The sequence below is a fragment of the Panthera leo genome, chromosome D1 (genome assembly GCF_018350215.1).
Source record: "Panthera leo isolate Ple1 chromosome D1, P.leo_Ple1_pat1.1, whole genome shotgun sequence".
Classification (NCBI taxonomy): domain Eukaryota; kingdom Metazoa; phylum Chordata; class Mammalia; order Carnivora; family Felidae; genus Panthera; species Panthera leo.
This window is the reverse complement of record NC_056688.1, coordinates 88,837,106-88,963,556: the sequence shown is the minus strand read 5'-3', so window position 1 is coordinate 88,963,556 and position 126,451 is coordinate 88,837,106. Positions and strand designations below refer to the sequence as shown.

The 126,451-nt window shown below is 46.0% G+C and overlaps 1 protein-coding gene and 1 long non-coding RNA gene across 19 annotated transcripts; both read right to left on the bottom strand.

The window, feature by feature from the left end:
* Positions 1-11,382: 11,382 nt before the first annotated feature.
* LOC122200023 lies at positions 11,383-16,465 on the bottom strand. Its single transcript, XR_006193699.1, has 2 exons — positions 15,204-16,465; positions 11,383-11,860 (listed from the first exon to the last, which is right to left on the bottom strand). It is a non-coding gene; the product is annotated as an uncharacterized LOC122200023 (long non-coding RNA).
* A 4,033-nt stretch (positions 16,466-20,498) lies between these two features.
* CD44 (CD44 molecule (Indian blood group)) lies at positions 20,499-112,280 on the bottom strand. 18 transcript variants are annotated; one of them, XM_042905766.1, is made up of 18 exons: positions 112,063-112,280; positions 75,985-76,150; positions 71,306-71,439; positions 64,064-64,132; positions 61,631-61,864; positions 56,790-56,909; positions 54,538-54,666; positions 53,098-53,223; positions 50,624-50,737; positions 50,049-50,165; positions 45,326-45,454; positions 42,277-42,378; positions 40,428-40,526; positions 39,344-39,550; positions 36,454-36,519; positions 32,436-32,507; positions 30,050-30,128; positions 20,499-23,669 (listed from the first exon to the last, which is right to left on the bottom strand). In XM_042905766.1, the coding sequence occupies exons 1-18, from the start codon at positions 112,127-112,129 to the stop codon at positions 23,465-23,467; spliced, it is 2,235 nt and encodes a 744-aa protein (XP_042761700.1). In that variant the 5' UTR covers positions 112,130-112,280; the 3' UTR covers positions 20,499-23,464. The 18 variants fall into 18 exon arrangements, with proteins under 18 accessions (XP_042761700.1, XP_042761701.1, XP_042761703.1 ...); XM_042905767.1 differs by having other exon boundaries at positions 40,437-40,526; XM_042905769.1 differs by lacking the exon at positions 42,277-42,378 and having other exon boundaries at positions 112,063-112,278.
* Positions 112,281-126,451: the final 14,171 nt, after the last annotated feature.

The window sequence follows — 126,451 nt, the reverse complement described above, 5'->3', positions numbered from 1 at the left end:
CCCAAAAGGCAAATCAGTAGCCACTGCAAAGACAAGGGGGTCTTCCTTCTGCCAAACACACCTTCTGATACGTTTGTAGGGCTAGTATTTTTGCCACGTTTAAAAAACAAAATAGTTACATAGAAAGTGTACTGGTATGTATTTAAAACGGTTCCTCATTAAGCAAACAGATTAGATGTGCCCTCAACTGGCAACGATTGTACCTGTGATTTTCAAGTACGGATAGCCGTTCAAAGCATGAAGTTCTTGTGTGTATACAGTAACACTTGGTTCGCGCATGAAAATCAGTGCCTCTGCACTTTGTGTAGCTATAATGTAGGTCTCCATGTGTAATTTCAGTGAAATGGTGTATAGATGTATTTTAATTTAATGTAAATGTTATTTTTGGCTCTTCATCTGAATGCAGTAGACATGTGGACTGGTGTTTTGAAAACCCTTCTTTTCCTTCTTAGATGCCTAGTGAATCACTTCTCCTCTTTTTAAATGTGATTTAGGGATATGTATCAGTGAAGAGCTTAGCTGTGAATCTTTTGTACCAATGATTGTTTGAAAGTCTGGGGGTCCAGCATCTTTGTAAATACGCCATTCGGAGCAAGGGAGGGCTGGAGGTGTGCCATGATTCTTAGTGAAAGGTCATCTGACTTCTGTATAATGCATGGTGAATGCAGCTGTGGAACTTCGGATTATCTAGGCTTAGGTAGGTTTAGAAGGACACTTAGCTATAGCCCTCCTTTGCTTGGCGGATTGGGCTCAGAGAGACAAAAGGTTAGTCTGCGTATGTGCATGCTAACGTCATGTCCTTAGGTAAAGGTCTGCCTCCCTGGTTGCCAAATACTGATCATGATGCTCATGACTTAAAGGTTCTGGAGGGCCTTGTCCCCCTTGGTTTCTTGAGTCAGGGTTACGGAAAGGGCATTCACTGGCTAACTTCCATGCAGGTGAAACCCCACAAAAGCACAGTCCCGGTAGCAAACTGCACAGTTGTCCGTTGAAAGAGCGCCAGAGGCACAGAAGCGGTCAGGGCACAGCTTTGAGGTTGCAGACAGGCAACTGATGAAGCACAGATCCCACATATGTGACGGGAGTGTGACCTCTACCTAATAGGCTCTGTGTGCATGTTTTCAGTGATGGAGATTAACTAATACAAATATACACTTGCCTCCTAAAACACACATTCTGTCTAATTACCACCAAATGGAATGCTCTGGAGTCGATAGTTCCTATAACCCCTTTCTTCTCTGCAAGGACAGAGAAAAATGGCCATGTGCAGTTGGGGACACTGGGTGTCCCTCTCTTTTCACAAAAGGAGTGAAGCCTAAGCAATCCCAGGAGGGCACCAAGCACATGAATTTTCAGTGGCTTCTCCAATGATTGGAGGAAGGGGAGATATATATATATATATATATACACGTATATATATATATATATCCGTGTATATATATATATATATATACATATATATATATATCCGTGTATATATATATATATATATACACACACACATATGGTGGAACAGGCACGTTTTTCCTTGAACATGTGGCTTCTTCAACTCCTCGTCAGATTTAGGTTGGAAGCCTTGCTGAAGGAAAGCTGGCCTTTAGGCAGGATTTCCTCCGGAGATGCTTGTGTGTCCAGAATGAAAGATAATTGTTTCCCTCACATTCACAATCCCCATTGGTCTAAAGTCATGTAGCATAGAGCGTCAATAGCACGTAGAGTTTAAGGACTAATGAATGAAAAAAGATAAAAATGTCAACTAATTTTGGGGTTGTTTCTTAAATGTGGTACTAGGAGATGCCTTGTTGGCAAAGCACATTTTGGGTAGCTGAGATATTTTGTTTTCACCTCTAGCTCTCTAAGCTTTCTTACAACGTGGACTGATTACTGTAACATTTCATGTGTAAAATAACTGGATATTCTTTATATACTGGAAATGATCTGTGAATCCAATATTTCACTAAGTGTTTTAACTTTTGTGTATATATCTCTCATCAATAAATGTGGATTCCAATTTCTCTTGCTTGTTGCCTCTCCTTCACTTCCCATTTTAAACTCGTATTGGTTACATAGGAAGGGTTCCTTTTGGAGAAATTGTTCCAGTGTTCCTTTTGGAGAAGTTGTGGATTCAAAACTAAAGTGTCCAAATGAATACTTTCCAGGAAGCTGAGCTATACAGCGGAGTCACGTCTTACCTGAGGTAGTGAGTTGGACAGCAATGGTATATAATCCAAGTTTTCCCAATGAATTAGTCAATATGGGCTATTTCCCACGTCTCAGGGCTTAAAACAAGGTTTATTTCTTAGTCATGTAGAATGCCCATCACAAGTTGTCTAGAGGACTCTGCCGTGCACCATCTTCACTGAGGGAGTCTGAGAAAGACTTGATCTCCAGGCTTCTGCAGTTGCCAACGCAGGAGAAAGGGAACATGGTCGACGTTACACTGAGTCTTAAAGCTTCTTCCCAAATGTTATGTACCTCACTTCTGTTCATATTTCAAAGGCTCGAGCAAGTCATATGGCTCTGCCTAACTTCAAGGGGGCAGGGAAGTGCAGCCTTACCAGGCGCCCAGGAAGAAAACTGGAAATGCTTGGTGAATAGCCATAAAGAATCCTTACATCATGCAGAAAGGATAGTATACAAGCATACAGTCTTTCAATAAGTCAACACTGCAAGTTTTTCTCTAGCATTGGAAAAACCATTGCTATGGAGGTAAGTAGCAAGCTTTTGACAGTCAGACTGTAGAAATTAAATGTATGGTCTTCAAAAGTAGGATCACACTCAGCGTGATGAGATTCTCACCCAGGAAAAGGTATGTGTACAGGAATGGAGACCCACCAACAGAATGGCAGGTTCTCTTTTGACACCCCAGGGCACCCACATACTGAATAAAATGGCTTAAATGAATTACCCTCTCTCATTCTTTTTGGGGATGAAAGGAAGCAAATATTTTATTTTGAATAAGTAAAATAGATATTGATACACCACAATTCTTTTTATGAATGTCAGCAGTTTGCTTAAACACCTGGTAAAAATGGACATTTCAACATACACTTTTCCTTCTTCCCTGGGAGTCAAGTATATATCACATCACATCCATATTCAAAATTGTATTAAAATCTTATTTCCAGAATGTATGCTGGTCAGTAAACTTCTGGGCTGCCATTTTGTTGTAAGATAGCAAACAGCCACAAAACACAGCTGAAGTACACGTAACACTTTAGTATGGATACAATTCGGTTGGTCCTTCAAAAAAAGGGCACAGCCAGAGAGAAACTTGACTTTGCTTATTCAGGTCGTATGATCCCCATGTTCTGATTTCTTACCCTTTCTTCTGGAGCAGAGGTGTTTAATCTACCCATTGACATTGTGAAAGCCAGTTGCTTTTACTTACCACGGCAAAAAAAACCAAAAACCAAAAAACAAAAAAACCCCATATATAATTATCATATATTATGTACAAATCACATATTATATGTAATTATAATTAATCATTATTATAATTACAATAATAATAGCTATTATTCTTTTAGGGGTAAGAATGAAAGGAGGAATTATGGACTGAGGGTTACAAGACATGAGTTCTGATCTCCATATAGTCACTAAAGTGTTGATTAGATGTGGCCAAGTCCCTTTGCAGTTTGGAAGTAATTTTGGCATATGTAAAATTAGGGCGTTGGATTAGGCAATTTCTAAACTTCTGAACTCTGAAATTTACCTATCATCCAGGTAAGTCATCATGTATGTAACTTATACCGGAGTTATAATGCCACCTGCATCGAAGCACACAAAGCCATTACCCCGTGCAAGAACATCACCAATAATTGCCCTTGGCCTTGGTGCTCCTTCTTACCCCAGTCATCCGCTTTGCTTCCCGGAGGAAATGCTCCTAGGAATTTTGTTTATCATTCCCCTGCTTTTAGAAAATGGTTTTATCTCACAGGTATGCGTGCCTAAGCAAGCTTTGCTTATTTTGAGCTTTATAAAAAGGACTACACGTAGGCTTTTTGAACATGTCTCTTTGTTACCTAATGTATTTCTAATGGTTCATTCATCGTCACTGCTGTAGAACAATACAGTATGTAAAATACGCCACATTTTGGTTTATTCACTTTCCTGCCAGTGGACATTTGCCTCATTTCCAGTTTTGTTTCTGTGTCAAACAGGGCTGCTATGAACATTCTTGTATATGTCTCCTGGGTGCATCACCTAGGAGGCTTTGACGTTTAAAAAAAATTTTTAACGTTTATTTATTTTTGAAAGAGAGAGGCAGAGTATGAGCAGGGGAGGAGCAGAGAGAGAGGGAGACACAGAATCTGAAGCAGGCTCCAGGCTCTGAGCTGCCAGCACAGAGCCCGATGCGGGGCTCGAACCCACGCACTGTGAGATCACGACCTGAGCTGAAGTTGGCTGTTTAACCAACTGAGCCACCCAGGCACCCCTGACATTTTGACATATATGCTCCTAGATACAATAAAAAAAAAAAGTGTGTGTGTGTGTGTGTGTGTGTGTGCGTGTGATTGGAAAGTACCTATTCGTATCTTTGTCCATGGCTCCTTCAGTGGGCCCTCATGTGGACCACTACTGAAACCCCTGATAATCCGCACACCGCTGGCTGTTTAATGAAGCCCATCTCTCTAGCGGGAAGACTGAGGCAAATGAAACCGGAGCATTTTTCGGAAGGGAATTTCAATTGAAAGCTGAGGCGTTCTTTCCTCAGACTCACACCATACGGCCTCTGAACACGGCTCCGATGGCAGCCAGACAGGACCCACTGAGTCTTGTCTCTTCCTGATGCATAAGGCTCTAGGCCCCTCTCCCTCCACCCAGCAGGCCGTGTGCTGTGATGCGGACAGTTGTCTGACAAAAGACGTTCCAGGAAGTCACAAGAAAACTCTCCACCTACTCCCAGAACCACTAGCAGCCCCTTTAGCTACTAAAGGAGGATTACAGTATCATAAAGGGCAGTGGCTCTGAAAAGGATGAGCTGTGTGGCCGTCACCTGAGGCACCGAACCCCCGGGGCACCTCTTCTTCCAGGCACAGAGACATAAACAGGAAGCCAGGACCCTGTGTTTCAAAGATTCACAGGTGACAGAGGGTTCAAGCACCTCCAGGGAAGCTTTCATGAGGACAGGAAGGCATGGGTGGAGATGCCCACACATATGACATGGGCTGTGCAAGAATAGAAGAATGTGGAGTCCCTGGAAAAAATGCAAATTTTGTAGCTTCATACTTTTCTTCCTGGTAGTTTTTAAAGTTCAGTTCATTCGCCCACCCACTGAGGCAGTGAGAGGCCATATTTAAGTCCCATGTCCTTGTAAGAAAGACTGAATCTGGGAGTCAGCCTTAAATTCAGGAGCATTGGTTGGGTCCACACCACTTGTCCAAAAACCGTATAAAGAGAGGAAAATCATCCAATGTGAATACTGTTCTTGCTCTCAAACATTGAAAAGCAATGACTTTAAATGCTTACGAATTCCAGAAATCAGACATATAAATCATTATTGTGACCTTCCCCCCCCCTCCCCCGCTCCCTCTTTATCAGGTCAGAATGAATACACAAAACCCTGAAATATATTTTTGTTGGTGACTTGGGGTAATCAGATGTTAGCCTTCCAAATATTGTCTGGAAAAATCTAGGGGCCTCCAGTTAAGGAAAAAAAGGGCAAATACAGAACTGCAGTTGTCTGTGGTAGACTCTTTTTGTTGCACGACCTGGTTCTCCCGGAATTCTCCAACGGCCTCTGTCACTTCTCAGACGTGTTCCAGGCCTGGGTAACATACTGTTCACAGAGGAAGGGGCCCCAGAATTTCCACACTGCCTTCATCTGAGTGAAAATTTCGGCTGGAACACAGTGTCCCTTCTCCGGTTGCTCCTCTGCACATCCCAAACCTTCCTCTCATCTTGGCGAAGAGGATAGAGATCGTGCCAGACTATAAGGCCAGAAAGGTCCTCGGAGGGGGACTATTGGAAGTATAGTCCTGCCTTTTTGCAGATGAGGGAAATGCCACCCTAACGGAAAATGAACTAGGGGTGACACAATGGCAAACCGAAGTTAAACCCTGGTTCTATATCTCTTCTAGCTATGGACCAATGGATTGTAAGGGTTCAGTCAATGAAAGCTATCACTATCACTCACCATCATCATCATCATGAGGATGGCCACCCTTAACATTATCAATAACAACTTCCTAGTGACTAAGCTATTCAAAGTTCATGCTTCCTCTTTCCCACTCTGGCCTCTTTCCCAACCATATCATATGGACATAAGCGTATAACCCAGAACTCAGAGCTGGTCTTCCACAAATCTGAGCTTTTTTCATAGACCATGTCCTCTCTGACCCCAGCCGTTACTCCTTTCTTCAGCCTTTTCTGCCAGAGGGAAAGAGAGCTCTAGGGAGGTCCTCCACACCAGCAGTCCAATGTCACCTCAGCTTGCAACTCATTGATCCGAAGTAGCCACGTGGTCCCCCTGCGGCTTCAAGGGAGAACGAAATGCAATCCCACTTCCTTTCTCAGGATGGACGAGATCCAGAAGCATGTGTGCTAGTAAATTACCATAGTCCACGTCTCTGCTCATCCAATATTTGGTGCACCCTGTTTGACAAATGCAAGAGATTATTCTCTATTTACTCCTAGAGAAGCTTTGTGGACATCACGAGCCTGTCCTATCTTACATTCCAGATGGCCCTCTAATACTTTCTTCTATTACTTACCAAAGCTGTGATTCTTGGCCATGGGGAAACACACTAGATTTCTTCAGGGAAAGGAAGTGAGTCTCAGCCTGGCTAAAGTGGCCTCTCACCAGGATGGGAGGCCCAGTTGGCTCTTCCAAATGGGAAACAGGACATCCAGGAACAAATCATTTCTTTCTTCACTGGAGAAGCCCCTTGGGGAGTCCCTAGCTCACAGAATTGCATATACTAGTAGAGCTTAGTGTCATGAGAAAGGCCATTTCTGTGGAATGTGCCCAACCCTACAGAACTCCCTTGGCTGGTCTATTCTCAGCAGCTTTCCTTCCCATCATCCCTTTCTCCTTTGCCTTGTCTTCTTTCACAAATGACATTTGTTCTCTCCCTCAACAGTTTCAAGAATAGAACTTGGGAGAAACTTTTTGGAGCTTCATGGTTTCGGGAGCTCGAATCATCTCAAAATGGCGCCCTCCTACACTTTTCCTACACTTTTCAGCAACTTTGGGACATAGCCATAATCTTAGGAGCCTTCTATTTATGACTAATAGTAGCTACAGTCTTAGGTGGGATCCCTAGAAGCAGAACCTGAGACAGGATCCGAGTTCACATGATTTTTTTTTTGAGTGAAGTGCTTATTACAAAACCTTATAAAGAATTGAGGGAAAGAGGATAGGGAAGAGAAAGCTGAGCAAGAAGTTAGTCTCAGAGAAACTCTGACCGTGAGTTATCCTTGAAGAAAGGAAACCTGTCTTTGAGCACCCACACCTGTCAGTCTTTGGTTGTAGGCTACTGACGGGAGAGAGTTATAATCTCCAGGATAAGGCAGCTCCCATCTACCGAGAACGATTCTCTAGAGAAGGAGGGCAGCTGTGAGTTCTTAGTTGTCAAGAGCACAGTTAGGGGATAGATGTGCCAACCCAAGAAGGGGATCTAGGCAAAGAACCAACAGCAACAACTGAAGCTTTTGTTCCACACATGCCTACCATGTGGCAGGCTCTTATGTACATGAGGTCGTATTGTACTCACGAGAATTCTGTGAGGTAGGTATTATCACCACTACGCCCCCTTCCTTAATTTTGCAGATAATGCAATTCATATTCAGAAACACGTACACCAAAGGAAAAGCTGGTCTGGAGGTCTTTGTAATATACTGGCTCTGTTTTCCCGAATAACCCAGCAGAATATATTGCTATGTTATCAATGTTTAACGGCATTTGAACCCCTATGCTTGGTATAATACTCCTTGATGTCTAATCCCGAAGCCTAATCATGCATGAGACTTCAGGGCATTCAATCAAAATTGGTCATGCTTGTCATCCCATATGGTCCTGTATCACCTACTTAGGTGCTCTTCGGAGTCATGAAAACCATGTTTGGTAAAGAGAAGATCTCCATGGATACCTGGAGCCCCCAAAATGCACCTATAATAGTTGGCCCAGCTCGTCAGAACAGATTATTCTCTCCCTTAAAATATTTGCTAAGTCAGCAGGACAGTGGGTGTCATCTCGAGCGTCAAGGCTGATCAGTCAAGAGTGAGGCACTCTCAGTGGCTCATAGCATAGTCGGCTTATAGCATAGTTCTACCTCTGGTCTGCAGTGGTCATTCTGCTCATTGTACCTCCCCAGGAACCCGAGATGCTAAAGCAGCTACTACCTTAAACAGGTTGGTTGCCATGCCATAGGGAAAGAGAGCTCTAGGGAGGTCCTCCACACAAGCAGTCAAATGTCACCTCAGCTTACAACTCATTGATCGGACGTAGTCACGTGGTCCCCTGTGGCTTCAAGGGAGAACGAAATGGAATCCCACCTCCGTACTCAGGATGGACGAGATCCAGAAACACGTGTGCTAACAAACTGCTGTTTGACAAATGCAAAATGGACTCCGACCTCCTCCCCAAGGGGAACTCCACAAAGTCTCCTTCATTCACGGCATCAGACTCAAAGTCTCAGAGTACCACTCAGGATCTCAGAGTACCACGTGGGAGTTTCTATATATGGTTCAGACGTGGCTCCTGTTGGCCCAGAAAGTGGTGAAAACGAAATGCAATTCACTGCATCCCCTCCCCTTCCCCTCCCTCCTCACATACACATGCTCCAATGGCAGAATAAGGACCGATTCATCGCCATAATATCCGATCTGGAAAGGGGACAGATGGAAGGCTTCAGTCATTGAGCCGTAGCATGTCAGAAATCCTGGTGGGCAGACATTAGAGGGCCCCCTACACTCTAAATAAGGAAAATTTCTTGATTATGTCCTAATCAGGCTCCCTGAAAGGGCTTCCCCAGTCCATTTTCCCCCCGTGGTATTTCATCCCACCTCCTAGGAAGCCCCTCCTTTTCCATTATGCTCTGTTGCTGCATGTGAAGAGAGCATATAGGAATAATCTCTCCTCTAGCAACATCATCTGCTTTTTGCTCATAGAAAGTTAGGCTTCAGGGCTCCTTCAAGTCTTCCTCAGTCACAGAGTTGTTCTAGTTGAGGTCTGTAGTGTCTTTGGCATCATGACTCTTAACATCTTCCCCGGCTTTCATAAGTTTGACTCTAATCAGCCTCTGATGCCAACAGCCACACCCTCAGCCCTTCTAGAAACACATCCCTTTCTCATAATTGTGGGTACCTTGAGCCAATCAGGCTTGAGGCAGAGAGCCATAGCCTTAGATTTCTTTTTCTCTGAGTCACTTTCTTTCTTTTTTTTTTTAATGAAAGAATATGCTGGATGCCATATTAGTTCCTGCAGAGGTTTTAGCAAGAGGTACGATGACCATATACTCAAATTGATTTTGCTTCTGAGACAGCGCACACAATACATCTGTACTTTATCTTTCCCTGTTTGGGGTTGAGAAGTAGTTGCCTCTTCCAGCTCTACAAGTGTTCACATTTCTAGAATCTCTCTTTCCTTCTGGCAAGTAATGAAAATACCTGATATGGTGACCGCACCGTCAGTCGTGGTCTCTGAGTGGCTGTGATGACAGAGCCTGTTGGGACTCATGATGGGCATATAGCACGAGTAAGCAATAGACTTTGCCATTTGGGGCCATAGAGAATTTGCGGTTGTTTTTACTGCAAACAACCACCTGCTACATTAGGGAAATTTATCTCCTACTCTGGGGTCTCAGCTTAGATGTTTCCTCTTTGTCGTAGCCTCATTTGGAAGCAAAATGAAACACATCTTACGAGCCAGTATCTATCCAATGATGCCTATGGGAACGATATATGTTTTACCTGTCCTGAAGAAAGGGGACTCAATCACCAGAGAGGCTTCTGAAGGCAGGGTGGAGGAAAAGACAGCATAGATCAAGGGAGTCTCAGCCGATACACTGTAAGAGTTGTTTTTCTAAGATTGACGCTGGACAGTTTAGAATGACAAAAAAAAAAAATATTTTTTTCTGCACCAGTTTCAAATTAGAAGTGAGATTTTTTTTTTCCCTAAACAGTTGTGTCATTGAAAGCTAAAATGTTGAATTGATTGATTAAAAAAATAACCCCAAACTGATGTTCTGATTTTGTTTTTGCCCCCAAGGAATGGGACTCTAGTTGTCCTCTGAAGAGATGAGTCAGGTAATTGGACTTTCCTTTGTCCGGCCGGGGTCTTGCTGTGGGGAAATGCTTATGCAGCTTAGTGGGGGTGCAATAAGCCCATTTCACAGATGAGGAAACTGAGGCCCAAATATGTTAAGTAAGATGCCCACAGGCATAATGTCTACTCAGCTATTAAAAATCAGGGAGGAAAAGACATCCCTCCTGTATTTGTCTCTTGGGCATTTGGAGGCTGGGAGGCAGATTAATTTGGCAAGGACGCTGCCCCATAGCAGCTCTTCACCAGCTCTGTCCCCGGACATAGCTGCCACGTTCCCACCGCTGAGAATCTCTCTCCGCCTCTCACCCATCTGAGTGCCATTGTCTCAAGATTCAAAGTCCCGGGCAAGAGGGTCCTTTGGACCCAGCTTGTCTAGCTCCAGCTTCAGTCATGCGTTTTTGCTTCTTACCTCCCCTCTGTCCACTCGCTGACCCAGGACACAGGCATCTCCTACGGAAGATGGGTTCTGCGGGAACGCTTCGAGATCCTCACTCTGCACGCACACTGGGTTATAGCTTTCCACACCGGCTAAACCAGGAATCCCTTTACCATTTATTTCTCTCTCTCTCATTTTAAAGTTTATTTGTTTTGAGAGGGCGGGGGAGGGGCAGGGAGAGAGGGAAAGAATCCCAGGCAGGATCCGCACTGCCAGCTCAGAGCCCTAAGCGACGCTCAATCTCAGGAACCTTGAGATCGTGGCCTGAGCTGAGAGTCAGACATTTAACCGACAGAGCCACCCAGTCACCCCTCTATCGTTTACTTTCTGTCTTCCAGAACCTATTGAAATCTCTTTTTCTGCTCATGTGCCTTCTTCCTCCATTCTTTCTGTATTTACAGGTCTCTAGTCTTTTTTTCATGTTTGTTTATTTTTGAGAGAGAGAGAATGCAGGCAGGGAAGGGGCAGAGAGCGAGGGGGAAAGAGGATCCGAAGCCGGCTCTGCACTGACAGCACAGAGCCTGAAGTGGGGCTCGAACTCAGGAACCGTGAGATTGTGACCAGAGCCGAAGTCGGACGCTCAGCCGACTGAGCCACCCGGGCGCCCCCATAGGTCTATACTCTTTCACTACACCTGCTACCATTTGAGCAAGTCTTAGGAAGGAAAACAAAGGAGTATGTTCAATCCGTTGACTTTAACTGAAAGTCTGAGATGGAATATCCGTTCTCGAATGGAGCAACCACACTTACACCCCTTCCCAAGGGGCAGAGTCAAGCCAGCATGAAGCTGCCTTGTATACATCCCTCACTTAAATAGGCCGTTGCATAAGAAACTCTCATATGTAATACCGTTGCTCTGCTAACTGGCTCGGTCCACTCTGACATCTTGGTGACATTTTTCTAACTCTTTAGCAGCTGGCCTGGGGAATATATTCCCAGCTCAATTCTAGGTTGTGACTTGGATTGGAAGTAATGAGCCATCATGTCCTCATTCAGATACTCTGGAAAAGCCTCCAAAATGTAAGCAGTGAATCAGGTTCCTCTTCTTCCGTCGTATAAGACGTGCCTCTTCCTATGGTTCATCTGTGCCTTTATTCAGCATATATCCTTGAGCAGCTATTAGGCACCAGGCATTCTTCTAGGTGCAGAGGACACTGCAGGAGACATGACGTTTATTATGAAGGCGTCATATTCCGCTACTGATTATTTGGAAGCCCTACATAATTGTGGGTTTTGTTTGTTCGTTTAGAAAGCGAGAGCGGGGGGAAGGGGCGCAGAGGGAGAGAGGGAAACTTAAGCAGGCTCCACGCTCAGTGCAGAGTCAGACATGGGGCTGAATCCCACAACCCTGGGATCATGAGCTGAGCCAAAGTCAAGAGTCAGATGCTCAACCGACTGAGCCACCCAGGTGCCCCCCCCAAAATCTTACAAAATTATATGAATGAAGTGGGGAGAGGGAGACCAGGCATTGTGGACCTGATCTACCTACGTTATCCCCAAACCATACAACCATACAAGCATATAAGCCCGTGTTCGTGTGTGCGTGTGTGTGTGTGTGAGAGAGAGAGAGAGGTTTCCTTCTGGGGTGGGCAATGAAAGATACGCCTTTCCAAGATTTTTCTCTTTACCTCCTTTTCATTCCTGTTCCTTATCTCTCCTCCACGAATCCCATCTGAACCCCATCTATTTCTGATATCCCTACAGCACTTTCTCTCAGTACCCACCAGCCCTGCCCACAGAAATAGTCAAATCTCTGCCCCTTTTGGCTCCTTCTACCTCCCTCAGCTTTCCCAACCTTCCGTGTTGGATGTCAATTACTTTTCTCCTCTTTCAAGTTACAGTTGTTCCACAGAGAATGATGGGGTCTGTCGCCATGCCCTCTGGATTCCTCAGAAGTGAGCCCTTGTCTTTGAGAACGGGAGGGATGGGAGGAAAATCTTGGTGAGAAATTGCCACCCTGGGTGGTGGCTGGGTTTCCCCTCGATTACTTAAAATCAAACATATCTCATCATTTCCGGAATGAGTTTCTTTCAGAAACCCCTGCCCTGACCTAAATAACAAATACCATTTTCTTCCACTCATCTTGACAGTTCTAGCAGAAGGAATACCCTGGACTTAATATGCCTGAAGAGCATTCACACCCGCCTTGCCGCTGAGGTAATTTACCAGACACCTTACTTTTATTGGACAATAAAGCGTATCTTGTTCAAATCACGTTTCCCTAATTTCTGGAGGCAGAAGGAAATCAGTTTATCCATCAGGCTGATACGATTTGAAATTTAACTCATTTGTGTAACTGGTCAACAAGCTTAGAGGCTACTTTTTGGAAGAGAAAACATTTCCAGCATAAAACTTCTGGGAATAAAGAATTTTGCAAAAAACAGACGTTTGGTTGTCTGTTTACCTTTCTATAGAAATGGAGTAGACTATTACTTGTGTGTTTTTAATGTTAAATTCCTTTTAAGGAACAATAAAAGACACCAAATAAGCCAGCGTCTTCTTTGAGTAACCCTAGATTCTTTCAGCAAATTTCTTTAGCCAAAGGAATAATTCCAAATCAAATCGAGAGCCAAAAGCTGGCATAGGATTGAGCTTTTCCCCAAACACCAGACAACTTAATATGTGCTGTGTTTAGAACCAACAAATAGGCATAAACCGTTTTAAAGCCCCGGATGATTTTGAAAGTCAGTGAATGGCTCATCGGTGCTAATGCCAGCCAGCCTTCTCTAGGAGCTGTAACGAAACTTGTTTCCGGTACAAGGATGGGTATGTTGGAGCGGAAGCAGCGTGATGGAGGGGTTAAGAGACCAGTGTGACAGATCTACGCTGTTCACGTTGGCATCCTGTCTCTGCCACTTACTGAGGGACTATGCTCCCTGTGCCTTAGTTTTCCCATCTGTAAAATAAAAGTAATAAAGTGCTTTGTCCCATAGGGTTCTCCTGAATCTTATTTCAGTTTTCCTATTGCAGCACATGCTTCTGGAGTGCTCGGTGCCAGGCACTGCTCTAAAACCTAAGCTGTTAATTCTGTTGGTTTTGGTAAGTCTACGGGCTGTGGACTATGGTCTATTTAAGCACAGGGAGGTTAAATAACTTAATTGGGTTATGATGCACAGCATGTTTTAAATGGTGTCTGGGAGACAGCAAACAGTGTCAGCCATCACAGATAGAGACCCTCCTCCGCACGCCCGCCATGGCGTTTTCCAAGACACTGTGTGTGTCTCTCGGACAAGGGTGTATGTTTCGGTACACAGCACGCTGTCCAGCGTGCAGGAGGTATTCGGGATCATGATTAAATGGCAACCAAGTACTGGTTCCTTCTCTTTATGATCTTTGAATCCTTTTCAAAACACAAGACATGGACTAAAAGGAGTTTGGGGACCATCAGTTGTACCCTGATCCTTTGTCACACCATACAGGCAACCCACTTTCCCTCCCACTCTGCCCTATGTCAGCCTTTAGTGCGAGGACACCCACCTTCACCCTCTTCTTTCTGGTTTTATTCTGAGGAGTCAAGGACAGAAGTCAGGGGCAGGACCCAATTTCCACATGGAATGTTCTGGCAAGTCCACAAGGGGGCGCATTATCAACAGGCCAGAGAAGGCCAGCAAGATGGTTAACAGGGAAAATAATTTCCGAAAGGACGTGAACCTAGATGGGAAGATTCCCATTGATCCCATCTTTGGCTCACCAAACGAACACATAGGACTTTTCTTGATTAGCTTTTACACAAAGCTCTACATTCTGCCGAAGGAGAAAGTGATCTACAACAGAGGGTCAGGGAGTCTGTGCCCGTTGAAAGATGTCCCAGCCTGGTGCCGCCCTAAGACAGAGCCCAGCGTTTCCGGTGGCTCTGTAGCCCAGGCCAGACCTTGTGGCTCTGAAGGTGCCGTGTCCCAGCACCCAGTGAAACTGGCTTCAGAGGGTGAAAGAGAAGGGAGGCCAATTGTGGCCAATCCTACCTGCCCCGCAAACCTCACCGGGAATGAGAGGAGAGGTGCTCTCCTTATTGAGATTCGTTTGGGATGACTTCATACCTATCAGGATCCCTCTATTTGCTGTATGCAGAAAGGCCTAAGAACTTTCTTCCACTACATTTGCTTGCTCTTCCTTGTAATTTTTTATCTTTAATTCTATTTGTATCCTTCCGATAGCTTTTTCCTGATACTTCTTTCTTCATTTCTTTTTTTTTTTTTTAATTTTTTTCAACGTTTTTTATTTATTTTTGGGACAGAGAGAGACAGAGCATGAACGGGGGAGGGGCAGAGAGAGAGGGAGACACAGAATCGGAAACAGGCTCCAGGCTCCGAGCCGTCAGCCCAGAGCCTGACGCGGGGCTTGAACTCACGGACCGCGAGATCGTGACCTGGCTGAAGTCGGACGCTTAACCGACTGCGCCACCCAGGCGCCCCTCTTTCTTCATTTCTTAATGAGATTTAAAGAATCTTTGGAGGAGGAGAAAATAAAGAGCACAAGCTCTTTTCGAACTCTACTAACCTCGCCTGAAGTGTGTGATTGCCCGTAAGTCTTTAGTGATGAAAACCTGCCTCTCCACTTCTCCATGGAAGGGTTCCCAAGGCGTGGGCCTGGGCTCTCTGGAGCCAGGCCCCTAGAATTCCAACCCCATCTCCTCTCTCTCCTCATCTAGAAGCCACTCAGAAGCCCCGCCCCGTCAGGGTCTTTGTGTAGTGAGATGTTGGCAATAAACCTGCGTGTTCCCCAGGCAACAGGAGGGGGAACTTCTTTTCTTTCCAATAGCTGTTTGGGAATCTCAGAGTGGGAGGGTTTTTAGGACCCCAATCCTTGGAAGGGTGAGAAGGGCTCAGAAATTCTCAGAATACCCTGACTGCCCCCACGCCATGGTTTGCATTCTTTCTAGGTCCCTCCTCTGTATTCACACAAGGAAAAGGTTGAAGGTGGCAAGAAGGAGGGAGAAAACCTGTGTGTACCTGTATCCACGCATTTTTACGCACATCGTCTCATTTAATCGCTCGTCAGTCTTTCTGGTAGTAATTATAATTCCCATTTTACAGGTAAGGAAACTGAGGCACAGAGCCATTCAAAAACTTATGCAAGGTCCTATAGGGAGTAAGTGGCAGGGTTAAATTTGTACTCAGGATTTTATTTTAGAGACCACCATTTGCTAGCTAAACTTTAGCTGCCTTTCCTGAGGTTCTTGCCATTCTTCTGTAAGGAGTGAGGAAAGAGGAAGTGGTTTGGACTGGATTTCTGGAAAACAGTAGTCATCACATGATGAGGCAAGCAGTCTGGAAGCCTGAGGGGGTGGATTGAGGAGGCGAGTTATGGGGAGCCCTGATGGGCATACTACCGGTGTTGAAGACCAGATGTCAACACAGGCAAGGAACGGGGCTGGAGGCCAGGGTGCTGGTTATGGAGAAAAAAGCAGCCAGACTTCCTACTCCCCTGACCCCTTGCCCAGGCAGCACGGCAAAAATCATATCTACAGGTGGCCTGCTTCTTCTCCTTCCAGTAAACATGGCAGCATCTCTGAGGTTGTTTACAGTTTCCTGAATTTATTATATCACCAATATGGCCTGAGTAGTGAATGTATCCGCACTTACTCATTCCCCAGCCCTTCCTGTGGTTTCTGGAAGCCTCGGTCAGTCCCACCAGGCACAGAGAACGAGGGCATGCTGACCTGGTTTACAGTATGTGGAGACAACCTCTTAACACTGATGCTCGATTTACCAAATGTTAGGTCAGAGGTTCTGGACAGAGCTGAGCTCCATTCCAGGCTTTACGACTTTCTACTTGTATATCTTAGGGACAGTAATGAACTTCTCTGTATCCCCAGGTGCCTCATCTATTAAAAATAGGATAATTCTCCTTTATGGGTTATAGGAAAGACCCAAAGGTGTCTGTAGGTATCTGTAAGTGTTCAGTAGAGGGTAACTTTTGAGGCCATTATTGATCTGGGCCTTCTGCAGTGCACTGGAGATACAGAACCCAAATCCTGCCCTCAGGCTCACTGTCTTGTGGAAAAGACAGGCCCATGGGCCAATTAAGTGGCAGAGGAAGACCTGCTTCAATGACATGTGGACAAGGTAAACAGATGGCAGTGCGAGGGGGAGTGGACTCAGCCTGGGTAGGGGTGTGGTGAGGCAACTTTCTGGAAATCTTGATCAAAGTCGTGGGTGGAGCCACAACTTTGGTCAATCCACAGCCACAGCTCGAATGGCCAAGATTTCATCCAGGGGTGCCAGCTAATCTGCTTCCTGGATCCCTTGCTCTTTAGTCTTGCCCTGAAAGCAAAAAAATACCTTTCTGTTAAAATCAAAGAGCCTTGGATTCCGATATATTCTGGTTCCAGGCACCCTAAGTTAATAGCTTAAAAGCTGATTAGCATTCTGGAAACTGGAGGGGATGGTGAAGAGAGAAGTAACTACTGCATGCATGAGGGATATGAATTTATATTCACTTAAGAATTATTATTTTCGAGGACCTGATATCTAACAGACGTTGCCATGTAATATTATTACCTCATTTAATCCTTATTGTGGCCCTATGAAGGTTTTGTTGTCCTTCTTTCACAGATAAGCAAATCAAAACTCGAATTATTTAATGTGTATTTATTTTTGAGAGAGAGAAAGAGAGAGCGAGCACAAGCAGAGGAGGGGCAGAGAGAGAGGGAGAGAGAGAGAATCCCAAGCAGGTTCCACACTGTCATCGCAGAGCCTGACTCGGGGCTCGAACTCACGAACCACTAGATCGCGGTGTGAGCCAACATCAAGAGGCAGATGCTTAACTGACTGAGCCACCCAGGTGCCCCTAAGACTCAAATTATTTAAGAGGCGTGAACAGGGTTGCACAGTTAAGTGGTAGAGTCAGTCTTAAAATCCAGGTTCTTCTGATTCCAAAGCTCACGCTCTTTCTACTGTAGCAGGCAATCTCTGGAACGTGTATCTCCCCAGGATCCTGCTCCTTCTTCTTCCAATAACCATGGCATTTATGAAGCTGTTTATGGCTTTCTAAATTAATGCTGTTGCCAACATCGCCAAAATGGTGTGTGTACTTAAGCATAAACAACATAAGAGGTGCCCTCAAGCACAAGAATCTTTCAACCTATCAGTCAGAGATTGATTACACGAATGACCCCGATCATTGGCCTGCTGGTAACCACCCTTTTTGCAGTGTGACTTTGCAATGCCTCCCCATAAGGGAGAAGATCTATTTCCCATCCTTTAAGTGTGGGCAGCTCTTGTGATCTGTTTGGGCAATAGTATATGGCGGAATGATGGCCAGTTCTGGGTCTAGGCCTCAAGAAGACTTGCGGGCAGCTACCATCACTTGGATCCCCGCTGAGCCTGGATGAGGCAACTGGGGCCATCTGAGGAAGAGACTCGCCCCATCTTCCCAGCCATCCCAGATGAAGCCATCAAAGATGCCAGCTGACCTGTTTGTTAACGCCAGACACGTGTGTGAGTACAATCGAGCTCACCTGAGCTCTTCCCGGGTCAGCAAGAAGCACCCAGTCAAGGAACAGACTCATGAGAAACGACGAATGTTTGCTATTTTAAGTTACTGCATTTTGGAGTGGTTTTTAACGCCCCAGTCGCTAACCGCTATAACCAAAAATGTGATTTTCTTCTTAATTACATACAGGTCCATGAAGCCTCTGTTGTTTCATTCATTGTCAGTACTTTGCTTTGAACGGACTGTTCCCTTCCATTGGGATCTCCCTTTTTCATCATTTTGGGAAAAAATTCCCTTTGCTTTGCTTTCTGAATCTCATGCCTTCCTCTTTCTTGGTAAGTCCCTTGTTTTGATGGAGTACATCCTGTGGGAGTTGCCTGAAAATGGGTGAACTGGTTTGGAGACAATGCATATTTGAAACGCCTTCATTCTACCCTTTCACTTAATTTGTGGTTTATCTAAATTACAGTTCTAGCTGGGGAATATTTCTCTCAGAATTTTGAGGGCACTGTTTCTAGTCTTCTATGGGGCTGTTGAGAAGCCTGATTCTATTCTTCTTAATCCTCTATATTCTCAATTTCCCCTCTCTAGAAGCTTGTAGAATAATCTCTTTGTCCCAACTGTGATGAATTTTTAAGATGATGTGCTTTAGTGTGGGTCTGTTTTCATCCATTGTACCAAGCACTTACTTGGTCCTTTGAATCTGGATATTCATGTTTTTCAACTCTGGGAAACCTTGATTTATTCTTGAATGAATTTCTCCTCTTTGGGGTGCCTGGGTGGCTCAGTCGGTGCATCTGACTCTTGGTTTTGGCTCAGAGTTTGTGGGTTCAAGCCCTGCATCAGGCTCTGTGCTGCCGGTGCAGAGCCTGCTTGGGATTCTCTTGCTCCCTCTCTCTCTGCCCCTCCCTCGCTTGTACTCGCTCTCTCTCTCTCAAAATAAATAAATAAAACTTTTAAAAAACCCAATTCTTCCTCTTCATTTTCTGTTTTCTCTTTCTGCAACTCCTATTATTTGCATATTAGATTTCCTAGAATGGTTCTCTATTTTTATCTTTTCTCCTGTTTCCTTTGCTTTGCCTTTCTCTGTTTTCTGGGATATTTTTTTCAACGTTATTTTCCAAACCTTCTCTTGAGGTTAGTTCTTAATTTGTACTTTTGAGTTTAAAGAGCTCCTTTTTTGTAGGCATTCCCTCAGTGTTTCTTTTTACCCTAGCATTGTGTTCTCGAGACACTCTCTACTCTTACCTTAAGGAGGTTATTAATGACGTTTCTTAAAGTTTTCTTCTCTGTGAATTATCTCTACTTCTGATGTGTAAGAAGCCATAGGAAGCTAAAAGCCCTATGTGCCTGGCGTGGCTTCAGATGTGCTCTTCAGTGTAGCTTGCTTTGCTGAGCCATTTCCTTGTGGGAACGCTCATGTTGGCGTCTGTAGAGTTTTCTCTCAGGCTTATCGGATTCCCCAGGAAGACTGAACTTCTGTCTGATGGATACATGATTGTCTGCTGGTCTGGAAGCCAAGCTGGGAGAGAAGGCTGGGGGGTCTCAACATTCTTTCTATGTGTTTTCGCATCTCAATGTGGTATTCTAATGTCAACTGGATATGCCTTGTTGCCCCTCAGAGACTTTGCTCTCTTCAGAGAATAGCCTTCCGGTCATCGGTTGGGATTGGGAAAAAATCGTCACTCAGGCCCTTCGAGTGAAGAGGGAGATCTGGGGTCCTAACTGCATTCTTGAATAGACTTTAAACCCATCCTCCTAATTTTAGCCCCATCTTCTCTAGCACATTCCAGAGGTAGCTAATGCTGCCAATTTCTGAGACTTTGTCCGGGGAGAGGAGTTCTGCTTCACAAATCTCGTCTCTTAACTTTCCCACTGCTGGCTTAGGATTCTCCTTCTCCAAATTTGCGCAGTTACTAATGAGCTATCACTTTCCAGCTTCAAATTGTTTTTCCCTATGGTCTCTTCTTCCATTCTCTTTGATCCCACTGGCTTACTTTGGGATATCTCTTCATTGTCTTTTCAGAGGCCTGCATGAGAGAATGGAGGTATGTTCACTAGTCTATCTGGAAATCCAGGAGTAGATCTCAGCTTTTTAAAGAACACTTCACGATATCTTTACTGTGAGCTATGCGAACCACACACTTACTATAGAAAATTAAACTTTCTCCAAAAGAAGACCCTCACGTGCTAGAAGTCCACGTGACTGATTTTTATTTTTAGAAACCATCAAATGAGTGTACAGCTTCAGGAACTTCACAACTTTCAACCTCATGGTTCTCAATTACCCAGACCGCCAGATAATCATACCTTTGCCCCTCCCAGATGTCCATTCCCTTTAAATCAGAGACTCCTGAGTCCATTTCCTTTAGCCTTTTAATAGTAGCCTTTTAGTATTTTCCAATAAGTGCTTTCAACTGGACAATATACATATCATGCTTTCCTCGTTACCACTTGTCCATCAATAAATATACAAAAATCAGAGGAAGGATGTGCTGTGAAAAATCAAAGTAACAATGGTCACCGTACATGCATGAACAATGAGCTAGCCTTTAAAAATGCAACACAAATGGCTTATAAAAGGGCATACCCATTACATGAAGTCGCATGGACCACGTCATTCTTATTCTTAAGTATACGCGACATTTCTAGAAAAGTCAGAGACTCCTTTCTCCCACTCCTCTGCGGTACCAGCATTGACTAAACAAACATTGGCTATGGAATCAATTCGTGGCATCATGGTCTCAATGTAAAACTTTGAGAGAGTCTGCTGGAGGAACCCATTCTGCCAGGCTAGGATGTGCAAAATGTGGATATGAAGGTGTCTTTTGCCCCATTTTATTTTTCACCCAGTGTTAAGAGCAGCTCCCAGGAGACACAATAGATTTACAATTATAGGCAAAATTGCATCTTAAGCTCTCAGCTTAATGGGAGAGATTATCTCTTATTCCACGAACTTCAGGCAATGTTGCAGGGGTACTGCCGCCAAGGGACGCAAGCTCTAGACCTATCTATCCAGTTCCTATCTTGAAAACACAGAAGTATATCCAATAAGAAATACAACAATAATAAAAGGAAAAGTCATATTTGATTCTAACATGAAATAGAAAACAATTACTTATCTTAGCCTATTTGTTGGCAATGTCTGGAAAAGGAAAATCATCCCTAGCTGTGAGCCTTTTCACACTATCCATGGCCCCAAAGAGAATCTGGGGACAGGCAAGAGCCTGCTATAGCTCTCCTGAACCGGATCCCGGAGTGGCTAAAGAGCTGGCGTGAACCTGTCAGAGAAGCCTCTGCTCTTGGAAAGCAGGGAGCACTTGGACACTAGTGGCCGTGACAACAGAGTGGCTGTATGTCTATTTCCTTCCTTCCAACTTGAAAATAAAAAGAAAACCAGACAGCTGGATATGGAACTGACCAATTATGTTCACATAGAAGAAGGGACTTTTCAAAGATCATGATTGGGAAGAGGTTATGGGGGTGGATAAGGGAGAACAGAAATTGGAAATGTGCACAAAGTGGGCATCTCTTTTAAAATTAGATACTTCATAATCACGCCATGTAGAAGTCCAGCCCTGACTTATTTTCTGAGCTATTTTCTTCTCCTTCCTCTCCCTCTCCCTCTTCCTCCTCCTTCCTCCTCCTCTTCTTCCTCTTCTTTTCTTCTTCTTCCTCTTCTTCTTTTCTCTCTCTCTCTCCCTTTCTGTCTTAGAAACATTGCCAGTTAAACATCAGTTTGGCAACAGATGACTTTCTACGGAAGCATAAGGTAAGAGGTCCCATTTTATAGGAGTTCTTTATAGATTCAATTGCTTCGATTACAATTGCTTCTATTACAAGTCACCTTTGGAAGTTCCAGGACCAATGGGACCTTCTCAACTTATGCATATAGACCACCAAGCAAGGGATAAAGCCATTATTCTCTTATTTGGTCAGACACCTGCCTATCTAGTGCTAAGATTCCAATGGTAGGAAGACCTGTAACCTTCTGAGCAACTTCCCAGGCACTTGACTTACCCTGAGTAGCAACTGCATCAGGGGAAGACAACGGGCTTGTTAGAGTATAAACAAATACAGCCATAAAAATACTCAAACAGGATCTACACAGCTCTCTCCCCTCTTCCCCACCCTGTGCCAATCAGTTGGCTACCCTCTGTTGGACTCTCTTTCATATCCATTGACTTCTCTTTTAACTACAAGAGATCAAAAGGTACTTCCATATTGGTTTTGGACAGCACTTGGGTGTCTATGAAATGGGGTGCCACGAATGGTAGGTCATGCACCATAAGGTCACTTTTCACAGCCTTTTCAGGGCAGAAAAACAATGGCCATTGGCACATAAAGGCAGCTGAAGCTTCTCCTTTCCTAATTCTAATGCTAGGACAGGAGAAAGTCTTTGAAGCCTCAGAAATAAAATAGCGCTCTCTTCCTTGATGTTCGTTGAGATTGGGTTGAGTGAAACTGAATGGGGGCTTAGTGGCTCTGAGATGAAGACTTTCAAGGAGGACCTTGTCGCATCTTCCTGATGAGTTTTTGGGAACCAGATCTTGCTGGTTAAAAAAACCGAAGGATCACAGCACAAAGGGTTATGGTGGAAGAAGTACAGATGTTTATTATGAACAGCTTAAACCCTTTATGCCTCTGAAAAAGTAACCAAAAAAAAAAAAAAAAAAAAAAAAGAATCATACTGATCAAAGGACATCCAGGGTTTAATATTTCAAAAACAGATAAATAGGTTCCTACAGATAAATAGCTTCACCTTTTGGGTATTTCCCCAGAAGCATCTGAAAAATTTCCAGGTCTGTAGAAGGGGATGTGTAACCAGTACATTCTGACCCCCTACCCCGCTGGAAAGAAATTCCCAGGGAATGGGCTGCAGGAGAGGGGATAAGGGCCCATCCAAATTTCCTCCCAGGGACAAATCCCTCTTAGTCCTGTGGGATGTCCTTGGCAGGTGGCTGTTGCCTAGGTGGGGGAGTGGAGGGAAGGCTGGGGATCAGAAAGATGTATTGGTGGCTTTTGTTAGAAGCCATGCATAGCATATCCTAGGGGATGGAGGCTTCTAGGTGGGAACTGGAACAGTTAAATTTTTGTGGCTTATTAATTTGGCCCTCATTTCAGAAAGCAATGCTGTTTTTATAAATTGGACCTGACTTAAAAAAAAAACACAAAAACAAAAAGGAGTAGAAAATTTTATACTAAAAAAAAATATCCCCCAATGAAACAATCAGTAGCACATTGCATCTGTGAAGTGTCCCAGCTCCTCGAATTGGTTGTGTCTCCAATTGCCATTTCTTTCCCAGGTTACCACGGTGTAGGTGCTACACCCCAATCTTCATGTCCACATTCTGCAGGTTCCGCGTCTCATCGGCTGTCATATACTGATCGGAGGTCACTGAGGACTCCTTGTTCACCAAGTGCACCATCTCCTGAGACTTGCTGGCCTCTCCGTTGAGTCCACTTGCCTTTCTCTCCTCCACCGCTCCATTACCGTTGTTGATTACCAGCTTTTTCTTCTGCCCACACCTAGTAATTTAAAAAAATCATGTGAGAAGGTGCTATGACACACACCACCATTGTTATTGTCACCACTATCACCATCACGACAATTTTCGAGGGTCACAGTAGGTTTCGTCTTACTGACTCCTCACCGTCCCGTGCCTCTCAAAGCGAGTCCCCAAACCAGCAGCAAAAGCGTCCCCTGGGAGCTTGTTAGAAATGCAAATGCTCATCCCGACCCCCGATGCACTGAATCAGAGAACTCCAGGAGTGGGTTTAACGTCTGTGGTTTAATAAGCCCGCCAGGGGTCTGATGCACCCCTGAGTTTGAGAATCCACGGTCACAGCATTGTTCCCCTTTTGCACTGTTCCCCTATTGCAAGTGAAGAGCTCCTTAGGCTCAGAAAACGCACTAACTTGCCCCAGTTATTCTGCCATAGAAGAATCGCGATTCCGGCCCTTCTGTGTCTGACTCCTGAGTTCTAATTCTCCTTCCCCCTCCTACGCGATGGCAACATTTGCCTTTTTTTAGGCACTTTAGCAACTTCTGCAGACTTCGATGCACACAAACATGATGACTACACATCATTCTGATTTGGGTATTCAACCAAGTCCATTACTTCCTCTCCCCGGGCGACACGGCTTACCAGGGTTCTTACTGCACGGACCGAGAAAAATGCAACATTTTCCTACAAGGGTAAGGCCGTATTGATTTTCACTGGTTAACACTGGGTAACTTCCCATAACCCTGGACACAGGTTTAACTATGTAAGGCAAGCTGTTCACCGTTGCTGCCAGGGTTCTCAGTAACATTACTTAAGATTCGAATGCAAGGAGGTCTTCTATGGAAGAGCATGACCTTGATCGTGTCCCCGGGTCCTGGTGTTGTAGCATTGCCTCCCCCGCCCACCCTGATGCAATACTTCCTCTTTCCTGTAACAGGATCCCTGCCGCACATCTAGAAGTCAGATTGCTTGACGGAAGCCAAGTTGCAGAGCCTCACAACTACAAGTGGGGCCGGCAAGAGGCGAAATGGGCTAGCATTTATTGGACACCTCCTGAATGCCAGGCGGTTTACATGTAATTTCATGAAATCCTCACCACAATCCCGCAATGCAGCTGTTATTCTAGTCACACAGCAGTGGAAACTGAGGTCCAGGGACGTTTAACAACTAGCCTGAGGTCACATAGCTAGTCAGACAGACAGAGTCAATATTCAAATCTACGCCTTTATGACCAGAAGCCTGGGCTCTGCCCAGCTCTATTCATGCTGCCAACCATCTGGAGATTTGGAAACAGTATGAAGTCGGAATTGTTCTCTTTGCCGCTGGATGTTTGGAGTTGTAGAGACAAAGCGTCTATTATTCATGAGCATGGGCCATTCCCTCTAGAACTGCCAAGGCCATAAACTTTAATCTCTTATTTGGGGAAATAGAAATTATACCTCCTCAACAGGAGGTAGATCCTGTCTCCTCTGGCATGATGCGTGCTTGATGAGGGGCGGAGGGAGGGTTGCTTGGACTTTGGAGCAAATCTGTGGGGCTGCGCCTTGTGCGGTCCACATGGACAAGGGTAGGGACTTGATTTTGAGACCTTATTGCTGTGTCACCTGGGACAGCTCATTTAACCTCTCTGAGCCTCAGTTTTCTTAACAGTAACATCGGGCTATTAAGAGTACCAATCTCATAGGATTGTGGAAAGCCCTTGAAACAAAGCCCAGCACTGATACATGAGTCCATTATTGCTATTATTTGTTGCTCTTACTAAATGGGGTGACAAAGCCAAGGCCTTGGATAAGCACTTAGGACAGAATCTGGAACACAGGAAATTTTCGAGAAGCACTGGCTGTCGCTGTTCATATAACCAGAGACATAAGAATTTGGGTCTTGCTTGTTTCTTCTGGCTGCCTCCACCTGGTCACTATATTTACTGTGAAGATGGCCCAGAAGGCTGAAGGTGGAACTCTGCTTGCATTATTTTAAATTCTCAAATGGTACCTCAGGTGTTCTTTGGAGGGAAGGTGTCTCATTAAACCAAATCCCATTTGCTGACCTAATGGGTGATTTCGAAGTTGAATGAAATATTGTAGGAAAGTGATTAATAATTGTAAAAAACGGTGCACAGGCAGGAGTTTGGGATTCATATTATTTAGTCTAAACAAAGCTGATTTTATTTATTTATTTTATATGTTTATTTGTGTGTGTGTGTGTGTGTGTGTGTGTGTGTATGAGAGAGAGAGAGAGAGAGGGCGAGAACAAACTGGGGAGGGGCAGAGCAGGGGCGGGGCAGGGGACATAGACTCCAAAGCAGGCTTTATACTGGCAGCACAGAGCCTGACGTGGGACTCAAACTCATAAACTGTGAGATCATGACTTGAGCTGAAGTCGGATGCTCAACCGACTGAGCCACCCAGGCGCCACTAAACAAAGCTGATTTTAAAAGTGGGTAACACTGGACCTGTAGGGCGCAGAAATATTGTGCTTGGGTCTGTCCTGCCCCCCCTTTCCCTTTGGATTTATGTGTCTCTGTTATCTGGGCTCTTCCAGGAGGACAGGATGCTTCTCATAAATAACTAGTCCAATATCCGGGGCTCTAGGCATCAATAAGTCCTTTTTTTAAAACTTACTACATCACCAGTTTATCACAAGAGGATAGAACTCAGAAGCGGCCAATGAAAGAGGTGCACAGGGCGAGGTATGGGGAAAGGGCGGGAGAGTCTATGCCTCTCTGAGAGCACCACGCTCTCAAAATCTTCACGGTTCACCAACTCAGAAGCATTAATAAGTACTTTAAAAAGACAAGCTCTAAGTTTTTCATTCTTCTTCGTTATTTCAGAAAGAACACTAGAGCTGAGGAGACTTCAGAGGTCACCCAGCCCAACCTCTTCATTATGTAAAACCAGAGACGGAGTCCAAGAAGTCAAGGGTACCGTCCGAGGCTACACGACTAGTTACGGCAGGAAACAGAGTATCTGCAACTTAGATTTTTCTGACTCCAAAGGTCAGAGATCTCTATAGAATCGCATCCCTCTTCATCTTCTTTCTCCTTAAATCTCAGGCATCGATCCGCTGAGCAAACAGTGACGACGAGATACGGAAGGAGCCATACTGGGGCCTTACCAGGAGAGGGTGGGGTGGGAAACCAGGTAGCACACATTTAGGGCATGGAGGAATGTATCCTGAAAGATTACAGGGGAGTAGCTTCACACCTGCTCTTAGGTCTCTTCCACCTGAGAAACCTTAAAGATATTTAGAGATTTGTTTTGCATTGTGTTAGGGCTGTGCCATTCGGTATGGTGGCCACTAGCCACACGTGGCTATTGAAATGCAAAACCAATTAAAAGTAAACAAAGTTAAAAATTCATCTCTTCAGTCAAACTAGCCACACGTCAAGGGCTTAGGAGCCACAAGTGGTTGGTGGTCGTGAGTTAGGGCAGATGTAGAACATTTCCATCACTACTGAAGTTCTAGTGGACAGCTTTGTTACAGAGGACAGGATGACATTGGATGGACACACACTGCAATGAGCTTGCCCGTAGCTTGAGAGAAGGAAGGCGTTTCTAAACCATGGAGCTTTCTAGAGGGGACCTACTAAGCAGAGGGCATATGACTGTTTACAGAAAAGATGATTATTCCCCTGACGCAGACAGCTGGTGAAGGCCTTTTCTGCACAGTCAGTAGACAAACATCCTTGAATCATTTCTGTTTTGTGAGACCTTGTCTCATAAGGTCCTCTCATTTTTTTTTCTCTCCTCTTCATACACGTCAAATCAATTCTTTAGGGGAAAGACACCTAACTTCTGTTGGGCCCCATCCGCTATCTACCAACCCAACTGACTCCTAACACAACCGTTTGCTCTTAAGGAAATGGAATGAAGTACGATTTCCATTGGAAAGCTGAAATTCAAGAAGTCTGGTTACATGAGCAACAGCAAGGAAAGAGGACGTGGAGGCGGGAAAAGCTACAGCAATAATAGGACCCCTAAATCGGCGTCTTCGGCAGGCGTGACTCACAGATCGCTTCGTCGTGGAGGCCCGCGGTCAACCCTGGCAGGCCAACGTCACGAACTGCTTTTCCACTTCCGTCTTTTAACCAAAATTCCTACACCAGTGCCTGGCACGCAGTATGTTCTCAATCAGCTGACTCAGATCCAATAAGTCAACACTGCCGCTAAACCTTAAGGTTCTCTGGGACGGGACGGCACCCTTTCCACTTTTAGTCTTCTCTTCTTCCTCGCCAGCACGGAGTCAGAGGAGCTACTCGAAAGATGACTGCTAAATACATGGAAGCCTGTCACAGGTCTTTACTTTCCACCAAACCTTCTTTGATGAAAATAGGATTCTGGATCTCTCTCAAATGTAACGTTCAAAGCAGAAAGGCCCCAGCCTTTTAAGAGGATTAGGAATGGGCTTGCGGCTTTAGAAACGCAGTGCACATTCAGGGGCCCGTGCAGCCGTTAACCGCCCTCTTAGCTGCGTGGCAAATCTGGTTTAGATTATCTAATCAGGACATAGTAATTTACGGCGTCCAAGCAGCTACTTTCCCGGTGAGATACTCGCTGTGCCGGATCCCGCGTTGTCCCTGTTTGCCTGTTGCTAGGGTGACTACCGGTCTTGGGACAAGGGGGAGGGCAGCCGTGAGGCCCCTTTTTGCAGCTGACATGATGGGGAGTGACGTATGAGCTAACCGGCCCCTCTGTACGGACTCCAGCTGCTCTCAGAGACAGCTGAGATGTTTCTCTGAAGAATTTCCCACATGGACGGCATCCGGGGCCAGCGTTTCTATGGCGACATGCGCAAAGCTGTATATGTGTATATGTGAGCAGAAGGGGTACAGTCTAGGCCCTGGAACAAAAGGACTCATTTTCAACAATGGGAAATTCATCTCTAATTGAGCAAAAGTAATCTAGGAGAAAACAAGAAGGCTGAGGGAGAGAATAAAGACTCTTTGTGAGGGCTCCCTCAAGTCACATTATTCAAATTCAGCAAACAAAATCTCTTTCCATTTAGTCAGGAGAGGCTTCTAGGAGGTCTTTCGGATTTCTGTGCCTAGTGTTTGTTCCTTATACAATTGGCCATCATGAGTAATTTTTTTATTATTCTCTCAAAGGTACAGAGAGCAACAGTTCTTGGCTTTAATACAGCACTTTTATGAACTCGTACCAGGGTAAAGTGACATTATTTGATTTCCTCAGAGAGAGATACTGCATGGGCTGCACATGGCAATAGAATTAGCCGTTTGTTGCTTTACAAAAGCCAACAAGAAACATCCTAGCATTTTCTCCAGATCTTCTCCCCAAGCTAGGGGCATTTTCTGGCCTGTTAGATGATCTAGTGACACAATAAAGGTAGCCCTACTTGGAAATAAGATTCTTATACCGTGTAAGAAGCAATCTCAAGGGACATTTACAGAAGGTTTAATGTTCCTCTACATATGCTCAGGGGAAAATAATGCATCTTTAGAGCATTTTGAGCAGGAAATTTAGACTTGTAGAATACTGTGTACCCTGTCAAAATTCATGTCCTCTGTTGCCAGAATGACTATTTCCGTTCATTTCACTTTAGGTGGTGTTACTTCTTGAGCCTGGTCACAGCTAAATCAGATATATGTATTATTTAAATAACTTCCAGCGTGATAGGCCTTGCTTGAGGCAGGGAGAGAGAGGGACCTTTGAGGCTATACAAACGGCCCAGATGCTGTTTGACAGTCTTTATTCAGACTTTTTTAAGGAAAATTCTTCATCATTTCATAGACTGTTGGGGAGCTCTTCCTAAGCAATAACCCAAATCCTTTCAACTATAGTTCCCAGAAAAGAGAAAACGGTATCGTTACAAACAACAACAACAACAAATGAAAACAATAAGAAACCCATAGAAATCCAATGCCTATTTTAGGTAAGGGTTCTAGAAGGTTCTGTGGGCTTCAGACAGACTAAAGAAGATGACCAATTCCTAGATCTTTATACAGCGATTTTTGCAATGTGGATGCATTTACTAAATATTGTTTAATCAATCAATGAATGAGTACATACTCCTATGCCTTCCCAGTGAGATATTTTGTAACTTTCATCAGATGGAATCTCCAAGGGTTCAACCCTGAAAAATTAAGAACCTCAAAAGATTCCACACTGTTTAAAAGTGATGTTCCAAATAATCACAGTGTCTGTTTTATCTAAAGAATGTGCAAAAGCAGGGCTTCTTGAACTGCACTCAAATCCCTGGAATCTTGTCAAGACACAGATTCTGACACAAGACATCTGGGTGGGGCCCCAGATTCTGCATTTCTAGCAAGATCCCAGAGTGTCGAGGCCACTGGTTCCAGGGGCTACACTCTGAATAGCAAGCACGTAAAGCCCACGTTTAAGTGACGTCCTTTCAAAGCAAAGGCCCCAAGGTGGATCCCCTTACCTTCTTCGACTATTGACAGCAATGCAGACGGCAAGAATCAAAGCCAAGGCCAGGAGGGAGGCCAAGATGATGAGCCATTCTGGTGAGAGTGAACCAAAAGACACCTGTGAGCTTGGGAAATACACTTTATAAAAACAAAAATGCACTTTATAAATTGATCTGGTCCAAACAAGAACTACACTCAGCACCACAGGTTGAGTCTGGCCAAACGGCCTTGCCAACTGGCAGATAATACTAGAACAGTTCTGCTATAGGCGTCTGCCCAACAGGACTCTTGTTTTAAACTCTTATCACTGGTCAGAATTTTCAAGTTCCTCCAGAAGAGGCGTGTCTCCAGAAAATCAGAGAATCACCTGCAGAAACTTGTAAAAGCTTTTGGTGCAATATTATTAAGCAGACTAAAGGACATTTATGTTTCCCTTGAAAGGAACATTCTTCTCCTATATAAGAACCTTACGTTTTATGAAGAAACACAAAAGGGGACCATGTACTTAGTGGATAGATAAAGGACATTCCTGCAGAGGTCTGAACTTATGCACATTCAACAGGGCGGGGTGGTGGTCATTAGGCAAAACTCATCCTTCCAAATGTGCATACTTTCGAGCCAACAGTTACACTTCCGGGAATTTACAGCGCCTCGGAATTAGTTATGAAGATGTTCACTGCTGTGTTATTTATATTAGTGAAAGTTGAAAATGACCTAAAATAATAGTAAGGGATCAGTTACATAAATTAGGGTATACTCACTATAGTATGGGCTCTGATAACAGGAGAAGGATATTTAATGACGTTGGAAACTTAACGAGCAACCAGTTGGGAGTGGTGACTTACTACACAGCATGCATGATGTAATTACATTTTTGTATAGAAATTACATTTTTAAATGATGGGAGGGACATATATGAAAATGGTAACCATATTTCTGGGTGGTGAGGTAGATAAGAAATGATTTATATTTTTGTCCTTTGGTGTGAATTTTCTAAAATGTCTCCAGTAATCATGTATTACTTGCGGACCACTAAAGTGTTATATACAGGTCTTAAAATCAAGCTTTAATGGGATAAAAACATGACTTGACAACTTGAATCAATTCCCTTGCCAAGTAGGTTGTGTGTCTGTGCAATGGGCTAGAGCTCAAGAACCAAGAAGAGTGCGAAGTCATAGGTCATCCATTCGTCTTTGAGAGTCTTGGTTTTCCTCCCATGTCCAGGGCAGGACTGCCTCTGCCGGACCTCCACCTGGTTAGGTGACTTTGGGGAGGGAGGTGGCATCAGGAGGTGGGGAGACCAACAGGAGATACCATTTCTGTTCTTTTCTCTGGTCTTTCCTCTGAGATGCCTCATATTCACCCTCGCTAGAGCAGGGAAGAATATTGCAAATTGCACGTCCGCCACCTCCACATCCCCAGCAGCCCGCCGTGTCTCTCCATTTGCTCCTCTCCCAGCTCAGAGAGAGGGCTCTGGCAAGCCGAGGCAGGGGGATGAAGTGATTCCTACACTCTCCCCTTTCCCCGAGGGAGGCTCAGCTTGGAGGCCTCTGAAGAGGGGAAGGTTAAAAAGAGAATTTACAACCCTAGGAAAACTGTTCCTTCTTTGTAATCCCCCCATCCCCACCCCACCAAATGCTCGGTTTTGAGCCCAAGTCAATCAGATCAAGAATTTGCCTCAAGTGCCTTAAATCTTGATGGTCAGGAGAGCCAGGGGTCCCAGCCTCCTCACCCCGCAATGTGACTCATTTAGACACTTTCTTCTGTCTGGATCAGTAAAGACTGTCCCTCGAGAAAAAGCAGTTTGGGGATCAGAAGAATGTTTTCACTCCACTCCACACACATGGCCCTTATATCTCCTCACCGTCTGCAGTGTGAGAGGAAAGTCGCACGCTTCACCCCAAACCCAGAAATTAAGGGGAAACTGGGCGGGGATAGGAAGGACCTGGATACGGCATAAAGTCCACAGAGTCAGTCATTTGGGAAGGAAGCATTAGTAACTAAAGTGTCACTTCTTTGGGATAGGCCAGGAACAGGTCTGAATATTAGCTCATTCAATTTACGGGTCCCAGAGAAAAGAGAGTTTCATTCGTTCCTACCAAGTGCTCTTGTTCACCCTTGAGCTTGCAAAGAATATGCTTTTCTATTTATTTATTTATTTTTTTAGAGAGAGAGAGTGCACATGTGAGTGAAGGAAGGTCAGAGGGAGAGAGAGAAGAGAGAACCTTAGGCTTATGCTGAGCGTGGAGCCCTCGGGGCTCGATCCTACGACCTTGGGATCATGACCTAGCAGAAATCTAGAGTTGGACGCTCGGCTGACTGCGCCACCCAGGTGCCCCAAGAATGTGTTTTAGTCCCCTCCCCCCCTTTTTTTTTTTCGCTTCACAGATTGAAACTTACCTGGAATTTGAGGTTTCCGCGTAGGACCGGAGGTCGTGTTCGCCCCACCTTCTTGACTTCCACTTGTGTGTCCTGAGAGGAAGAAACAACACCTCTCAACCCAAGTTTGGAATGCGTGACCACGAGCTCCTTACAGAGCAGTACACAGGGCCAACCTCTCTACGATCTGCTCACTGCGCAGCTATTTATAGATTCAAGCCACAGACATTTATAAAGTGTTACACGAAAGACATCTCCCCAGAAAAGTTGGTTTGGTTAAGGCTGAGGTCTGGAAGTGTTATTTTCATCAAGAACAGGAGAATTCTCACCAGTGGTGCGGCACAGTGTTTCAGAGCTTGGGCTCCAGGGCAGGGCAGTCCCGGGTTCGAGTCCTGCCTCCACCTCTTGCCAGCAACGTCTGCTGAGTCAAGCTACCCTCTCCAAGTCTCAGTTTTCTCATTCGGAGAATGGGAATGAGAATAAAATCCACTTCACCGTCATTTACAGAGGTTTAAAGAAGGACACAAAGATGGGAATTGTGTGCAGAGGCTCCGTTCTGATTCAGGACCTTGCTACTCAAAGTGGGGTCCCTGCACCAGCTGCCGAGGTGTCCCATGTGGGAGCTTGCTAGGAATACAGAATCGCAGGCCTCACCCCTACTGAACTAGAATCTTCATCTTAACAAGATCCCTAGAGGATTCATATGCTCCAGAAACTCCGAAGCATATCTAACAATTGCAGTGAGTGTCTTCCTGGACACAAGCATAAATATTAAAAAAATAAGGGTTTAGGGGATAATGACCCTTTCTGTCTAGAAAAAAATCACCCTAGTAGAGTCCCCGCTATTATGTTATTGGAACATGCCTTTTCAGAAGAATGAATATCTTCTACCACTACAAAACACGACAAGGAAACAAACAAAACAGCTCAAACTGGAAGGGAGTGTTGCAAGACAAAGCATCCACAAGTCCGAACGGGAGGCTCATCAAAATGAGGGAGTCATCATGTTTTAAAGGAAACTTCTTTTTTTTTAAATTTTTTTTTTTTCTTCAACGTTTTTTTTATTTATTTTTGGGACAGAGAGAGACAGAGCATGAACGGGGGAGGGGCAGAGAGAGAGGGAGACACAGAATCGGAAACAGGCTCCAGGCTCCGAGCCATCAGCCCAGAGCCTGATGCGGGGCTTGAACTCACGGACCGCGAGATCGTGACCTGGCTGAAGTCGGACGCTTAACCGACTGCGCCACCCAGGCGCCCCTTTAAAGGAAACTTCTAAGACATCTGTGAAGAGACTCACCTGAGTTAATGCTTTGGTTTTTTTTTTTTTTTTTTTTTTTTTTTTTTTTTGCTTGTGTTTTTTATGCCTCCTGCACTGCTTCAGAACAAAATTTGAAAACATCCCACGAAAATGAACTATTTCCCCCTACCAATGGGGAACCCACTGCAAAATGCTAAAAGTCCACCGAGGGAAGACAAAAAAGTAATCAGGGCAGTCTGTTTGGCTAAGCAACGCATGAAGATGGCCAGGCTTGAAGTACATGAAGATTTCCAAGGACAGTCAAACTTTAGACTGTGCAGAGTGGACAGTGAAATCTCGATGCTGGTGGTTATTTTAGAGCAGCCGACTCCTGTTTATACAATCTCCTGTTTTTGTTAACCTTGAAATGGAACAAAACAAATTCTGACTAGACTTCTGGCCATTCAACATACCTCATGTCACTTTGAGAGTGGCCTCTTACTTTACAAACTTGAGAAGGAGTCCAAGGTGCTTTTTCCGGCTGCCTCCCAGAGTCCTTGGTCACTGGCAGGTCTTCACTTGTGCATGACTGGATGTGGGCCATGCACCCTGGAGATCTTTGGGCTTGAAAAACATCTATCTAAGTGGTGCAGACGCTCTCACTGGTCTTTCTCGGACTCACAGCAGCCTTCGATATTTGAAAAGGAGGCCACTAATGGATCTTAATCTCTTGATTTCGGTTTTCAAAAAAAGCGCTCCCAGCAAGGAAAGATCGGGGTGTGTGTGCAACAAGATGAAGCCTCCTACTTGAACAATAGACACCGGGAGCAGGAGTCAGACAAAAAGAGACCGCTCCCGCCCACCTGCTTCTCACTTCAAGCAAAGGCCAAAGAAGATGGACGAGATGCAGCAGGCCTCACCTTGCACCCTAGAGGTCTGCAAACCCAGCCGGGGTAGGGCTAGCTAGGAAAGCCAGTTCTGCAAAGAGGGACACTTGACACTGTAATTTGGAGATGAGAGCTAACCTGAGACGTGTGCACAGAGATCATTCAACTGGCCTCAACTGTGGGAAGAACAGTCCAGGGCAGAGCTTCTCAAACTTCAGTGCACACCCAGTATGGGGGGGAGGTCTGGTTAAAACGCAGACCTTGACGCAGCAGGCCTGGGATGGCTGGGGATTCTGCATTTCCAGCCAGCTCCTAGGTTGATGTCCCAGTGGCTGGTCCAAGGACCACACTTGGAGTAACTGGGGCCTCTTAATTTTAGAGAGCATGTGTTTTAATAATAACTCCCTATCATTTCCAAGATTTTGTCATTTTCCTGATACCTCACGTTCTTCACGAGAACTCTGGGAGGTAACTGAGGCAGGTATCCTGGTCCCCTTTTTACTAAGAAGGAAACTTAAAGGAAACTTAATAAGGCTAATTTGCTAAGTGCCCCAACCACGGAACCTAGAGACCTTGGGACTTCTGTCTTTATTTTAGAAACATTTCTAATGAACCCCTATATCCTGTGCTCTTACATAAAAGCTTATTACCAAGGCACCATGTAAATACCCACCTTCATATCTGCTTTAAGTGTGTGAACCTTTAGGCCTGGAGGCAACCGTGGCCCCGACTTAGGCGTGAAGGACAGACCGTGGTTCATATGGATTTACCTGGTTTTCATGGATCACCTGGACTGACGATACCAGGGACACACAACCTCTCAGTGGCCCCACCATTTTCGGTCACAGGTAAACCTGCCTCATGTCAGACTTCTGTTGCCTGGAGTAATATTTCCATGGGTGGGATCTGAGTCACGGCAAATGTGTATCCACTTAATCATACACGCCTGGCTGTAATTATGGTCATTACGGAGTGCTTTCTCCAGAACGGGCTTATAGAGGCATTATGAGACCCCCAGGGCTTGAAGGCTGGCTCCACCGCTCAACTCACCAGTCATGTCAACCCAGCCATGGTACTTGCCCTCTCTGGGTCTTAGTGTCCTTGTCTGTAACACGGGATGGTAACAGTACTTACATAAGTCACAGGGTTTGTAGGATGATGAAATATGGTAATATTAGATGAACCACACGAAACTGTGGCTCTTTGGCTGTTGACCTAAAAAAAAGGGCAGTTTCCTATGGTCCAACCTAGCACATGTGAAGTGTTTAGAACAATGTCCCTAGCACACAGTACGTTCTCAGTAAATGCTAGGTACCCTGTTCTGGGGGTTACGCTGCTTTACGCATCCTTAAGGTTTCCGATGCAGCAGGTCTGAGGTAGAGCCTGAGCATTTGTCTTTCTAGTAAGTTCCCTGGTGATGCTGATGCCGCAGGGATGGGGACTGCACTTTGAGAACTATGGCGCCGGAGGAGAGTCTTCTGTGTGAAAGGATCAGGAAGAATACAAGTAGGGTCTCAATTTAACATTGCACTACACCAGATTAATAAGAGTGTGGGTTTTGGAGTAAGAACGGTCTGGGCTTGATCCCAGCTTCTCCATATACTGAGGACGCTGCTTAAGGGATTTGAGACTCAATTTCATAACGATTAAAATTGGGATAACCACAATTGTCGCAGGGCATTGTTTTCAAGACTAAATGATGAAACCTGTGGAAAGCATTCAGCGTAACCCTCCGCACAGGGTACTGTAGCTAACACCATAATATTTTCATCAGCAGTGTGATTTAATAAGCACTCTCTGTGATAGTGATGCATAAGGAAGTCTGAGAACCGCTCTTCTTGAGACACTGACTCATACTTTATTAAGCAGGCTCAAATGATGATAACAGTAAATTACTCAAGTAGCTCAAACTCACCAGCTGATTCTGATCCATGAGTCGTATGGGACCTCCCACTGGGGTGAACTGGTGAGTCTTGGTCTTCTGTAAGGAGCAATTAGAAAAGGGTCATTACTGGGGATACGTTCCAGTAACCAGGGAATCTGCCCTTCCTCATTTTTGCGTTGTCGAACAGCCCCTCACCAAGTTCAGGCTTTTAAGAGTCACCAAAAAGCAATGGCAAAGGAGCCTTGAACGGCTCCATTGGTACTAATTACTGTTCATCGCTTGACCCCCTGGTGAGGAGGCTAGAGCTCTGATCAAAAGTAAAGAAACTGGGACAGCACAGACCATCCAGGATGACCACGGGAAGTGTGGTTTTGATAGAAATCTAATAACCATAATACTCTAACAAAAATATTATGATGTCTTCCCAGGTCTGAGGTTGGAACTTGACACTGTGTTTTTGAAATGAAGATGATACGCTTTGAATTACACAAACGTGATCACTGGGTATGGATGTACTCTCTGGCTCAGAGCATGAGCCATTTAAAGAGCTTTCTCTGAGGCAGGAAATAGACAATGGTTTTGGTGTGCAGTAAAGGATCTTGGTGTTGAATTATGTAAAGATTCAGAGGGAAAGCTCAGCTGCTTATTTAGAGAAAAAAGTCAGAAGACAAATGAAAAAGGAATAAGAAGATAGTTAACCTGTGAAAAATATGGACCTGGTTATTAGAGTATGTTTCAAAAAACCCAATATTTTTCAAAAATGAAATCTGTATTTTTCAACACCAAGAGTTAATATAATTCTATCCCCTCAATCATCCATCAGCAAAAGGCCTTTAGATTGAAGCAAGCTTTTGAGTTGCTACAATCTGGATCCACAGGTCAAATCTTGGATTCAGCATATGGGAACCCCTGCTCTTCTCCCTCTTCCCCACACATTTCCAACACTACACTGGAATCTTTAAAAAAAAAAAAAAAAAAAGCAAAGCAACAACAAAGCAAAAAGAAGACAAACAGCAATAACAAAAGGGACAATGGTTTCATAAAGTGGCTGTAGTCACCCATTATGAAGATTAAGGTAATCTGATCATCACCATGTCTTTGATTTGAGAAGGCAGAAATAGGCGACCTGTAATCTCTTGTATAATTGTACGGAGAAATCAGATTGCTTTGTTTCTTTGTTAGAATACCTGAAAATAGCATTCGCTGAAACGCCAATACGAGCAGCCCCAATGCCACCACCATCATCATCTCCGCCATCACCACCGCCACCACGACCACAAGTGCAAATGTTTTAGTTCTTAATATTAAGCATAAAGACTGAGAAAAATGTATGGGAAGAAATAAGCTGTATCTGAGTGGTTTGGAAGAAAACCAAGGATGACAGATCACTTACTAATCATTTAATCCATGGAGAACCATGAAAACTCTGTTTGACCACGGAATACAGAAGGACTCAGCGTATGTGAATATCCATTTTGCAGAAAGAGTTTTATTTACCCGCAAATAGGCTATTTAGCCCTTCTATGCTACTATTGCCGTTAAAACTGCCATGTTAAATTTAAATGCATTCAATTGCCCAACAGGCCTTATTTTGCCGGGAGAAACCAGGCAGCGCTCTGAGATTCATTTCTCTGGAAGAAAACTGACGGTGCTACTTGGATTGTTTTCATAACTGAGCACAGAACCGTGGTGAAAAAAAGAACCAAAGGGTGTAAGGAGCTTTGTCATACCAATATCCCCAAAGTCAGTATTTTTAAAAACTGTTGTGTTTTTTGTTTTTCCAGAACCTCTATGGTGAGCAGCCCAGAGGAAAGAATCCAAGCAGGTGGTATTCTGAGTCTTCTGTCCCCATATCAGTCAGAGCCTCACAGATACCATCTGTTTCATATATTGGGTTCTCATAAGATTTATTCTTTTTGAGAGGAAGGAGAGAAAGATCTTGCTATAAATAAATAAATTTATATATTTATTTGTGTGTGTATATGTATGTATATATATATACGTATACATATATACATATACATATACATATGTATATATGTATACATACATATATATATACATATATATATATATATATATATATATATATATATATGTTTTTTTAATCACAAATATTTAGTATAATTCAATGGATGAGTGGGAAGGGCACAAGGAGGAACAATTCCAATTCTCGTCTGTTAGCCAGAGGTGGTATTTCCAGTTCTCTTTTCTTCAGTGTAAGTTTCTTAATGCAAATAGGGGAACAAAGCGAGGGAGAAGCAGGGGAGACTGTTATTTGAGAAAAGAAGTCTCACGCTCCTTTCGGGTCTGGGTCCAACTTAATTGAATAAGTCATCTTTAGTCCTCTCTTTGCCATTACAACAAGAGAAATCGTGCCTATTCATAATTAGTAGATTAACTCATAAAGTTTGAGGTGTGAATCATAAGTAGGTTTGGCTACAAGCCCTTCACCGAAAGCAAAATTTGCCAATCCATCACCAGTAGAGATAATAATTTCAGAGCAAAGACATTAGCATATGGACATTATTCACATGTTGGGTAAACCCTTACTAAACAGGTAGCATATCTTAGTTGAATCAAATGAAATTGCTAATATTTAACGACTTGGACCTACAACAACATTGATTTTGTATGGTTCAAATTAGTATATCACGAGATTAGCAGCAAAGAAAGAAATTCTACCATAACAACCAAGTCACAAAAATAAATGGAGATTACTTTGACAAATAAAAGCATTATTTATCTAACCTAAATCTAACTTTATTTGCATTAGAATCATGACCTGTAATAAAAGCCATCCCCATGTCACAAATCAGCCTAATCACAGGCCTACACAGAAAATGTCCCCTGCAGTATTCAAGCACGCGTTGTTTCTCTCTGTAGAAAAATCAAACCAGATAACAAATGGTCAAGTTACCTGAAAAGAAACGATCAACATTAGAGTCGGAATCTCCAACAATATTAACTTCAGTAACTTCAGGGACCCCCGTCTTAGCAGGGGTCACTGGGATGAGTGTCCTGAGTTCCTTTGTGGCTGGGGACTGAGAAGTATAACTTTCCACTGAAGTAGCTGAGTCTTCAGGAAGACGTCCACTTCTTCTTCCACCTTTGCCATCTGTCCTATCTGTGTGGAGGCGGAATCAATGGTAAACCCACATTTGTGAGGCCGCCACCCAGCAGATGCCTGTCTTCAGAATGGTCTAATGCTACAAAAGCTTTCCGTTCGTTATTCACGAGTACAGAGCAAAAGACCATGTACTTCCTTATACCATCGAAGGGAAGCAATATTTTGCAATTGGCATCACCTGGACATCTACGGAAGAGATTTCGGTGATCCCCATACCTAGAAGGGGCATTCGTTGCAACACCTGCCCGGATGATCGAAGTTAGGTTTATGCCACTACAACTAACTGTGGCCTTCAAGTCAATTCAGGGACTAGATAATCTTGAGCTCTTACTCAGTTAGACCCACCACGGGTGAAGTGGAAAAAACACATCACTGAACTGAAAAGTAAAATCATGCTGCCCGCAAATGGAGTAGCAAATGCAAGGTTTCAAAGACCCGACGCTTTGATTATTCTTTCCTTTGCCATAAGGGCACTGCTCCTCAGTCGCCAGCACCATGGATTTATGTCCAGATGATGAACGGCAAAATAATGTTATCAATGAAAGGGAAATAGAAAGTGATAGCATTCAGACCTTTACGCCGATTGCAAACCATATATAAGCAATATGTTATTTTAAGACCACGCCACTAATTCCCCAGCTTAAGAAGCCTGACCTTTAAGACTAAGAAAGAAATACGGTTTGCACTCAATGTACAGACTGTAGCTTCTAAGAGGTCTACAAAGCAGAAAAATCAAAGAGCCATCACCAGCCACACCTTCTGATCAGAAGTGACAGCATAGCAGCAGTCAACTGATGTGCCTCCACCAAAGACACTGCAAAGACATCCATAATTTATCGATTTTTAGCAAGAGCTGGAGCCAACTGGGCTTTACCATCCTTACTGCTAGATGTTGGAGTAGAAGTCACTGGATGGTCTTTATCTTCTTCCCAGTCTCCATGTGATGTAGAGAAGCTCTGAGTCTTACTCTGCTCTGTTTCAAGGAGGGATGAATCCAGCATTAATTTGGAGCCGTGAAACACATCCTCTGTTATCTGCTGACAGGAGGGGTCTAACTATCGCAGTGCCTGATGGGTAGGTGCAGAGGAATACTGTAGTTTGTGCACGCCACTCTCTTCTGATTGAGAGGAATGTGTAACAGAATTCTGTTTTGTCCCTTAACTGGCTCCTAAGAACTTCTCTTTCAGTGTCATCAACAAAGGCAAAGTGACAAGGTGAAGCCTGAACCAAGACTTTGTCCACCCTGGAACATCCTGGCCCAAGTCGCTTGGGAAAACCAGGGAACATAGAGACAGGGGAAAATGAATGGTTGAATTCCAGTGCTCCTATAAATGGTCAAGAGTACCTAGCTGCGGGTCAAGAAGCACAACCGTAGGGCGATAAATACGACAGCGGCAGGTAGTCTGCCCCTAATGACAAAAAAAGGAAGAAGTTCTAGAATCTAGAATAACCTGCTCGAGTAACTCGGATCAAATTTACACAAAGAAATACTTCAGTACCTTCTAAAGAATATTAAATTAAAGTTACCATTTTTCATCTAGTATTAGGTTTTTGATCTCGCCCGTGAATGAGGATTCTCATCACTACACTAAAATGCCAGGAAACGCTTGCCTGGGCAAACACAGGACCTTCACTGACATATATCAATTTGAGGTTGAACCGTTGCCCATATCTGAGATCACCTGGGACTGTTTTGAGTTGATTTCTTTTGGGTCCTTCTAGGAAAGGTACTGACCTCTGAGTTACAGGTGCAGGCATTCCATAAACCACATCCATAAGCCACGTCCACCACCAAGCACACATCACAACCAGGAGGAAGACATTCACCCAATCCCAATCCCAGTATCGGAATACAAGACATCAGGGCCATAAAGTGGAAATACAAGACCCTCCGTTGGAGGGGCCCATTCTTAGGCTTATCTCCATCTCCTCTGATACGTAACACTGTGCTACATACGTTCTTGGTGATCAGCACACGCTTGCTGATGTTTTCCTTTGCCTAAAAGGACTCTGTCCATTATGTGTAGCAAGCAGTGAAATGAGTTTCTTAATTCTGGATTTCTTTCATATTCTGTGAAGAAATTGCGAATGATTTCAGGCTGATCTCTAAGATAGCCTTGTCCATATAGTGGAAATTAAGTCTCCTGAGGAGTTTAGCATTGCTTCTACCGGATGTTTACCAGTAGGAAGAGGTCCTGGCAAACATTCCTCTTCTGTTCCCAGGCCCTGTCACCTTTGTTAATTGTCAACAACATGCCTTGCCCCTCTTCTGTGGGCTGTGGTGATTTCCCTACTCTCTCTGATTAGCCAGGCCCAAACGATCTTTTTGCAGCTATGAAAGCAACCCTACCCCTCTCCTGCCTTGACTGGAGGAAAGATGGGAACCAAAGGACATGGTTGAAACATAGAGAAACCACCGTCCTAGCCGCGGTCTTGGGTGTCACTGGCATAACTATTTAGAGACAGAAAATCAACTTGAGCGGAATCCCCCAACCTTTTTATTTTCCTTAAGATAAGGCCGTTGAGTAGGGAAATCACCAAGAATGAAGGAAAAATCAGATTTAAAGAACCCGCCAGGAAAATATCGGCAATGGAGACCCTTTTATCCTCTGGGCTGAGCCAAGCCACATAGCACTAACTGGATACAAGCTCTGTATCCAGGCCAGTGTGGGCCAGAGCTGAAGCAGGATCACAGGCCAATAAAGGGGCTGTTATGTCCTTACGAGTCGTCACGGAAAGAGGTCCTGTCCTGTCCGACTCTTCCACCGAATGTGTGTTTGGATCTGCAGAAGGCTGAAGTGTTGTACTATGGCTGGAGTCCGTATCTGAGGGAATTAAATCGGTGTTATTGCCTGATTTACTAACCCACCTCCTGAGGGTGGTTTAGGGTCTACAGACAAACTATTTTTATATTCAAACCTGGACAAGAAGGAAAAAACGTTCATACTGATTGATGCCTGCAGAACCGGGAGAAACGATTGCTTCTTCAAAAGAGAATCGTAAGAAGCAGGTGGCTTTCACTTAAAGACTGAGTGTATGAAAGGTACAATTTTTGTTTGCTTTTGCTGGGTCTGGCAGGGCTCTAAATGAGAACACGATGTGCCTCCCAAGCCTCGCAAAAAGGCAGAAACATAGCCCACGTGTGATTGGTCCCATTCCCTACACATTGTCTTCCTTATAGATGCACGTGATCTGGATCGTAGAGAAAAGACAAAACGCACTCGTTCGGACACCATTTTATCACATCTCCCTCACTTGGGTCAAAAGCTTGTTGTTGTTGTTTTGTTTTTTTCTTACAGCCCTCTTCCCTCTTTTGGCCCTCTTTTGCGCCACAAAGTGAATGGGCATATAACACATAAAATTATCATCCAATACTACCTCCACGAAGGCCACAGGAGGTATTCAGGGCCAAGAAAAAAGAAGCACATGTCAGTGAATCATTCTCCCCGTAAACACAAGTATGAGGTGTCCTTGGCACTTAACATGTACAATGTTGAGTGGTACAGAAATGTCACCGACATATTGATATATCCTGTTTCCAGTAATCGTTGCAAAGTGCTGCTGAAATGGTAAGTCCTAAGTGAAAGAGTCACCAATCGACCCACAAGCACCATCACTGTTGCTGGCTCTCCGGCTCAAAGTACCCCCACACTGCTGCATCTGGAGAGATTTGACCAGGTCCAGATGACTCCAGTGGGAAACACTGGAATACTGGGCCTTCACATTCACCCTGTGGCCTTTACTACAAGAAAAGAGAATCAAGATCTTTGTAGGACAAGACGTGGCTAACTGTACTATCCCAGGTCTCCAAAAAGAGGAAAGGCGAGCTAACCCAAAATGAAATCCCAAATGGATATTTTCCCAGAAAGAGTCCTGTCTGTTGAAAGTCTCTAGACACACTTGTTCATCGTCTTCCCCTTCTGTAAGTAGCATCGTTCAAGATGTATCGCACCGTTCTATGGTTGAAGCCAATTGTATTGCCCTTTGCATGTCTAACTCAATGGACTTTCTTTCTATTCATCAGTGGATAATTGATTCTGAAGCTGCTTTACTGGCTTGGTTCCCACCGTGGATAGACCAGAGCCTCCAGCTGCCATGTGCATAAATATGTGTGCTGGGTTTGCATGTAGCCTTGACCCACTCAACCCAACGGCCACAACCTAGCCATTCAAACTCATCTTCCTTTATGACAAATGGACCCAGTAACTCTGAGAAACTCATTCCTTGGTTTCCCTTTCTTTATGTTTCTCCTTACATGAGTATCCTTCCTAAAAAACAAAACAAAACAATACAAAACAAAACACCTTTCCCTGACTTCCTTTCTCTGCCTCTCCATGTTTTTCCATCTTTGAAAAACTAAGTCTGATCTACATTTCTCTGACACTCTCTAGAGGGTCCTCTGGATTTTTGTGTTTATTGTTGGCAACATTCATTTGGCATCTATTTGCTTATTGTCTAGTATTGTTAGATATATTTTGGTGACAAATGTTTTCCTTCCCTAGCTAAATTTTAAGTTCTTTAAGAGCATGGACCCAGGCATCACTGGGTGTCTATATTGCATTGCACATCAGCAGAAATGTAATACAATTATAGCTTAAGGGATATCTGATCATTAATATTTGGGTACAGTATAGGATGTTTTAAAGAAATGAAGCCACGGAGACTGTGGAATTCATTTTAGAGATAATTTTGTTCAACTCACTATCAAGAGACATCATCGTCATGTTCTTAGTCCCCATTTCAATAGTTTGTGTTATGTATGCTTTTGGCAGTTTGGATCCAGATAATATATTCCATGCTATGACCAAAAATTCACATTCCTTTATTGAGTCTTCCTGTCTATCTCTCTTTTTGGAATGTTATATCCCTGGGATCAAGATATCTTACTGAATAATTTTTAAAAAATTGAGTAGCTCAACTCATGGGTACGGTAAGGAACATGGAATCTTCAGCTTAGTAATGACTGAGAAAAAAAGGGATACCACCTGCAGCCAAGTCCTGCAGATTCTCTCAGGAAAGCTGTCATCTGTTCTGATAAAGAAAGAATTCTTTTTGAATATAAAAATTGGTCAAATAAAATCATAGTCTTCCATTCTTGCAGAACTGCAATTCGTATCTTTTTTACTCTCTCTCTCTCTCTCATTTCTGTTTTTAACCACTTATAGGTAAGTACAAAATGGTATTTAAGAAAACAGGGATTCCATCCTGTCTAAAAGTTGCCTACTTGTTAAATTTGTAAACATTTATTGAGAGCCAAGAGTGGTCTAAAGCCTAAGTCACTGGGTACCGTATTTCTCTCTAAATGTGGCAAGACTGAATAAGAAAGTTTTCTGAACTTTTTAGTTACTTTTTTGAAATGAGTACTCACCAATTTTTGACCTCTAAGATTTCTCTACCAAAGACAAGTTACATCTTTGGGTCTACAAGGAAAATAGTCACTGAATTCAATCACTTCACTCTTTTTAGAACACTGCACTTAAAAGGAAATGGAAAACAAATGTTGAGACTGCTCCTTCTTCAGAGAAAATAACCTCCACTCTCACCCTCTTAGGATCTTTGACCCCCTCTGTCTGAATTCTTCAGTCTCAGCCCAGGAACTCCCATTCAGATGAATGTACATATCACTCCCACATAGAAACCTAACTTTTGAAGCAACTTCAAGTTCCTTAGGAAGTAGACTGCTTTAAAATCAAGGGCACATTTCTAGTTAAATAGCCATTTGGTGGCTTTCAAAAACATAATATATATATATAAAAGCTCAGAGGCTATTACCCATCCATCTTTCTGTTTGATGACCTCGTCCCATTGGATGTGAGATTGGGTCGAAGAAGTAAGTCCAGGAGCTGTCCTCTTGACTCTGCGTTGTCATTCTTTGGTCTGGATGGCTGTCATGGGCCGGGGCTGTTGTGACCATGTAGTTCAAGCAATTGTCAAAGTGTTAGTTGACATTGGGCCAGGGATACACTGATAATTTTAAAAAGACTTTAGTCTCTAGACAAGACAATGAACTCATCTTCCTGGTATAGAGGGAGGAGAAGTGTAAGCACAGAATGTTTTGGCAGGTATGGGTTTGTTCATGTTCATGTACTCAGCAGTCAGCAGGTGAACTAGACGGCGCAAAATCATTAATGACTCCTGCAGGGAATACAGGATGACTTACAGATGTCAAGCAAAGACGAAGAAGTAGTTCTTGAACCACATGCCCTGTTGCCCCCATCCCCTAAAGGAGGAAGTCTAAGCACATGATGTCATTCCAAGACAACCACATCCCGGTGAAATGCACATTAGGCTGGTAGTGATTTAGAGAAGGAATCAGGTAACAGCCACCCACAAGATAAACATGAAAGTAAATGCCATTCATCTCAAAAGCATGAATGGAACCCGTTAGAAGCGTTACCTTCTAACAATGGGATCCACAGCACAAGCGACACATAAGAATTCAGCACATGCCACTGCTTCATTCTGAGCCAGCAGAGATATATGGGTAGAGAAGAGTACAACAGTGGCCCCTCAGCAACAACCACATGCCATAGCCAGTCACTGAATCCACTGCTCAGCCAGGTATGCATTCAGAGGCTTTCACACACTGGCATTCCATGTTTCTGCCACACCAAGAATCGTGCATAGGAGCCTGCGGAGTCAAGTTATCTGGCATCACTTAGAGATGACGACACGACTCGAGCCCGATTTCCACGATCCCACGATTCTGGACTAGAGAAGGTGCGTTTTTGGTAAAGCTCAGAAAAAAGCACTGCGAATTCAAAGAGAAAGCTCCAGATAGACATGACAAAAGTGCTAAATGACATCAGACAGGTATTTTCCTCAAACCATCTGGCTCCATTTCTTCCAACACTGGGGTTCGGACCAAGGGCTTTCTGACATGCCCAGTGTTTCAAAAAGCCACGTTGTAGATTCCTTTACAAAACAAAAGGGAGCATTTGATAAGATCAGAGTCTCTGCCCCAATCTCACTAGGGGATGCCCCAAACTGGATCTGAAAGTGATATACAAAAAGGGCATATTCTCTATGTCTCCTTTGTACGCTGTATCTACTCCTTCTTCGGTGATTTGTTATGAGCATCTAAGGATTGGCTCTGTGTTGACCACATCATAACTTATTAAAGAATCTTAACATCTTGTGACAATTCCTTCAATGTCTTTCTGTTCCATGTCCTCAGCGCTCAGCATTTAACCCACAAGGAAACTTCCACCCAAGCTTCCTTATTAAACAATCCATTACCAGCTGTCCCTGTTGTTGAATGAGAGTCTTCTTTTGGATGATTGGGGATATGCCCCATGCCATCCGCTCTCAACCCACTGCTCTTTCTGGGTAGCTGTTTCTTCCATTGTACGACTAGGGATTTCCTGGGCTGTGAGAAGATGTCAGTTGTGAGCCTTTATTGTTCAGTTTCCTTACCGACACACAGCTTTCTACTTTCAGGCCACATACACATGGGAGAAAAGATAGAAAAGGGAAGCAGCAAGGAGTGAGAGCGCTCATATTCTGAAAGGGGTGTTGAATCAATGAGCACTGGGTGTTGTATGGAAGCCAATTTGACGATAAATTGTATTTAAAAAAAAGAAATCAACGGTGCAATCCTTCAATTTTTCAGATAGGAAAACTAAGACCCAAAGTAGTCTTGCTCAAAATCCTGTAGCCAGATTTGCACCAAGTCAGGACTAGGCCACAGTCCATGAATTCCCAGTATGATTCTTAATTTACTGTTGTCCACAGCCTCACATATCCTTGGAGAGAACCGTGTGTTCAAAGAATTAACCTCTTTGCTGCAGTGATTTTGGAGGGAGGAATATGTTATATACCAGCTGATGACAAGATCAGCCTAGGGGGAGGACTTCTCAAATGGTGGTCACATAACTCACGATCACATGCCCTGGAAATGCACCAGGAGCGGATTTGCCAGCACAAAAGATGTTGACAATGACCGGGTGCTGCTGCACCGGCACGTTACGACGTTATGTCTACGTGGCATCTAAGATTGCCAAAATTGCTTTTTACCAAAAGTAAGTCAATGAAAGAAAACTATTCTAGCCAGTGTTTGGCATTATATAAACAATGTGTGACAGGGTAAAAATGCCAACCTCTCAGTGTTGTAATTGTTCAGTTTTAAAAAGAATAAAATGAATGGAATAAAACGTATCAGGGTGCCAAAGCCACTGTCGTTTTCATGTATAGCAACGAATAGCAAATGTTTCATTCCTCAAGAAAATGAGAGTCTATAAACTCGCCAAGCCAAAGTATATTTGGCAACCGGCAAGACTGGTTGTATTTCATAATTTTAGAAAATGATATGTATGATTTGATAATAAGAAAAACCTTTAAAAAACTAAAACTTGTGTCCTCATTTTACCTTTGCGTTGGCCAAAACATTCCTGGGGTTAACTCGTTATCCAGAGGGAGGAAAAAAGACGCCCCCAAGTCTTCGGTTTTACCTCCCACTGACTAAATCACTACCTCCTGACAAATAATGAAGTTAGGAAAACCATGGAGCGTTAGGAAAAACAAAAAATGGGAACATCAACCCAAACACAAACCGCCCATTCAAAATGTTTTAGAAAAGAAAGAAAAAGCAAAATGTACGCCTGTGTGCACACATACGGACACGCACGCACGTATGCACACACACACACACACACACACACACACATATACACTACTCTAGCACTGTCTTTATACACATAATGATCCTTTAAATACCCAGTAACCCCTGCTGTTTTTAACATATGGATTAGCAGAGTATAGGATTTCCATCATAAAATACGAAGGTTGACTCTCTTCTAGAAGTTGTAATGTTCTTTGATAAAGCCCCGAGGTCACCAACCAGAATCTCTTTATGTTTTGCAAGTACTGATAAGAGAACTGCTAGCATGGTTACTCCTTTCCCTTTCCCTCTGTTAGGTTCTGTTCCATCTGGTTTTTCAACTACGCGCCAGGCATGATGTCCCCTCTTCTCCCCCGCCCCCCATCACCACCTTTCGACAATGGTCTCATTAATTCCAAACCTCTTAAGTAGCTTTCTGCGAAAATTTTTAAGTACAAACTGCCTTCAATTCTAAGATATACTCTTCGCTTCCAAAAGGGGATTGGAAGGGAATCCCATTCTGAAGAGACGTCTGCTTCTCATTTCCTTCTTCTATCAGAAGACTCTTGTTAACTCGGCTCGTAATCCTCACACGAAAATAAAATCCACTGGGAAAAGTAATGAGAGGCAGGCCTGTTGGGCATATTCAGTACAATGGCCAGGACTTAAAACCTATGTCCTAGTGGGTGTCTGAAATGTTTCTTGTGTTGTCTGAAGACATCCCTCAAACTATAGCTTTGCCCTTTGGGTTCTAAGTGGCTGTTTCTGACATTTTTGTGTTCGGAGTATCCAAGGCTAAGAGAATGACAGTTGAACTGCAGTTTTCAAGATGCTACAAGCTGTTATCCTGAATTAAAGCTTCTTTTGTTCGAAACATGATAGGCATGGCTCCAAGACAGAGAGACAAAAGAGGATATACTTCTTACTTTTTTTGTCTTATCCTCACAGACCAGTAGTGGTACTTGAGATTGTTTTGGAAAACCTGAGATGTTTGCACATAAATAGAAGTAACAGCGTCAAAGCTTCCCCCCAAGATACTCTGGGCTTAAAAACAGAAAAAGAGCAGTCACAGACATTCAAATACAGTCTGTATGAGCTACTGACCTTCCCTCCAAGGGTACAAGGGATGCCTTTCTACAGTGGAGTGAGGAACAAAATGTAAAAAAAAAAAAAGAAAGAAACCAGATTCATCAAAGATCTTCACATGGGGTGCCTGGGTGGCGCAGTCGGTTAAGCGTCCGACTTCAGCCAGGTCACGATCTCGCGGTCCGTGAGTTCGAGCCCCGCGTCAGGCTCGGCTGATGGCTCGGAGCCTGGAGCCTGTTTCCGATTCTGTGTCTCCCTCTCTCTCTGCCCCTCCCCCGTTCATGCTCTGTCTCTCTCTGTCCCAAAAATAAAAAATAAAAAAAAAATAAAAAAAAAAAAAAAAAAAAAAAAGATCTTCACAGATGATACGGATTCCAAAGACCGCTGCACTTGTCAAGCTTTCTTTACAGACCCCTCTGCTCAGCACGGAAAGATACACTCTTCATCACACATTTCCATAAACACACACACATCACCAAACGGAACCTTTAGGAATCTCTAACACACACACACACACACACACACACACACACACACACAACCTATCTCAGGTACGTTATGCACATTTCAAAACCATTTTTAACTTTTTCAACATTTTGGCCTTTCAGGCAACCTGACAAGTCAGCATTTTTCTTCCAGTTTCTAAAACTTGTGTATAGATTTGACGGCTTTTCATGCTCTGTGGCTAAAAGAAATTACTGCGTGGAAATAGAAGATGTGGCTAACGTCTAACAAAAGAGTCTTCCCTATTCTGCGAAATGACTTCGCAGACTCATCTAAATCAGGACTGCTGACCACCATCCTCCTTACTTGGGCTCGTCGAATGCTGGGTCTCCTCTTCATCATGACGCTCATGGTGAATGAGAGGAGAGTGGGGTTCGCGGGTCCAGCTTTCTCCATTAGCAATGGTGCTGCTTCTGTCCACATCTGCCGTGACGATGGTTACATACACTGTGACTTTTTATCAAGCAACCTTTGATGTTCTGTTCTTGCACTAAAATGCATGCTATCTAATAGCGCCCGGCCTCAACAGCATCGCTGAGCATCTATGCTCAATACTGTCGAGCGGCTCCACCAATCTCTCCCAAGAGAAAATCGATGGGCATGAAATTTCTTAATGATTACCTCTTATTTTACTCTGACCACTTTGTCAAGGGCAGCGTCATAAACCATTTTAATGGGTTCATTTGTATAATAAAGCATCTCGAGCCCAGATGGTATGATTGGTAAGTGGCTCCTAGGTCGAACTGAGTCTCCTCGCCAAAGTTGAGAATTTGTGATGAGATATTAACTACATTTCCCGCTGTGTCCTGATGATTGACCTTTGCAGCATCACGGACTTTGAGGGAAAAAAAGTCCTTAATTAAGTATGCATAACCCATTACCAGTCATCCTCGCAGTTGTCTGAAGTAACACTCCTGGATTCGATTCGCCTGGGCTCCATTGGGTCCGATCCTGGTTCTGTTTTGGGTGGTTAAAAAGCCGTGGTGTGGTTGAAACTGTGATAACGATGATTGAAGCAATTAGGAAAATGTTATTTCTCGAGCCTCCACCACTTGTTCTGTACATGTCTCCCTTCTTTAGTCTATGCAGTGAATCATCTATAGCAGGTTGCATAGATGGTTGAGTGGAAACGGAGGGAAAGCAGACAGTCACTTCAGCTTGATTCAGCCACCGTGTTAAGCAGCTCAGTGTCCTCTGCATTCTGTCATAGAATACGCTCGGGTCAGAACATGAGATTTTCCGGAGAAAGCAGCCCAAGAAGCTGCAGCAGAAGAAAGAACAGTTTTGCAAACACCAGCCCTCCACCGAGGAGACCCAAAAACGTCAGAGCTTTGCCCATCCATGCAGTCTGTAACAGCCCTGTGCACTTGAAAGCCCAAGGAATTGGTATCATTGGCAAGTGCATTACATGTAGAGCCTCAGGCTGACGAGGGAGATACCCGAAAATTATACCACGATGATCACTTTCTTTCATTAGTAGTTCTGGTGGGGAAAGGAACACCGTAAGCAGCCACGGATTTCCTACAGACGATTCTAAGAAAGAACGTCTCCCTGTAGCAAGCATAGGATTTAGCTATCCATTTCTGAATAGTTACAAACACCTACGGTATTCTCATCACAGGCAAAGCATTTCATGAGCAAGCCATTCCCAGCCAATGAAGGAAAAACGAGATTCGCACATTCAGTACAAAAGCACCGTAGGTAACCAACCGCCATCACAGCAGCTCCCCGGAAAAAGAAAAAAAAAAGGCAAACTTCCACCAGCAGCCTCATACTGTCACCCAAGACGATAGAGCTGGGATAGGGGACGGCACCTGACAGAAGGATCATGACAAAATCGGGATATATTGCTTTTGTGAAAATACGACTTGCAAATCCACCCTAACTCTTTCAAACTTAATTTCCATACTCCACTGATACAAAATTCTTTTCAGAACTGTAATGCTATCAGCCCTTACTTCGCAAGTTAAGCACGTCAGGTTTCGAATCATTATCCACATTCCCCAGAAGCATGAAACAAGCGGCAGCTGACACACCCCTACAGTAGAAAGAGGGCAGCCTGCAGAATTGTATGCACAGGTGCCAAGTAGAAAGGGGAACTGAAATTGGAAAATATGCCACAGAGATGAAAAATACCCAGGCAAGTTTCCCCCAGGAGCTTGATCACACAGTTTATTTTTCTGGTTGATCGGTTTGGGTTACCACCCAAGAAAGCTGAGTTTCTGAAGTATCAAGTCCATATCTTTACTGATGGCCCCACCTGGAAGATGGGCCCACTTCCTGAACCCAGAATACAGTGTAATAGTAAATAAAGTTCTCGTGGTCTTGGTTATTTGCTTTTCTTTCTGAAGTCATTAAAAAGAGTTGCCTTGTTTTATAGACCAAGCTCTGCAGAGGTGTCCGGGCTAAAGAATACACCACTTACAAGCATCTCGTTCTCTTGAGTATTCTCTATTTCTCTTGAGTATTTGTGGCTTTCAATGCCATACATATACTCAGATGCCTCAGGGCCCAAGCCATTGTTTGGGCCCCTCACTTCCTGGGTGCTATCCACTTGGGGATAGTACTCTCAGGTTTCAATAGGACAGACAGAACTTCAGTGACCTGGGAGAGTTCATGGCAAAGGTACACCTTCTCTAAGGACAGGTTCAGAATTCTCATCTCTGTTCAGCAATATCTTAGATCATTACAGATATGTCGAGGAAACCCCGTCATCTGATGGAATATTAGACTGATCGTTGCCTGTTTTTTTCTAAGGATGCTTTTCAGCTCAATTGCCATCTCTGGTCCCAAAAAGTTTTACAACTGTCACAAATGTGGATACTATTATGCAGTGGTTTCACTACTGAAACACAATTGTTTTTAACAGTTGGGCGCTGCTTTGTTAAAGCTCAGCTGACACTTGTCCTCCCCTTCAATGTCTTTCTCTCCTGTTGGTGCCCTATTCATTTGTTAAAACCAGATGTGCTCCCTTGATTTCAACCAAGTTTTGATTACCATTCTTGAATGCCGGTTCCCAACGTTTAAGCCTTTCTAGGGCCGTCTAAGTCTTCAATTTAGAATTGAATCAATTCTAATTCTAAATAGATAAACCAAAACAGAAAGAACCCAAGGCATTAGGAATTTTATAAAAGCTATTTGCCCCATTGCTCTTCCAAATATGTTTGGGCTTCCATTAGAAGAAATCATTTTTCTTCCTTCATAATCTTATCAAGGTATAACTAAAGTGTGATCAGTCACGGGTTTATGCTCATTTTCCACATTAACTATTTTCCAAGATGGACCCGCTTGGGCACCACTCAGGTTAATCAGTAAGCCTCGCATAAATGGTTCTACCGTAATTGATTATCCTTACTGGTACTGGAGATAAAATCTTCATCATCATCAATGCCTGATCCAGAATAACTGGGGTGTTTGTCTCTTTCATCTTCGTTTTCTTCAGTTGGTTCCCAGCCTGCTGAGATGATATTTGAATCCGTACCTGTTGTGGTGACTTATGTTAGTGGCTGGACTGGATGCCAAACAACCCATTTGACAGAGGAAGAAAATCAGGCACAGAATGTATAATGGAATTCCCAACATTGTAAGAGCAGAGTGAGACATCTAACGTGTGTATCCCCAAATTCTTGCATCCTGGTCTCTGAAGCTAATGCATAGGTTTAAAAACAACCAGTTATGACCTTTACAACTGAATGATCTCTTTAAGGAAGTTAAAAGAATACATATGGACATAATCCCACCAAAGACACAAAAGAAAAAAAGGCCAGTAAACACTCCCCCCTCCCTGCTTTCAGATTGTTAACTTATTAATTAAGCATGTGCCATCAAAACTAGGGTGTCAAGAATAGAATGGAAAGGTTTCACACATGCCTCTTTCTTTTGTCCAGCCACCTGCAGAAGAATTTTGGAATCTAAACACTTGTCAATCATTTTTACAATCCCATAGTTGTATTCACGATTTGTTAATTCATTTTTGACCTTGTAGAGCATCACATCACCCTAGCTTTGAATGCAAAGGAAAGCTGAATTACCATTCCCAACAACACTGCAGCATACATTAAAAAAAAAAAAAAGGAATCAATTAAAAGAGAAATCATGCCTGGCAACTATTAGTCAACCAAAAGGGTTGACTAAAATGGACTGGAGCCAAGATTTTGAGAAATTCTCATGTTTTCCCTTTGGGATGCATCACAGGAAAGAAGATGGAAACCAAACCCTCTGCCTCCTCTTACTGGTTGCTGTAGAAGATGCCTCTTTACTGAAAAAGGGCTTCTTATATTTTGAATGAGATTCATGCTATCTTTTGGAGCGAACATTTGTGTTTTCTTACAATCAGTGTCTACCCCAAGAATAGTTCCACTGATGGATATTTTCTATATTTTTCTAGTTCTAGCTACACTATTTTATTTTCCCATGGAAAGTCAAGAAGTTTTAATGACTTTTGTCATTGTAGAATATCTTTCAGGGCCAACCTTCAGTTCTGTCATCAAGAGAGACCTGATCCCCTTTCACCATGCTCTTATTAGCCTCCTCCAGGGCTGTATTAATTCCATAGAGTAGAAAGAAGAAATCTGCTTATGAATACTATAAAATCAAACACGGATCTCAGAGCTCATGATCCTTCAAAAGTCATCCAAAACATTTGTGAAGCCAGAATGGACTTTAGACTTAGTATCCCTGAGGTCAATGAACTATCAAGAGATAGTTATGAAATGAGATCTGTCTCAGAGAAGGAGATCTGTCTTTCAAGAACTGTCAAGAGATCTTATGAAATGAGATAATAACAACTCATTACCAGCCATTATCGTTGTTGTGTGAAGAGGATTCTCGGACTCTGATGGCTGAAACCACCATGAAAGCCAATCCTGGGCTTCTCGCCTCTTGGTTGCTGTTTTGGAAGTCGTGCCACTAGAACTCATCAAAGCTGTTGTAACCATAATTGAATTGATGGTTGAAAGGTTAATTATCAGTTCCTAAGAAGTAGCCCTGAATACGCTTTTACTCTTTCACTACTCAAGAGAGTCATCTATACGTAATATACATGGAGGCAAGAAACAGGAAAAGCACACAGGAGTTCCACTTATTTTAGAGGCCCATACTGCAGGTCATAGAATGTCAGAAATGGAAAGACCTTAAATATCATCCGGGTAATGATCCTCATCTTAAAGAGGAAAAAACTGTGCTGGACAGACCTTGCCTTGTGTGGTGTCAGAAAGGCCAAATGAGAGGTCTCAAAAAGAGCGTGACAGCGGTCTTTGCATTTTGAAAAACTATAACACCACAGAGGGGTTAAATTTTTGTCTGTGGTCCCAAAAGGCCAAACGAGGACCCGCAGCAAGAATTGCAGGGGACGACTTTTCTTCCAAATGTTGGATGTAAAAAGGTTACAATCTGAACTATCCAACGATGAACTTCTTCATAAAGTATTGTGTTCCCCACGGTCAGAAAGATCGCTTAGCAGGAAAATTGTGCAGATCAAATGATTAGAAGCGTTGCTTGAGTGAAACTATTGAAGATCCTCTCCAAATCTGAGAGTCTATGATTCCGAAACCAAGCTCTCCAGAGTCTGAGCCCATCATCTTCCACACACTCTATCTTGGCCAACCAATATCATTCTCCATGAATTTAGGGTATGATATTTTTACCAGCAATCCGAGACACGTAACCCCAGCAATCCCCAACGCACAGAAGGATCCCACATGAAGGGGAAAATGCAAAAAGATGCCTTTCCATCTTTTTCCATTTAGCGTCCAGATCCGCTAGCAATTTTGCCCATGGCCACTTTTTATGCCACCATCGTATTTTGCAGAGCAGAACGTGACATTTTGAGTCCATTTGTGAAAGGAAGGTAATCAATCAGGAAAGACAGGCACAAACAAAGTGAACCAATGATCTCACTGACAAAATCAGAAATAAGAGTCCTGGTTTGAAACTTCCCAAGACGGCTATTTCTGCAACCATAATGTCCACCGGAAGAATATTTCATATTCTTCAGATAAAAAGCTGAAAAACGGCTCAGGCAGAGAGGCTGAAACCATCATCAAATCCCCAAATACAAAAGCAAGGTGATTAGATATCTTTTTTTTTCAGCTATTAAGAAAGCCCAGAAATGGCCCAAGGTGAAGAACTGACAAGGAAGACCTTTTCCTTCACAATGTTTGTTCTATGAAGATAAACATTGCCAACATTTAAGAACAGCATATGCTTTATTCTGCACACCCCCTCCAGCATTACCTTAACCACTGTAACATGTAATCACAACATAACATCAACACTATTTTCCTTACAGAAGTATTTGTCGAGATAAAAAATACGGTTTACTCTATGTGTTTATAAGCCAAGCAAGGGTAGAGGACAATTTTTACTACCCTCCTTCTGCAGAAAGAACGCCCAGTGATTTTGAAATACGGTCATATCATCCATCAGCAAAAGTTAATAAAGGAAGATATGCTTGTAATCTCCCATTGTTATAGACTTGGAATCTCTTCCCACACAAGCTCTCAATTCAGAATACTTTGCAAGGATTTAGACTTAGTCAAACGTCCAGGGGACTGGTCAGAGGCCTAGATTCCGACAGAAAGCAACAGGTTACTTCCTCCACTTTACAGCTGAGGATTTAGATGTGCACCCCAGTGCACAGGGGTGACAGTTTGCACCCATAAATCAGCATTTCCCTCTGTTATCACTGGCCGTGATGATGAGATCGGCAGAAGGTAGGAGTGTGCACTCTGTAATAGACTTCTTTTCAAGAGGATACGTTCTGAATGAATCTCCTAACTGAAGCTTCGGAAGGAAAAATAATTCTGATTCGATGGGCGTGTGGCCAAAAGGAAAACAAATAGAAAGAACACATAAGAGTGTCCACTTGTATCCCCAGATTCACAGGCCCTCTGGTCCGTACCAGATCCTCTAAGGAGGATCCTCCCTCCCTGAGGAGGAGATGGAACATGGGTGGGAAATTTCTCCAGGATCATGGGTGTCCTTCTCCTCGACCTGGAAAAACTTGGCATTGAGGGCAATGGAGAAACAGAAGACATAACAGTTTACCTGTTGTTGCAGCTGCTGTGTGATCCTGAGTCTTAGGCTGTGAGTTACCCAACAAGGACCACATCCAATTAGTTTGCTCCTGAACTGCTGCGTGGCTGTTTGAGTGCACAGTTGAAGTAACTGGATCAATTATGAAAATACCATTTAGTGAGATCTTTCCACAAAACCTTTACTCCCAATTCTACATACATAGAAAGTCGGTATCTATTACAGAGCGGAGATTACCAAAGAAAGATTAAGGCCTGCTTTTATCTCTCCAGTCTTCTAACGTCTCTTAGAATCTTAGAGCAACATCAGAAATACAAGTTCTTTTTTTAAAAAAAAATTTTTAACGTTTATTTAGTTTTGAGAGAGAGAGAGAGAGAGACAAGTGCAAGCAGGGGAGGGGCAGAGAGAGGGGGAGACACAGAATCCGAAGCAGGCTCCAGGCTCCGAGCTGTCAGCACAGAGCCCGACGCGGGGCTCGGACCTACGAACCGTGAGATCATGAGCTGAGCCGAAGTCGGACGCTTAACCGACTGAGCCACCCAGGAGCCCCCAGAAATGCAAATTCTGCACGGGTATCAATTCAGTGGTACTCATTTCTCAAATGGAACCCTCTGAACACAGGCTCAGAGCAAAACCAAGTAGGAACTTAATAACCGGTGAAGGAAAAGAGATGTTATTTTACTTGATAGGGCGACCCAGCCATGAACTGAAGATCTTCGATGCAGCATTTCATAAAGTTGCTTTCGTTCATTTATTTTTGGAGTGTCTTTAGAGATGCTTGTTTGTAATCTCTTGGGTCTATCACTTTATGCAGGTAGCTTCTGATGACAACTGCCATTTCAAAGTTCCGCCCACACTCATTAACTTCAAGTCAAGCTTTATGCTTGAGCAGGAGGAGCTTTGCAAAGGGTGTGTGTTCAAAATGTTGAAATCAGATGAAGCTTTGTTGAGTGTCCATTTATCACTTCCTGTCACTTTTAGTTCTAATTCAGAATGTGTTTCCAGAAAAGAAACAAGACTGCCCAAGTTAGAGAAATTCTGGACTCTATTCAAATTAGAGAAAGGACGACCAGTAATATTGTGCAATTTGAAATCTCCCATTTGACTCTCAAGTGGGGCTTGAGTCTAGAATGTTTCCCTGCAGGGGCACCTGAGTGGCTCAGTTGGTTGAGCATCTCTTAATTTCGGCTCAGGTCATGATCTCATGGTTTGAGTTGGAGCCCTGTGTCGGGCTCTGTGCTGACAGCTCAGAGCCTGGAGCCTGCTTCAGATGCTGTCTCCCTCTCTCTGCCTCTCCCCAGCTCACACTCTGTCTCTCTTTCAAAAATAAATACACATAAAAAAAGAGAATGTTTCCCTGTAGAAGAAGAACAGCAAAGATCATCAGGATAAACAGCTAAACCACTCGAGATCTTTAAAAGCCATTTCAAGTTAAATACTGTTTTGAAAATCTGATATAAGTTATGACTCCTGTCCTCAAAAAAGTGATCCAACAGATACACATTCTCAAAATTTTGCATATTATTTCAGGTAGCTCTTGAACACCTTATAACCCATCACTGAACCTATGGGAAGCCCATTAATTCCAGGTAAAAAACTTTGACTCTGTATTCAGAAAACGTCAACAACCTGTGCAATATGCTCTGTGCTACAAAAGACACATTGGCACAGAGTAGAGAGAATAGGAGCCAATTTCACCAGATAAACCTGAGCATCCCCCTGAAAAATTCTCAGGCACCTCATTCTGCCCTCAGAAACCTTTTTAAATATGGAGACCTTCTGCCACTTTCACCGTATAAAAGACCACGAAGAGACCGACAGGAAGCAAATAAACAAGAGCAAGATAGAAATAGGAATACTTCTAATTTCCTGAAAGGAGTCAGAGCCATCAGAGTTTCCAATTTTCCCAACCCAAGTAGCCCATGCCAGACCAAAAAAAAAATTTTTTTTTACATATATATATATATATGTATATATTTCTTTGCTACCCAGAAGATGAGGAAATCGAGTGTTCCAAGGTAAGAGGCTGCTTCCTGAGTTGGTTTAGGTTTCTGGATTCCAGAGAATGCCAGACCACCAATAGAAAAGAGGCTGACAACATGCCTCCAGGAAGGCTCTTCCAAAAATCACATTTGTAATAAAAAGCCTGATGGAAATCAAAGCCTCTCCAGATGGTTGTTCTGGTTGGCTTTCCCTACAGCCTCCCACTAGGGACCCTTAAGGAAGGAATGAGCCAGCCAAGCTAAAGACGTGCTTCTCTGTCCTCAGCCCAACCTCCTCTGGACATCTGACCTCATGTACCCATTACAGAGGATTTGCTGTCACTCCCTCCCTCCAAGCTCTACCTTTTTGGTCCAACAGTCATGAAGCTTTGGGAATCTCCTCACTGGCCTCAGATAATGGGGTCTATCCAGGAACTTACCACTGGTAACTTTTTCTAACATGGACTGCTTTCAAGTTTTTACCTGATTGTTTTCTTGGATACCCTTCTTTGCACAGATGGATTTATCTGGAGCTTCCACTGGCCTTTTTGGATGCTGTAGCACTTCAGTGACTCTAACCTGAGAGCCATTCTGTTGGATAAATGAATCTTTCTCTTACTGAACTACTAAGAAAAACTTAGCTAAGTGCTCTGAAAAGAGGGAAGAACACTTCTTTTCTCAACCCAAATCCTATGTTTTCGTTAAGTCTCAAAGCATTCCTTCTCCTTGATTTCTGAACAGTAGCTGGGCTCCAAGAAAGTCAGTCCAGCTCTGGGTTCCGAGTAACTGGAGCAGCATTTGGCACAGAGAAGACCTCAAATATTGCTTAATACTTAGTAAATATTGGTTACTAGCTTACTAATCCTTATCTCCCTTCAGTATCACTTTCTAATGGTATTCACCACTGGATCCCAAGCATTAGCACAGACTTGGTACATAGTAGGTCCTCAAAATATGTTTTCTGACTAACTAACCTGAGCAGGAAATGTGCAATCCTTTAAACAGTGTGCGGGCCGCCTGGGTGGCTCGGTCGATTGAGCATCCGACTTCCGCTCAGGTCGTGATCTCCCGGTTTGTGGGTTTGAGCTCCGCATCAGGCTCCACACTGTCAGTGTAGAGCCTGCTTGGGGTCCTCTCTCTCCTTCTCTCTGCCCCTCCCCTGGTTGTGCGCTCCCTCCCTCTCTCTCTCTCTCTCTCTCAAAAATAAATAAACGGTAAAAAAAAAAAAAATTAAAGATGTGCTACGACTGTCCATAAAATGACCCCGTTGCCTTTCCAAAGCACACGTGAAATACTCACTATTTTGCATAAGCTAATAATGGCTTGACTGTGAATTTCATCTAGTTCCTAAAAGATACATTTTGTCATGATTTTCTTCTTCGGTGGGAAATAGTACCTTAGAGTAGACTTGATTTGCCTCTTGCTGAGACCACTAATTGTTACGTTCGCCGACGTCTGACAAAATCGCGTGCCCGGATGATAGGCAACTTCAGCGGGGTTACTTTACCAAGGCAGGGCGCTCAAGAAGTAGCAAGCAGCCAATAGCACTGCCTGCTTGGTTTGCCGAAGCCCCTCCCAAGAAGGGTCATCCATGGGATGACAGACAATGAGGAGACACAATCCTCAGAGAGCCAGTAATCTGGGAAAGCACGGGCAGGTTGAAAACATCCACTTCCTGAAAGGCTGCAAAGGATCTGCAAAGAACAAGCAGACCTCACGCCTATTTGTTCCGCACCCTCAGCCAGCTGCTCACAGGAATTTAAAACGCTGTTGAGCAAGTAACCTTACATGAAGTCACCGTGCTCTGAAGGTGGCCCTGGCTTCTGGGGGGACGAGGCACCGAAAAGGGCCCTATCTTGAGCATTGGCAAAGCAGTGAACTTCTGGCACACTCTTTGGAGACCAGAGCTCCAGCCCTCCAGAGCCATAGACAGGAAGAAAGAAAAATCCACACCATACTGGGAAAGCTGCCCGAGAGGCAGAGACCCTGTTTCAGTTTGAGTAATCCTCCGCAGAAGGAACGCGGCCAATCTGAAAACCTGTTTTAAAACAAACCATAGGGAAAAAGCAAAGAAGGAGATGAGAGGGCGATGCAAATACTTTCCAGTGAAAGTGGGCACAAAGGGCAAAAAAAAAAAAAAACCCCAAAAAACAAAAAACCCTCAATGAGATCGAACACAATGTTTACATATTTCCACTCTCGCAGTCCTAACGTGATGAATTACCCACATATCCAAGCAAGTATTAACAGCCTTCCCCTACAGGCTGGGATATACAACTTTTAAGCAGATTTAATTTGATCAGATAACTCCTTCAGATATGCTTCCTTAAACCCAAAACAAAGGGACTGTTTAGTAAATCATGGGTGATGAAGGTGACTGAATCTCACGCCATCAATAAAACAGCATGAATCAAGTTAAAACACAAAAATGTAAGGTTCGGTTGAGAAAAACGCATGGACTGGTATGCATGCATTACGATCCCAGCTGTATGAAAACAATCTTATCCAAAGGTGGATAAGAACAAGAAAGAAACATGTAAAAGTAAAAACAGCTTCCGTGTCATGCTTGAGTTGTCACCACGTCCCTGAGACAAGAGAACAAGAAAAACTCTTCTAAAAAGACTTCCAAAATGGCACTACTTCTCCCAAGGTAAGCAAAACAGAGAAGCGGATGGACAAAAACTACAGGCGGTAGCAGCCGATGCATACAGGGCACTGACAACCGTAATAGCCCACCTCCCCACATGAGGTCACCAACTTCTAGAGACAGGAGACAGTCGACACACAAGTGAGTGCCCGTCACTCAGGAAGACCAGAGACGTTTCTGCAAACAAATCGCCATCGGAAAGCACAGTGATTCATTCTCCTTACTGGTAATGGGGGGATTCTCTGGGTTGTCGGACACCCCGGGACTGTCTTGGTCCTGGGTCGGGTAGGCAGTTGGAAGGTGGGTGTGGAAAATGCTGTAGCCTCCCGAAGTGCTTCTTTCACTGGACGATCCACTGCTCACGTCATCGTCAGTGGGGTTGCTGGGGTAGATGTCTTCAGGGTTAGTTCTGTATTCACCCGTCTGGGTGTAGCGGGTGCCATCACGGTTAACAATGGCTGGGAGAAAGAGAAGGCACTCTCAGAGCTTGACAGCCGACATTTTCTGAGTTTAAGCAAGACTGTGGATTATCATGTAAGACAGTGACTTCAAAGCTATTTTTCTTTGTGACGAAGCAAAACAATACTTAACTACCTAGCTAGATGGGTGGGGGGAGTAGGTGATGCACTAAGAAAGTGTACCCTCCCCTGCCCACCCCCACCTCTTAGAAATGGGGCGGGAGAAAGAGGGTGTGTTTGGACGTGTCCATGTTTGAATCCCAGCTTTGTGTGCCTCTTGACAAAGCTGGTACAGGGCTTCATTTCACTTCTGTCATTTGTAAAATGGGAAAAGTACTACCTTCTGTTACGAGCACTATATGATGCACTGTATGTAAAGTGCTTAGCATAGTATCCAAAATTTAGCTGGTCTCAAAAAAATGATAATTTCCCCACTGGTTCCTATTCTCCCTTCTCAAGGACATGTAAAATTTGTTGCTATTGATTCCAACTATTTCTAGAAAGGACTGGAAGCAGGAGCAAAGAGGTTAGTAGTCTCAACAGGGAATATATATTTGCAAATCCATGAAGAATCAATGCCCCCTTCTTTCGAAGGGGCGAATGTTGTCAGTCTTCATGAACCCCTACTCTGGTTAAGACATCAGCATGCCTCAACAGTGACAGAGCCCTTGCCCGTCCTCTGTAAAATTCAAACTTGAATTTGAGAAGCACAGAGGCATATAAAGCTCAAAATTCTTTGATTTCAACAAGGCAATGCCTAGAATAGACAGGAGGAGAAAAAGCAAGAATGATTTCCTTCATTGTTCCCCTGAAAAAGACTGGCTGCCTTTGTCAAGTCTGGCCCACTCACCGCACAAGTGTGCATTTAGCTGAAATGATTTTCTGCTATATTGCACTGGACTAAATATTCCTTGTGTCCACCTATCTGGCTTGCCCAAGTGGAACTATTAGTAAAACATACATTAAAAAATATTCCAAAGTCTCGAACAGCCCGATAATCTCTGGAAATGAAGATTTGATCAGAAAATATGACGCAACTCGGATAGGTCTGGACTTTGAAAGGCATTGGTGAGCACCGAGGAAGTGGGACGTTTATTGAACGTGACTATGGGCCAAGCACACATTAGACATATTGCCTTTCTTCACTTTCTTTTCAAATCTCACCTGTTGTTCCATTATCCAGATGAGAAGACTGAGGCTCAGAGACAGTAAGTCCTTCCTTTAAGATCACCCAGGTGGTAAGGAACTAGACCAAGCCTGACTGAGACAGCACATCTCAACGTGAGGGCCTCCCTTTCCTTCCCTGAGGCACAGGTCAGGGACAATTTTTTATATAACAGTGCGGGGCTGGATGGGCACGGCCAGGAAGAATTCTCAGCCCTCTGCCACTGCCACCACTGTTCCCTTGTACGCTGAGGGGTCTGGTCCTTAGGAGGCAGAAACCAGGCCACCTCAACATTATGACACTTCCCCCAAAAAATGAGGTTCAGAGGCCAGAAGGTCAGGGTTAATAAGCTGACCGCTCTGAAAATTTTGGTTGAGATTTTCTGTTCTCATACAATGCCAGATGCCTACTTCTTGGGGTAATCAAGATGAGTTTAGGTGGGTGTGGTATAAATAATGTTGAAACCCCTATCAGGAAATCTATGCCCTTTATAATTATCTTTCAATACTACCATTAAACAAAATTGAGGGGGCTGGAATGCCTCTCCCTCTAAGACTTACTAATCCCCTTCTATGAGAAAGAACACAGCTCAGACTCAGAACCTTCAGCAGCTAGAATTTAAGAACGCAACCTAATTTGTCCCACATTTTAAGTATATGTTTAAGGATACCTTCTACTTATGACCAAGAATTGGGTTTTCCATTTTCAGGCATTTTTTTTGAAATGAACATAGTTTAAGTAGAAAAGAATGGACCAATTAAACGCAAAATATCAAGGGAATGATTGTTCTGTGTACACAGAGGCGTCAAAAAGAAAGTGGTTTTCGAATGACTGCAGTTTGAGGAACAGTGTGTCGGGGTCAACCAAGTTGTAGTTTCAAGCCACTGCGGGAGAAGGGGAAGGGCCAGTGAATCACAGCCAGTGTCCCTGGCTGAGGGAAACAACTATTCTGCTCAAATGTGAAACACAGAAAATGCATCTGATCCCTTTCCCAAGAATGGAGAAACTCAATGAAGGTTCGAAGAGATACGTACTTATGGTAATTGGTCCTTCAAAGGCATTGGGCAGGTGTGTGACCGACGTACAATCTTCTCCAGGTGGAGCTGTGGGGTAGCAAAGAAAAAAGGCATGAGAACAGTAAAAACTATGAGCAGAACTGATTTCTGTTGGTTAGTATGGGGTTTTATTAAACATTTTCTGAAATGGTTTTCTTTTTTTTATTATGGAAATGTACCATACCCTATACCATACTTTTCATCACCATGACTTACTTATTTTAGAACTGGAAGTTTGTACCTCTTAATTCCCCTTCACCTGTTTCACCCATCCCCCACCCATCCCCCACCCTTCTCCCCTCTGGCAACCATCAATTTGTTCTCTGTATTTACGAGTCCGTTTCTGTTTGCGTGTTCGTTTGGTTTTTAGATTTCGCGTATAAGTGAACTAAATAATTTTCTTTTTCTGAAACTTGATTAAGTTTCCTAGGAACTTCCCTGACCTTTGTGATGCATTTTCCATTTTTATTTACCTTCATACATTTTGGGAAGCTTACTTATTCCTCTTTCCACCCTAACAGATTCATTCATTAAACAAACACACATGTATGTTCTCCATCAAGTGTTGCGGAAGGCCGGGGATATTATGGTAGATAAGATAGACATGCCCTTCTGGAATGAGGCATCGATTAGAAATTACTTCTTAAGTGTGTTATTATAGAAGTAATGTCGGGGGGAGGGTTGCTGGGGTGGCTCAGTTGGTTAAGCATTGATCTCAACTCAGGTCATGATCTCACAGTTTGTGGGATGGAGTCCCGTGTCGGGCTCTGCACTGATGCACGAAGCCTGCTTAGGATCCTCTCTCTCCCTCCCTCTCTGCCCCTCCCGCACATGCACTTTCTCTCAAAATAAATAAACATATAAATAAATAAAAGTAATATGGGAACAGTGTAAAAACATTTTTTTTTAAATTTTTTTTTTCAATGTTTTTTATTTATTTTTGGGACAGAGAGAGACAGAGCATGAACGGGGGAGGGGCAGAGAGAGAGGGAGACACAGAATCGGAAGCAGGCTCCAGGCTCCGAGCCATCAGCCCAGAGCCTGACGCGGGGCTCGAACTCACGAACCGCGAGATCGTGACCTGGCTGAAGTCGGACGCTTAACCGACTGCGCCACCCAGGCGCCCCTGTAAAAACATTTTTTAATAAAGAAGTGTGAACTATAATGAAAAAATCATATGCGATCCCAATACTCTATAGAAATGATGGAAACACAGGACAGACCAATATAATCAAACGTGACCAGCATGAGGATACATACATTAAAATAAGCACCAAGAATTTACCTGATAGAATCTACTCCTGAAATCATTGTTGCACTATATGCTAATTTGGATGTAAATTTAAAAAAATAAAAAATAAGTTAAAAAAAAGTTTTAAAACAAAAAAAAATATTCCAAAACAAATGAATCTTTAGTGGCTTCTTGATGCCCAGATGTGTTGATTAACTTAGCTGGATCCTTAAGTGCCTACTCTGTCTAGACTTCTTCTCAACATATAGCTAATGAGCTAGGTTGTCCACCATTGGTCTAGGTGCCCAGACTATTTCCTGAGACCACTGTGCTGCCATATCCCACCCGGGCACCCTGGCTTCTTTTCCTTTGTCCTCCATCTTATCTTCTACTTTCCCCTCTTCTTCAGGAATAAAGATTTCTGACTGTACCTTGGATACTCCTAACCACCTAGAGACATTACTAAGTAGCTCTTTGAGAACACTGTGTAAAGCCCACTGAAAATTCCACCCTGCATACCCAAGCCCTAAAAAAACAAGATCGAAGAATGCCTTAACCAGCTGTTCCATTTATGCCCAAATGCTCTATTTGGTAACTAGACTTTGTATTGAGCTCTAAAAACTCAGAGAACTTTGAACTGGCTGTGCTATTGTAGGAAGTTTGGATCCATTTGTGAATTATAGCTTTTATACTGTGTGTGTGTGTGTGTGTGTGTGTGTGTGTGCACGCATGCACCTGTGCCCAAAATGGCAGCTTATTTGTTAGGTTGGTTTCTCCCTAGAGTTGCTTCTTAGAAAAGACAAAGAAAGGGACGGGTGGATGGATGGATGAATGGATGGATGGATGGAGGTAGGAAGACTGCTATCACTAGGAAGGCTGTTATAAATATTTTAAGTGTTCTGCCATAAATTAATGGGTACTCATAACATTGGACAGAAACATAAGTTGACCAAAACAAGGTTTGGTTGCTTCCCAACCCCCAGAAGCATCTTTTCCTACAGGTAAAGGGGATGCCTTTGTATGTTCAACTGGAAAAAAACAAAACAAAACAGGTTTTAGGAAAAGCCATTCTTGTAAAGGCTAAGTAAAAGATTTCTCAGAAGAGAGTCTCAGAGAAAGTCACCTCCTCAGTAAGGCTGTTCCTCACTGTCCAATGTCAGCCAGCCCTTTACCAAACCCCTACATACACCACCATCACACATTTGCTTGCAGCTCTTCTGGATTCTTCTCTCGCAGATTATCTTGTTCATTTTACCTGATGGTTGTTCAGGGCACATCTCCCAACTCCTAACCCCTGCTCCATAGAAATATGTAAGTTCTACACGATGAGTAGTGACCTTAGCTATCTTGGGCAGAACATTTATGTGTGATCGGTCAGAAAGGCACTTAATAAATATTTGTTGAATGAACGAAAGAGGAAATACCAAGGTAATTTCTCACAGGCCCATTCTTCCAGGAAACACACCTAAGATGTTAACCCTCCAAATGGACTGCCGTTATAAACAGGTCAAGAAATGTTTAGATAAACCCTGAATGGCAACGCCGTAAGAAATATTTTTAAAAAAGTTTTAGAAATATCAGTTCGTTTATTCATTTTAAACATTACTCACGTGACGGGTTTTTTAAAAAGAGCAAAAAGATGAACACGTTCCTGTCTCTGCTTTTGAGGAATTCACAAGGTCATGGGGGACAATAACAATACTTCTTTAGATTTTTACAGCTTTCAAATAATCTTCCCAAGGATTTCCTCATCTGAAAATCGGGACAGATAGCCAACCTGGGAGATCTTGAAGAGTATCTACCCTGTCTGTTGTGGTAATGCCACCAGAAACTGGCCTGACCTGTGAGATGCTTCTTTTTTTTAATTTTCAAAAATTTATTTATTTATTTATTTTATTAGAGAGAGAGAGAGAGAGAGAGAGGGAGGGACGGAAGCCAGGAGGGAGGGAGGGAGGGAGGTAGCACTCAAGTGGGGGAGGGGGCAGAAAGAGAGACAGAGAGAGAGAGAGAGAGAGAGAAGCTTAAACAGGCTCCATGCTCAGCATGGAGCCTGATACGAGGCTCGATCCCATGACTCTGGGATCATGACCAGAGCCGAAAGCAAGAGTCAGGCAGTCCACTGATGGAGCCACCCAGGTGCCCCACGGATGCTTCTGGTACTGTCACTTGCACAAATCCGGAAAACAGCCTTGGATTATGACCTCTTAATGACAGGGATGGAACGACGTTCCTCAAATTCAAACACAACAGCACTGCCCTGGGAAGGAACTTCTAGGAGTTGGGTTGTAATAGACCGGGGCACGATGTAAAAAAACACCAAGACAGTTTGGTAAATCATTAGAGCATTTGTTCAAACGGAGCCTCTTCATGCTCCAGTTCACCTTAACTTTTATAAAGAATATCAAATCTGCCGAGCACACTAGGATGAATGGTGACCCAAATGTGCAATTAATACCTTCACGCTCCCCTGTCAGACACCAGAGCGTCACTGACAGTTTTTTATTCTGTTTAATGAGCACTGCACTGCTGGGAGAATCAGGCCTGGTGAGCCTTTCCTGAACCCAAGGGGTCGTTAGAAAGACTCTGGGGTGGGCTTCCTGGTGGGCTGCCTCTCTAAACTTTGCCTCCACTGCAGCAAAACAGCCAAGAGAAATGTTAATCATTCCATCCGGCCAATGACTCAGTGCCAGGTAGAAAGACATCTTCCTCAATGCCTGATATACTCTAGATATCCAATAAGTACTTGTCGAATGGATGAAAGAGCGAAGAGACAGAGGAATGTAGACTCTTCTCCTAAATCCCTCCTTCAGAAAAGAATGGGGTGTTTTACTGGAGGCAAACTTAAAGCATGGACCAACTCAAGTCAGTTCTCTGGGCTGTTAACACAAAAGTCACCATGCTTGTGCTGGGCCTTCCTGAGAGAGAAGGCAATAAAAATAAAAATCATGGAGCCTTCCCAGGGTCTGCCTTATTTTCATTTGTAACCCACAGGCCATCTTTTACAAAACTACTGCTGAAACTGTAAGCACACGGAAGCGATCTGCTAAGATTGAGCTGGATTTGGTCCCTGTAGACCAAAAGGGTCTTGTGGGGGATCACATCGTTGGGTCTTGACTAGCTGCTGGCAACTCTCCAGCTAAGCTGGATTCAAGGACCTTTCCAATGAGATCCCTGCATAGAACAGAAGGTTATCAAGACCCATAGTCCCCTTAGCACTTCTTTCATCTGACTCTAAACCAAGACATTTAGACTTTCTCCTGAGATATACAATCTTCTCCAGCTTCTTCTTTTTTTTTTTTGTTTCATCGCTTCAACGAAATAACCTCCCAAGACAAGAAATATGGCCACTGTTTCTTTTTCACTCGACTTGCCCAGCAGAGTACTGGGTACAGATAGTTGATCGATAAATACTGTTTTTAAAATTTAAAGGAAAACTGGGCCACCTGGGTAGCTCATTCGGTGAAGTGTCCCACTCTTGATTTCAGCTCGGGTCATGATCTCGAGGTTTGTGGGATCGAGCCCCACATCGGGCTCTGTGCTGACAGCTTGGAGCTTGCTTGAGATTGTCTGTCTCCCTCTTTCTCTGTCCCTCCCCAACTCATGCTCTCTCTCTCTCTCTCTCTCTCTCTCAAAATAAATAAACATTTTAAAACAAAACAACAACCAAAAACTTAAAGAAAAACGTATAAAAGCAGCCTATCTACATTAGGTAAATTTGGATAAGAGAAGAGGAAATCTTCCCCTTAACCTTGACTACTTTGCCACAACCATTTTCGTATGCACACACTCCCTGAACTTCTCCAACTTTTCAGCTGGACTACCGCCTCCCCCGCAAAGAAGAGGAAAGTTGATTAGTACTGTTCACTCCCTTCTCTGAGGATAGGCCCATCCTTACAGGCAAAAATAAGGGCAGGGAGAGAAGTCTCCGTAGTAACTTGTCTAGATGGCTGCAATTCCAGGCAATAAAACAGTGAGAGCTTCTAGCTTTTTGAGTTCAGGTTCTTTCCAGCAAGCGATACTAACTCGTCAAACAGGTGAGACAATGTGGATACACAACAACATAATCTATGGCATACACTCACTTGACAAGATTCGGTGGGAGAAGAAACAGGCAGGACCCAGAGACTCTGGACTGCATAGTCCCATGCCAGCCCTGTCCCATGTGACCAACCCCTTCGTCTAAAACACGTCTTCCCAAAGCCCTCCTCTGACCTCTGGCAATAAAATAAGCTAGCTAGGCCACATGTGGCTTTGTGTCTATTTCTCCTTTATTTGCACGTGGGTTTTCTCACCATCGTGTCATCAGACGGACGGTGTGGGCTTGAGTGTGGGAACGGGGTATGGGCCATGTACTGTTTAGCCTCATTTGGACTCTCCTCTTTTTGGTTGAACTTCATTCGCACCCTTCGCTCATATACCAGGGCAGAGCAAACACTCTGCGGTCTTCTCCTCTGTGTTTTGAGTGTCCCTCCCACAGGCTTAGGGACCTGCATGTATTTGACATAATTTTACTGGCTTCACACACTCCATTTCAACTATTCAACCCTGAAACTTTCTCTTTCTCCTAAAGTCTAGACTTCTCCTTCGACTTCCCACTCGGATGCTGACTGGTCATGCCACAGTGGGTGGCCGGAGAGTGAAAGCTACTGATGTAATCTCACAATTATTTTGATGTTTCCACTTGCACTTAAAAATCCATGCAGATTTGATATTCTACTACCATATATGACATCTGTGTTTGTCTCATGCAAACAACATCTTCAGTCATCGTATAATAATCTGTATTTGTCTCCGACAGATACTGTCTTTAATCACTGTCCAGCTAATTTAACTAAGCCCTCCTTCCCATCTTTAAGGAGAACCGATATGCCAGGAAGACGTGTTTATCGGGTTTGTCTTGTGGTTCCATCTTCCTTTCACACAATCTAAAACCTTCCTAAGGGACAGAAGGCCCAGTCTGAGAAGTAAGTAATCGATCAATGTTTGATTGTCGGCATTCAAAATTTGACATTTACGTTTTTGACCCTTCTCAAAAGATGCTGAAGATTCACGATGCATGGAATTCTTGAATTTTGCTGGAGCCTGAATTAGACTTATGAGCATGTTTCTAGGCCAGTGGTTGGAAGGAGGTCCCTTAGACAGGGAGAGGGGCCTGGCCAGCAGCCCAGCATGCACGTCGTAGCTTGGCGCTCTTATTCTCCAGTTGTCAGGCTCTCAATTGTTGGGAAAGGAAACTCAAGAAGGTCAAAGGCTTACAGTATATCCTCCCAGCTTTCTCTACAGCCCCAACATATAATAAATACCTCTGAGCTAAGCCATTTGGCTCATACACCAACGCTCTCATTAGATTCATGTCACTTCTTTATTCAAAACCCCGCAATGACTTTCCATCACGTGAACCTAGTAAAATCCACATTCTCTATCATGGCCTACAGGGCCCTCTGTGATCTGGCCCCTGTCTACCCCTCTGACTTCATTCCTTGGCATTCTCGCTTCTGCTAGTGGGGCTTTATCCACCCTGGCCACCTTGGCATCCTCAGAATAAGCCACCATGCTCCCCGACACCTGCCTTTGCACTGGCTGTCCCTCCTGCCCCTGGCTTTCCTCCCTGACTCCAGCTGGGGCTCCCCCAAATGCACCTCCTCACAGGCACCTTCCCTGGCCACCTTCTCAGACCAAAGCTCCCCTAGCACTCTGAAGCTTCCCGCTCTGCTTTCCTTTTTAGAGCACTCGCCACTCTTTCCCATCACTTAAGGTATTTACTATCTCTCTGTTTCCTGTTGGCCTCCCTGCCTAGAAAGTCAGCACCCTGGAGATAGGCATCTTGTCTCTGCTGTGGAGATACTCAGTGAGCATCTGTTATGTGAGGGGAAGCCACATGAACCCCCCGCCCCCACTTCAGCCAAGACTGAATTACTGTCAGCTACACTGCCGAAGGCCCGCACGCCCGAAGCAACCCCAAGCGCAGACACGATCCACCCGGAACCAACCTGAAGCATTAAAGCAGTACGTGTCATACTGGGAGGTGTTGGATGTGAGGATGTACACCCCGGTGTTGTTCGCGGCACAGATGGAGTTGGGGTGAATACGGGGGATCACCACGTGACCTTCTATGAACCCGTACCTGCAAGAGACAAGCAAGAGGTCATCCACCTGCAAGGCGGCGATGAGGGTTTCAGAACACACCATCACGTGACATCTCACACGCTGCGCCGCCTCGTTCAATTCACCCCTGGGGACGGCAGACGTTTCAACGACTGTGTTGTACGAAATCCAAAAACAACAGCAGAGGGAGAATGGAGGGGATCGACTCCGCTGATTTTATTTAGAGCTCTATACAGAGCTTTAAAAAAGAAAAAGGCAGGAAGGAAAAACCTGTTTTCAGATAAAATCTGTGGGCAGCAGCAGCAAGTTCCTTCCAACAGGCGGAGGGAAGCCGGAGTCGCGGAAGAGGGAAGAACAACCACTTTCTGATGTGAGTTCCACTCTGGCTCTCCATCACCTTCCCATTTTCCAGGAAACACATCAAATCACCAGCCCCCAAAGGATGGGACGAGGTGGCTCTTCGCATCAGCCCGCGAATGTCAAAACTGCCTATTTCCCCCACCCCCACCCCTTCCTTCCCCGCCTCACCTTATCCTGTGATTCCCTTGTTCCAGACTCCATTACTGCAAACACAAAGCCCTGTTTAGATGCTGGGAACACAGTACATTTTGCCTCACGAGCATCCCAGGCATAATTTCATTGCCAGTGGAAGTAAATTGACTGTCATTAAAATGGGAGTAATAGTGATTAAGTAAGTAGATAGCGGTGCCTCATTTAGCTCGGGAATTTTCCAGAGGCAGCACAGTCAGAGAAGTGCATAAGGCCCCTCTGCCCCTACCAGGATGTTTCCAGGAGCAGGGGAGCAGGTCAGAGCTGGAGGCCCCTTTGGATACAACAGACAGCACCCGGGCCTCTTGGATCCGCATCGCAGAAGCTGAATACTCACTACACAATCTGTCCGGAAGGGAAAATGCCTCAAAATGAGATGTGGGCTGAGAAGAGGGTGGCGGTGGGGGTGGGGGTGTGGGGTAGGACAAAGAGGGTGAAGTTAAATCCAGCAAGTTTCTGAAACTGCAATGCTGGCTAAAACGCGCAGCGTAGATCCTTTTAATCTTTCCTGCCAGAGGCAACAGCACATAGCGCATAGCCCTGCAAGACCCACGGAAATGGCCATGAATTTGAAATGTCTAAGCACATAGAGCTCATTACATCTATGTTGCAACTGTAGTGCATGACTAATTCCCCATCTGAAAGGACAGACTGGTTTCTCCAAAGACTCCTGAGCTTGGTGGGCAGAGGGAGAGCAATTAAATGTTAACAAGTTTCCATATATCTGGGAAAGGCTACTAATCAGGGCGGGGCACACAGAAGAGAGCGGCTGCTAAGGTTTTATGGGAGCCTATGAGACTTGCCACCTGTCCTGTGGCAGATATCTGATTCATAGCTACCGGAGCGAAATTATGGAAATGTGTTTTGCAACATTTAATACCTGCTCTGGGTGGAAGGATAGGTTTCTTAGGCCCCTTTGGTTTTTCTTTTTCTTTCTTTTTTATTTTTAATTAAAAAATTTTGGGGGGTGTTTATTTATTTTTGAGAGAGAGAGAGAGAGAGAGAGAGAGAGAGAGCGCTCACAAGGGAGGGGCAGAGAGAGAGACAGAGGATCCCAAGCAGGTTCTGTTCTGACAGTGCAGAGCCCCATGCGGGGCTCGAACTCACCAACTGTGAGATCATGACCTGAGCCGAGGTCGGATGCTTCACTGACTGAGCCACCCAGGCATCCCTGTTTCTTTCTTTCTTTCTTTCTTTCTTTCTTTCTTTCTTTCTTTCTTTCTTTCCTTCTTTCCTCTTTCCTTCCTCCCTCCCTTCTTTCTTTCTTTCTTTCTTTCTTTCCTCTCTCTTTCCTTCCTCCCTCCCTTCTTTCTTTCTTTCTTTCTTTCTTTCTTTCTTTCTTTCTTTCCTCTCTCTTTCCTTCCTCCCTCCCTTCTTTCTTTCTTTCTTTCTTTCTTTCTTTCTTTCTTTCTTTCTTTCTGTTTTAAATTAACAATATCCTTGGTGAGCCTACTCCCCACCCCACCCCATCACATTCAGGAGATCTGTGTAATACTGACATTCTAGAATCTGCATTCCCTTTGTAAGTTATTCCTGAGTTGTTGCCACATCATGCCAACTGCCACTTTTATGCATCCCACCGTACATGAGCTGGGATGTTAAAATTTAAATGTGTGTATACCGCCCCAGCAGGTTGCTGTTCACAGGGAGGAAAGAAATGCTCAGCAAATCCATGCACCTTGCTTCCGTCCCCCTTGCAGTCCGCCCTTGGGGAGGGTCATTGAATTGTGGCCCTTCGCTCAGGCGAAGAAGCAGGACTGGGATCTGGACTCCTCCCCACACCCACAATGTGGCCCTGGGGCCACTTCTTGAGCCTCGGCACTTCTCCCAGCCTCAGTGGCTTCATCCAGACACTGGAGTAATAGGATCGACCCAGGGTGCAGTCTGAGCATTGAGGGGACGTGGGCGAGTGGGGAGCAGGGCGCCCAACCCCTAAGTGCGCAACAGTTCGCCAGTGGGAGTGGGAAGAACCTCCCTCTTTTCAGCAGATGGGAATAGTTCTGTGTTTCCTAAGTATGTCTTGCCTGTATTTCACAATCAAAATTCAGCTTCGTAAGTCTACTTTTTTAGGCTACTGGCCTAGCCAGGGCTGTATTTAAACAATTAGCCTGGGGGAACAGAATAAATGGATCTGCTAATTGGCCTTCCTTCATTGCAGCCTACAGCTGGGGTTTGGGAGTCAGCAAAGCTTCTTCCTTCCTCCGCTTTCCCATTCTCCCAGACCTCGCTCAGAGCACACGCAGATGTCTGTGCACATCTGCCCTTTCTGTCAGAGCAGTACTGCTCCGTAGCACTGTCTGCGATAATGGAAATGTTCTATCATCTGTGTTGCCCAATAGAGCAGGTGCCAGTCATCCGTCCTAGCTGAGCACTTGAATGTCGACAGAGCCGCTGAAGCACCAGGGTTCAATTTTATTGAATTGCAGTGAGCCCGCCACACGTGGTGAGTGGCTACCTTATCGGTGCAGTTTTGGAGTCAAGACTTTCCTTTTCCTTTTCAACAGGAGAGTCTGGGCTCCCACTCCTAATGTGGGCGTTACCCTGTAGCCAAGGATGTGGACAGTAGCCAAGGATGTGGACAGGCGTACTTAACTCACATCTCATGGCTTGGATAAAGATGTCTGCAGCTTGACTTTTATTTATTTATTTATTTATTTTTAATTTTTTTTAAACATTTATTTATTTTTGAGACAGAGAGAGACAGAGCATGAACAGGGGAGGGGCAGAGAGAGAGGGAGACACAGAATCTGAAACAGGCTCCAGGCTCTGAGCTGTCAGCACAGAGCCCGACACGGGGCTCGAACTCACGGACCGTGAGATCATGACCTGAGCCGAAGTCGGACGCTTAACCAACCAAGCCACCCAGGCGCCCCTGCAGCTTGACTTTTAATTTTTTTTTTAACGTTTTTTATTTATTTCTGGGACAGAGAGAGACAGAGCATGAACGGGGGAGGGGCAGAGAGAGAGGGAGACACAGAATCGGAAACAGGCTCCAGGCTCCGAGCCATCAGCCCAGAGCCCGACGCGGGGCTCGAACTCACGGACTGTGAGATCGTGACCTGGCTGAAGTCGGCCGCTTAACCGACTGCGCCACCCAGGTGCCCCGCAGCTTGACTTTTAAAAAGCAGCCTGTGTTTGTACGTGTGTGTATAATGAGAAAGAGGAAGTGTGTTACCTAATGACATACATTGCAAAAACAGGGGGAAGCTGCCGGCTGGGTGGAGACTTCAGAGCGGTTGTTCGGATTACCCAGAACTCTTCTAGTGAAAACAAACCAGACCAAACCACTTCACCGTGGTTGTCACCGCTGCTAGCTTTCAATGTGTACCACTCGCCACAGGGCCATTGGAAACTCAGAAGCAGAAGGCCACTGCCTGCTGTGACCGTCCTGCAGCAGAAGGGTCCATGGAGCGCGGTGATGTCCCGCACAAGGTCTCTCCGGAGGCCTTCTGGGTCCCTCTGAACACTTCCCAATCACGTGTAATAATCTATCTTAATAATCGTCATGCTCTTTCGTTTACAGTCTCAAACCAGAGCAACACAGAAGAGGAAAAAACAAAGGGGAGACGGAGAGACACAGAGAGAGAAAAAGAGAGAGAAAAAGAGAGAGAGAGAGACAGAGAGACAGAGAGAGGGAGTTGTTTGGAAACTCTGCTTTGAGCCACGTCTGCAGAGCCAAGACTCCACCAGGCACGTATTTATTTTAAACACTGTTATTTGGTTTGCGTTTTCTTGTGGTTCCGACAATGATATTGCACGCTTCTTCAAAGCCGGGAGAGCGCTGTGGAAGCACTTTAGGCAAGAGGATTCCAACCCTTGACCTTTAATGGCCTCCTCCGGGCAACCCCACTATGATTCACAAAGGTGTCTTTAGCCGGCTTTCAATTCCAGTTGTCCTACAGGTTCCAGGTTGAGTTGCCCAAATTAATGGGTGGGGCCGACCTTCAGACAACCATCCATCAGCCGTCAGGGAGGAGCCTCTGGGTTCTAAGCCCCGCCCCCTCTCGCCTCTCACCTGCAGGTCTCAAACCCGATGCTCAGGGCTGCCTCCATCTCGGCAATGGTGGGCAGGGTGCTGTTGAAAGCCTTGCAGAGGTCAGCAGCCTCCGTCTTCGAGATGCTGTAGCGACCGTTTTTCTCCACGTGGAACACACCCGCGTATCGGCAGGTTATATTCAAATCTGTGGATGAAACAGAAATGTTAGATACTTCTGCATACATTACTGCGAAGGGTAAGAAGTTTGTTTTAGGGTAGATTCATTAAAAAGACTCATTTAAGGGGCGCCTGGGTGGCTCAGTCGGTTAAGCATCCGACTCTTGGTTTTGGCTCAGGTCACGATCTCATGGCTTGTGGCTTTGAACCCCACGTCGGGCTCTGCGCTGAAGGTGTGGAGCCTGCTTGGGGTTCTCTCTCTCTCTCTCTCTCTCTCTCAAAATAAATAAACTTAAAAAAAAGACTCACTTAAAAAACCTCTACTGGCCAGAGTCTCCCACATTCACATGGCCTTCCAAAGTCCCACACGTTCAGCTCAACGCTGAGATCAGACATAGTAAAGCAGGGTCACTCTACTTTCTCTCCATCAATTGCTTTACAACCAAGTTTTTAAAAAGCACAGGATTTATTTCTGATTATGAAGGTCATATAACTTGTAGAAAACCGACAAAATTCAGGGAAGTAATGAAGGAAAAGCAAGGCCACCAACTATCGCCAACACTTTAAATATTTTGCTGTATCTTCTTTCAGTTTTCTGAGTGTGTGTGTGTGTGTGTGTGTGCACTCATGAGGGTGTGTCTACTTATGTACTTACATAGTAAAAATGGTACTAAATATACAGTTTTTGATTTGATGGTCTTTTTTTCCACTTAATCTCATACTATGAGCATTTCCCCCCAATCATGTGGTATTTATTGTTCCCATAACTTAACAACCTCGATGGCTTCTGGTCGGACCCAGAATAAATGTCCTTATCATGGCTGATAAGACCTACACGAGCTGGCTCCTGTCTCCCTCTCTAACCTTTTGTAGCTCACTCTGCTCCAGCCATAAGGTTCCTTTGGAACTTTATGCCTTCAGTTCCTTTGGAACTGAGCCCTTTGCCACCTTAGAATACTTTTATCTGCCACCCCCTCTGTCTGGAATGTTCTGTCCTTAGATCATGGCATTTTTGGTTTGGCTTCACGTCACCCCCTCACTTCCCTCAACACTGTCATCCAACCCACGGTGTCTCCCTCACTCACCCTGCTTTTGTGTCTCCACAGCAACTTGTTTATTTATTTTTGCATTTAATTATTATCCATCTACCCTTCCTGTGATGGAGGCTCCAAAAAAAGCAAGGCCTTTTCCCTGTTTATAGTGTTTCTCTAATTCTCACAACGGTGTGCCAGAGAGTAGATGTTCAACCAATATTTACTGAATGAATAAATGACTCATTAAAATTTCCTAAGAAACACACTTTCAACATGTTGACAGATAGAGCCGAGATCCGTTGCTGGCTCCCAAGAGTCAGTGGCATTCAGAATAGAGGCCCAATGGCTACCAGCTGCTTAAAGAATTATTTAACCCAAGAGCTTCTGTGCATTTTGCAGACGTGAACCTAAAATCTCAAGAAGGAGTTGAAAATTTATGTGATTCTACCCGATCCTGTGTAACTATCTCAGAAGGCTTCTATCCCCTTAGGGGAAAACTCATTATTTTTCTAGGACTGTTATTATCCCCGGTCTGCACTTCAGTAAACTCCAACGCGGAAAGGTTAAGTCATTGTAGCTGTCCTGGTGAAGCGTACTTCCTTGAGCCTCGAGGGCTGTCCTTTCCTGAGGAAGCTTACCTTCCTCTGGGCCTACTGCATGGTGGCCCGCGTGCCAGGCCAGGCACCACATCGTTAGTCAGGGGCCAGGTGTGGCTTCAGACAACACTGACTTTAACTCAGACGCCATCGCTCACTTGGCCTGCTCCAGAGGTGGTCAGAAGATTCTGCGCATTCATTCATGAGAAAGTTGAGGCTCAGAGACGTAAGTGGCCCCAGGAAGCAGGCATTTCTGTCTGGAGCCTGTAGTTGACTTCCTGAATCTCAGTTGTTTTGGTCTACAGTTCTGAGCCAGGAGCCCAGGGTCGGGGTGTGTGTGTGGGGGGGGGGGGGGGGGAGGCCTGTTCCTACAGAGTCCCCCCGCGCCCCCAGCACCTTTGGGGTTCGATGTTACATTATCTTCCTCAGACCCTGAGAGGTGAATTGTATGCATGTCTGTAGTGTTTATAGGCGAAGAAACCGAAGCTCAGGAAATGGAAACACCTTCCCAAAGTCGCCCAGCTATTACACGGCAGGGCTGGAGTCCCAGCTCAGGTCTGTGTCACCCAAACCCACCCTCCAAACCGCTTCGCTGTGTGCCCTGGGATTCCTTTGTGTCACCAGAGCGAATCTGCGCTCTAAGGGGGAGAGGCACGCCTAAACGACGACTACGTAAGGACTAAGATAGGATCAGTGTTACTGAGCTGGATGGACAGGAAGCGCTTTCTCCTTTCTGAGCAGGAAGCAGGTGCTAACCACCGGTGAACAGTGTCTGGAACCATAACATTTCTGTATGAGCCTTCCTGAGCCCGAAAATACTAAAAGAAGAAACAAGAAATGGAGCTTTGAAAAGACATCCACCGGTATCAATTGCTTCTCTCTCTCTCTCTCTCTCTCTCTCTCTCTCTCTCCGTATCATTAGCACGTAGGTGCTGCTTAATAGCATCAGAACTAAGTGGACTGGAGAAATGTGTTTTTGCGTGATTAATTCCTTCCTGGGTCGACTGGCGTCCTTCTGGAGCCACTCGCACAACACTTGGCTGATGAGGCAAGACAGAGGAGGGAAATGCACAAGGCCCTTTTGAAATATTGTTTGTTCTCACTGACATTTTCAGCTTTGGCCTTTGTCAGCCAACGTTCGCACCGGGGAAGCTGGGGTGACAGCCCTTCCGGCAGCCTACAAAAGTAAAACACAGCCTCCCAACCAACTCCTTGGAGGTGAGGCTGCTGGGGGAGGCTTCAGCAGACGGCAGGAGGGGCGACTGCCTGGCAGCACTTGGCCAGGTGGCCCGTGACACTCCCGGGTTAAAAATAAACCACCAAGGATGGTGGTTTGGAGCTGAATGGCAGTTTCTGTTGTATTAAAATTAATTCTAGTTTGCCACCTGGCATCCAGAACATGCAAATGCAAAAGGAACTGAGACTTTTGAATAAAATGCCTTGAGTTCCGCATGCGGCTGCCGACCCGACCTTCCAGACAACACACGCATGCGCTGTGTGTGTCCGCACGGCGGAGAGCAGGGGGTTCAGGTGGTTTTGTGCGTCTGTCCTTCCAGCCAAGACAGGAAGAAACAGGTAAACTCAGCCTTCGGTGGTCCTCGACTGGGAGGCGTCCACCGGCCTGCCACACAGCAGGGATCAGCAAAGGGCTGCCGAGAGAAGAAATTCTGTGCAGACTAGAAGTTTCACGGCTTCCATTTACCTTAATCTAACAGACAAGGTCCAGCTGCTAATCCTGATGGATTTTAGCCACCTAGGGATTGCAGAGACGGTGCCCGAAACTTCACTTCAAGCCAACTATCCCCATGAGGGCTTATAGTTCTTCTCCTCTGGGTCCCTCTTGCCTTAAAGGGACTAACCTGTCAGGGCTGTGTATCCTTTAATGATTGATGAAGACTTTCCAACAGGCTTCCTTAACACTTATGCAAACCCAAATTATGACTCCAAAGGATACCGATAATACCGACAGCAAGGACAGTAGCAAACATGCATTGTGCACTTAGACATATGCCAGACGCTCCTCTAAACACTTTACAAGCACGAACTCATTTTGTCCTTAAAACAGCCCTACAAGGGGTGCCTGGGTGGCTCCGTCGGTCGAGCGTCCGACTTCGGCTCAGGTCACCATCTCGTGGTTTGTGGGTTCGAGCCCCGCGTCGGGCTCTGTGCTGACCGCTTGCTCGGAGCCTGGAGACTGCTTCTGATTCTGTTGTCTCCCTCTCCCTCTGCCCCTCCCCTGCTCACGCTCTGTCTCCCAATAATAAATGAATGTTAAAAAAGATTGAAAAAACAAACAAAAAACCCCCAGCCCTACGAGGTAGGTGATATTATTATCCCCACTTTCCAGATACAGAAGCTGAGGTACAGAGAAGGGAGGAAACATGGCCAGGTTCCCAGAGCTAGTGATGACGGAGCTGGGATTCAAATCCAGCTAGTCTGGTACCAGGCACCTATGGACTTAATCAACAGGCTACTACTCCCTACCCTGATTTAGGTAACTTGTTATGACCTCCCAACTATGATTCCCAGTGCATAGCTGAGAATATTTCCAAGGTTTAAGTGAAGTTAAGAGCAAGGCTGAGCTGTGAGTAGCCACGGACCACAGATCACCCGATGGGGCTCCAGCATCGGCGGCAGTGGCATTTAACCCACACCAGAAACACGAACCCCTGCAGAGAAGCAGGCCTTCCCAGATGTGTGCGCATCTCTCCCGAAAAACAGAGACTTCTGTGATTAGGGATCTGTTGTGACTCAAAAGGCTAACACTTGAGTGGCCAATTTTATCTCTCAAACGTTTCCAACTGAAAATCAGTCAAGAATGTTTTCCGTTGAGGCCGCTGGTCTCCAATAAATTTCCTGTGTCATGTAATAAGTAAACTGTCCCAAGTCCCTCCCTCTGAGAGACCCAACGGGCAACGGTTACTGTTCAAGGCCACTTCCAGATTCAGGGAGGAGTCTCTCTGGAGGGAGAAATGCCACCCGGGCCGTCAGAACCCTTGTTACTATAGGAGGGTCAGAGAGGTCATGGAGTCCAGCACCCAGGGATCTCGTTGCCACAGGGGAAGAGGTAGGAGTGCTCTTCTTGTCTAACGTACTCCCTGGCACCAGACTCACATGCGGGTTGGTAGTTCAGCTTATTGAGGACCCTCCCACAGCTGGGTTCAAATCCTGACATGGTCACTCATTCCAGGTTATAAGGCTAGGTAGTTCTTTCTCCTCTCTGACACTCAGTCTTCTCCTCGATGGGTTGAAGATCCCAACCCTTCAGGGTTTGATACGGTGTTTGGACTTAATTAGACTCAATGGTATGGCATACCTATTAAGGGCTTATCTACTTCAGCCAATTTAATTCTCGAAAAAATGCTATGAAGGAGGCACTATTGCTAACCCCGTTTTAGAGACAAGGAAACTGAGGCACAAATAGGTTCAATAACTTGCCCCCGGTCATCGAGGTGAGAAAGGCAGGGATCCGACCTCTGTGCTATACTGCCAATGAGGCAGGGTTCTGGGATACATCCATTCTTGGCGTAAATCCTAGCTGACCCCTAACACCATTAATCTTACCTATATTTTCCACTAAGCCACAGATCAAGGAAAATAGGTCTGTCTAGTAAAATCGGCCCAACACATGTCAAACAAAAGCTTGCCAAATGAAACGGCAAGGCTGGAGACGAATAGCTTCTTGGTTTGCCCCAGTCTCTCCCCAAGTGGTAGAAACATCACCCCATCTGCTGAGTCGAGCACTGTGTAATGTTTCCCTAGCTTGCTGTCCTCCACACATCCACTTCCTGAGGGGTGAGTGGGAACTGGGGTGGTCACACAGCTGACCAGCGATAGAGCTGAGTGACAAGAGGTTTTCCATCCAGATCCACCAGCTGGTCTTTGGGGGCGGGGGGGGGGGGGAGTGTCTATAAACCTGCGAAATCGTGTGCAAGCCTATGTGTGTATATGTATCTGTGTGTGCAAGTATGTGCATGTGTGTGTGTGTGTGTGTGTGTGTGTGTGTGTGTGTGGAGGGTTTTGGGTGGGACAGCATCCCTAGGTTCCATTAGTTTCTCAGAGAAGTCTATATGACATCAACAGGTAAAGAATAACAAGAAACTATTATCTTCAGGGTCTCTTCAGTAATGAGAGATTCCAAGATTCTAGAATTTTGGAACTTCTTTATGACAGTAGGGACTGTATCTCTCCCTCATCACTGTGTCCCCAGTACCCAGCACAACACTGCACAGAGTAGGCTCATGTTGAACAAATGAATGAATGAATGAATGAATGAGTGGATGCTCTGTCCTACCCTCAACACCACTCAGGACAAGGAGACTCGTGAGGTGCAAAAACGAAGAGCTCTCAAGTCCATCCCCCACATGACATCTCAAGACTCACCAGCTGGGCCCTGTTGAGAATTCCCTGTTGGACACTTAAAATGTCTTTAACCCGAAGCATCTGCTTCTGAGAACCTTTGCTGTTTTCCCCAGAAGCAAATGTTTCAAGAGACCAACTTTCAGTTTTGGAGCTGGCTTTGTCTAAGTTTTGTCTACAATGGGCATCCTTGTCATAGGGCCAGTTCTGGGGTCAGGTCTCCCGAGAGAGGGTGACGGCCCTTCTGTGTCCCAGGTGAAGGCGACACACAGTCATCCTGTGCCCAGAGACTCTTGGTTCTACAAACCAAAGGCAGAATAGGATTTTTTTTCTACTGATTTGGTCCCAGAGTTGGCTATGTGTCTGGGGAAGTTGCTTTTTCTTGAAGTCGGGAATAGGGCCAGTTGCTGGGACCCGATGCCTGGTGCAGTTCCCACGGCCATGCAGAGAACTGCCAGCAGCGGGCCGGCGTGCGAGGTTTTCAGCATTTACACCTCAGAATTCATGTAATTCTCGCCACAATCCTATGTGGTTGGCACCATCACTATCCCCATTTTAGGCAGGAGGTAACTGATTCATTGAGAAGACGCGAGTAGCCGGAGCTCATAAGCAGGGGCTTGGTTTCAGACTGGGCGGTCCAGTTGATTACACTGAGGTGTGACTGGCATCCTGTGCAGGGGCCAGACGCTCTGACTACGGGAAGCCACCTGTCTTCTGTGTGGTCTTTAAAGTGCGGAGAGGTGAGCCCTAAAAGAGAGCTCTGGAAAGAGGAATTTGAGCTTATGGAATATTATTATAAGATCAGAGGTCCCTTCATTCAGGGCCCTTGGCTCAAGAACCTGGTAAAGCTTCCGGGGAAGCCCTCCCTAATGGAATGTCCACGCTCTCCCCGGGGAGAAGATTCGGAGGTCTCCATGTTCACTGGATTTCCCCAACCGTGGGCCGCTCACCTCTTTCTGATTCTACCTGTGCTTGCCCCATGAAACCCCTGGGAGCTGAGAATCCAACCCGAGCCATAGCCTCAGGCTTCCCTTGCCTTTTACAGCCTCTGGTCCACCAGGCGGGGCAAATGAAGAGAGGATCTTGGGACTCAGGGTTGGCCCAGGGCTGGGACACCAGACCACAGGCTGTCCTGGTAACATTTCGAGGATGTCTTCTGCCCAGCCCAGAAATCTCAACCGACCAAACGAAAATGCCAGGCCAATCAAGCAGGAGCATGGCCCTGCAGGCCGATGGCAGCCACTTCCATGGAGCTCCTGGGAGTAAGTGGCATGCAAGCCTCCGGGCAGTGGCGGCTGCATTTTCAGAGTGTTTATCATGAAAGAGCCAGGATTCTGTTTCTGTCCTCTGATTGGCTGAGCTCGTGTCTAAAAAAAGATGACACAACTCACAAACCCAACTGAACTGACTCTGATAGAAGCAGGGCTAGAAAAGGCCAATTTTTTTTGAAAGCATTATGGCTCATTGGATCATCTATGTTTAAAGCCAGGTGGGGCAACAGACAGCTTCTAACCAAGAGCAAACAAAATCCAGAATGGCTGAGCAGGGTCTCCCAGCCAGCTGTGAGAAAAGCGGGCCCCCGGGGTCCATAACTGCTAGATTCCTGACTCCTAGTCCAGTGCTCTTACTCCTGAATTGGTTTTATAAGAGGCCTGAGCAAGCCGTTCCCAATGAAGCCACAACCCACTGTCTTAATGGGACACGAAGAAACCATTCTGTTCTTCATTTCTTTGACGGTTTGATGTCTTCAAAGCCCACGAGTTTCCATCCAGGACTCTCCTAGCTGTGAGAGCCCCTGCTGCCACTCAGGCCCGCCAGGCCAGAAAGCTGGCAGGCTTCCTGTTGCCCCCACGTCACTCTCCCCCATCCCCTGACGCCCATGTGATGGGCGCCTGGTGAAAGGATCTATTGTTCAGGATCCATTTCTGAATGAGGCCAAAATCACACTCAGTGGCCGAATCGCCTTTGGCCGCCCAGGGCAGACCATGAGTCTTGGGTGACTCAGTCTCTCCCGGAATTGCCCCGGAGGTGGGTGAGGGTTTAATGAGCAGAGAAAATAGTCATACACCATCATACCCAGAGAATTTCCTCCAGAATGTGTCCTGGGTTGCTTTCAACTGAGCTGTGCACCTCTTGGCACTCAGAAAGGAAACGCACCCCAACTTCTTGGCGCCTGGCTGTACCCCCTGACCTTTCAGCCTCTTGTCCATGGAACATCGAGCCCATCATGGCAGCCAACACTGAACCGACGGGGGCCCATTACATCCACTCTGTCAGAGGAGAGTCCAAAAGGATCTCTCAGCCACCACCCTGACTGACCCAATGGAGCTCTTGGGTTGTTGCCCCAGTCTGAAGAAAGACCCCACCCCTACCTCCTCGTGGGGTGATGGGAACAGGGGAAGCGGGGGGGTGGGGGTGGGGGGTGGAGGAAGCCTGTTTAGGTTCCCACCCAACCCTGGATCCAACAGAGTCTTTCCAGCAAAGGACAGTGTGTGCCCCAGAACCGTCATCTCACTATACATCTCTGGAAGGTCAAGTGGTTTTTGGTGAGCGAGTCTCCGGGAAGAGAGAAAGAAAGAAACCACAGTGTGTACACCTGCGCGTTGCCATGGCGATCAGGAAACACTCAGGTCTGGCCTTGAAACCTGTGTTTTCTTCTTTTTTGATCATATCAGTTTAGCAGATTTGACTAGCACAAACCCAGGATGTGGTAAATGAAATGAAAAAGCATCTCAGGGGCCCACATGGGGCTTTTCCTGTTGTCAGTAGGAAAAAAAAGGGGGGTCCCGCTTTGGTAACTAGATCGGTTTTTCCTGGTGCAGTGACAATTCCGGCGACATCACCTCATTCTTGTACAGCTTTTGCTCAGGTCTGTCGCCTGTGCTTTGAAGAACGGGCTGACCTTATTTAGTCCGAGGGAAGTACTCCAACGAACGCCGAGACAGACTGAGGCTGTCGCTCACAGGTGGCAGCTGCATTTCAGGGTGGTTAGTTGGTCACTGACATGCTGGAGGGGCCCCCATCTGGGAGAAGGAACTGGTTCCAGCCTCAGTCCTGTTAATTATAAGCCGCGTGACCTTGAGCAATTCACTCTAGCCCCCAGCTTCACACCTCGCCTTCTTACCTCCCAGGACGAAATAAACAGTTAGGGAATACTTGGCGCTTGTGGGAGGAGAGGGGGAGGAGTGATACGCACACCTGGGAGAGTATTCAACTCTCAGATAGCTTCTCAAAAATCCGATATTAATTAAGACCACATTTGGGCTGCAAGCCCGGCAGAGCAGACAGATCAAAGCGTAAGCAAGCCTCCATAATCTGGCCACGTGGGTGGTTTCCTTCTCCCGTTACGAAGCATTTCCACATCCCAAAGCAGCCCTGCGAGGCCCAGCGGGTAGATACCGTGGACCCATTTTACAGATGAAGAAACCAAGGAGCAAGAGATCCAGAGACTCAAAGTTCTACAGAGTTTGAATAAAACCCAGACCTAAGCTCAGGTTTCCAAGGTCTCCTCGTTCCCCCCTCCCCCGTTATCTGTGGAGCTGTCCTTTGCATCTTGGGTTGTCATCGAGCAAAGGGGAAAGGTGAGTGCTCGGGGAGTAGGGTGACGGTTTTCAGACCGCCCCCTACCACGCTGTTCGAGGCAGAATCACAATATTTAGGACGGGTGACAGCAGAGGTGTCCCAGTGGGAGCTGGAGTGAAGAGAGGAGGGGCAGACCCTAGGCCCTCGTTCTTGCCCAGCCCCCACCCCACCCCACCAATGGCCCTGACACCCCACACCGTGCTTTCTGGGAGGCTCAGTGGAACACTCTGGAAACCAGCGCAGTACAGGCCAGTCATGGCAACGATAACCACTTAGCAGGGCCTGCAACGTGCCAGGGGCTCCAAAGCATTTGGAGCCTTAAGACGGTTAGTCGCTCCTCGTGATAGCTATGGAAACAGAGTCGGGGCGTTAAGTACTTAGCACAGGGCTCACAGCTCACAGGCTGCAGCCCAAGTGAAATGCAAATGTGTAAAAATGCTTTACAAGGGATACAGGCTTAGCGTGATTATTTTTGTATTTCCTCCCTCCGTCTCAAGAATAAAATTACCTTGCAATTTAAAATTCTCCATGAAGACTGTCCCTAGTGCTCCCCTATGGTGAGGAGGCAACAAAGTCTGAATTTCTAATCCTATTCTAGAGGGGCAGGGCTGGGTAACAGTGCACTTGGCAAGATTTATAGAGTCAGACGCTGAGGTGAGACGGTTGTCCTTCACGATGGAAGCATCCAGATGGAGGGGAACAAGGCCGCCGCTAGGCCCACGGGGTCCAACATTACCGCACAAGGCCAGTGTACCTCCAACTTTGATTTTACTTCCTCTGGCCTATCTCTTTTAGCATCTTCTCCAGTGATAAAGGAAAGGCTCTGGAGTTTATAGAGCTGCTACTCTGAGTCAGACACTAGTCCAGGGGCCGTAAGAGATTGTACACACGTGATCCCCCGGAGCACCTTTGAGAGGTCAAGTTATCACCCCCAGTTTGCAGATGAAATAGTGAGGTTCAGAGCACAACTGACCCAACATCCCACCGTGGAAGTGGCAGGGCAGGAGTCAAGCCCGGGGAATGACACCTGGTCTCCGACGTGAGTCAGTCAAGGCCGTTCACCAAAGCCACACCTCTCTTCTTGGGGCACAAAGATTGCCACACCAGGGGCTTGAAATGCAAGTGCACTTTGGGGTGTGACTGGGACACTCAAGATCCTACAGCTCCCACTGTGGAGCCTCTGGCTGGCCGACCCGGTAATATTAACACTAATTTAGCACCTACTGTGTGCTGGGATCTGTGCTAGAAGCTTCACACTGATTGTCCCATTTAACCCCCGCAATAAATATACGCGACACGTGCTATTATTAGCCTCAAACCATATTGCAGATGAGACAGCTGAGGTTCAGAGGGGTTAAGAAACCTGTCCGCGGCCGTACGGGCAGAGGACCAGGTAGCCGGGTCCCTTCTCTCTTAGCGGCCTCACAAATGCCTCTCTCGCTGCTTAACTTCAGGAAGTTCCAGGAGAGTTTCAGGATAATACCTCTTGCCAGAGGGTTTGAGCGCCACTGGGTTAATATTTGCTAGCGCCATGCAAATAGAGCTGGTGGGTGAGGGCTACTGGCTCCTCCAAGAGGGTTACCAACGGACCAAATGGGACGGGGAAAATTCCACAGAAAAATCGGTCCTGCCCTGGGACTTAGGAAGCCTGTGCCCTAGACAGAGTTGACCATCTCCGGGCCACAGGCAGAGGACAAGCTTGATGGACAGATTGGATTCCTTCCCATGATGGAGGGCGTCTGGTCCAGATACCCCTTAGACTGATATGCTTTAACCTCCTTGCCCCACAGCACCCCCACGGCACCACTGCAATCCACAGGAGGGACGATGCCAATCATATTCCGATGGGCACCAGGCGCCTTGCAGTCTCCAGTGGCCTCTTTCCCTGTCACTCGAAAAATCTTACCCGAATGCGACTGAGTGAGCATGCAAGTTTTTCCAGGAATAGCCGGGCGTTTGCTGCAATTTATGAGAAAGGAAAGGCATCTGTAGGCCGTGGCACTGGGCTGCCAATAGCCCTGTTCTTATAATTCACTTACAACCAATCCTGACCGACGGTGGACTGAGACAGAATAAGAATCATGTGTCTCGATCACCCTCATTCTTCAAGCACATCAGCAGGGAAGAGATGTAGCCAGAAAAGTATTTATCTGCAAACACAAGTCTTGTGAGTGGCTAAGGACGGTTATGATTTCCACCGGTTTCGAATTCGGAGGCCTCAGAAATCATCGGTTCACATTTTCATAACTCAAACTCTCTCTTTTCTCATTCTCTCTGTCTCTGTCTCTCAGGTGCTGAAGAGAAGAGGGACGTGTAGGTGGCTGTGTGCATGTGCGTGCACACAAGAGGGAGACTCTCCTTCCCAGTCCAAGAAGCCTACTACTATTTATTCTTCAGGTGGTTTTAAGAGTAACTCAAATGTTCCAAAGCAGAAGCCCTATGACAGGAGAGGCTGGACTGTGGGCATATTTTTTTTTAAAATCTGGGCCAAAAGATTTCCAGGATCGGTACCGTCGCGATTGCCCTGTGAGTTAATGGCTTGTAATTCACATCCCTTCCTGGGCTTTCAATCTGTGAAATCTCAACTGGGATAACAGATGCCAGCCTTGAATGCCAGGCTCCAGAGAACTTATTTCTGACAAGCTTTTAAATCTGACTCAAGCCAGGGGGTTTGGACCAAAATCTTTACCATTTCATGTTCAGCTGTGATGGGCCAAACACAACTTCCTGCTTTTAAGGAACGTGGCCCATGCACAGATCCAGGAGGCTTGAAAGTGGAGGAAGTAACAAATGACCCTTCTGGGAAGTTGCCAAAGGTAATAAGACTTGATTTTCCTGAAAATAAATGGCCATCGGACACGGCAGGAGACCAGACCTGGTGAAGGCCTGAGTTCCTTTCACGGTGGACATTTGAGAAGTGCTCTGAAAACATCAGAGTGAGGACAACTGAGCCTCTTCCTATGAAATCCCGACCTCCCACATCACCATTAGTATCCCCAGGCCACGGTGCAAGGTGTCCTTTCAAAACGCCTTCTAGAAGAGACAAGCGTTATGTACCAGATAGGACGCCTGGGAGCTAGGGAGACATAAAAGGTTCCTCCTATCAAAGAGCTTACCTTCTAGAGTGGGGAGGCAGACACTATACAGGTAAATGATTAATATAGCCACAAGGCAATTTCAGGTACAAAGAGAGGTTCATAGGCAACGAAAAGGGGTTCTATGATAGAGAATGATGGGGGCTGCTTTGTCAGGAAGTCTGTGCCATCTGATGCTTTTCTGTAAACTTATGGACATATTTTACTCATTTGTTATGGGGCTTTCGGTGTGACCAGATACCCAGCAAAAGGAAATTGTCCCCCCTCCTCACCCAGATGAAATTCGTCTTTGGAATTCGTCTTCGCCTCCAGGATCCCCAGGATTTGGGCTTAGTCAGGTACACAAGGGAACCTTGGAAGGCAAAGACGTTGGCAACCGAATGGTCTGGTTTCTGGGATAAGAGCTCTGTTGGGGTACAGAGCTGCTGGGAGTGGACTGCACCTGTCCCTCCCGGGGCCTGGCCTCAACTTCATGGAGGCAAATCAAATGAAATGATGGTGCAGCCCGTCCCGGCGCAGCTGTGAGACGCCTACCCACAAGCCGTCTGACACTGCTGAGACCTCCTGGCCGGCCAGCATCTTGGGCATCCCTCCCTGTACAGTTCCTGGGAACCCGTGCTGGGGCACCTTACCCCGCGGTCCTGTACGATGGCGTGGTGGCCATGCTCAAAGCCTTTCACCTCGGAAAGGCCTGGCTCCAAGAGCCAGCGTGGGCTCTTGAGGAATGTTAGGCCCGCCATGTTTTCTTAACCTGTAAACCTCCGTTTCTTCGCTAGTAGAATGAAGGCAATGCCTACCTCATGGGGGGGCTTTTAAAGATTAAATGAAGAAAAGTCTCTGAGACACTTAGCAAAGAAGCTGGCGCCGAGCCAAGTACCCGGTACTTGGTCAATGTGAGCCAGTCACCGCAAAGATTAAAGTGTTATTTAAGACAGCGCAAATATGAAGGGCCGTGTACTCTGACTGAATTCTTGATTAACTGGCCAGCTGCCCACCGTGTCCTTGGTAACAGCCACTCAAGCCCTCCACTTAATCAGGAGCCACAAGCCTGATTGTCCAGAGATGTAGCTCGTACTCTACATAATTGCGTGCTGTCTGATAGATCGTCTATTTGTTAAACATCATCCGAGGAAGGAGCCTGCCTCGAGGGATATCAAAGTGGGTTCCATTGGGATGACACCTGTTCATCTTCATATCCCCAGTGTCTGACATATAGTATGGTGTCCAATAAACGTTTCTTTGGTTTAAGGGGAGAAGCATTAGTCTAAGAGTCCTGTGACCTGGAGCCTAGAGCCAGGCTTCTTCCCGACAAGCTGTCAGTCTCCTTGGAGAAGTCACTTTATCTCCCTGGGCTTCAGTTTCTTCATCAGACCAGGAAGAAGCTGGGCTTGGTGGCCTCTAGATCCCCAGCTGACCCAAACCCCTGTCCCGAGGAGGAGAAGTCTACGCTTCTTTCTAACTTGCTCCCCCAAGCACCTTCCAGGAACGTAAGCGGCTCCCTCCTGCCTGCACGACTGTGGCATCGTGCTCTGGAATCCAGGCAGCGGTGGTGTGACAAATACGGCAGGCAGGGTGCACGGCCAGCAGAAAGAGACAATAGACACAACAAGAGAGTGTCGCCGGCATCCCGCTCTCAGATTACGCCAAATAAACGCCTTCCAGCACACAGAGATTAGAACCTGACCCATCGAAGCTGGAGGGAAAGAATGGTTTCAATTAAGGGAAACACGGCAGAATTACTGATTTCCTTAGAGATGCTCCTCCTAAATTACTACAAACAGCCCCAGTGCTCCCTACAGTGAATTTCAGCATCACGGGCCAAGTCAAACCATTCTTCAGTTGTGAGACAATCCTCAAGTAAGACACTGCTCTCGGCCGCCTCCACCTACGCTAGTAGGAAGCCAGACCCCAGCCCGCAACCGACTCCCCCATCTTCTGTGGTCTTGGAGGTCCCCCTGCCCCTACCAAGAGGGAAGGGAGAGCAGTTCCCACCACCTCCTTTCCCGAAGATAACTCCCGGCAATTCTAAACTGTTTCGTTTAGAATTCGTTTGCAAGCCCTTCGTTTGCAAGCAGCCAGAAAAATCCAGACTCTCAGGAAAAGGAGATGCTTTGAATTTTCAAGACCTCTGCATCTGGGGATGGAAGAACAGGATTAACGCCCTATAAAGCTGAATGGAAGCTCGCGGTGTGATGTTAAAAGGGAGAGGGGAGCCCCGAATTGAATTCCAGCCCCACCACATGAGAGCTGAGCCATCTTTTGGCAAGTTCCTTCACTTTTATGAGCCTCAGTTTCTCAGCCTGTAAAATGGCTCTGATGAAATTCAATCATTTATTCGGTGGATACCGGCTGTGTATGTACCTCAAAGAGGAGTTTATGGGAGTTAGATCATAAATATACATGAGGCGGCAGCATTGGGTTTGTTTCATAATAGGTGCTTAGTAAATGTCAAGCTTTTTCCTTCTCCCACAGGGAGATAAATCTTGAACGACTGGCCTTAGCTCTCCCTCATACCACGGGCATCCCCAGGTTCTCATTTCTGATATCTTTACACCAGGAAAAACCATTTGTGCTTCAACAGTCTTCCGTTTCAGCCTGGACAACAGTCCACAGCCACACTCTCGTGAAATTAAAAGCAAAAATTAGAATCCAAGAAAAGTGCCAACACTCCCGTTAAAAGGTGCAAAATCCTTAGCCACTTCTGACATGTGGCTGGGAGTGGCCAGATTTTCCCTTCTTTGGAACCTAGCAGAATTAAGCAGGTAAAGGCAATTAATGGTCTTTTTGGAGATGAGAGAATTGAACCCCCCCAGTGACTGATGGCTGGGCCCTTTATGCACTCGGAAGCTGGCCCCTCATCCACGACCAGGAAATTCCAAGCTTGGGCTTCTGGGGAGGAAGTGGGCTCTGGGAAACTCCAAAATTTCCAGAATGAGAAGGAAGCTACCGCATTAAACTGTCCCTCAGGGCCCTTCCATACCGTGAGGCTGGAGAACAGCGCTGTAAAGAAACACTTCTACCTGAGAGGGAGGAAAATACCATCTCCTCCGCCGGCCCCACCACCAACTCCCAGGACCAAAGGCAGGAAGAGGCTGGTCCTGCTGAGACAAGCAGCCCAGGAGACCGACCGTCATTTGGCAAGACAAGACAAGACCTGCGGTGCATTTCCCCATTCGCTTTCACCAGCCACCACGCTGGCCAAGGTTCCCGGAACATCCCAGGCTTCTCTATCTGGTTGGCAGCAATCGTTCCAGTAAGCACATGCTGGTGTCAGCACTCTGGGACGCCCTCCTCACCAAATTCAATCTTAGTCCATTGGCTAATGTTTTGCCCAGAAATGGAATGAAAACCTTCCAAAGGCAGCGGGAAGCATTTCTCAGGTGCAGCAGAAATGAAGTCAGAGCTGAATGGGGGAGAGGTCCCGGGTCTAATAATCACAGTGATCACAATGATTACTGATGAATGCTTCCTCCACGCCAGTCATTCTGTCAAGGGCTTCATGCAAATGATCCCATTCATCCTTAACACCACCGGACAAGTAGGTATTATTACTCTAATTTAGGGATGAGAAACCTGAGGCTTAGGGACGTTATGTAAATTGTTTAAGGCCACATAATTGATGAACGGTAGGATTCCAACCGAGGCCTAACTCTAGCACCCACACTGCCTTCTGAGTTTCCGGACACCAGACTCAAATTCCCCTTGTACGTCCCTGGCAGCCTGCGCTTGCCCTGGGCACTGAACTGTATCAAAGCCAGCCCTTTAGAAGCAGGTAGGAAACCTGGCTTTAAGAGACACCGTTCCCTACTGGCTTATTGGAAGAGAGGCTGGTTTCTGAAAGCCTTCCAGAGGGTATGGGAAGCTCCTTTGGAGAAGAAACCCAATTAATTCTCCAGTTTTTAACAAAGCAAACAATGCAGAAGTGATTGTTGACTTTTGCCTTCCAAACAACATAAAGAACAGGAAGCTCAAAGAGATAATAGGGTACATTTCCTGTTTCCTGAGAAACAGTCCTAAAGGAACACTGGGGCTTATATGGGGACACTTGTTTGAAAGAAGAGAGAGCTGCCCCAAATATGTCCCAGAGGGAGCCATGGGAGGTCCTTCCTTGTGCCCCCAGCAAGAAGAGTGTAGAGGACCCAGGGCATGCTTCCCCCAAACCTTGCCTCATTTTTCCTCTACCGAAACAGAAAATGTTTCCTCCTTGTCTTTCACATCCGTCTTGAGTGGTCAGGCATTGCACCTCTTCAGCTTCCCTTTGGTGCCCTTGCAGAAAGTCATGGGAGACGCTGTTTTTTAGATGATGCCAACTAATAAGGAGGGGAGGTGGGAATTGGGTGGTGTGCACCATGAAGAAGGAGAGAGTGAGAAATGTGGCTTGCTTGCTGACCCTCTTTTGCTTTTAAGCGCTTGTCTCTTATTCTGATAGAAAGATGATTCAATAGATGATAGATAGATAGATAGATAGATAGATAAAGTGACAGATACATAAATGGATAGATAGATACACAGATAGGTAGGTAGGTAAATAGGTAGATAGATACATAGATAGATACAAAGATAATAGGTAGGTATATAGATGGTAGATAGACAGACAGACAGACAGACAGACAGATAAAGTGCTGTTGGTTGAATTTAGAGATCACAGCCTGAATCCACGATGGTAAACTACAATCCCACAGAACCACCCCAACACTGAAGTGGACACAGGCCTTCAGGAAAGAGAATTCCAGTCTCACCTTCATTCATTCAACAGGGTTTCATTCAGCCCCTGTGTGCTGAGCCCTTGGACCCGGGCATTGAGTAAGGTAGGCCAGGTCACTGTCCCAGGGGAGGTGATGGCTCATAGAAGAAGACAGATATTAAACACGTCAACAGCACAGCACGGAAAATGTTATAACAGAAGTACAAGGTGCTGAGTAATTAGTCCAATGGGAAGCCTTTCTTCCCCAAGGCCTTTGCTGTCCCCAAGGGATGTCTCTCTAAGGAAATGCCGTTTCAGCTGAGAACTGAAGGTAGGTTGGGAACTAGCCAGCCAGTCAAATGCTCAGCAAGCCTCATGGTCAGAAACTTCACCCTCGGAATAAACCACAAATCATTCTGGTTTAATAGAATCCGTTTCCTCCAGCTCTTTCGTCATTAGATACCCAAAACAAGCAGACCCCTCCTCGAGGTCTGCATTAAACATCTCTTGGGCTTCTCTTTCCTGGATGCAGTCATCATAAATCCTTTAATGATATTTAGGTGAAAACAGACAAACAAACAAACAAAACAAAATCCCAAAGTTTCTCCCCACATACTACTTACTAGATTCATGAGCTAGCTGCATGGAGGCAGGGTACTGTCCCAGAAAACCCTCCCGTTCATCTTTGGGCTTATTAAAATGTTAAGATGTTAGACCCTTGAACTTCAGACTCGAAGAAATTATCAGGAAGGTGCTTTCCTGCTTATGAAAGAGCAATTATTAATATAAAATTAAAAAGTCAATTTCAGATTCCTCGAAAGGAAGTCAGTCAGGTCCACTGGAAGCCAACACAGTGCGGTGACACGGACATCATCTTCGGGACTGGAAAACTAGGGTTCAAATCCCAAAGCTGCATTAATTAACCGTATGACCTTAAGAAAGTCATTACACTTGTCGTCTATCCAGGAGGGTAATAATGCTAACCATGAAGTTAATGTAAGGGCTGGATTATATAATGGAGCTGAAGGCCCTTCACACACATTAAAACACTCTAGTTATAGAAACGAGAAGCTAGCTATCTCCCTTGGGGATGATCATCTCATAATTTACAGGAAGAGATATTCATTCAAGGTCATGGTAATTCTTTCTAAATGGATCACTGCAGATTCGTGGTCCTCATGCATGATGCAGCTCCAGCAGTGATGAGATAGGTTGCAGTAATGAGTTTCTAATAATAAAGGGCTCAAGCGCACAAACGATTGACTGTTTCTCGTAAATTACGACAGATTTAAGGTTATTCCCTGATACGCTTTTTGCGGGGAGAGAAAACAGGATAAAGTCGCAGCTCTTTATGATTGAGTATAAGCCACAAAGTCTCAAAATGCAGTGTGTCCCCCATGTGAACTCTATCCATTAGGCGTGTCTTCTCACGAAAAGATGGAGGGTGTGTCTTAGGAACACAAGAACTTAGCTTTGCTTTTTTTTCCTTTACTGTAGATACAGTCTCTGACCACAACTCTACCAGATGGGTGGACGCCCTCCGGGGCCTTACTCATTGTTAACAGACATTGTTACTAATGCAACAAAGTTCTCCTAATCGAATCTTGGTTTTGTTCAAAATCCCAAACTCGTGCTTCAGGGGGTGTGAGGCCCCAACTCCCAGCTCCAGCGGGCGAATCATGACTGGTCTAAGCAAAGCAGGGTGGTCAGAGTTCTCCTGGCCAGTGCCTGGTTCTGTCTCAGCATGTGACCCCATTCTTCCAATGAAAAGGAAAGGGAAGTGAGGACTTCTGGAAGAGCCGTTCCTCCAACTTTGGGGGAGAGACATTCGTGAATAGGCATTCCTCCTTCTGCTGCTAGGTACTGTTATTTTTCTCACAGGATGCTTGGAACTTTGGCAGTCCATTTCAGACTATGAAGAGGGCTAACCTGCAGGCAGACAATGGGCATGGCAGAGTGGGAAGTTGGAAGAAAACTGGGTCTTTGATAACATCACCGAGCTCCTAAAATCATCCGGCCTCCATATTTCTGTTGTGCAAGATAACATTTTACGAGGGTTTCTGTTCCATTGTTCTGTTACAGAGATATTCGGCTGGCTTGCACCGATACGGGTATACCAAGACACGTGTGACAGACAGCAGTTACACGGGGGACACATCATCTCCAAGTAGTTCCCAGCAACAAAGGAGATAAAGGAGTCTGGGGCCTTTCAGCCATGTGTTGGACATCTGCGCCCAGGGTTCTTGCCTGTTCCCGCTGCCTGGACCCAACAGAGGCACCCGTGTGGCTGCTGGGAGCCATCCTGCAAACGACCTCCTGTGCTCACACGAACCAGACCCCGGGCCCCAGCTCCGATCAACAAGGTGCTCAAAAACAAGGCAAAACAAAACAAAAACAAACAAACAAAAAACCCCCTGAGAAACTTGCAATAAAATCAATGAGGTCTGACCCTAAACCAAGGCTTAACATTCAAGATTCCTAAGTAAATTATGAATTTTTTTCCCGTGGCTTAAAATAACTCCGGCATCATAAGACACTTTTTGGTTCCCAGAGTTTGGGTTACTTTGCCTCCCCCAACACATACTTCTAAAGGTCTCGTTCATTAAGATAATCATCATCATCATCATCATCATCGAAGTCTCACTCAGCTTGGAGAGTGCCATGGTTCTCTTTTTACCACTGTCCATTTCAGGACAGACACGATAAAATCAGTCGCTTTCAGAATTTTGAGGAGTAGAACTTCCTTTCCTTGCTCTCTTACTCAGTGAGCCAAGTGTGAGACAGCCAGAGGAGGGGCTTCCTTGGCTGGGGTGGCTGAAGGGGTTTTGGACCCAGCCACCAGGCTGCTTCTTGGTCCTGAGCACTGTTGGGGTTGAGAAGCTCAACAAACAGGGCCTCCAAGGAACTGGGGACATCCTGTGAGCATAGTTACTGCTATTCATACCACTGGGCTTCAGAGATCTCCCTTGATGTTCCAGATCAGAGGAGGCCTCCCTGTTACATGCTCTCAGCGACCCCGTGCTTCTCCAGCACAGCATTCGCCACAACTGCCATTCAATGCGGGAAAACCCACCTGTTTGCTCTCCGTCTTCCCAGACAGACTGTAAGTTCCGTGAGAGTAGAAACCGTGTCTCCCTTGTTTAAACCTGTATCCCCAGTGCCTGGTAGAGCGCTTGGCACATAGTATGGTTCAATAAACATGTGTCGAGGGAACAAATGAATCGTTTGAAAACCACTGATTATTGACTCAGCTCACAGAATTGCTCAGAGAGGCTGGGCAAAAGCCAGGCCAGGTTGCACTGGGCTTTCTGGTTTCCAAGTGCTCATTAAGTCAAAAAGGATTAAGATGAACACCAAATATGGGTATACAAGGTATGGCACAGGAAACCAGGTCCAAGAACAATAAAGGCTCCGGTGGAGTGTAAACACCTACACTATGTTCCATTGTGTTAAAAAACCCAATACCCTTTCCGCTTCCTCTCTTTGTCCTGCTAGTCTGCTGGCCCTGGTTAGCCAGCGTCCTCTTGTCTAGTGCCTTTCCTCTATCATCTCAAAGTACGAAATGGAAAGGGTACTAGACTGAGAATCAGAAGGCCAGGGATTTGACTCTAACTAGTTACATGACCTTGGGCAAGTCACTTGCAGAATCTTTGAGACGTCTTTCCCTCACCTGTCCAATAAATGAGTGGGCCACATAATGTCCAGCATCCTTTCCCATTTTGACACGCCATCATCCTTGGCTTTTTGTCACTAGCGCAGGATAACGTAGGGTCCTTTCTCCCTTTCTCCTCGTCTCCCTCTTTGGATCCATATTTTGTTGCTGCTATGGGGGCCCAGGCCAGCTGGCACTTTCTAAGCCCTAGCAAAGCATCTGAAAACCCTCCTACCCCTGCCTCTGGTACTTTTACCGAGTTACCCTAGTAGGAGCGTTGTGATTCAACTTAACAGGGCACCGCCCCGTCTCCTGCCAGTTTGACTGCCTCTGCAGGCCTCAGAAAATGGCACAACCGAGAAGCCTGAGCACATACCACGTCCTCCTAGATAAGCCCTGCCCAGGAGGGGACAGAAGCTCTGAAGAGACTGGTGAACATTCCAAAGAATACAATTTCAATGATTGGGGTCAACCAGCAACGGGAGACAGAGATAGAGGCGAAAGTTACCTCCGGTAATAATAGGACCTTGTAGTTCTATATCACGTGCTCCTGCCTACCAGCACAAAACACTTTCACACCAGCAGGCAAAGGTGGAGAGGGCCAGGGGAGGCAGAGGGATTATTATCCCCCGGTGGTTCACACAGTATAGTGAAGCATTAGACAGATAAAGCCAGTAGCCCAAGGTCACACAATTAGGCTTTGACATGGTGGGAATTAGAGCAGAGTGTCCTAATCTCACCCGGGGGCTATTTCTAGGTGACTCTTGGTGGAGCCTTTTGTTTATACCTTGGTTCTATCTCATGGTACCTGCCCAGGCAGTAAGCTTGCTTTCTCCCTTGGGCATGAGTAGTGGGAAACTTGAGTGGCCCAGGGTGGGCTTGCCCGCCCGGAGTTCAGAATCCAGCCTTCTTGACTTGGATCTTACAAGCAGGACCCAGAGGGGCCAGTCTCTGGAATGCTGTTGCTGTTTGCATTTGGGAGGCATAGAAGAGGCACAGAAGAGCCCCAAGTGGCAGCTGAGAATGCAGAGGCTCCAGGGCTGATAAAAGTTGTAATTAACGTGTGCCTACAACCCTTTGATCTTCAAAGCCTTTACTCACATTAGCTAGTTATTCCTCCTATCACCCCCATGGGTGAGGCATCATTTTTGTCTTCTCAGTTTGCAGATGGAGAAGCTGATGTGGAGAAGGGGCCTTTTGCCAAGGAGTCTGGCTCTGGTTCAAACAGAGGAGATTCCTGGCTCTCAGCATCTAACTTCACTTGGGGTGACGGGAAAGCAGTGCAAATGAATCTTGAGAGAAGGCTCAAGTCACTCAACTCTTCTGGGTAAGAGACTGCATTTATACTCTTCTGGAAGGAGGTGGAGTCTACAGAAAGACTTGCTGACTAGACTTGAGTGGGTAAAGTCCCAGTGACATGCAGCCATCAGAATGGAAAACTAGAAAAGCCTGCTGCTCTACTGTAATGTTATCCCTGTGAGACAGGGGTTGAGCCTTCCATAACGTGCCTGTGGCAGACATCACTAATGGATCACAGTACCCTGTGGCAGACAGCACTAATGGATCACAGCACCATCTGAGGCTGAGTCAAGCTTTAGCTCTTGAGCACAGCCCTCCAGGTAGCCTCTAATAACCAATGGGAAATGGTATGTGAGCTGAAATCTATTTGCTGTTGGTACTGTAGGGCTTGCTTAGGATTCTCTTCAATTGCCACTCTCCAACACAGTCAAAGCTGCTGAAGTTTTATCCCAAGTAGTGCTGGGACTGCCCCACTTCTGAACTCTGTCTAGCGGCCTCTGAAGAGGGCGTCGTGAGAACTTCCCGGGGGCAGAATTGGATCTTGCAGATGGTGCCACTGACACTTGATCACCTGGAAGCTGTCCAGCGCCATCCCTCGGTGTTCCTCAGCTTGGCCTCTCTTATTCTGGCAGGCTGAGCCCTCTCCTGACCCCATCAAGCCAGATGTATTTGCCCCCACTTGAAACTTTCAGCTCAAGCTTTGCACTTCAGTGGGTTGCCTATTCTCTCCTCTCTCTGTCCATTTTCTTCCACACACTCATCCACTTCATCATCAAATCCCACTTCTTCCATGAAGCCTGCACACTCACCACTCACAGAGAGTCATCTTCTAGTGCTTGAAGATACATCGTCTTGTAGAGTTCTTTCATCTGTTTGGCTTTTCTCCCTCAAAACTGTAATAAGCTCTGTGAGGACAGAAACTAGATCTTCCACCCCCCCCTCACTTCTTTTCATGGCGCCAATGACACCACATGTTTTAGTGGATTGATTTAGCGAGTTTATCACCATTTTACAACTGGGGAAACAGGCAAACCGTAAGGCAAGTGGTGCCCACAGTCCTGTGACTAAGAGGGAGAAACGCCAAACCTCCACTGGCTGCGTGCGGTTGTCACTTCTCCTAGAATTGTGTCTATGGGATTGGCTATGGCATCTTGGCCACAGATGACCAAGCAATAATTGAGGGCACTGCGTATGACAAGAGATCGGAACCCATCTGGCATTTTATTTCAGCTTCTGGTGGGCGGATTCCAGATGGATGTGAAATGGGCACACCCAGGATGGATGTGATCTCAGTAAGGACTTTAAGTGACTGACAGAAGGTCAGAACCCTGACAGGGCATTTAGTCTCTGACCCACTTTGGCAAGCTCCTAAGTAGTGCTATCTTTATGACCTCCTTTTTTCCTTTTCTTCACTACTTCTTCCTTCCTTCCTCCCTTCCCCCCTCCCTCTTTTCTCCTTCCTTCCTTCCTTCCTTCCTTCCTTCCTTCCTTCCTTCCTTCCTTTTTTTTTCTTTTCCTAAGCAAAAGGGCTTCTCTGGCTTTATGAAAAAGAAATAAATATCTTAGCAGGAATCTGGAAAGTTATCAGTAGAAGCAGCAACTTGCCATCTCAAAAGTCTGCCTTGCCCCATGCCTTGTGTGTGTATGTATGTATGTTTGTGTGGAGATATATATATATATATATATATATATATATATGTGTGTGTGTGTGTGTACACACACACACACACACACACACACACACATATATATTATGTTTTGTTTGCTCTTTTTTTTAAGACCCCCATTGCCACCCTAGTTATTTTCCATAGGCTACTATAGCTCACCCTCTACGCATTGCTTTGGCTGAATATTATGGTTTGTTTTGCACCAACACGTTATAGCATTCCCTTGAGGAAGGCTGAGAAATCCAAGTTACTCATGGAACTTAGAGAGTGAAGGACATAATCTTTCCTCTTCTTCATGAGTTAGATTTTCTGGTCACTTGACACAATGGTTTGTTTTGTTTTGTTTTGTTTTGTTTTTTAACTACAGTTTAAGGTAAAGGGTATTGCATTCAGATCCTGCAGGTAATCCCAGGACTGGCTTCCTGTATCTTTAGCTGTGTGACTAAGACATGTTCCTAACTTCTCTGGCCCAAGCTTCTTCATGTGCCCATTCCCAAGTGACTGAGAGGAACCAGTGGAATCCTCTGAACAAGGCACCTTGTTCCCGAGAGCCACGCTTGCCCCCTGAGGTTCAGAGTGTCACTGGATGAATAGACTTGTTGCTGGCATGGATTAATAATTCACTGCTGACATTTAATACAAACCAGGCATCACTTTTTTTTATTTTTATTTTTTTGGCACTGCATTATAGTCGTGTTATTCTTTCCATTAAGTTTTATGAGGCTTAGGTGTTCGTGGCCCACGGAGAGGTGGATTTATAGATCATGAGGCCTGCAAAGGACTTTATAGATCAACTCGAATCCAGCCCTCTCATTTTAGGCATGGAAAATTAAAGGTAAACAGGGGTGAAATGATTTGTTCAGCAAACTGGAACATAATAATATAATAGCCATTTTTATTTTCGAGGCACCTCTATGCACCAGACACTTAGCTCTAGAAACCACATGCTAAACATTGTTCTAGACACTTAACACGTGCACTGCCTGAGCTCACGCCACCCTAAAGTGGCAAAGGGGGGAATCAACCTGAGGTCTGTCTCTTTTCACAGCTCTTACTCCTTCTACACGGGACTCCTCCAAAGCCAAACTCCATTTCCATTGCACCACAGTAAACCTCTGGTCTGGCCCAAGTGGTCTTTGGAATGGAAGGCTTTTCAACCACTGAAAGAAACAACTCCCTTTTTTCTTTTAACAGAGTGGCCAAAAGCCAACATCTTTTCCCTAAGTGTCACCGAGAACATGATTTTGAGGCTTGGGGTTTTTCATACTTGAGACCAGATTTGGAAGGGAGGGCTGGAGCATAGCAGCAGACAGATGTATAGGAAATCAAGATCCCTGTCCTACTGTACAAAACCTAATGAGCTGGGAACCTCCCCTGCCTTGCCTGACATATCAGACTTCAAGAAAGATACACTCAAATGAGGGAGAATGCAGAGAAAAACAATTTCAAGGAGGTTTGAGGATCACTACAAGGGACACTAGAAAAAGTCAAACGAAAAGTTTTCTATAGACCAGAAAGAAAAAAAAAAGGATGAAAAAGAATTAGTCGCAACCTATACAAATCACTGAAGGTAAATGAGAAAGATTACTTTGCCAAATCTAGAAATTTCATTCATTCAGTCAGTCATCCAATATATATATATATATTTTTTTTTTTTTGAGAGAGAGAGAGAGAGAGACAGTGTGAGCAGGGGAGGTACAGAGTTGGCGATGGGCAGAGGATCCAAAGTGGGCTCCAAGCTGACAGCAGAGAGCTCGATGCGAGGCTCAAACTAATGAACCACAAGATCACGACCTGAGCCAAAGTCAGACGCTCAACCGACTGAGCCACCCAGGTGCCCCAGCCATTGAACATTTATTGAGCATCTACATTAATTGCAGAACCGACAGCTGGGGACGACAGCAATACAAAAATGTATATAATGTACATAAAGCATGAGCTTTTCTGTAACGAGCTTATATGTTCAGCAGTGAAAGACAACAGATGGCCGTACACAGCTCAGAGGCATCCCTTGCACTTCTTTCTTTTAGATGGAGATACGCTTGTGGGGTTTTCGTGAGTTATCAGGGAGGAACAAGACAACAGAGAAGAGTAAAAGTCACTCTGGGAAGTCTGGAGGGATGTACCTGACCTCCAAGGCTGACACTAGGAAGACAACTTGTCCTCGACAGAAGATCCACTCAAAGATGAACTTCTGCACAAAAGACTTCTAGGACAGTGCCGATTCCCTCTTCAAGTCTGGTCTACCTCTGTGCGAACAGCACTCTTGTAGGTACCCGAACCCGTGCCCTTCCCTTTGCAGGAAAACGTGACCGTGCGACAAGCCGGTGGCTGTGGGCCTGACTCAGTGACATCCACCGGTCCCCTGCAGGCTGTAAGATAGTGTGCAGCTCTTCTGGACTCTGCTTCTCGAACCTCACGCTCAGCAATGCCAGCGTTTGTGACTGGCAGATGGCAGTTCCTCGTTTATTACTTTTGGAGTGTGTAAAGACTGGGGGCAGGGGCCTGGGCAGAAACCACCTTCTAGATCGGAGGCAGGAGACCAGGTACCGGTCACATGAAAGTGTTGGTTTCTCCCGGGCATCTCAAGTTGCACAATGATGAGCACTGGGGAAGATGCTTTACTGTCATCACCCCGATGGCTCGCCAGCTGCTCTCTGAGAGAGGAGGTGGAAAAAGGTGCTGCCCAGATCCACGACTGGTGTCATGGAAGGCATTGCAGACCTGCTCAAGTGACACTCAAACAAGTAAGGAATCTGATGAACCTCCGAGCTCAGGCCGAACGCACAGGTCCCTTCTTACAGACCGCGTCAGACGTCCCCAGGGGGCTTTGCCTCCAGCTTTCTTTGGGTGGCTTGTTTCTCAGGCGAAGCACCCAGAGGAAACCCTGCCCCTCTCCCCCACCTCCCCATGCAGGGTGAGTGCAGCCTGATTCCCGATTCCTCTCTGAGCTGCCTCCTTCCCTCATCAATTCTAGCTGGTAGAGAGAAGGCCCCGGGCCAAGGACCCTTGCACTGAGGGCAAACACGTTCCTGTTATTTGACTGACTCCTTTTCCAGCTTTGTCCCTTCGGGAGCCGAAGTCCTAGATGGTGGGGAAGCACCAAGAAGCAACCTTTGCCTTTCATCCGGGGGACACGTAATGAAGTGATAATGAACAAATAACTCAACCCATCATCCCTGTCGATCCTATCCCCTCCCTAACTCCCCACCATATAGAGGAGAGAAGAACTTCTATGCAGGAATTGGAATGAACGAGTCGCTCAGAGTACGAATGGGGAGAACTTTCCATGGCCACTTCTTCTTCTTCGTATTTGCAATTGCAGCCCCTTCTTCTGATATCATGTATACGAAGGGGAGGGCAAAGCTAGCTGTGTGGACGCTGTGGCCCAACCCACACCTGACTCCCGAATGGAGTGTATGAAAACAACCAGAGCACTACCAGTTATCGCCATCCGGGTTTCTGGGGGCCCTGACATTTTCGTGTACTAAGAGAAGCGCAGTAATGCCGTGACTGAGAGCTTGGGCCCAGTAGCCAGACCCCCTAGGTTCGAATCTCAGCTCCATCACTTACCAGCTCTGTAGCCGTGGACAAATTACTCAAATTCCCTATGGCTTAAAAGAGGGATAATACCAGCACCACTTCATAAGGTTGGCGTACGGATTAAACAAGGTGAGTATATAGGAAACAGAAGGTCCCGGTGCGGGCACATGGCTAGCGCTCAGTTCGTATTTACTATTGTTACTAATTGTGGTGATCGTTATCTCAGAACTATACAACGCACTGCAAAGAAACCAGTGCAGAAGGTACAAGAGCTCTCTCTAACTGTCAAGAAAGGTTGTGGGGAAGAAAGACGAACTTAGAGGCACCTCCAGAGGACCCTGGCAATGACACCAGAGCAAATGGGAATAGTCTCTCCCGGCTGGAGTTTTGCAGTTAACCTATACTCTCAAGTGCTGCAGATTCGAGGAAGAGTTTTGGGGCCTGAGTTTTGCAAATCACCTCCTCGGTGACTCAGCCCTCCCCACCCACCTAGGACCTGTCTGCCCACACTTGCACTTAGGAGGGCCACTTGCCTTGGGTGGACACACCCAGGCAGCCAGTGCACAGCACTCGGGAAGGTCTGGCTTCGGGATGTTCTTTTCCCCCACGACACCCTCCCCTCGTTCCTCGCTTGCCTCCCCCATGTCTGAGTCTCACTGGGCAGACGATCCCTGGGTAGGCAGGACCTGTCCCAGGTGTGGGCAACTCCAGACTTGGCGAGCTCTATGGCGAGGAGGCACGGTTTGCTATTTCCAGTGTGGCTTTCCCATCAGACATCGGGCTTCCCCATCAGAAGGCTTGCCCCTTCAGGGGCTGCAGGAGACCCACAGAGAAGGCAAGAATCTTCTGTGAAGCTCTTCAGCTTCTCTTCCAGCTGCCACCACCTTCACCTTCCAGAAGCAGGGGGGTCAGGAGGGTGCTCAAGGAATCCAACCTCGGAGTAGCATCTCCAAAATAACCGGACCTCCAAGTGGGCTGCTGCTGGGGAGTGTTTTATTTTGAGGCTTAAATTTAGGGGTTGGAGTCATCATCTGCCTGGCTCCCACTCCCTTCTTGGCCCAAGAATCTAGTAACCCTGTCCTCAGACAGACGTACCCAGCCACAGCAAGCAGCCACCAAAACCACAAACAGACGGGTGATCTCCCTGTTTGGGGCAGACCAAATAAGAACCCCGTGGTGGGCAGCTGACTGGCCAAGCGCCCTTCTCCGCCCTGCCCTGAGCAAAACAGCCATCTCCACTGTTACCATAAACACACAGATGTATTTGCATCCTATGCATGTTGTCCGGCATGCTTCTGTACACAAGACAAAGTTATTTCTATATCTGGATATTCATTTCAGTTCAACAGTTACCAGTAGCTAGGACCAACCCTCGGATCTGGGACCACCAAAGAAAAGAAAGAAAGAAAAGAAAAAGAAAGAAAGAAAGAAAGAAAGAAAGAAAGAAAGAAAGAAAAAGAAAGAAAGGAAGGAAGGAAGGAAGAAAGAAAGAAAGAAAAAGAAAGAAAGAGAAAGAAAGAAAGAGAAAGAAAGAAAGAAAGAGAAAGAAAGAAAGGAAGAAAGAAAGAAAGAAAGAGAAAGGAAGGAAGGAAGGAAGGAAGGAAGGAAGGAAGGAAGGAAGAAAGAAAGAAAAAGAAAGAATGTTATACAATCCCTGATGTCAGAGGGCTCCCACGGTGCTGAAGAGGACGGGTAATAGAAGATAGGATGGTTTTGGGTTTTCCCCTTTTTTAGAAGTGTGGCCCCAAAAGATAAAAAGGCCTCCCTGCATGGTTTTATCGTGGGGTTTTAAGGCTAATTAACTGGGGCCCTATGAGAACCAGATACCACATAATCAGAGGTGAGGTTACTGGAATGGCTGCCATCTTATGACACCAGATTCTCAACGTGGGATGGCTCTACCCACCACCACCACCAATTTGGCAAAGCCTGGAGGCATTTTTGGTTGTCACAACTCCGGGAGGGCAGGTGCACTACCAGAATCCAGCATGTGGAAGCCAGAGATACACGGTCGCCCATTAGCTAGGAAACCATATAATACTACATACACCGTGAGCTAGCTAGTCAGGGGTGAGGAACTGTGGCCTTCTGACAATGGGCCCCCCCAGTGCCTAAACTACCTGGTGCACCGAGGAGGCATGGGGTAGACGTTTGCTGAATACACTGTCTAGTTGACTAACATATTAGAGAGCAGGTAAATTAATAGCAGGGTAACAGAAATACACACACCTTTTTCATTCTGTTTTTTTCACGTATTCAAATCCTATCTTGTCCCTATTGCCACTTCCTCTCCTCCATGGATTCTTCCAGTCTCCTTTGCTCAGCTCAGCATTTCGGTCTCAGCTCAGAAATGCTGTTAGCCTCACAGTCTAAAATGGCCCGGCTATCGATCAGTGCTATATGCTTTATCTGTAGCACCCCGAGGTTCTTGGCTGTAAGTGCCAGCCTCAGACACGTAATTCCTCTGTAGTACCCAGCATAGTGTGGGACCCACAGAAAACACCTGATCAATTCTTAAGGACGGACCAGCAATATTCACGTTACGTGTAGACACATGGGCTCCGACACATACATACTTAGAAGCACACCCACAATGGATGCATGCCCACATCTAGCAAGCAAGGGTCAAATATATAGCTTGTCTTGGTACTTCACATATTGGAGAGATCAAGAAGTGTAGAGCAGAGGAATATTTAAAAAAAAATTTTTTTTTAACGTTTATTTATTTTTGAGACAGAGAGAGACAGAGCATGAATGGGGGAGGGTCAGAGAGAGGGAGACACAGAATCGGAAACAGGCTCCAGGCTCCGAGCTGTCAGCACAGAGCCCGACGCGGGGCTCGAACTCACAGACCGCGAGATCGTGACCTGAGCCGAAGTCGGCCGCTCAACTGACTGAGCCACCCAGGCGCCCCGAGCAGAGGAATATTAAATATTTCTCTCCAAAGCACACATTTTTGGAAACAGACATCAATGTAATCAGGCACTCGATTAAGGAGTTGTAAGGATGTGAATTCATTTATGTAAGATGCTTGCGAAGTTTTTGACTTCTAATCACATGAAGCTATACATTTATTGGTAGAAAAGTATATAGACACTTCGTCAAAATATACACCATGCGTCAACTGGTAGAACATTTGCACATTTGAAATCCTGACTATCCTAGAAAATTTGGCATGCACCATCACTTTATCCACGCCAAGCCAGATTCCACAACCACAGACTAGGAAACACCCCTTCCTAACTCTGCCGGATTGGTCTGGCTTCCCAAACCCTTGATGGCCAGCTTTGGGGGAGTACACTTTAAAAAAATTTTTTTACGTTTATTTATTATTGAAAGACAGAGTCAGAGCATGAGCAGGGGAGGGGCAGAGAGAGAGGGAGACACAGAATCCGAAGCAGGCTCCAGGCTCCGAGGTGTCAGCACAGAGCCCGAAGCAGGGCTTGAACCCACAAACCGCGAGATCGTGACCTGAGCCAAAGTCAGACGCTTAACCGACTGAGCCACCCAGGTGCCCCTGGGAGAGCACATTTTTTAAAGAAAATATCTCAACTTGCTCAGCGGGTGAAAAGTGGGGTTTGAATTTAAGGTAGGAGGCACTAGTCTACCCTGATGATTCTAAAGAACACTAGTGTGCTTCCCATTCAAGCAGGGACACAAAGGAAATTGACTCATCTGCTTCTCACTGTGCAATCCCCCAGAATTTCTTTCTGAAGCAAAAAAGATCCCCTTTGAGAAACATGCTTTGTCTGTCAGCATCTGCCACCTGCTTCATCTCTTCTTTCACAAGAGTCACTTCCTTTTTAGACTCTGGGTGGAGTTGGCTGAAACAGAGGTGCTGGGGAAACACAGCTCAGCCCTAGCTGAGCCCAAGCCCCAACCCAGCCTCAGCCCCAGCCCAGCCCTCAGCCTCAGCACAGCCCCAACCCCAGCCCAGACCGAGCCCAGCCCCAGACTCAGCCCCAGCACAGCCCAGCCCCAGACCTAGCCCCAGCCCCAGCCCCAGCCCCAGCCCCAGCCCCAGCCCCAGCCCCAGCCCAGCATCAGCCCCAGCCCAGCCCTCAGCCTCAGCACAGCCCCAACCCCAGGCCAGACCCAGCCCAGCCCCAGACTCAGCCCCAGCCCCAGCCCTAGCCCCAGCCCCAGCCCCAGCCCTAGCCCCAGCCCAGCCTCAGCCCCAGCCCCAGCCCCAGCCCCAGCCCAGCCTCAGCCCCAGCCCAGCCCTCAGCCTCAGCACAGCCCCAACCCCAGCCCAGACCCAGCCCAGCCTCAGCCCCAGCCCAGCCCTCAGCCTCAGCACAGCCCCAACCCCAGCCCAGACCCAGCCCAGCCCCAGCCCCAGCCCCAGCCCAGACCCAGCCCTAGCCAGGACCTAGTGATGGGGAGATACAGCACCAGCCCACCTCTACTCTGTCAGGGAACCCCAGCTTGGAACCATCAGCCTGGACACTGCAAACTGATCTCAAATCCCACCTGGGAGACTGCTCCACTCTGCCTTTCAGTTTAAGATCCTTGACTTTTGTAGAAACCCATGTCAGCCTGCCACCCGGGTCCTCAAGACTTTCCCTCTCTGGGGCACGTACAGTCTGCTAAACAAACACTGAAGGTTTCCAGAGAGCATGTGAGGAGGGGCTTTCTGGGTCAACGCATCCAAAATGCTGGCAGAGTTGGGGTGAGGGCTTCCGCAGGCAGGCCCTCTTTTTTCATTTTCAGGCAGAGGACATTGCCCTAACTTGTCTCTTAGACAAGGAACAGCCTCTCCCTTTTTTCCAAGCCTGCAAATGAGAGCATGTCTAGAAGGGCAGCTGGACGCTGATAAGGGAATTGACTTATTTTAGTCACAAATAACTAGGTTGGCATCTCTTGACAGCTGTGGCCAAGCCTAGGGAGAGACAGTCCAGGGTAGGGCAGGGTAGAGCAGCCAGGAGTCCACAGCCTGCCAGGCGGAGCGAGAAAGCCATTCACACCAGGCTTCATGTTAGCTGGTCACAAGGGATGGGGAGGATATGGGAACGACATACGCATGCAATTTCCAAAGCAGTGAATCAAAGGGGCGTTAGCATTGGAGTCCAACACGGGGTGGGGGGGGGGGGTGTTAGACAATGGGAAATCCCAGCTCCACCATTTACTAGCTGTGTGTCCTTGGGCAAGTCATAACACCTCCCTGAGTCTCAGTTTCCTGATCTAGAAAATGGGGTTAACTAAACATATTTAGCACGTCATGAGGCTTCCATAGAATAATCTATTCAAACCCCCTGGCAGAATGCCTAGCACAAAGCCAGTGCTCAGTAAATGCATTTCCTGGGACTTAGAACCCCACTTTGCAATAGGAGCGTCAGGCTTTTACAACAGGGGTGCTCTTAACTCTGAGGGATTTAGCCATCCTCCAAGGAGGCCCTAGAGGCCCTAGGACAGTACAGAGCCTCTTCCTCGAGAAGCACTTTTGTTTTGTGGTAAGAAATATATACCATTATTCTTTATCTTAAGCTCAAACCGTGTATATTATAGAGGAAAATAAAAAATTGTAGTGAATGTGGAAGGTAGCATTTAGGGTGTGAAACCAGTGTTAGGCTCACCCCAGGGACAGAGGTGGAGTCCTTGGTGATGGGGGTATTTCAGAGCCCCGTGGATGGAAGATGTCCAGCCCTAAGTCTGCTGCGAGAGAGAAAGTCACTCCTCCCTCCTATTCAGGGTCTGCTTCCTCCATGGGAAAAAGAAGGGTTTTTCTAAATGGTCCTTGGAGTCCCCATTGGTGAGTCTATGACAATGAGTCAAGAAATACTTTTTGAATGAATGGAAGGGGATCTGTCATAACTTAAGAATTTCATGCTGCCCATGCTGCTTCTGCGTGGGGCAATTTGGAAGAAAATGGAACCATTTCTTACTGGCCGCCAGCCTCACACACACCTACTTGGCACGGCGCCTTGGCAGGAAATGAGATGTCCAATGGGTATCTGGGGAATAACTGAATTAATTGATGCTAACCTCAGTAGTGATGGATTTCTTGCTTCTCCCCCTGGGAAAACACAGCCAAAGCCCTAACTCCCAGGAAGAGGGGTCTCTAATACTCCCAGGGAGCAGAAGGGCACTTGTCACCCCCAAGAGCTCTCTGATGTACCGCTCTTTCTCAACACCAGGGGCGCAATTCCCCAGCAGTGACCTCTGGCCCACAGGGGAAAAGAGACACCAGACGTGGGAGGGCTCATCCCACTTGTCCTCTACCCAGGGCCACTTTCTACTTCCTGCATATGACACCTAATTCACGGTGTCCTCCAACTTAATTTCTTGTCCAGTGTTGCTTAATTTCATCTGGCCATTTCTCTACTTTTTGCTTCCGGATATGAAGGACGGACCCTTTCTTCCTGCCCAAAGCCTTGCTCCTTTCCAAAGTTTCCTCATTGTCTTCTGGAGGTCCCCCACCCCCAACTGGGATCCTGGGGCAAAAGTACTGCCTCTCCTCCCCCTCCTCTGCCTCCTTCCCCTCTCTGCCTGCCCAGCCAAGCTGCTGTGATGTCGCATCTCCCTTCCAAGTCTCAGTTCCTTCCAAACAACGTTACAAGCCCATGAAAGTCAAGGCCCAGGCAGTTACTGCCACTGGCACTTTTTTGTGCTTCCTCCAAATGACGCTTCCCAAAAGGAGCATGAAAACGTGGAGCAGGAGTGAACCCATGGTCTCTGGGTCAGGATGGTGTCAAATATTTGGGGATGCGACCCTTAAGAAGAATCAGGGAGGCAGGTTGGAAGGAGTCAGGAGTCAGAATCCTCAGAAACAAAGCAGAAGACATCACCAGAAGGTAATGTACAAATAAAGTTCCCTGGAGGTCTCAGAGAAGGCCAGGGCTCTTTCTGCACTCCAGGTTTTCTCTTCTCTGGCGTCCCAAGTGTTTTTGCTTTTCAAGGACTTGTTGGAGCTCAGGTCGCCTTGGAAGCCTCCGATGGCCTCGGGTCCACCTCAACCCTCCATCCCCAGACTCTTTCCAAGTATGCCCGTGCCATACATACAGTCTAACGTACTCCCACTAAACACAGACTAATGGGCCTGGGTTCACATGTGCACCAATCCTTCTGGCTGTGTGAGAACTGGCAAGTTACTTAACCTCTCTGAGTCTCGGTTTGTTTCCCTCCTGAAGCCGGGCTAGTAACAGGACGCTTCTCGCTGGGCCACCGTGAGGGCAAAATAAGGCAACACTTGTAAACATTGAGCACAGTGCCCGGCACAGTGAAAGCGTGCAGTAAAATGCTGGCTGGTGCTGTCATTTCTTCTATTATTATGATTATTATCATTATTATTCTTTGTGTTTCAGGAATCTGAATCTTTGATCCCCACTTATTCCCAGTCTGCAGGATCCAGGTAAGACTGTATCTTTACTTTCTTGGTACCCCCCAGAGCTGGGTTTAATAAATACTTGCCGAGCAGAATTAACCATAGGCTGAGCTGTCTTAATGACCCAGCTGGCACTTCTTAAAAGAAGAATTAATTTTGCTAGCAATAAGCAAATCAGCCATGTAATTATCTGTACATATATAGACAAAGGGAAGGAACGCTTGGAGTTCGGTCTCACCAGACTACCTCACATGCCGACACCCACTCCACAGCCACTGAAAGATACAGCCCCTGTTTGGACGGGGGTATCGGCAGCCCCAGGTCCAGGGTCCCTAACACGACCCTGATGCCCAGGCTTCCCCCCCTCCCTGTTCTGAGGCTGCCAGGCTGGGAATATGAGCCACCTTACTGTCTGGATTTCCCCTAACTGATTGGCAGGAGCAGGAGGTTTGAGTAGCTGGTTCAGTCATTGCTTTTCCACCTCACACTCCCTGCCCCAGGCTGGCACCTCGTGGAAACCCAGAACCTCACAGAGCTGGTTCAAGTTCCCACAAGCGCTAGTCAGTGACTGGAGCCAACTGTAAGAGCTTTGGAACCCAGGCGGGGTGGGGAGCCGCAGGGCGCCGGCACCCCTTTCTGGAAGGCTCATTGCCACCAGCTCTCACACCAACACCTCTGTGGCCACCTGGTCAGTAGCCCCGGCCCCTGCCCCGCCTAGCCCTGCCCTGCCCGGGGACAGCCCAGCCAGGCTTCCAGCGCCCTTGGGCACAGGAGCCCGTTGGTCCAGACACAGGGCGCGCACCCTGGAGTACAGTTACTTTCTGCCTTGTGCTCCGGCACCCGCGACCTCACCCAAAACTGCGCGCCGGCAGCCGGCCCGGCCAACTTTCTTCGCTCTTTCTCTTTTCCTTTCAACAAAACGGTGCTTCGCACCAACCCACACTCCGAGAGCTTAGCGCAAATCCTCGCCCCGCTCTCCTTCACCAAGTCCACGCCGCTGGCCGCCCGCTGGCCGCCCGTCCCCGGGGGCCCACTCAGCCAGGTGGCTGCAGGGTCCGTCCCGGCCGCCCGGGCCACTCCCTCCCGCTGCCCCCGAGGCACTCACCGATCTGCGCCAGGCTCAACTGCGAGAGGCACAGTCCCCAGGCTAGGCGCCACCAAAACTTGTCCATGGTGAGAGCGAACCGAGGGGGCGAGCGCGGGGCGCCGGGGGTGGGGTCCGGTGCGCTGGGCGGGGGCCGGCGGAGCACGGGGCGAGCTGGGCGGCCCGAGCCTATCGGGGGCTGGGGTCCGGCTGGGCAATGAGGGCGCCTGGGAAGTTGGGTGCAGTTTTTATTCAAGGGCTGAAAGAGTGACCTAAGAGGGAGGGAGGGAGCGAGGGCAGGACACACCCAAGCGAGGGGGCTGTGACTAAGCAGCCCGCAGAGGTTTAAAGACGCAGCAGCCCTCGCCTGCGCTGGCCCTTCCGCCCCCGCCCCGCGCCCCGAGCCGCGCAGAGACCGTAAACGCGGGCGGCCTTAACGGGCGCCGCGGGGGCCCCGGGGGTGCCCGTGAGCCCCGGGACGCACCGGTTTCCTCTCCCGGCCCGCTGGAAGGGCGGCCTCTGGACGGGCCAGGGGATGGCCCGTCCTGAAACCTTAGCCCGGTTGGGTTGAGCCTCCGACCCCTCCTCTCCGCTAGGTTTCTCTGTGAATGGGGCTGGAGAGTGATCTCTCGGATTTCACCGGCGGGCTGGATATTCTGGGACAGGAGATGGGATGGGGGCGAGGTCCGGCACTGGGTAGTGGAGCTCCCCAGCTCACGGTGGCAAGGAGGGGTGGGGAGCTTGTGATTCTTCCCAGGGGAAGAGGACGAGCGCACTCTTGTTCCCCTGAAAGAGAAGCGAAGTGGAGTTTTCCTTCTAACCAGGGCGGCTCAGAGAAAGCTAAGGATGGCCAGCCAGGGGACTGCCATTTCCCTCCTCCAACCCATGTGTCATCTTCCAGTCCCAGGCTGGCACCTGGACCCATCCACTCATTCATCCATCCAGTCACCTGTATTCATTCATCCTCCCAAACATCGTTCCACCTTGCCCATTCATCTTCTACCCATCTTTGCTCACATCCTACAGGGCTGTTGCATCTTTCCCACCCCCTTCCATCCACTTGTCCAACGGCACATCCTTTCTTCTAGCCATCCATCTCCCACTTATTCTTCCAATGACGCTCCCATACAACTTCTCCTCCACCTTCCCATACACTTTTCCACACCTCTTCATAACCCTACATCCATCCATCTGTATACTGTCCTCCTCTCCAGCCAGCCAGCCAGCCAGCCAGCCACATTTGTGCTTCAGTGTATCTATCCAGTGCCCATCATCCACTTCTCCATTCGCCATTTTATCTACCCTCTCATCCACCAAATATCCACCCACTCTCTCTCGCTCCTATTTATACTCCTAGCTAAGCAAACATTAATCCACTTGCCCCTATCTGTCCTCCCCAATACATCTCAGAAAGGGGAGGAAGATGGTCCCCGGAGGGATTTCGAGTTAGAAAAATCATACTTTGAGGGGCGCCTGGGTGGCTCAGTTGGTTGAGCGTCCGACTTCGGCTCAGGTCATGATCTCACAGTTCGTGGGTTCAAGCCCCGCGTCGGGCTCTGTGCTGACAGCTCAGAGCCTGGAGCCTGCTTCGGATTCTGTGTCTCCCTCTCTTTCTCTGCCCCTCCCCCACTCATGCTCTATCTCTCTCTGTGTCAAAAATAAACAAAACATTTAAAAAATTTAAAAAAAAGAAAAATCATACTTTGCATTATAATCTCATATCTACCTGTAACATCCAGTGATTTGACATTTGAAAAGCAAAAGCGGTGTTTATTGTTAATGTGGACCACTGAAAGTGTATCTGAATGGGCTTCTCGCCTGGTGGGGTACATAGAAAATGGTAATGGCTGTCAGGGACTGTGGGACTGAATTCTTGCCAGGCTAGAATTCCCGAGCCAAAGGAATTCCCTTTTGATTTTGTTATTTGTTGAAAGAAATTGAAAAATTGAGAGAAAGTGCATGCAGCTTTCCTTATTCATCAAGCCTGTAGCGAGCGCTCAAGAGTATCAAGATGGAAAGGATCTGCCCTATCTATCTTCAGGGGCCTCACACTCTCGCGGGGAATCAGACTCACCAGCCGGCTGTCACCACACAATAAGAAATGTGCTGTGAAATATGGGTGACAATATCCACGGCAGAAGATCGCTATGGATAGCCATCTTGCTATCCATCTGAGAGAAGAGAGCCCGCAGAGCACTGCACCCTTTCCTGGGGAACACCAGACCAGGGGGCCTTCACAAGGGAGGTGATATTTGAGGTCTTGAAGGAGGAGGAGGGATTCTTCAGAAGAAAGGGCAAGGGCACAAGACATCCAGCAACAGCATTACTCTGTAGTAATTAATTGCAAGGATTTAGGAACCAGGACGCCTGGCCTCGTACATTGCGTTGTGCAACCTTAAGCAAGTAAATTAGCCTCTAGTCCTCGGTTCTTCTCACATCTAACATGGGGTTAATATCAGTGTCCTTTCCATAGGATTGGTGAGCAGTAAATGACTCAAAAGTCCTGCATATATTAAGCACTAGATATATGTATATGTATATATATATACGCATATAGTAAGCTCCGTAAATGTGTTTGCTATCATGACTAAAAGCAAAATTGTGACTAAGCAGGGAAAAGTGAAAGCACATGACTTGTTCAGGCAATGTCATAGAGCGGCTTGCATGTTCAATTAGATGAAGATATTGAGGGAGGACAGCAAGAAGGGAGGCCAGAGAGGTAAACAGGACCCCCCCTCCCCCCCACCCGCCAGCTCAGGTCATAGACTACGCCACGAAGTTTGAACTTGACCCCTAGGAAATAGTGAGCCATAGAACTTTCCTTATTATTGTTGTTCTTGCTGCTGTTATTGTTGTTGTTATTATTATCGTGCTAAAATACACATGTCCTAACATTTACCATTGCAGCCATACAGTGGCCCTCAGCACATTCACAGAATTGTGTGGCTATCACCACCGTCTTGGTCAGCTTGGGCTGCCAGAACTGAGCATCACAGGCTGGATGGCTTACGCAGCAGAGATTTATTTGTCACAGTTCAGGAGGCTGGGAAGTCCCACATCAGGGCGCCAGCATGGCTGGGTTCTGCTGAGAACAGTCTTCTGGGTTTGCAGAGGGCTGTCTTCTATCCTTACATGAAGCGGGGGAGAGAGACAGAGACTGAGAAGGAGGCAGACAGATAGGGAGGGAGAGAGACAGACAGAGAGAGAGGAAGGGAGAGAGAGGGAGGAAAGGAGAGGGAGAGGGAAGGAAGAGAAGAGAGGGAGAGAGGCAGGGAGAGGGAGAGAGAAACAGAGACGGAGACTGAGATGGGGTGGGGGAGGGACCAAGCTTGCTGGTGGGTCCTTCTTATCAAGGCACTAATCCCTTTCATAAGGGCTCCACCCTCCTGACCTAATTACCTCCCAAAGTCCCCACCCCCAAATACCATCACACTGGGGGTTAAGAGTCCAAAATATGAATTTGGGGGAGACAAACACGCAGCCAATAACAAAGGCTTTCCAGTTCAGTGTAAGGGTTCAAGTTGGGGAGAGCCTGCTTGAGTGTAGGCTGCTCCTCCTGCATTCTCAGGGACCTGCTCCCCAGCCACCAGTGGCCAGTTTCAAGATTCAGGGGGGAAGGGGGCGGGGGAGGGGGGGTGCCAGCTGGAAAGAGAACGGTGCCTCTGACCCCTATCGGAAAAGCAGGCGCTTTGAAAAATGCTGCCCGTAGTGGCAGAGTTGTCTGTCCCCAAGAGGCACCGCCTTCCTGAAACACATGGGGGCAGGCTGCCCCCCCCCCCCCCAAGAAGATCTTCAGACTTTAATCACCTGAGAAGCCAGGCCTAGTGAGTTCCCTGGAAAGGGCACTGGCCCAGGAGTGACCTCGCAGATCTCCCATTACTTCCAGGGCCTTGTTGCAAGAGGGGAGTGAAATGGGATGGTATTCACTGCCACGATGTGTTTACATTGTCTTACCGCGTTTCATAGAACTTGCAGGTTCCTGGAGACCCTCAGAGACAGACACAGAGATCAAAGCAAAGGCTTAAGCGGGGGCTGTGCCTCCCCCCACCCTGACCCCATTCCAAGCACAAAAGTTCCAAGCTTATCAGTTTGATAACCTTAGAGGACTGTGGGAGTCTTCATTTCCACAAAGGACTTTACTTTGAAAAAGTTATATAAAAACCACTCAACGAGGCCATCTCCAACGAAGCCTGGTTCCCTGCTGCATATGTGCAAGTTGTAACAATCGGCAGATGAAGCACGGAGTGGGAAGGTGCCTCACAAAGGTTAGGGGGCCATGCAAATTCTTCCAGGAGGAAATATTTTGCCTGCCTGCTTCCCGACAGTTTAGTGAGGGACTGACTGAGGTTGTTTGCCCCATGCCACAAGTGAGTCATTTCAAACTGACCTGACAATTCACTGAGTCAGGACCAACCTTTGGGAATTCCTGGATCACCTCTTTGCGCTCACCCTCTCACCGTCTTTCCACCCCACACTCCCCGCCCCCCACCCCCTCCCCCCTACACTGGCCATACCACTGTCTCACAAAGACATTCCCATGCTCTTTTTTTGAGACTGTATAACGCTTAGGTCCTTAAAGTTACTGATTTTAGATGTTCAGTATCTGTTGTGTGTTGCACCAATTACCTTTCTAAGTGAAACCAGGGGATGTGGGAAACTGGAAGAGAGAGCTTGAATTGATCTGACTTAACATGAGGTTACACTACTAGGTCAGGGTCCAGGACACGACTGGCAGCCTTGGACCGAGGAAGCCCAGGTCTGAGCAGTGGCTCACCCCCTTATCAGCCCGGTGAGTTTACTTGGGTCACTTAACCTCTGGGAGTTTGGGTTATTTCATCTACCACATGAGGTTCATAAGACCTTTCTCACAGTCTGTTGTGAATAGTAAGTGAAAGAAGGCATCAGGACTCTACTGGGGGGCCGGCCTCCTGGTAGGGCTCAGTGATCCACCAACCGCTAAGCTACCTGAGGACAGGGACATGTCTGTCTTAGACGCTGTCATTACGAGACTCTCAGTTCCTGACTATTCCCTGTCTCTGACATATATACCTTTCCCAATAAAGAATGGCCTGTTCTTTTTCCTCCCGAGATACTTTACAGGGTGACTTTGGGAATTACAGGAGCCAATAGATAGCAGCATTTGGACAAGCTGACGCTTTCTAGACAAGTGCAAGCCGCGGCGTCCGATCTGGGTGACCGTTTTCAGACCTGGTGGAATTTGAGCATGGTTCACTCTAGCAGACTAGGATTCGTATGTTTATTTTTCCTGAATTTGGGGGCCTGCTGGCTTCTGACTAGTAAAAAAATCTTGTTCTTCCTAAGCAAAGAAAAAGTCAAATCTAAACCAAATGTGAGCAGGAGTGTGTGGAGCAAGGCGGGGAGGTGGGACTGAATCATGGGATTTGAGGATTATAAACACAGCAGGCCACCAGACGCTTTTAAAGGGACAACATTGAATTCCTACACGGGGCTGCTTACCACAGAAGGAGCGATCTGGCAGAGTAAATCAAACACCATTCCAGTTCAACTTTAACTAAAAAAAAAAAAAAAAAAAAAACCATCTTTAGTTCATTCTCAATGAGTAAATTCTACACATGCAAATGAACAGTGGTGAAAAAGCCCTTGTGAAATAATTATTAGTGAAGGCTAAATAAACTGGTAATTTGGAAAGCAATCTTCATGACAAATAAATGGCATCGAATGACTAATTAGTCTCGAGCTAACCAAGTATGATTACAGTGCTGAGCTTTTAGCATTACTAAGGCTTTCAAAGGACGGTAAATAAAATAGCCAGTGTGGCCACTGCCCCTAGAAATGCCAAGGAGACCGGATGCCTCTTGATTCCGGATACATCCATGTCAGTTGCAGCTGTGATGCAGACCTTTGAAAGTTAAAACAGTATGCCGATAGGTCAAAGCCCACAGTTCAATGGTAGTTAATTTAGAAATGTGAATTTTTGAAGGTGAAATTTGAATTAATGGTGTGTGGCTTTATGCGGAAGGCTAGCTGGGGGGAAGTGAGAGACTGAAGTGAGAGAAGTAAGACAGTCTCTACCGTATACGCTATTATTGTTTAAGAGAAATGCAGTTGTATTCCTTTTAAGTTCATAGAGCAACTAAAATCTTTATTCATTTTCTTTCCGTTTCATACGAATTGGTAGCTAAACGTCTACTGGAAGGCTGGAAGGGAATGGCATTGATGAACATCTAAGCACGATTCGTGCTGGCCGTATTCATAGTTGGCGTATAAACGGTGACTAATGTCCCTGGGTTGCCTGAAAATTGTTCCCTTTGTTCCTTCACTATGTGACTACTGTGTGCTGAGCACAATTTAAACATTCTTAGTTCTGTCATAATTCATTCTCATCACTCCACTGCTGCTGGTATCGCCACCAATGCCACCAATGCCATTGTCACCGCCACCAATGCCATTGTCACTGCCACCATCACCACCACCGCCAGAACCCCCGCCATCATCACCACAATTACCACCATGGTCACTACCACCGGTACTTAGTACGTATGCCAATGTTATTTAATTACCGCAACAACCCTATGAAAAGTTCACTCCTCCTTTACAGATGAAGTAACAGGCTTGGAAAGGTTGGGTGACTTGTCCCAAGCCTCTTTATTTTACTTGAGGGAGCTCTTTCTTGCCATTACAAGATGCAGGGACAGAACATCTCGACCCCTTTCTGATTCTGGATCTAGCAAAAATGCTAAGCCAATTGGAGTTTGAACTCGTTTTCACTGAGTTTTATTCCAATAAATGTCTTTTTAGAGGGAAGATGCCTTTAGAAACTGTTGTTAGAGTAGGGGTTGTTGTTAGAGTAGGGAAGGTTGCTAAGGTGGAGGATAGAGACTGCTCATTCTCACTCAGGACTTCTGGCTCTAATCTCAGGTCCTGTGATTCTGCATTCCATGTTCTTTTTCACTACCTAACCTCACCTACAAACCCTCCCCCTTAGCATCCAATTATACCCAAAGAATGCAATGATTTCTCCTGCACTGTTACTGAAACCAGACATCCCTGATGGTTTGCCCACAGTTGTGTGGCCCTCCAAATGAGTGGCAGGCCTTCCCAGGCCTTCTCCAGAACGCTCCTTTCTGCCTGAACACGCCTCATAGACTATTTCAAAAGCAAAACCCTTCAGCTGGCAAATGGTAACAGCTGCTTCTCTTCAAAACACCCAGCGGGTAAAACTTCTGGGCTCCAATGCACAGGCCTAACACTCTAGCCAAGTCTGGATGGGTCTCGGTGTTAACTCCTGCAGAAAAGGTTATAGGTAGTGAACTTGGATGTGAGGCCGGGCCAAGACCCGTTTTATTGCTGGATACTGTTTCTCAGCCACAGTAGACTGTGACTGTAGAAGACGTTGTGTGGGTGAGAAAGAAACTTGTACTTAATTGGGGGAGGTTGTGGTGAGGGAAGGGGAAGGAGAGTGTGTGAGTGGTAGAGGGAGGACAAAAGGGCACAGACATGAGCCCACCATGATAGGAAGGGAAAAGAAAGTCTTCTAACCATCAGCCAGGAATTTAATGGACATCTCCAGTACGTATTACATGGATTCAGCACTAAGGAAAAACCAAAGGGGAACTAGACCCACCCTCTCTCCCCAAAATGATTATGGTCTAGATCAGGGTTGGCCAATCACTTATTTGCATCAAGTACTACTCTAAATACTGGGAATACAGCAGGAAAGAGAGAGAGAGAGAGAGAGAGAGAGAGAGAGAGAGACACCAGTGTTTTGTTATTACTGAGGACATTGGGGGAGGGTGCAGGGTAAATTTAATAAGGTAGAAGGGAAAGTCTGTCTGAAGAGGTAACAGTTGAGCCGTATAAAACATTAGAGAAGCACTTCCGAAAAAGAAGGCAGAGCAAATGTAAAGGTTTGAGATGAGAATATTCTTGGTATGTTTGAAGAACAGAAAAGGCCAGTGGGGCTGGAGCTGAGTGGGCGAGCGAGAAAGTGAAGGAGGGTCAGCTTTAGCTCTTAGGTGGCCTTGCAGGCCACAGTAGGAAGTCAGGATTTTGTGCTGATTTCAGAAGGATTTGGGTGGGTTTTCCTTGACTCTCCAGCTCTGGTGAACTGGTAGTGACTGCTTAGGTCACTGTGATGAGAAAGATTCAGAAGCCTTACAGCTCAGTGGGGAAGAGTTCAGTGATGGCTTAAGAATATATAGAATAGATGAGGCAATGGTAACACTCGTGATCAATATTTACCATCTCTGAGAAGGATGGAATATTAAGTTGCACTAGTCAGGTTACATCCCAGGTTATGCTGCAGTGGCCACATCACTAAAATCTCAGTGGATTAGGCGATCGTCCAAGTGACTTCTTGTCATACTAAGTCTACTGTAGGTCCAGGCAATTCTTCAAAGCGGCTGTCTTCCATGCAGTAGCTCAGTGATTCTGTGTGGTTTGATTTTATGGCACCTGCATTTTAACAGAATGGCTGCATCAGGGAAACAGAACAGTAAAGGATCTCTTACCAGTGACTAAATGCTTTGGCTCAGAAATAATTCATGCCGTTTCTGCTTACACCCCATCGGCTAAAACTAGTCACATGACCCCATCTAATTGTAAGCGAGCTGAGAGAGGGTAATTCTCCCATGTGCCTATATGTGGAGGAGAATCTAAGTAAGCAGTAAAAATCTAACATGTAAGTCCACGTTAAAGAAAGTCTAGTCACCCTCCGATGCATTTTTGTAATGAACTGGCTGAGGAGTAGTAAATAAAAAAGGACTTCAGAAAGGGGTGACATTGACCAGGTATATTCCCAAAAAGCTCTATAGACAAGGGTACCTGAGTGATCTTAATAGATGGTCTTGTTAGAAAGTCACCCTCCAGCTCCATTGTACCCTCTCCAAACCCACTAAATGCTTTTCTTTTCCTGGTCCAACCCCATCCACCAGTTTGCAATAGGGTCTTTGCACTTGTCTGGCTCTTTTAACTTATTACTTTGGATGCAATATCACATTTGCTATGTAACCTTGGACAATTTACTCAACCTCTTAGAGCTTAAGTTACTCATTTAATGCTGTATATTATTATTGTGAAAATTAAAGTACACAGTGTAACAATGCATCTATTTAGCTTAACATAGGTTTTGGAATAGAGCAGGTCCAAAAAATTGAAGTTACCGTTATTTTTTTTAAAAGAAAGCCTTTATTATTTTTTTATTAACAAAAAGTACAGAAAAAAAGTAGTTCCAGAGTTCGTTCAGTGGCTCAATGATAGTGTTATAGACATAAAATCTGTTCATCTTTCTGTACCACTGTTAACATGCCAGCTTCCATTCTCAATGCGGTTTGCCTCATGTCACAAAATAGTTACCGAAGATCCCGGCATTAAATCCTCATTTGACGGTGTCCAAAGCTGAAGAAAGGAGGTAGGCAAGAAGAAAAGGATCTTTCATCATATGGTTCTCTCCTTTCATCAAAGAGAAAAATTATCCTCAAAAGCTCATCATCCCCCAGCCAACCTCCGCATGTCTCAAGTTTAAATTCTGTCCTTTCTTGGCTTTACAGGTACTGCCCTAGCCCATTTTTCATTCTACCTTTCAGATGGCTTTCTCTTTCCGTATTTTGTGGCCTAATTTTAGCTAGTGACAAATTAACTCAGCAACACATATATAATGGCTCAAATACATAGAGATTTATTTTTGAGTCATCTAACACTTACGAGGGTTTTTGGATAGGTAAGATGTTGGGGACGATGGAAGATTCATGTTAATGGAGGCTCCGCAATTCTCAACGCTGCTGGGGCCATTCCCATTCCATCAGTGGAAGGAAAAGGAGCATGTAGGAGCACTGTCTGGTGGTGGTAGTGGTGGGGTGGTTATGAGCCAGGCCTGGTATGGGACCATCGCTTCCATCCATGTCTCATTGAATGGGTTCTAGCCATCCCTGGGCAATGGAGTCCATCTGTGAGTCCAGTGGAAAGGGGGTGAAAGGGGAGGTGAATCCATCCCTGGCTCTTCTGCTGAATCCTTTCCTGCATTCCTTCTCCTGATTTAGACCTCCTCAAGGAGATGTCCAGGTTTTTATCTGTTTCTTCACTTTTCCCCTAGGCTTACTTCGCCTACGATGCCACAACCACGAGAAAGGAGACTGGCTCCACTCATTGAGCATTCCTACACCTTCCAAGTATCCTGTTCACTTTTCTTCTTGTTTTCCACTTGAATACTGGGTTAGTCCAATTGAAGACATCGGGAGAAGGTTTGGGGCAAAAAGAAAGAGAATGGACTGCCAGCATGGGTTTGATTCCAAGACCAGCCATCTGGGAACTTGAACACAGTTTATAGGCGGGAAATGGCCCATGTAGTCCTGGACTATAAACCGGTGGCTTTCTTTACCAACTCACTGGAACCTTGGGAGCCCAGTTTTAATACTATTTATAACCTGCTCTGAGATCATGTCCCCAAATACTAATTTCAAAGGATTTTAATATAAAGGTGCTCTTCAATCACAGACTTTTCATAAACAAATACATTTGGGAAACACTAGGTTAAAAGAGGTGAACAGGTGTCCCTACTTTAAGCACCCTTCCTTGGTTTTTTTTTCACGCATCAACCATTTCTTAAGTGTTTGGTAGCATTAGGCACCATGCGAGGCTCTGTGGATGGGTTCTCAACACACTCATATGGTCCCTATTCTCCAGCGATATAAAATATAGCACCAAGATGCACTGTAAGTTTCCAAGAGGGGGCCATAGTACGCAGTTTTCCCCAATACTATTTGACCACAGACACCTCCCTTTTTTAAAAAAAAGGAGTATGATAAATTCCCACATACCCATCACCCGGTTTCAACAATTACCAACTCATGACCCATTCTGCCTATCTGCACCTCCTACTTCCTTCCTCACCACCTGATTATTTTGAACAAATACCAGACATCGTATCTTTTTATCGGTAGATTGCTCATTATGTGTCTCTAAAAGATAAGGGCTCTTTGAAATAACATAAACCACAATACTGTCATTACATTATTGGTGATTTTGAATTTTCTCCACTAGTGGTTTATATATATTAAAATATATGTCTATATTTTATAATATATTATATACTATAAAATTTTAATATATATAAACCACTAATGAAGAAAATTCAAAATCAGCAATAATGATATATATATAAAACACATACATATATAATATATACGTATATATTCACACTTTTGAATCAAATAATCTTATTTTATTTTATTTTTTAAATTTTTTTAAAAAGTTTTATTTATTTTTGAGACAGGGAGAGACAGAGCATGAACAGGGGAGGGTCAGAGAGAGGGAGACACAGAATCTGAAACAGGCTCCAGGCTCTGAGCTGTCAGCACAGAGCCCGACGCGGGGCTCGAACTCCCGGACCACGAGATCATGACCTGAGCCGAAGTCGGCCGCTTAACCAACTGAGCCACCCAGGCGCCCCCAAAAAATCTTATTTTAAAAATATATTAAGATGCAATGAACATAAAGGGGTATTCAGGTGCATGTGCACACACGTGCACGCACACACACACACATGCTGAGTAGCTGTGACATCATCTCCAAGGAAACACCCTGGTCCTGAGGGCAGTCTCCACCACACACTGGGTGGACCCGTTCTGCCTGCAGTAGAATTGGAAAGGAAGTGCCGCCCATCCTCACGTACCCCAGTCCTGTGGGAAATGGGACTGAGGGGGGATCTGGCCTGGTCTTACAAGTGCTGTAAGTGGCTCTGTCAGGTGGCCTCTGAAAAGTGATGTGGGGGAGGACGACAAAATCTGGGCAGCAGGAGGCAGGGCCACCATACGACATCATCCGGAGAAGTTTCCATCAGTCCCCCCTTCTGCCACGCAGCTGAGGCTCCATGTCTAGCCTCGGAACTGTTGAAGTCTTCTTGGTCGCTTTAGCCCCTGGGTCAGTATCTAGAAGACCATTCCTCACCAGCGAGTTTGGCCCAGTGACCAAAGATGTAAGCAAAGGCATGGAAACTCTGAGCCCTCCGGAAAAGCCAGAGGGAAACCCCAGAACGAGAGGATGTACCTAAGACATATTTGGCTTGCATCCCAATTGTACCTAAGCTGGCCTTCTCAGAAGCAGTCCTCTTTCCCAGCCCAGATGGGGCTACACCAGCAATGTCATGTTCAAGCCATGGCTTGCCTTGTTCAAGGATGGAGAACTGTATTTATTCTGGCCCAGGCTTGTGGGGCAGAGGGACCCCCCCCCAAGACGGAGGCCATGTTTCTCCAGAGATAAGTCAACCAACAATGGCACTTCTGTCGCCTCATCTTGCAGAGAAATAGCCCCATGTCCAGTGGCTGATGGCTGCTCCCCTTAAGGTTGTGTTCAGAGTTACCAGTGCTGTGCGGGGGTGCAGGGGGTGATGTGGGCAGGAGGCAGAGGGCTGATGGGAATTCTATCAGTTTCACAGATGCTTTTGGTCTCTCTCAGCTCCTATTCTCTCTACTTTCCTTTTTTTTTTTTGAGTTTATTTATTTTGAGAGTGAGAGAGGGCGCAAGTAAGGGAAGGGCAGAGAGAGAGCTCTGTTAGCGCAGAGCCGGATGTGGGGCTAGATCCCACAAACTGCAAGATCATGACCTGAGCTGAAACCAAGAGTCAGTCGCTCCACTGACTGATCCAGCCAGGCACCCCCTCTACCTTCTTTATGTTTTCCTCCTGATGTGTCTCCTTTCTCTTCCCCCCTGCCCTCCTCACAAGGCTCAGCCTCCCTAGCTTCCCCTCATCCCTGTCTCTCGACTGGCTTCCCCTCCCGCCAGCCACAAATATTCTCTTCCTTACAACTTTGCGCTCTCTCCCCTCACGTTGGTCTGCCCATCTGCCACCCCCTCTAGCCAGGGTTTGTCCCTTTTTCGTCCCCACCCACGGAGTGTCAGTCCCCAGTGGCCTCACTTAGACCTCTCATGTTTCCATTCTCATCACACGCAATCTGGAAACTCACCCTCAGAGCACAAGGAGGGCTCTGGGGTGCAGCCCCCAGGACATCTTTGTTTCACACCCCTTTCTCTTCCTCTAACGAAGCAGTGACAGGCTTCTCTGGTCCCTTATTTGAGAGAAAGACAGAATGACAAGAAGCTATTGCATGGGATGGGCGTGGAGGGCACAGGGAATGTTTTGCTGTCTCAGTGGTTACAGAGCCCCATATCTACAGAGAACAAGGGAAGTACCAGTTATGTTATCAGGAGAAGGGCTTATTCAGGACCTCTCACAGAACTCTGTGTTTTTGGAATGGCTACAGTCACTTACAGATAGAAAATCTGAGGATCAGAGAGGTGAAGTGGTTTGCCCACAGTCACACAGCAGTGGAGCCAGCGATGGAGCCTGGCCTCGTGTCAAAGCCCTTGTTCATTCTATTGTACAGAGGGTTGCCATGGACTGCTTTTTCCTGTCTTAACCATCTGAGAAGGTCTCTCTCCATCATCTAGCACCTCAGCATTTGTTTCTCTCTCTACTAATTTGCATCTCATTTCCTCTAGAAAAGTTTATGGTGTATTCCTCTTCGCTTCCCCGCCTGTCCCGGCCCGCACACTTCTCTGCCCACGTCTTGGTGACGTCACCAGCACCGCGGGAAAATTCCAGAGAACCTCCCCACTCTGTGGAGCTTCGGGATTCAAGCTGTCTGGAGTCAGGGCCAAAGTTTCCTACCCTTGTGAGATGCTTATAGAAACCTGCACTCGTGACCTCAGGGTCTGCTTCAAGGTAAAGGGGACCTAGGGCAGGAGAGGAGGAGAATCCAGATACAGTCTTCTCAAGGTCAGAGAGATATCTGCAGGTTAATGGAGGCCGAGCCACACATTAAGCTCCCTCCAGTATGCCCAGTAACCCCTCTCCCCACCAGCAAGTTAGCTGGTATGCAAACACATGCTTCTAACTACAGTGTCCCATGCAGATATGTTCTGTTTCTTGACATGGTAGGGCCTCTACAGCGTTGAAAATACTAAAAAGAAGAAGAAGAAGAAGAAGGAAGTAGGAAGAAGGAAGAAAGAAGAAAGAAGAGGGAGAAATCAACCTAGACTCCACTCACTATTAAAACTTATTTGGCTCTTGCCTATTTTCCTTTCAGTTTTGGATCATGGATGGCCAGGTTGAGTTTTTTTCTAACTATTGCCATGATGGTAGATGCAACGTTTTCCCTCCTGCTTTTCCCTTCTGCTTTGCTCCCTTACCGTTTATTCTGTCATGCTCATTTTTCAACGTAGATTCCAGAATTACTATTTTAAAATTATGTCCAGGGGCACCTGGGTGGCTCCGTCGGTTAAGCGTCTGGCTCTTGATTTCGGCTCAGGTCACAATCTCCCAGTTCATGAGTTTGAGCTCCATGTAGGAGCCTGCTTGGGATTCTCTCTCTCTCTCCCTCTCTCTCTGCCCCTCCCCTTGTCTCTCTTTCAAAAATAAATAAACTTAAAAAAA

Coding starts and splice junctions, on each gene's coding strand:
- CD44 (XM_042905766.1), bottom strand. CDS start 112,129: ATGGACAAGTTTTGGTGGCGCCTAGCCTGGGGACTGTGCCTCTCGCAG. Junction 50,166..50,623: donor GACAACTGCGAGGATGACTG/GTAATGGGTTAT, acceptor TCGTCACGGCAG/ATGTGGACAGAAGCAGCACC. Junction 32,508..36,453: donor TCATGGATCAGAATCAGCTG/GTGAGTTTGAGC, acceptor TCTTCCTCTCAG/GACACACAAGTGGAAGTCAA.